Source organism: Tachysurus fulvidraco, chromosome 23 (genome assembly GCF_022655615.1).
Source record: "Tachysurus fulvidraco isolate hzauxx_2018 chromosome 23, HZAU_PFXX_2.0, whole genome shotgun sequence".
NCBI classification, from domain to species: domain Eukaryota; kingdom Metazoa; phylum Chordata; class Actinopteri; order Siluriformes; family Bagridae; genus Tachysurus; species Tachysurus fulvidraco.
In genome coordinates this window covers 4,186,781-4,289,298 of record NC_062540.1, presented here as the reverse complement: position 1 = coordinate 4,289,298, position 102,518 = coordinate 4,186,781, and the positions used below count along the sequence as shown (strand labels likewise).

General features: G+C 39.1%; 11 protein-coding genes across 11 annotated transcripts in view; 7 read left to right on the top strand and 4 right to left on the bottom strand.

Moving 5' to 3' along the window:
- Positions 1-6,102, top strand: part of pmelb (premelanosome protein b) — an 8,423-nt gene extending 2,321 nt beyond the window's left edge. The window contains exons 2-12 of the mRNA XM_027144783.2: positions 1,035-1,148; positions 1,597-1,743; positions 2,246-2,383; positions 2,934-3,095; positions 3,318-3,683; positions 3,768-3,848; positions 3,957-4,079; positions 4,261-4,348; positions 4,444-4,643; positions 4,865-4,949; positions 5,739-6,102. Coding sequence (XP_027000584.2) covers positions 1,035-1,148; positions 1,597-1,743; positions 2,246-2,383; positions 2,934-3,095; positions 3,318-3,683; positions 3,768-3,848; positions 3,957-4,079; positions 4,261-4,348; positions 4,444-4,643; positions 4,865-4,949; positions 5,739-5,868 — 1,634 coding nt within the window. The 3' untranslated portion in view covers positions 5,869-6,102. The remainder of the gene's footprint in view (positions 1-1,034; positions 1,149-1,596; positions 1,744-2,245; positions 2,384-2,933; positions 3,096-3,317; positions 3,684-3,767; positions 3,849-3,956; positions 4,080-4,260; positions 4,349-4,443; positions 4,644-4,864; positions 4,950-5,738) is intronic.
- A 218-nt stretch (positions 6,103-6,320) lies between these two features.
- On the bottom strand, positions 6,321-9,301 carry LOC113641796 (tubulin alpha chain). Its single transcript, XM_027144786.2, has 4 exons — positions 9,165-9,301; positions 7,776-7,998; positions 7,535-7,683; positions 6,321-7,453 (listed from the first exon to the last, which is right to left on the bottom strand). The coding sequence occupies exons 1-4, from the start codon at positions 9,165-9,167 to the stop codon at positions 6,473-6,475; spliced, it is 1,356 nt and encodes a 451-aa protein (XP_027000587.1). The 5' UTR covers positions 9,168-9,301; the 3' UTR covers positions 6,321-6,472.
- A 4,856-nt stretch (positions 9,302-14,157) lies between these two features.
- On the top strand, positions 14,158-16,852 carry tuba1a (tubulin, alpha 1a). Its single transcript, XM_027144788.2, has 4 exons — positions 14,158-14,306; positions 15,218-15,440; positions 15,539-15,687; positions 15,769-16,852. The coding sequence occupies exons 1-4, from the start codon at positions 14,304-14,306 to the stop codon at positions 16,747-16,749; spliced, it is 1,356 nt and encodes a 451-aa protein (XP_027000589.1). The 5' UTR covers positions 14,158-14,303; the 3' UTR covers positions 16,750-16,852.
- A 2,025-nt stretch (positions 16,853-18,877) lies between these two features.
- On the top strand, positions 18,878-21,395 carry LOC125140048 (tubulin alpha chain-like). The gene is made up of 4 exons (XM_047807146.1): positions 18,878-19,027; positions 19,751-19,973; positions 20,057-20,205; positions 20,291-21,395. Exons 1-4 carry the CDS (start codon positions 19,025-19,027, stop codon positions 21,263-21,265), a joined length of 1,350 nt encoding a protein of 449 aa, XP_047663102.1. The 5' UTR covers positions 18,878-19,024; the 3' UTR covers positions 21,266-21,395.
- A 2,471-nt stretch (positions 21,396-23,866) lies between these two features.
- LOC113641795 (tubulin alpha chain-like) lies at positions 23,867-26,427 on the top strand. The gene is made up of 4 exons (XM_027144785.2): positions 23,867-24,015; positions 24,657-24,879; positions 24,963-25,111; positions 25,198-26,427. The coding sequence occupies exons 1-4, from the start codon at positions 24,013-24,015 to the stop codon at positions 26,176-26,178; spliced, it is 1,356 nt and encodes a 451-aa protein (XP_027000586.1). The 5' UTR covers positions 23,867-24,012; the 3' UTR covers positions 26,179-26,427.
- A 6,788-nt stretch (positions 26,428-33,215) lies between these two features.
- On the top strand, positions 33,216-35,943 carry LOC113641794 (tubulin alpha chain-like). Its single transcript, XM_047807144.1, has 4 exons — positions 33,216-33,371; positions 34,320-34,542; positions 34,626-34,774; positions 34,861-35,943. Exons 1-4 carry the CDS (start codon positions 33,369-33,371, stop codon positions 35,839-35,841), a joined length of 1,356 nt encoding a protein of 451 aa, XP_047663100.1. The 5' UTR covers positions 33,216-33,368; the 3' UTR covers positions 35,842-35,943.
- A 2,146-nt stretch (positions 35,944-38,089) lies between these two features.
- On the top strand, positions 38,090-41,277 carry LOC125138342 (tubulin alpha chain-like). Its single transcript, XM_027144784.2, has 4 exons — positions 38,090-38,240; positions 38,896-39,118; positions 39,202-39,350; positions 39,436-41,277. The coding sequence occupies exons 1-4, from the start codon at positions 38,238-38,240 to the stop codon at positions 40,414-40,416; spliced, it is 1,356 nt and encodes a 451-aa protein (XP_027000585.1). The 5' UTR covers positions 38,090-38,237; the 3' UTR covers positions 40,417-41,277.
- Positions 41,278-44,035: 2,758 nt separating this feature from the next.
- Positions 44,036-62,508, bottom strand: jph2 (junctophilin 2). The gene is made up of 6 exons (XM_027145182.2): positions 61,639-62,508; positions 58,219-59,038; positions 49,378-49,496; positions 46,799-47,898; positions 46,118-46,214; positions 44,036-45,794 (listed from the first exon to the last, which is right to left on the bottom strand). The coding sequence occupies exons 1-5, from the start codon at positions 62,015-62,017 to the stop codon at positions 46,134-46,136; spliced, it is 2,499 nt and encodes an 832-aa protein (XP_027000983.2). The 5' UTR covers positions 62,018-62,508; the 3' UTR covers positions 44,036-45,794; positions 46,118-46,133.
- Positions 62,509-63,971: 1,463 nt separating this feature from the next.
- On the top strand, positions 63,972-76,037 carry gdap1l1 (ganglioside induced differentiation associated protein 1-like 1). Its single transcript, XM_027145185.2, has 6 exons — positions 63,972-64,483; positions 69,586-69,778; positions 72,264-72,437; positions 73,251-73,345; positions 74,151-74,265; positions 75,380-76,037. The coding sequence occupies exons 1-6, from the start codon at positions 64,148-64,150 to the stop codon at positions 75,721-75,723; spliced, it is 1,257 nt and encodes a 418-aa protein (XP_027000986.2). The 5' UTR covers positions 63,972-64,147; the 3' UTR covers positions 75,724-76,037.
- A 1,412-nt stretch (positions 76,038-77,449) lies between these two features.
- On the bottom strand, positions 77,450-80,280 carry mfsd5 (major facilitator superfamily domain containing 5). The gene is made up of 2 exons (XM_027145184.2): positions 80,124-80,280; positions 77,450-79,721 (listed from the first exon to the last, which is right to left on the bottom strand). Exon 2 carries the CDS (start codon positions 79,610-79,612, stop codon positions 78,182-78,184), a length of 1,431 nt encoding a protein of 476 aa, XP_027000985.2. The 5' UTR covers positions 79,613-79,721; positions 80,124-80,280; the 3' UTR covers positions 77,450-78,181.
- Positions 80,281-83,736: 3,456 nt separating this feature from the next.
- On the bottom strand, positions 83,737-98,325 carry nr1d4a (nuclear receptor subfamily 1, group D, member 4a). The gene is made up of 8 exons (XM_027145230.2): positions 97,660-98,325; positions 89,954-90,253; positions 89,753-89,841; positions 89,513-89,657; positions 86,638-87,215; positions 85,887-86,072; positions 85,507-85,717; positions 83,737-85,127 (listed from the first exon to the last, which is right to left on the bottom strand). The coding sequence occupies exons 1-8, from the start codon at positions 97,673-97,675 to the stop codon at positions 84,931-84,933; spliced, it is 1,722 nt and encodes a 573-aa protein (XP_027001031.1). The 5' UTR covers positions 97,676-98,325; the 3' UTR covers positions 83,737-84,930.
- Positions 98,326-102,518: the final 4,193 nt, after the last annotated feature.

Genomic DNA, 102,518 nt, shown 5'->3' with positions numbered 1-102,518 from the left:
TTTTTGTATTTTAACAAAACTATGAAAGCTCTGGAAGATTGTACATATTGCTTAATAATTTAGAAATCATTTGAATGATTTCATTATTATTTTTTTAAAAAATCAATATAAAACCTGAATAATTCAAATCTCAAATCAATTTACACAAATCATTGTATTTAATTTTATTTTTATTATAACCCAACACACCAGTAATGTTAATTATGTTTATTTATTTGCCTTTTGATTTTTAACCCAGAACTTAACAAGATGTCATACATTTTGTCGTTGAATCCCTACTCCATGGCATCTGTCTGGCCATCCTGCACTGGGTTTGTGGTAGTCATAAGTCAATTTGTGCTAAAAATAATAATGTAAAACACTACATATCTGTCTGAAATTGTTTTTTTTTTATTTGACGTTAAACCCAGGTATCAAAATGTGCACATAGCTCTCAGTGTTAAATGAGCGATACAGTGATAAGCTGAATTGGAAACGGTGGTGAAAGAAAACTAAGCATGGATACGATTAATAAAATTACTCTTTTACTTCTTAGAATGATCCATAAAGTCATGCTGGAGTCAGTGGGGTTGCAACATGGATATATCATTAACATCTGCTTATGCAGATTCTGTGAACAGTGAATAGACTTTGCATATTACTGAGAAATTATTAACTGAGGGTTCATGACTTTCCACAACATATTAATTTGTGGGCTCAGGTTTCACAGTTCAACATAATAAATCACAGCCATGAGATACTTCAGGTTCAGGTTTATAGCTTTTTAGGTTTACTGACTCAGAGACAGTCCTTGTTTATAAAATAATCATCCAGTCACATTAGCAGCTTCCAGGAAATGGAGTTGGATTCAGACTTTAGTACTCAGTATCTTTAAAACCAAAAGTTCTACCAAAAAATTTCATGTTTGCTAACACATCGATCTATCTATGTTCAGTTCCCATGGGTGATAGTATATGGATATTTCACTTCATGTCATACTGCTTATGATTGTGTATGTGCCCAATAACATTTGAACTTGATTCTTACCATTTCAGAGCAAATCCAGAAAAACAAGTCCACAGCCAGATTTATACGCTACCAGAAATGGAACACAAAAATGTACCCAGTGTGGAAGAATGGAGACCCGCGTTACATGAGCAGCTGGACAGGTGCCATTGCCTTTTTTTTTATTTTTATTTTTAAAAATATTCTAGGGGACACGGTGGCTTAGTGGTTAGCACATTTGCCTCACACCTCCAGGGTTGAGGGTTCAATTCCCGCCTCTGCCTTGTCTGTGTGGAGTTTGCATGTTCTCCCTGTGCCTCAGGGGTTTCCTCCGGGTAATGCCTCGATGCCCAATGACACCTGAGATAGGCACAGGCTCCCCGTGACTCGAGAAGTTCTGATAAGCGAATACTCTTTCAGGAATACTCTTTCCTAAAAATAATAATAATAATAAAAAAATATATATAGCTATACCACACATGATTAAATTCTAATATAAACAATCTCTATAGACCACACCTATGTTTTGACAGTCTAGCAAAATATTGATGCACATACTCTAGGTGTACCAACTTGTTTTGCATGTAAAGTGAGTTGTTTTCATGCCCACAGGTGGAGAGCTGAAATTTGATGTTCGTAATGATGCACCAACTCTCACTGGCGCTAATGTCACCTTCACTATTGACATAATCCTCCCAGACAACCAGCTGGTCCTACCGAATGAAGAGGTTGTTTGGAGAAAAAACTGCTTCGTAAACGGTATGTCTGACAACGCAGTGCCATCAATACATGTGTGACATGCCGTGGAGCAAGGCAAAGACACAAAGCACAGTTTCTGTTTGTTCTCAACAGATCTGTCCATTCATGTTCATGTATCTTAAACCATGTATTTTTTTTATATATATATACTGTAGTTGCACAGTTTCTGTTATCAGCAGCTATAAATATTTGTTCTCATGCTTGCCTCTCATACAGTTAAAGACAAAACCAGCAACACATCATATTATCTAATGAAAACATTCCTGAAAACCTAAAGTTACAGCTTTACCACTGATGTTATGAAAACGCTGACACTGTTAGACTCCTTCCAAAAATGCTAAACATATCCTCACTGATAGAAAGTGAATCAAATTTCATGAAAAATGAATGAAAAAGAATGAAAACCTGCAGAAGGAATCAAGTTGCCCAGGATAAAACAGTATCCACTATCCTATTTTTTTGGATTCGTTTTTTTTTCCGACTAACGTTCTAATCTATCAAGGTATCCGACGTCATGAAGGTGAGCCTGTCTACCCTCAGGAATCCATTCATAAGCACGATGCCGTTTTTCCTGATGGATCTCTGCTTAACAAGCATGGAGCCAAAAAATCACCTTATGTGTTTGTGTGGAAAACCTGTGGTATGTTCAGCAATATTTTTAACACTCTCATTCTCTTCTTGCATATCAATGGAAGTGATAATTGTTCCGATAATCTTGATACGTTTTTAAAAATCCAGGGTGAGCCGGGTGTCCAAGATGTCCCCTGTCTTGTGCTCCAATTCCCCTGGGATAGAATCTAGGCTTCCTAAAATACTGTGTTGAATAAGTGGTTAAAATTGGATTATTGTATAATAATAAACAACAAATAAATAATAAACAACCTGTAGATTTACTGTTACTAACATGAAGTTAATTTATTTGTAATAACAACATGCACTAATTATTTCTTGCATATCGAAGCACTTTGCCAACAATTATAATTTTTTGTTAATTAAAGAACACATACCAAAAATTTATCCAGTTATTGTTGTTTAATGTTGTGGAATATCTGTCAAAATCATATATGCTATAGTAGCTATTCATATTTGCCAATCATGCAGCAATCGCTAATCAGAATCAAGCTTAAAACAAAACAAGTAGATCAATTGCAGTATTTATACCTTTACGATCCTTCTTTTTTTTGTCTTAGGAAAATACTGGCAGGTGAGCGATGGTTTATCATCCTCTCTGACTATCAGCACTGAAGGCATCCACTTGGGCTCCTATGTAATGGATGTGGTTATTTATCACCTCAGAAAAAGAGACAAATTCATCCCAATTGGCTATGCTTCCACACAGTTTTGTATCACTGGTGAGCATCCATCCATCCATCCATCCATCCATCCATCCATCCATCCATCCATCCATCCATCCATCCATTCATACATCCACCCATCCATCCATCCATCTATTCATACATCCATTCAACCACTTATCCATTCATCCATCCATCCACCGTTCCAATAATCCAACCATCTGTTTGTCTGGTTAAATAATTTATTTAATTAAAAAAAAAATTCCATCTTTTCTTCAGACCAGATCCCGTTTGCTGTCACTCTCACACAAGTTAATGATGAAGATAAAAGGGACCAGACATTTATCCAAAACCGTGCCATTGCTTTCTCCATTGCCATCCATGACCCCAGTTCTTACTTGGTCAACTCTGACATAACCTTTAACTGGGATTTTGGAGATGGGAGTGGCACAGTGATTTCAAGAGAACTCACACTCACCCACACCTACACCAAGACTGGCTTCTTTAAACCCCATGTTGTCGTCCAGGCTGCCATTCCAAATCCATCCTGTCCCACTCCTCCAAATACAACTCCAGTTACTAACCCCACCACTGATGACTTTGTCTCTGAGAAGCGTGCGGGGCCTGTTCAGCTTATCTCGACTGGTAGGCTCAATATTACAATGTTTGTACCAGAATACAAATTATAAAACAATAAAAACCTCAATTTTATTTTCATGATTCACACAGAAAGCGCATCTAAGGACATGGAACAATCTGGTTCATTCAGTGATGACCTAAAAAAAGCTCCCCATCTGGTCACTAATGGAGGTTTGCTGTTATTTATTTAGCTATTTTTTTTACTTATGCTATTTGTCCGTTGTAAGAATTGTAGTGTTCATGTGTGTACAGTGAAATCATGATTTTTTTTGTTTACAGTAATGGATTTGAAGACTATTTACCAAGATACTACTGTATTTAAAAATCCCCAGCCACCAAATTCTGAGCAGGACTGTGTGGTCTACCGCTACGGCTCCTTCTCCACACGGATCACAGTTGTTGGTGTGTTCTTCGGCTAAACAACCATTTTGATATTTTTTTTTCTACTGTATATAGTTATATTTAATGTTTTGCATCATCCATGAGATAAACAGCAAGAAACTGACTTTTACAGAAAATTCCAGTTCACTGAGTTCACTGATATAATCAGGTATTGAATTTTTGATAATCATTGATTTCTCAGAGAGCGTTGAGGACATGCAGATGGTCCAGGCTGTCAATGTTTTTCGTGAACAAAACACTGTAGATTTCACCATTTCCTGTCAGCAAAGGTATTCGCTAATGATGACGTATATGCAACACTGAAACACCACATAGAAGAAAAATCTTCTGCATCGGCTAATTTTCATGTAATGTTCTCTTTCAGTTTGTCTGCAGACATGTGCACTGTGATATCCAAGTGCCTTTCTCAAAGCAAGACCATCTGCAGTGTTGTAAGTGCTTTACCAGAGTGTCAGCTCCCTCTTCGACATCTGTTCAATGACTCTGGCAACTTTTGCATTAACATGTCAATGAGTAACGACGTCAGCGTTTCAGTCAGTAGTACCAGGATAAACGTTCTCGCTGGTGAGTAATAATATATCTGTGTATGTAAAAGCAGACTATCTTCATGTTAATACTTTTTATTCTACTCCAACTCCAAATATAGCTGTGCTATTAATTCTGGGTAACATTTGTCCCAAATACCTGTTTAACTAGCAAAATGTGGATCATGTGTAGGAAAAACCCTTTATAAATTCATTAAGATACCCTGAAGCTGTGCACATTATTACTTTACTTTTTTCCAGGTTCCAGGTTCATCATGATAGGAGCCCTGGCAGTGGTACTGGGTATCATGGCAGTTGCATTAGCAATATGGATCTTTACCTACAAGTAAGTCAGTGTAGCATTTTCCCTTGATTTTATCCAAGTACCAAAAATCATTATTTCTTTCCATCTTGAGCCTTTGACTTAACATGAACAAATATGACTTGGTGTATGTAAGAAGTTGAGAAATTCCAAAGTATTTGTACTTTCCATATTTTTCTTCTGACTTAGACATAGACATGCCGGAGCACATGTGCATCTTACGTAGCTATCTGAGTAGCAGCTTCTGACAATATCTAACCTGTCCTACAAAACAAATCAATAGTTTCTGGTGTTTATCTGTGTATGATTTTTGTCCTTATGTGTTAAGAGAGCTTAGTATTGCTATAAGTTTTATATTATTTCTACAGCTTTTATTACAAAGCTGCTTAGAATCAAGAAAGGAAACATTTAAGCAGCTGAAGGTCATTGCTCAATGCCCCAGCTTTGTTTTATCTGTTAACATGGTACTCTTTCTAGCTATCAAAAGACATTCTAAATAATATTAGACATTTTGTCATCACGAATGTTAGTCGGCACATTGTTTCCTTTTCAACTCATTTGAATCAGGATATTTAAAGCATTATTCATGAACATAAGGGGCTAGATAAATGATGTACTTGAAATGTACACAGTAGATAATAAAAGGCATTGTGAAATAGACCTCAGTGATCTTTTGCTCTACATTTAAAATGAAAGCTCCTATTGTACATGCATATATACATATTTGCTGACAAAAACAGTATTTTACATGAGCTCCACTGTATATCTGGTAATTAAACAATGATAAGATTTTATTTCCATTTTCTCCTTCAGGCATCTAAATCTCTACCAGCCTCTGTCTGAGATTTCTGCAGCTGGAATTACATATTCAATTCTCCTTTGTGGTTTGATAAAGCAGAAGGCATCACCGAAACACTCTGTTCTTCCTCACAGGGCAGCGTGAACAAACATTTCCAGCAACAGGAAATAATCTACCAACTGTATAGACCAAATTATGGCTATAAAGACCTTTTCCTTTATTGTTATTTTTTTGTAGGTGTACTTGATTTTGCATTTCACAGAAAGATCCGAATGTCATAACATCCATTCTTACAATTCTAAAAAAAAAAAAAAGATACTACTGTACCGAGTCTTCAGTTTTGTTTTTAATGCAATTTAATAAACTATTCAAAAGCCATATTGCAGTATTAATATTTGGGTTCTCTGAAAAGCATTTTTAAAACCCCATATGCCCATATGGCCAGAAGAGGGTGCTCATTACAGAGTATCACACATGCAAGTTCCCCATTTTATACTTTCCCAGGAACAGTGTACAGCTTTATCACAAGTGAATGTTTGCAAGACTTCTCGTGAAATTATCTTAACTAATATGAAAAAAACGACAAACAAAAACACTTAAATCAGTCATGATTTTATTCAGTCACATTCTACTGGCCAAGACATTAACAATAGTACAAATATAGATGTAAAGTTTACACTTGATACTTAAGGAATATCATGTGTACATACTGGCTACGTGTTTTAATTTCCATTTTTGTTCCCACCCTCTAATACTCCTCTCCTTCTTCCTCTCCCTCACCTTCAATGGAGTCAACACCAACTTCTTCATAATCCTTCTCCAGGGCAGCCATGTCCTCTCTGGCCTCAGAGAACTCGCCCTCCTCCATACCCTCACCCACATACCAGTGCACGAAGGCACGCTTGGCGTACATCAGATCAAACTTGTGATCGAGACGAGCCCAGGCCTCAGCAATGGCTGTGGTGTTGCTCAGCATGCACACAGCCCTCTGCACCTTGGCCAGGTCTCCACCTGGAACCACAGTGGGGGGCTGGTAGTTGATGCCCACCTTGAACCCAGTGGGACACCAGTCCACAAACTGGATGCTGCGCTTTGTCTTGATGGTGGCAATAGCTGCATTCACATCTTTGGGCACCACATCGCCACGGTACAGCAGGCAGCAGGCCATGTACTTGCCGTGACGTGGGTCACATTTTACCATCTGATTGGCCGGCTCAAAGCAGGCATTTGTGATTTCGGACACAGAGAGCTGCTCGTGGTAAGCCTTCTCTGCAGAGATCACTGGAGCATAGGTGGCCAATGGGAAATGAATACGGGGGTAGGGCACCAAGTTGGTCTGGAATTCAGTAAGATCGACATTGAGGGCACCATCGAAACGGAGAGAGGCAGTGATGGAGGAAACAATCTGGCTAATAAGCCTATTGAGGTTGGTGTAAGTAGGACGCTCAATATCGAGGTTCCTACGGCAAATGTCATAGATGGCTTCATTGTCTACCATAAAGGCACAGTCGGAGTGCTCTAGGGTGGTGTGTGTGGTCAGGATGGAGTTGTAGGGCTCCACCACAGCTGTAGACACCTGGGGAGCTGGGTAGATGGAGAACTCCAGCTTGGACTTCTTACCGTAGTCAACAGACAGGCGTTCCATCAGCAGGGAGGTGAAACCAGAACCGGTTCCACCACCGAAGCTGTGGAAGACCAGGAAACCCTGGAGGCCTGTGCACTGGTCAGCCTATAGAGAAACATATAATACTTTTATCCATATTGTTTTGTTATAATTAACATTAATGTTGGACAGTTTAAAGATACTCACCAGTTTGCGAATCCTGTCCAATACCAGATCGATAATTTCCTTCCCAATGGTGTAGTGACCACGAGCATAGTTGTTAGCAGCGTCCTCCTTTCCTGTGATGAGCTGCTCAGGGTGGAACAGCTGGCGATATGTTCCAGTGCGGACCTCATCTAAAGGGATGACACAGTACATTAAGGAAATTGAACAGACCAGTCAATAAATCAATACATTTTAAAAACCAGCAGTATAATGTGAATCCTACCTATGACAGTAGGCTCCAGATCCACAAACACAGCCCTGGGGACGTGCTTTCCAGCTCCAGTCTCACTGAAGAAGGTGTTGAAGGAATCATCTCCACCTCCGATGGTTTTGTCGCTGGGCATCTGTCCGTCCGGCTGGATGCCGTGCTCAAGACAGTAGAGTTCCCAGCAGGCATTGCCAATCTGGACACCGGCCTGACCCACGTGAATAGAGATGCACTCACGCTGTGGGAGGCAAAATTTAAATAAATTTAAAACACAATGGACAGTCACATTTTTTTAAACAATATAAAAGCTTATATAAAATGATAAACCTAATAGTTCTAGAGTTGGGAATAAATGAATGGCTATTTTGAGACTAAAATGCTGATGTAAGCGACTAGACAAATGCAAGGCCGCATAACAAAGCCAGCAGTCAGCAAATCTGTCTCTATTCATGGGAATGAGAAAGCAGAAAAAGCCATGAAAGAGCCACACCCAATCCACCACAGACTGGTTAACCACAGCAAGAGAAAGAAACACCCACACCCACACACAGTCTCTCTCCTTTTTATTTAAAAATAAAAAAAACAGCCGTACCTAAAAAGCTCAAAAGGAGCCTTTCATGTGGATTTCTAGATCTGAAAAGAAAATTTTCTTGTCATATAGACCAAAACAGGAAGACTCTACCACAATATTTCACTGAGCACAATCACTACAGTTATATCCAAAGTTAATGCAATATTATATGCCCCAAGGACATGAGCAGTTGTCAAATGAATCAGGAATGGGAAGTGCTCAGCCATGCCAGACACAGGAGCCACCAAACAGCTGCTGGTGTCTCCACCCAGGATCTTTCAGTGAATGGAGGCAAAGAGGATGGGGCACATTTCATGAATATTCTCTCCTCCATCTCAATGCTAACAATGCATGCCTGATCACTCCATCAGGCATCCTGGGAAGAGCCATTTAGTCAAGGTATTATCATAATAAAAGCAAAGTATGCAGGGATTACAGGCAAATGCAGAGTGCGCACAACAGAAGCCAGGAGGAGGAGGAACAGTTTTGTATTATTTGCATATGCAAATCAATATGTATAGCTGTAAATATCTATATAGATAAGGATAAGGGTTTGTTCATAATATACAGAACAATGATATGGTATAAGATAATATAAGATATCTTTATAATTCATGTATAAAGTCTGAGCTGACATCATCTCATCACTGTCTTGGGTACCAAAATGAATGAATGAATGAATGAATGAATGAATGAATGAATGAATGAATGAAATGGAAGCATATCTTAGTCTTTCCAGATAATAAAAATTAAATGATTAAACAGGTTTTGATATTTAAAATGAGACTATATTCTGAGACAGGCTACATGATCCGAAAAACGACTACACTCACCATTTTCCCGAAAGATGGCTGACGAAGGAACCACGATCACAAGAAAGGAAGCTGAAAGCAAGGATGAATGTTGACAGTGTTGAGGCGCAGCATAAAGCCCATGAGGCGGGGCGTACATTTTATGACGTAATGTCGTAACAAAAGCAGCCAATCAGAGCCGACTCAAGATTCGTCTTAGTCCAACGTGTGTCGAAAACGTGATTGTTAGATGTGCTTTAAATAGCGTGACTATTTCTGTGACTATGTTTTTAAAGCACATCTTGCACCATTAAAACAGATTTATACAGTCTCTGAGTATCTCACTTATATGTTGTTCTTCTGGGGGCAATTTGTCAATGATTGCATGTTTTAAATATTTATAATTAATTAACAACACGATTTACTTTATATCTATTAATACTCTGGAACAATTACAAGCCAAGTTACAGTACAGTGTTAGAAAATTTACTGACTGTAACAAAACTGAGACTGGAGACACATTATTATAAATGTTAAATAAATATATCCTCGCAGAAATAAAAATCATCCTATCAGTGATTACTATCAGGATAATAAGGTTCATAATTATTGAATTATTACAATGGGAATATTAATGTATTAGAAGAGTGTATTCATAGAAGCGTGTGATTTGAGACAGAACTACTGTCAGAAAAATGATCAAACTCTATTAAGCTATTTCTCAACAGTCTTTTTCACATATACACTATAATCAGACACACACTGAATTGTTTTGACTGAAGGCCTGAGAATGTTTATTTTGATTTTTTGAATCTTTTAAATTTTTTTAAAATCTAGATTTATGTTCATTCTTTCATTTTCTACCGCTTATCCGAACTACCTCGGGTCACGGGGATCTCAGGCATCATCAGGCATCAAGGCATACAACCTGGACGGAGTGCCAACCCATCGCAGGGCACACACACACTCTCATTCACTCACGCAATCACACACTACAGACAATTTTCCAGAGATGCCAATTTACCTGCCATGCATGTCTTTGGACCTGGGGAGGAAACCGGAGTACCTGGAGGAAACCCCCTAGGCACGAAGAACATGCAAACTCCACACACACAAGGCGGAGGTGGGAATCAAACTCCCAACCCTGGAGGTGTGAGGCAAACATGCTAACCACTAAGCCACTGCGCCCCCCTAGATTTATGTTTGATTCTTTTATTTCACCCAAAAACCATAGGAGGTGCAAATGTTTGCACTCATTTGCACATTAATCTTTAGAACACACACACACACACACACACACACACACACACACACACACACACACACACACACACACACACACACACACACACACACACACTGGGGTCAAATCACGGAAATACGTGTGTAAAATTTACATTTCTAAACTAAACTACATGTTGTATCAATCATTGTACACAAAAAAGGTCAGTATTGTTTTAGAGCTAAACAAAGGGCTGCTGTATGGTATCTTATTTGAAATGCAAAATGGCTGAATGCTGTCCACTGTGAGAGGATCCACTCTGCCTCCCAGTGTCCTAGATTTTACAGTAGTGATGTCATCATTTGTCACGTGTTCAACCAGCCTCTGCTTTTGCTTTGTCAGTGAGCACTACGAATCCTCCCTGAGGGGTGTGATTAGCCTGTCTTTACCTGTCATTGTCTCTTTTTTGCACTGGGAAAAATGTAGAAAAATGTGTGATTTGTAGATCATGCAGCCTGCACAATATTTGTAGGATGAAATCCAGTGTAGATTTTACTGATTCTGCTACATTGAGTGAGAAGAAGTGACTCCTCATTCCTAATTGTGGGATAAGGACTTCTGATCACAAAGACTATGTATGAATAACTACTCTATTTACCCACACTTCAATCTCTGGTATTTTGGTAGGTTGTCTGCGCATTTAAAATCACATTGTTTTGTTGTTCAGACACTTTACATCAGATGTGTCATCTAATCTGCTTAGTTCTTATATTTTTATTATTATATGAATCATTTAATCTTCCTTAAGTGTTTAATTATATATTCCATTCATATTAAACAACATGGCAAATATTGGCATGATTTCAATGTATTGTTGCTATATTTTAGATTTGCTATGAGGCTTTCCAGGATGTTTTCTGGATATAGAACATTTTTACTACATACTGTATATATTTTGTTATTTTTGCCACCACAATTCTTCTGCCAGGTTTCCTGTATTTTAAGGGCTGTACAGCTTTTTGTAAAAGTGTAATAACCCGACTCTAATTACCGTTTAAGACTCTACTTGCAGTCGATTGCACATAACCACAGTAGTAGAATAGAAAAACACTAAGAACTTTTAAAAGATTGTGATGATTAATAGTGGTCAAGCCAAGCATTCCTATGGTAAAGCCCCAGCAGCTGCGCGACTGAGAGGTATTCAAACAGTTGGTGACATAAGAATAGGATGGGAGGGCAAGAAACAGAAGCGGTTGCCTGTGGAGAAAGCTCAAACATAAACTGTTGAACTTATTTGCTCTTCTGCTATCTTCTGTGTGCACTTGAGGTGACATACAGCTAATAATGAATGAATAATGGGCCGACATTTCTAATGAAAATATAGACAGGTTTTTCATCTCATTTTCATCATCATGAACCCAAATAAACCTATAAATATCATATTATATTACACAGAAGAAAATATTTCTTTATTTATTTTTAATTCTATTTCATGTATTATTCATTATAATTGATTTTTGCTATTGCTCTTGCTTCTTTGTGAAATTGTACGTATAAATTATGCAGTCCACTGATACTCAAATAACTGACTTTTGCTATAGCTTTTGCTTCTTTGAGAAATTGTACATATAAGTTATGGAGCCACTGATACTCAAACTTTGACTCAGTTTTGATTAAGTAAATTAGCCCTTTTTTTGGCCTGACAGGATTCAAGTTTGTGCAGTTTATTTTGCCTTGACTGCCATAACCCATTATCCCCTTAATGCATCAGAGCCTGTGGTGAGCTATGTGCATCCCTTAGAGAAGATTTATATGATAGATGTTCAGGAAGCTTAAGAGAGTGCAGCGTGTCTTATGGTAAAGGATGCATTCATTTCCATGGAAATGGCATCCTGCTTTGGCAGTAAAATGGTATGCCTTTTTTACTGAGAGGAAAAAGGTTAAATAACTATTTGTAGAAAGCATTCTAGAAAACCTTTCACAAGCAGCCTACGATGTTTTTGATGTGTGTATCACAGAAAGTACAATTTCTGGTCATTCATAATATGGGCATATAAATACCACAGATAACAACTTGCTATTGTTCTCTGTTGTTAGCAACAAGCCAGTAAACACTGAAGTGAAACATTTGGGCTGAAGTTACTCGGATACATGAACAAAGAAACAAAACTGTGGGAATTCATAAACCTTAAAATAAATTTTAATTGATAATAAAAACAGACAACATACTCGTACAGTACATGGTATTGCAGATACTAAACCTTTTCTAAAGTGCAAACTTGTAGGATGGATATAGGTCTTACTTAAGATAAATAAACAATTCATGGGTTACCATCAAACAAAGCCTGTAACCATGGCAGATGGTGAACTGCAATTCCCTCAGGCATGTATTCTACTTTTCAACCAGTGCCAAACTGATCGTTTGACTCAAATTACACTGTTAAACAAAAAACACCACACTTTTTAATAGGTAAGTTGATTTAGATCTTTACACATGCATTAAGGCCGACATTCAATAATGCATTTGCAGATATTACTCATAATATAGTAGTTAGTAAAGAAAGTACAAATGAATGAATGATTCAATGAATGAGATGATTTAGAAACTAAGTTGTTTTAGAATTAAATTGCTTGCACTTTTCCAAAGATTTAACTGTTAAAACTGTTAAGACCTAAGTGTAGAAAGGCAAATTAAACACAGTGCCTAGAAATAAATGCAAGATACAAGTGCAAGAAATTTTATCAGGAATTCTAACTAATTAAACTGTGTATTACTGCCGTTTTGTTTTGTGATTAGAGCTTTTAGATAACTTTCAAAGCTGTTTTATAGTGTTGGAGTGACAAGGAGATACAGGAGCAATGCCTAAATGTCCCTTGCTGCAACGTACCCAATGTTTTTAGGCTTAACCATGTGGCCCTCAAATAATAATGACTCTTGAAGGTTTGTGTATTATCTCCGGGACAGTTTTGCGTCGCTAAGCAACCTTGTTATTCATTGCTTAGCAATGAATGAATCCCGGGAAAAGGGTCTTGGGGGGGGTTTGTGTGTGTGTGTGTTTGTGTATTTGTGTGTGCTATTCTTTGGCTTGTATATCTTTTTATCCATAACAACATATAACCCAAAGCTTTTTTTTAATGTGATTTGATTTGACATTTGTGTGTTATATACAAAATTGATGGTTACAATTAAAGGTCATTTGTATTTGACAAATATTCAATGCTCCTGATGTTCATAATTTCAGTAGTCTATGACAAGAGGTAAAATAAATGCATTTTTTAAAACAGAAAATGTACTATGAACAAAGAGAAGGACAAAAGGCACCAGATGGAAGAGGAGAGACTCAAGTTACGGTGAAAGATGCTTGTAGCCTGAGTGTATTTTAAGCTTTAATAGGACCATGTTTTAAAAAGACGAAGCCTAATATTGAAAGTGTTTTCGTTCATTTCGTAAAAGAATCTAAGTAAATAAAAATCTATGTAAATTATGCACAAATCAATATTACACCATTTTACACATTTAAAAGCTTGACAGTCTCAATGGTTCTCATCATATTCAATGTATTCATTTACCTCATAAAATAATATAAGACTCTGATAGGAAAATATCAATATATCAAGAAATATATATATATACATATATTTAATATGTGTGTGTGTACAATAAAACGCTGTGTCAGTGTTTGAGATGGTAACTGGGTGAGGCTGTGGGCGGGATCTTTTCCTCGCTGTACCCTTTTCAGCCAATAGTAAGCGGTCATTTTTCCCTAAACGTCAATATTACATTCTCGACCAATAGGAATGTAGGAGACGCGGTCGCTAGGGCAACACGTTTATAAATTGTGTGTTTCGCGTAGTGAAAAGATCATTCTTACATCGACCCGTTAGTTGTCGAGCTGTAAGACTTCTCCTCGGAGACACTTTTTCTACATCCACTCTCGAGACCTTTAGAGAAAAAAAAAATGGTGAGTTCTATTTTTCCTTGTTTTGTGTGAAATAGAAATGATCAGGAATAATTATATCATAACGAATCAATTATTTAAATTGGGTTTAAAAATAGCCAGTTGTAGGTATCTCGAATATTCTAACCTTGTATATTAATTCAGACCTAATGAAAAACAACCCAACAAAAGGACAAAGTGCAGTGAATAATGTGGGTGTAACCGGATCTATACTTGACATGATATCATCAGAGGAAAATGACATCTAGCGCCTTCTACAAAACGATTTCTTAACCCTCGTTTTGCTCTTGTTTAATACATACTATCTGCAAATGATAGATCCCCTTTCAGGAGTGTAGTGGCCATGCAATATTAATGATGGAGCTACTAACCTCTTAGCAACAAGGTGTCAGGGAGAACATTTGAAATCAACAAACTTGTGTTTATTCTTGGGTCAAATATCCCAAATTTAGCCTGTATTATATCAATTTAAAGCAAATCTATCCATTTTCTGTCTGTATTAGAGATGCATAATTGGCCCAAAGTAGGTCCATCTTTGTGTAAATATATCAATCTGGTCATTTTCATCCAAACAGATGGATATGAAGTTCCAGATTCATGATATCACCATTTCCTGGTGGTAATAGACTGCAGAATTAGTACAGATCAATTCTCTGCAATTGTATAGATTTTGGTCCGATCTGACTTTGGTGCCTATATTTAATATGACTTATATATTCATTCATTCATTCATTCATAGTCAGTAATGCTGTTTCCTAATCAAGCGCATTTGTAAAATATGTTAAATATTTTCTACAGTTGACTGGCATCCCATGCACACCGTGTGAGATGCCTGTCCATCACAGGCCACATTTAGGTTCACTGTCTAATTGAGAAATGCTCCTTTATTTTAAATGTGTTCTTTTCCTCCACAGCGTGAGTGCATTTCTATTCACGTGGGTCAGGCTGGTGTCCAGATTGGCAATGCCTGCTGGGAACTCTACTGTCTTGAACACGGCATCCAGCCGGACGGACAGATGCCCAGCGACAAGACAATTGGAGGTGGAGACGATTCCTTCAACACCTTCTTCAGTGAGACTGGAGCTGGAAAGCATGTCCCCAGGGCTGTGTTTGTGGATCTGGAGCCTACTGTCATAGGTAGGATTCACATTATACTGCTGATTTTTTTTTAAATGTATTGATTTAATATTGACTGGTCTGTTCAATTTCCTTAATGTACTGTGCCTTTTCTTTAGATGAGGTCCGCACTGGAACATACCGCCAGCTGTTCCACCCTGAGCAGCTCATCACAGGAAAGGAGGACGCTGCTAACAACTATGCTCGTGGTCACTACACCATTGGCAAGGAAATTATTGATCTGGTATTGGACAGAATCCGCAAACTGGTGAGTATCTATAAACTGTCCAACATTAATATTAATTATAGCAAAACAATATGGATAAAAGTATTATATGTTTCTCTATAGGCTGACCAGTGCACAGGCCTCCAGGGTTTCCTGGTCTTCCACAGCTTCGGTGGTGGAACCGGTTCTGGTTTCACCTCCCTACTGATGGAACGCCTGTCTGTTGACTACGGTAAGAAGTCCAAGCTGGAGTTCTCCATCTACCCAGCTCCCCAGGTGTCTACAGCTGTGGTGGAGCCCTACAACTCCATCCTGACCACACACACCACCCTAGAGCACTCCGACTGTGCCTTTATGGTAGACAATGAAGCCATCTATGACATTTGTCGTAGGAACCTCGATATTGAGCGTCCTACTTACACCAACCTCAATAGGCTGATTGGTCAGATTGTGTCCTCCATCACTGCCTCTCTCCGTTTCGATGGTGCCCTCAATGTCGATCTTACTGAATTCCAGACCAACTTGGTGCCCTACCCCCGTATTCATTTCCCACTGGCCACCTATGCTCCAGTGATCTCTGCAGAGAAGGCTTACCACGAGCAGCTCTCTGTGTCCGAAATCACAAACGCCTGCTTTGAGCCGGCCAATCAGATGGTAAAATGTGACCCACGTCACGGCAAATACATGGCCTGCTGCCTGCTGTACCGTGGCGATGTGGTACCCAAAGATGTGAATGCTGCTATCGCCACCATCAAGACAAAGCGCACAATCCAGTTTGTGGACTGGTGTCCCACTGGGTTCAAGGTGGGCATCAACTACCAGCCCCCCACAGTGGTTCCAGGTGGAGACCTGGCCAAGGTGCAGAGGGCTGTGTGCATGCTGAGTAACACCACAGCCATTGCTGAGGCCTGGGCTCGTCTCGATCACAAGTTTGATCTGATGTACGCCAAGCGTGCCTTCGTGCACTGGTATGTGGGTGAGGGTATGGAGGAGGGCGAGTTCTCTGAGGCCAGAGAGGACATGGCTGCCCTAGAGAAGGATTATGAGGAAGTTGGTGTTGACTCCATTGAAGGTGAGGGAGAGGAAGAGGGAGAGGAGTATTAAAATGTTAAATTCATTGTCTGCTGTCAGATGAAATGACTCTTTTACAACCAACAAAAGAACACTGTATGCAAAAACATCAAAAATAAAACTCCTTTCAGTTTCACACACTTGTTTGTCTTTAATTGTATTGTGCAAGAAAAAAAATCTAACAGAAAAAAACTTATTTTCTGATGCAAAGTGGGGAAATAAATATTTAACACATTAGTACTGAAAAAGCTAACCAGACAGGATTTACGTGTTCTTTGGTGGAATGAACTTCCCTTAGATGTCTGAACTGAGTCACTGGCTACATGCCCATGGCAGATAAAGACCTACCACTTTCTGAAACACTCAAACTAACACTTATTTTCACTTTTCACTTATATTAGTTCATTGAGACTTCAAAGCACTTTTGTACCTTGCTTTGGATAAGGACGTCAGCCAAATGCCAGAAATTTAGCTGTTATGCAAATAATTTATATGAGGCAAGGGCTTCTGCTTATATGCTGTATGTCTTACAAATTCTTGGTTAATTCAAACATAAAGTATATTTCATTCTGGTCCAATAGGTAAAAGACTTCATATTATAATGAATTTATTTTAATATAATGTTGATGTTATTCAGTTTTTTTAATGCATAATAGAGAGGACTTGAACTTTTAACCTACTGTGTTCTAAAAAATGCACTACATGACAGCTATTTTGAAGTCCAATGTTTGCTCTATCGTCTACTACCATGTTGGATTACTCATTAATATGATGACAATGAAAGACGATGGAAAATAGTGAGGTAGAAATTTAGAGTTCTTATTTATTTTAGTTTTGGATTGTTGCGTATTTTTCTCCTATAAACATTGATGTAATTGCAATATCAGTATACCCTGTGACCTCAATGTGGCACACAATCTATTACCTCTCACTTCTTACAATAATAATAATAATAATAATAATAATAATAATAATAATAATAATAGCAAAAATAATAGAGAAACAAACAACAAATTTGGGTAAGAATTACTAATCACTTATACCACTAATATTTCAGTTTAAGCCGTTCTTGTTGAATTGACCCCCCCCCATAAAAATAAAAATAAACAAATAAATAAATAATAAATAATAAATTCCTTTTGAATCTTAATGCTAGTGTACTACAATGGCTCCTGTGTCCATAATATTTTTTTTATGACTTTATACAATTTCAGACTAAGCTTCTCTTTATATCAAATATCTAACTAAATTTAAGTCAAAACCTTAAAGTCTTAATATGTTTGTTAAAGTTTATTGTGTATATATAGACATATAGGCCAAGAATATTACACACATATTAACACACACACACACACACACACACACACACACACACACACACACACACACACACACACACACACACACACACATGCAGTGTTGGCTTCAGTTGTCAAGGCTCTGGGTTGTCAATCAGGGTTCAATCCCAAGCACTGACAAGGTGCCACTGTTGGGCCCTTGAGCAAGGCCCCTAACCCTTTCTTCTGCAGGGGGCATTGTATCATGGCATTCGAGATAATTTCACTGTGCTGTAATGTAAATGTGACAAAATAAAGGCTTCTTCTCATATATATTCGTGCGTATGTGTGTGTGAGACATTTCTGTGAAATGACAGTTAATTGTTCTGTGTGTGTGTGTGTGTGTGTGTGTGTGTGTGTGTGTGTGTGTGTGTGTGTGTGTGTGTGCGTGTGTGTGTGTGTGTGTGTGTAATTTCTGTGACATGACAGTTAACTGTTCAGTGTGTGTTTGTGTTTCTTTCCTCGTATTTTTTGTACCTCTTTTTATACTTATTCTTCGCTGTCTCTGTTTTGAGCTAGCTATTGTGTTTCATTTTGTTAAATGTTCCAGTCGACTAAAGCTGTTCCTTGTATCTCTGTAAATGTAAAAACTATTGTAGTCATCCTTTTGTTCTGCTATATTGTAAGTTGAAAGCTTTAATAGAAAGCATTTAAAAAATCCTTCCTCTCATGTCCCCCAGGTTGAAAATGACCTCAGTGGAAGAAATTATTCCAAAGTGAAAACGCACCAATGTAGCATGATTTGGCGTTTCTCCACCAATGAAAACGTTAGAGGAGTCAAACCAGGAAGAGAAAATATCCCGCCTCCATGACGACGGGGCAGGAAAGTATATATAACTCCACGCCCAAACTTTAGACCATTTCGTCTTCTCACTACAGACTCATTACGGTCGAGTTGTGAGAATTCACCTTCAAGTTTTACTTTTTTCATAACTTTTATTTAGAAACACTTTAAAACCACCGTCTTCAAAATGGTAAGTATTATTTTTTTTGTCTACCGTTAAAATTGCTAGATACCGGTTACTTAATTCATATTTTATCAATGACGTCTGTAGAATCGGTATGTGGAAGTTTATTAAACCTTAATGTATGGAATATAATGTTTTAGTCGACTTTGTATTGAGTTTACCAGACGTTTTATTTACACTGTTTGGTAATATATTTATTTTAAAGTTTTACACTTAATCATTTTGTTCATTTAAATAATATCGGACATTTAGAGTCAGATCACAAGGAATTCCAGTAAACAGAGGCAACAACATACAGACAATAAGAATGAGATGAGAATTAAAATAAATACACATATGGAAATACAAATGGACAAAAAAAAAAAAAAAAATCGGAAAATAAATAAAAAAATAAATCTCAAGTTTTATCTGATGTACACCAAGCATGACTTTCTTGAGTGTAATATTTTCACATAACCCACATAATAAAAATAAACATGGCTTAATTTTTTATATGTACTGAACAGAACTACAAAAAAAAGCCATGATTTTTTTTTATTATGTTGAGGCCAGTTGAGCCACACACACACACACACACACACACACACACACACACACACACACACACACATACTGTATATATACGAAGTTCAATATGCCAGGAAATTAAATATTGTGTTCAGCAGCACAACAAATATGGCATACAGCAAGAATAAAAATGTCATGCATCTGTCCTTTTTGTTTCCACAGCGTGAGTGCATCTCTGTCCACGTGGGTCAGGCTGGTGTCCAGATTGGCAATGCCTGCTGGGAACTCTATTGTCTTGAACACGGCATCCAGCCGGACGGACAGATGCCCAGCGACAAAACCATAGGAGGTGGAGACGATTCTTTCAACACCTTCTTCAGTGAGACTGGAGCTGGAAAGCATGTCCCCAGGGCTGTGTTTGTGGATCTGGAGCCTACTGTCATAGGTAGGATTAAGATCTTATGGCACATGACTTTCAGTTACCAGTGCTCTGGACGTTAAGATATTTGATATTGTTACTTCCTTTAGATGAGGTCCGCACTGGAATATACCGCCAGCTGTTTCACCCTGAGCAGCTCATCACAGGAAAGGAGGACGCTGCTAACAACTATGCTCGTGGTCACTACACCATTGGCAAGGAGGTGATTGACCTGGTACTGGACAGGATCCGCAAACTAGTGAGTACATTTTGGGTAATTACATTGTAAAGTTATAGAGATTCTGTTGAAAAATCAATCTGACTGGCTTTCATCATCTCTCCAGGCTGACCAGTGCACAGGCCTCCAGGGTTTCCTGGTCTTCCACAGCTTCGGTGGTGGAACCGGTTCTGGTTTCACCTCCCTGCTGATGGAACGCCTGTCTGTTGACTACGGTAAGAAGTCCAAGCTGGAGTTCTCCATCTACCCAGCTCCCCAGGTGTCTACAGCTGTGGTGGAGCCCTACAACTCCATCCTGACCACACACACCACCCTAGAGCACTCCGACTGTGCCTTTATGGTAGACAATGAAGCCATCTATGACATTTGTCGTAGGAACCTCGATATTGAGCGTCCTACTTACACCAACCTCAATAGGCTTATTAGCCAGATTGTTTCCTCCATCACTGCCTCTCTCCGTTTCGATGGTGCCCTCAATGTCGATCTTACTGAATTCCAGACCAATTTGGTGCCCTACCCCCGTATTCATTTCCCACTGGCCACCTATGCTCCAGTGATCTCTGCAGAGAAGGCTTACCACGAGCAGCTTTCTGTGTCCGAAATCACAAACGCCTGTTTTGAGCCAGCCAATCAGATGGTAAAATGTGACCCACGTCACGGCAAGTACATGGCCTGCTGCCTGCTGTACCGTGGCGATGTGGTGCCCAAAGATGTGAATGCAGCTATTGCCACCATCAAGACAAAGCGCAGCATCCAGTTTGTGGACTGGTGTCCCACTGGGTTCAAGGTGGGCATCAACTACCAGCCCCCCACTGTGGTTCCAGGTGGAGACCTGGCCAAGGTGCAGAGGGCTGTGTGCATGCTGAGCAACACCACAGCCATTGCTGAGGCCTGGGCTCGTCTCGATCACAAGTTTGATCTGATGTATGCCAAGCGTGCCTTCGTGCACTGGTATGTGGGTGAGGGTATGGAGGAGGGCGAGTTCTCTGAGGCCAGAGAGGACATGGCTGCCCTGGAGAAGGATTATGAGGAAGTTGGCACTGATAGTGTGGAGGGAGAAGAGGAGGGAGAGGAGTATTAAGTCGATATTCTCTGCCTTTTTTTTTCTTCTTTTTCTTGTCACACCTGTCTTTTTTTTTTTTGTTCTCTTGTACTTTATTTCATCAACAGCAGGAGCTGAACAATAAAATGTTGAAAAAGCTTTCTCTGCACTTTTGTGTTCTCTGTCTCGCATCAGTGCATTTCTGTCAGCAAGTTCACCTGTTACTGAAAGGTCAGTGTTCTAGCAATTGTTTAGTGTGTAAACACCCTGGGCTTGGTTTGTGTGCTTTTACAGATGGTTCAAAATTGCATTCTTTACAATTAATATCAAAGGTTTATATCATTTCTATTAAGAAAGTGAAGTGACCTTTTGGCATTGGTAAATGTGGTCAACTCTTGAAGGAGGAAATAAAAGCTACAGACACAATGTGTACCATCCATGAGTGACAGTTAAATAGTGGTGGTTTTATAAGCATAAAATAAACCTTTGAACAAAGTATAATACTTTGAAGCTTTTTGGCTTTGCCTGTAAGAAGTCATCTCTGAGTGGAGTATAATGGAATAATGATAAATTGACTGGTTCCCACAGGTGCAAAACAATTTTCTCTGCCTACATGTTATTGAGATATTAAAGCCTGTCTTTTTTGTGCACAGTTATGCTAAGTTAGTAAGTAGATTTTTTTTTCTCCTGTAAAAACAATGTAACGGTAATATCAGTATACCCTGCAACCTTAGTGTAGCACACAACCTATAACCTCTAACAGGAATAATAATAATGGAGCACCAAGCAAGAAAATTGGGTAAGAATCACTATTCACTAAAATCACTAATATTTCAGTTTCAGCCTTTATTTTTTGATTGATTCCCAAAAAAAAAAAAAAATTGTATATGAATCTTCATGCTAATGTACTACAAAGGCTTCTGTGTCAATATTTTGTATGACTATACAATTTCAGACTAAGCTTGTTTATAACAAATATATAACTACATTTAACTAAAATTTAATTTACATTTAACTTGTTTTACATTTAATATATTTGTTAAAACTAAATATGTTTGTAATATTCTTGGTCTATATATAGACAATTACAAACTTATGTCATATATTACAAACATAAGACAAAGACCAAGAATATTGCAAACATTAAGACACACACACGCATACATAAATTCATACAACTATGCAGTGGATCAGGGTTCAAGCCCCAGCACTGCTGAGCTGCCACTGTTGGGCCCTTGAGCAAGGCCCTTAACACTCTGCTCCAGGGGAGCTGTATCATGGCTGACCCTGCACTCACCCCAAGCTCTTAAGTTGGGATATGTGAAGAAAGAATTTCACTGTTCAGTAATGTATATGTGACAAAATAAAGGCTTCTTTTTTATATACAAGACAGGCTGCTTGTACTTTATGTGTATGTATATATATATACGTGTATATATATATATATATATATATATATATATATATATATATATATATATATATATATACGTGTATATATATATACATACACGTATATATAGATACACGTATATATATATACGTATATATATATACGTATATATAAGTATACGTATATATATATATATATATATATATATATATATATATATATATATATATATATATACGTATATATTGTGTGTGTGTGTGTGCTTGAAGAAGAGTTTATTTTGTAACATATACATCACAGCACAGTGTGTGTGTTTGTGATTTCTGTGGTATGACAGTTAACTGTTCAGTGAGTGTGTGTGTGTGTGTGTGTGTGTGTGTGCTTTCTGTGGTATGACAGTTAACTGTTCAGTGTTTGTGTGTGTGATTTCTATGAAATGACAGTTAACTGTTCAGTCTGTGTTTGTGTTTATTTCTTTGTATACTTTTTTGTACCTCTTTTTATACTTATTATTCTTCTCTGTCTCTGTTTCGAGCTATTGTCTCCGATCGTCTTCCGTGCGATGAAAATTTTGGACCTCCACTGAGATGAGGCAGACTCTGAGAATCCTGAGGCATCTAGAGGTCTACCGGCTCCAGTTGGACTCTGTGATACTATAGAGGAGATGTGATCTTGTGCATCAATACAACATTTATCAGACTGTATATTTATAATCACACTCTCCACTGTCACCCATATGAGGATGAGGTTCCCCATTGAGTCTGGTTCCTCTCAAGGTTTCTTCCTTACCATCTAAGGGAGTTTTTCCTCCCCACAGACACCTGAGTCACCTCAGACTTGTTCATAGGGGATAAATACATACACATTTAAATATATCTAATATTAATTTTGTATTCTATTAATCTTTATATTATTCTTTATATTAACCTCTTGTTCTATGTTCTGTAAAGCTGCTTTAAGACAATGCCAATTGTAAAAAGCACTATACAAATAAACTTGAATTGAACTGAATATTGTGTTTCATTTTGTTAAATGTTTTAGTCAACTTATGTTGACTAAAACTTACTATATTGTAAGTTAAGAGGCTTTAAAAATCCTCTTATGTCCCCAAGTTGAAAATTATCTCAGAGGAAGTAATTATTCAAAAGTTAAAACGCACCAATGGAGCGCGGCTTAGCGTTTTTCCACCAATGACAACGTGACATGAGTCAAACCAGGGAGAGAAAATGTCCCGCCTTCATGACGACGGAGCCGAAAAGTATAAATAGCTCCACCCCCAAATATTTCACCATTTTGTGTTCTCACTACAGACGCATAACGGTCGAGTTGTGAGAATTCAACTTCTTTTATAAGCTTTTTTTTTTAGATACGCTTTAAAACCACCGTCTTCAAAATGGTAAGCATTAATTTTTTAGTCTACCATTAAAATTGCTAGTTAACGGTTACTTAATTCATATTTTATGACGTCTCTAGAATCGGTATGTGGAAGTTTATTAAACCTTAATGTATGGAATATAATGTTTTAGTCGCTTTTGTATTGAGTTTACCAGACGTTTTATTTACACTGTTTGGTAATATGTTTAATTTAAGCTTTCACACTTCATCATTTTATCGATTTATATAATAACGGATTTAGAGTCAGATCACAAGAATTCCAGTAAACGGAGACAACATACAGACAATAAGAATGAGATGAGAATTAAAATAAATACACATATGGAAATACAAATGGACAAAAAAATTGATGATGAATAAATAACATTTTCTGCCAAGGTGGATAGCAACACCACAACCATTGCTGAGGCCTGAGCTCGTCTCCATCCAGTGCTTTGTGCTCTGTTTTAGCAGTTACTCGCTTAATAAGGTTACAGACATTTAGTGGATGTCCTCTGTCTCTAATTCTTTTTAGGGAGAGACCAGTTGAAACACACACAAGTTTAATATGCCAAGAAATTAAATATTGTGTTCAACAGCATAACAAATATGGCATACAGCAAGAATAAAAATGTCATGCATCTGTCCTTTTTGTTTCCACAGCGTGAGTGCATCTCTGTCCACGTGGGTCAGGCTGGTGTCCAGATTGGCAATGCCTGCTGGGAACTCTACTGTCTTGAACACGGCATCCAGCCGGACGGACAGATGCCCAGCGACAAAACCATCGGAGGTGGAGACGATTCTTTCAACACCTTCTTCAGTGAGACTGGAGCTGGAAAGCACGTCCCCAGGGCTGTGTTTGTGGATCTGGAGCCTACTGTCATAGGTAGGATTAAGATCTTATGGCACATGACTTTCAGATACCAGTGCGCTGGACGTTAATATATTTGATATTGTTATTTCCTTTAGATGAGGTCCGCACTGGAATATACCGCCAGCTGTTTCACCCTGAGCAGCTCATCACAGGAAAGGAGGACGCTGCCAACAACTATGCTCGTGGTCACTACACCATTGGCAAGGAGCTTATTGACCTGGTACTGGACAGGATCCGTAAATTGGTGAGTATCTTCTGGGTTGCTACATTATAAAATTATAATTGATTCTTTTTAAAAATCAATCTGACCAGCTTTCCTCATCTCTCCAGGCTGACCAGTGCACAGGCCTCCAGGGTTTCCTGGTCTTCCACAGCTTCGGTGGTGGAACCGGTTCTGGTTTCACTTCCTTGCTGTTGGAACGCCTGTCTGTTGACTACGGTAAGAAGTCCAAGCTGGAGTTCTCCATCTACCCAGCTCCCCAGGTGTCTACAGCTGTGGTGGAGCCCTACAACTCCATCTTGACCACACACACCACCCTAGAGCACTCCGACTGTGCCTTTATGGTAGACAATGAAGCCATCTATGACATTTGCCGTAGGAACCTCGATATTGAGCGTCCTACTTACACCAACCTCAATAGGCTTATTAGCCAGATTGTGTCCTCCATCACGGTCTCTCTCCGTTTCGATGGTGCCCTCAATGTCGATCTTACTGAATTCCAGACCAACTTGGTGCCCTACCCTCGTATTCATTTCCCACTGGCCACCTATGCTCCAGTGATCTCTGCAGAGAAGGCTTACCACGAGCAGCTTTCTGTGTCCGAAATCACAAACGCCTGCTTTGAGCCAGCCAATCAGATGGTAAAATGTGACCCACGTCACGGCAAGTACATGGCCTGCTGCTTGCTGTACCGTGGCGATGTGGTACCCAAAGATGTGAATGCTGCTATTGCCACCATCAAGACAAAGCGCAGCATCCAGTTTGTGGACTGGTGTCCCACTGGGTTCAAGGTGGGCATCAACTACCAGCCCCCCACTGTGGTTCCAGGTGGAGACCTGGCCAAGGTGCAGAGGGCTGTGTGCATGCTGAGCAACACAACAGCCATTGCTGAGGCCTGGGCTCGTCTCGATCACAAGTTTGATCTGATGTACGCCAAGCGTGCCTTCGTGCACTGGTATGTGGGTGAGGGTATGGAGGAGGGCGAGTTCTCTGAGGCCAGAGAGGACATGGCTGCCCTAGAGAAGGATTATGAAGAAGTTGGTGTTGACTCCGTTGAAGGTGAGGGAGAGGAAGAGGGAGAGGAGTATTAAAATGTTATACAAAAGTCCCCATCTTTGCAATGAAATGAATATTTTACTTAAAGTTGGGGTGCACAATGTTTGAAAGCCAATGTTGACATTTGAAATCACCAAAACAAACATGCCCCTAACCCAAATTGGTGTCACCCCTGTTTTGATAGCTTCATCTCACACATACATACGCAACCCAGGCAATGGCGGAACCTTCTGGGGCAGCTGGCTAAGGCGATATTTTTATCAATAAATGAACTCAATGAGTAATACTATGGTAATACAAATGCGTTTTTGTAGTACTATGTGTTGTACCATGAAAGGTTTATCTCCGTTTCATGCGGAAGACGTTCAGTTCTCTCCAGTGTATCCTATATTAACACGGGTCTTGCTTCTTGCCTTATCGTAATCCTTGTTTCGCTTTTTGTTTTTATCCACCGTGTAAATCTTTCAATCGCTTTCGGCTAATGTCTCGCATGCGCACTGAACACTGCCGCATATTGACAAGACATGCCCTTTTCTGCTCATTGGCTACACATTTGTTTTGTTAGTTGTCCTGACTCACTTTTCTGAAGCATTTCTCAAACAACGTGCACCCCACCTTTAAAACAAAACACTGTATGCAGAAACATCAAAAATAAAACTCATTTCAAGGTCATACACTTGTTTGTCTTTAATTGCATTGTGCAAGAAAACAATTTAACCGTAAAAACAAAATAAAAGAATTTCACTTTTCGATAATGTATATGTGACAAAATATCACACACACAAAAAAAACTGGAAAATGGGGTATGAGGAAGGTGACAATAACAATAGTAATAGCAATAATAATAAGCCCAATGAATAAGAAATGACAAATAGTAATAATTGCATTAGCAGTAGTAGTAATGATAAAGATATTAGCAAATATGCTCATTTCATCTGGAATGAGGGGGAGGTTAAAGGATCAGGAAGAGGGCAAATAAAAATATTAGTAGTAATAGCAATAATGGTAATATTGATACAGCCATTTATAGTAATGATAATAGTAGTAGTTGTAATAGCAATGATGATAATAACAGTAATATTATTAATAATGGTAATATTGATACAGATAATAAGTTATTAATGCTGCCCCTGATATCCCTCATGGCTGTGGCATAGGATAGACCCCCGCCAGCATCATATTACAACGGGCTATCAAGGTGAGGTGCTGTGGGGCCCAGGGTCCCAAAATCCATCCCCATCCCCACCTGTCCAACACATGCCATGCCCTTACCCTGTCTTTTCTTTGTCTTTGTGTGTCCAATCTTATCCACAAAGGGCTGGTTTTCATTCCAACCAAGCAGAAGCCACACCAGATTCCACCTGTTTAATCAGTTGTTCTTGGCTTTTAGTAGACTCTGGTGTGGCATCTGCTTGGTTGGAATGAAAACCTGCACCCACACCGGCCATTTCCGGATAAGATTGGACACCGCTGCTTTAGAGAAAGAAGGTCAGTGGATTTATGACTGTTGGAAGTTAAAGAGATGGCCAAGAAGGGTGTAATTCTGATGTATTATTTTGAGTGGAGGTAGACAAGTTTTACATGGAGATGTACTCCATTAGTATTTTTTTCCCAAGTAATGTGTATGGTGTTCCTTGATTTCCAGTTCATGAGGATAGTTTTCTTGGCGATAGTTAGAGCCACTAGGAGTAATTGACTGTTTGTACTGTTTAACTTGATTATGGATATGTCACCTAATATACAGCGGGAGGGAGACAGCGGAATGTGACAACCCATAAGGTTGGATAGTGAATCAGTAACGTTTTCCCAGTATTTTATAACTAAGGTGCAATGCCAAATAGCATGTAAATAGGTGTCTGGGGTGTTTTTTGGCATGTTTCTGAAGTAAAACCCATTTTAAATATTTTCTGTCCCGTTATTGGAAGTTGTAAGTTGGCATTTTTTGCCATGAAGTAGATATTATTGCAGATTTGTGTCCAGAAAGCGGCATTGGGAGCAATGGATAAGTCTGATTCCCATTTAGCATTGGGTAGGCTTAATGTGATTTGGATATTATTTTTATATATTTTGGAGAGTAGTTTTTTGGGGAGGTTATATTAATTAGTTCTGAGATTGGAGGGGGGTGGTCTAAATTAATTGTCTGAGTGTCGATTTTTGATTGAATAGATAATTTGATTTGTAAATATTCTGAGAAACAATTACTCCCAATGCTGTATTTCTGGACCAAGTGGGAAAATGGTGCCGAGTTGTTATTAAGGAGGATGTGTTGAAGTTGTGTGATGCCCTTATCTACTCATGTGCGTAAGTTGAGTGGCTTCTTATTAACTATAAAATCTGGGTTATTCCAGATCGGGTTGTATTTAGATGGTGCAAGAGGGGTGTTTGGATGATTTGATGACATTTCTACCAGGCTGTCAGAGCTGTGGCTATTGTTGGTGTTTTAAAACAGTGATGCTTTTTGATTGTCTGATTATAGAAAGGTAATTCTGAAATATTAATATCTGTACAAATTGACTGTTCAACATGTGCTTTCTGATGGGTTAGGATGAATCCATTTGTATATATTTTGGAGATGATTGGCCAAAAAGTAGTGGTAGAAATGTGGTGCTTCCAGTCCTCCTTGTGTTTTTGGTTTCTGTAGTGTAGTCAATTTAAATCTTGGGGTCTTATTTTTCCAAATAGAATTTAGTGACGATTGAATCTAGTGATTTAAACCTGGTAGTGCTGGAGTCATTGTAAATAAATAGTTTAATTTAGGGAATATAGTCATTTTAATTACTTTATATTCTGCCCATAATGGGAGCCATATATATATATATATATGCGATATATGCGATATATGCGATAAATCCTCTCTCACTGCGACTGTTCCCTTCTTCACGCTGTACCGGACTGTACCGGATCCTCCGAAGCTGGCTACATGAGCATGAAGGAGGTGCTGGAGGGAGTTGCCATGGATCATTTCATCCACCCTTGAATGCACCTTAGTGACACTAGAGATCCCCAAGGATATCCTAACCAACCAAGGTAAGCCCTTTGTATCATGTAAGCCCTTTGTATAAGGTATCTAATGGTGGATCTGTGTTAGTTTTTGCAAGAGAAGTACCTCAGGATGTCAGTCTACCACCCGCAGATGGACAGATTGGTGGGGTGATTCAGAGACGCTGGAGAGTATGCTCAGAAAAGTGGTAGATGAGGAAGGATGAAACTGGGACCTCCTCCTTCCTTATGTCCTGTTATGTGCTATGGTAAGTCTGTGCTGACCATTCATAACCGGTGTTCAGTGAGATATTCAGAAACAGAATCAGAATCAGAAAGATCTTTATTGAGTAAGTATGTGTTTTAAGTTAATAATGTAAGAATTATTTATATTCAGTCTCTCACTGGAACAGTCTTTTGTCCCCTCATGCTTCAAACAGTCCACCATTGTTCCTGTCCCAAGTCAGTTAAGTCAAGTCAAGAAGGTTTTATTGTCATTTCAACCATATATTACGGTGGCCGAGAAGTGCAAAACACATTAAAAAATCCGAAAACAAATGAACAATTCTGAAAACACATTAACAATTCTGAAAACACATTAACAATTCTGAAAACACATTAACAAATCTGAAAACACATTAACAAATCCGAAAATCCAACGACAAGTCATTGGGTATAATTTGTGAATAGAAACTTACCGATGTGTTTTCGGATTTGTTCATTTGTTTTTGAATTTGTTAATGTGTTTTCGGATTTGTTCATTTGTTTTTGGATTTGTTAATTTGTTATGCACTTCACGGCCACCGTAATATATAGCTGTTGCAGTGCATAGCGATTACATAACGTTTCTCCAGGATCATGGTGCTACATAAAAACAAAGACAGGGCTAAGGACTTGTAAGTAGTCTTAGCCACATATAGTGCAACTGTGCAACCTGGTGCAAACAGTGCAGGACAAGACAAACAAAACAGACAAGACAGTGCAGGACAAAAGACAGTGTAGACAAAAAGTTACAAGACAATACATTCATTCATTCATTCATTCATTCATTCATTCATTCTCTACCGCTTATCCGAACTACTCGGGTCACGGGGAGCGTCAGGATACACCCTGGACGGAGTGCCAAACCATCGCAGGGCACACACACTCTCATTCACTCACACACTCACACACTACGGACAATTTTACAGAGATGCCAACCAACCTACCATGCATGTCTTTGTACCAGGGGAGAAAACCGGAGTACCTGGAGGAAACACCCGAGGCACGGTGAGAATTTGCAAACTCCACACACGCAAGACAGAGGTGGGAATCGAACCCCCAACTTTGGAGGTGTGAGGCAAACGTGGTAACCACTAAGCCACCCCCAAGACAATACAAAAAGTACAAAAAATGCAATACACAAAAGACAATAAACAGTTTCAGAAACAGCATCGACCGATTAGTGTAAATACTGTATGTGAATACTGTATGTGAATACTGAATGCTCAAACAATATTTCGTGCAGCAACATTAGAATGAACACAGTTTCTTAGCAGCAGGTCTTTGGGATAATATATAGAATTGTGCAAAAACAGCAAATGACTGAAATATTGTATAATATGTGCAAAATGGCTGAGATATTGCACAATATGTGCAAAAACGGCTGAAATGTTGGACAGTTTGTGCAAAACAGCAGAAAAGTGTGCAAAATAGCACGTAAACAGTTTGATGGATTGTAAGCAGCATGTAAACAGTTTGATGTGTCAGTGTGTGTGTTTTGTGAGGGTCTGTGCAGTCCATACAGATGATGTGTGTGTATGTTGTGCTCAGTACACTTCAGTTCAGTTATTGAGAAGTCTGATGGCCTGTGGGAAGAAACTATTACACAGTCTGGTCATGAGGGCCCGAATGCTTCAGTACCTTTTTCCAGACGGCAGGAGGGTGAAGAGTGTGTGAGGGGTGTGTGGGGACATCCACAATGCTGCTAGCTTTGCGGATGCGGCATGTGGTGTGAGTGTCCATGATAGAGGGAAGAGAGACCCCAATGATCTTCTCCGCTGTCCTCACTATCCGCTGCATGGTTATGCGATCCAAGATCGTACAGTTCCCAAACCAGACAGTGATGCAGCTGCTCAGGATGCTCTCAATGGTTTCTTTGTAGAACATGGTCAGGATGGGGGGAGGGAGATGTGCCTTTCTCAGCCTTCATAGGATTTAGAGATGCTGCTGGGCTTTCTTGGTGATTGCGCTGGTGTTGAGTGACCAGGTGAGGTTCTCTGCTAGATAAACACCAAGAAATTTGGTGCTCTTGACGATCGCTACGGATGATCCGTCAATATTCAGCAGAGAGTGGTTGCTCTGTGCTCTCCTGCAAACATATCTTTAGTTTTATCCACATTCAGAGAAAGGTTGTTGGCTCTACACCAGGCAGTTAGTTGTTGCACCTCCTCCCTGTATGCTGACTCGTCGTTCTTGTTGATGAGACCCACCACAGTCGTGTCATCGGCGAACTTGATAATATGATTCGATCTGTGCATTGCTGCACAGTCGTGAGTCAGCAAGGTGAACAGCAGTGGACTGAGCACGCAGCCCTGAGGGGCTCCAATGTTCAGTGTGGTGGTGCTTGAGATGCTGTTCCCGATCCGGACTGACTGAGGTATCCGAGTCAGGAAGTCCAGTATCCAGTTGTAGAGGGAGGTGTTTAGTCCCAGCAGGCTCAGCTTCCCAATCAGGTGCTGAGGGATGATCGTATTGAATGCTGAACTAAAGTCTATGAACAGCATTCGTACATAAGTGTCTTTATTGTCCTGAAGAAACCCTAGCCCACCTGCCTCAACTATTACTGCCCTGTAGCCCTGGACTCAGTGGTGATTAAATGCTTTGAAAGACTAGTCAGAGACTTCATCACTGCATCACTTCCAGACACACTGGATCCACTACAGTTTGCGTATTGCCAGAACCGCTCTACCGCGGACACCATTGCTCATCTTCTCCACACTACGATGAGCCACCTGGACTGCTAAAAAGGGAATTGTGCAAAAATGCTGTTTGTGGAGTTCAATACCATAATTCCCTCCATGCTCACTTCTAAGTTGGAGGTCCTGGGACTCTGCTGTATCAATGGATCTCCAACTTCCTGACAGACAGACCACAAGCTGTACGGGTGGGCAAACAGACCTTATCCACCCTCACCTTGGCGCTCCCCAGGGATGTGTTCTGAGCCCCCTGCTGTACTCGCTGTACACATATGACTGTGTGGCCTCTTCCAGCTCTACCACCATCATCAATTTGCTGATGACACTGTTGTGGTGGGCCTGATCTCCAACAATGATGAGACGGCCTACCTACAGGAGACTAAAAACCTGGAGAGATGGTGCCAGGAGAACAATTTTCTCCTGAATGTCAGCAAGACTAAGGAGTTGATAGTGGACTTCGGTCTATGAAAATCATTAAAAACCATACGCATTTATGTATATTTGTGTATATACATTATTTTTCACATATATTTTCATATTTGATATAGTTTATACTTTTTATTTTTTTATCTCCTTTTGGTTTTGGTTTTATTTTTGATCTCTAATTGCATTCCTTTTTTGCTTAAATACCGGACAGATGCAAAAAGCATTTCACTGCATGTCATACCCTGTATGTATGTGTATGTGACAAATAAAATTTGATTTGATTTGATTTTTTATATATATGTGCATGTATCTATAATTTCTGTGGAATGACAGTTAACTGTTCGGTGTGTGTTTGTGTATTTTTCCTCGTGTTTTATTCTTTTTATACTTATTCTTCTTCTTGGTCTCTGTTTTGAGCTATTGTGTTTAATTTTGTTAAATGTTCCAGCCAATTTATGTTGTTCCTTCAATTGCTGTAAATTTAATAACTATTGCTGTCATCCTCTTGTTCTACTAAATTGTAAGTTAAAAGCTTTAATAGAGAGCATTTAAAAAACCCTTCCGCTCATGTTCCCCATGTTGAAAATTACTTCAGAGCAAGTAATTATTCAATAGGTAAAACGCACCAATGGAGTGAGGCTTAGCGTTTCTCCACCAATGAGAACGTGACAGGAGTCAAACAGGAAGAAGAAATGTCCCGTCTCCATGACAACGGAGTCGAAAAGTATAAATAGCTTCGCCCCCAAGCTTTAGACCATTCCGTGTTCTCACTACAGGCTCATAACAGTCGAGTTGTGAGAATTCAAATTTAACTTTTTCAATAAACTTTTATTTAGCTACACATTAAAGAAACCGTCTTCAAAATGGTAAGTATTATTTTTTGTCTGCCATTAAAGGTTTATTGGCGAAGTGTGTTGACACACACATAAGGAATTTGGGTCCAGCTGTTTGTGACTCTCACTAACACTATACTATACAAACTATACAAGACAATGCAGACGATGAGATACAATACAGACAGAATGAGTATTAAATATGAATATAGAATATGAACAATCTGTTATGTATATAAAGTGTGGAAGTGCAAATAATATTGTGCAATATTATGCTTTTGTACAATATACAGCAGCAGTAGTGTGTAACATATACAGATGATTTGATGACTGACAATCCTGATAATGCAGTACTTATAGATATGAAGCAGTGAATAAAATTATGGTGAGTTGTTGATCAAGGTGATTGCCTGGGGAAAGAAATTGTTCCTGTGTCTGGCAGTTTTAATAATGGACGTTTAGAATTAGAATCAGAAGGAGATTTATTGAATACAAGGAATTTGTTTCAGTGTCATACGCTTCCAGTAGAGACAACATACAGACAATAAAAATAGTAACAAATTTTAAAAAATAATACAGAATATGTAAATACAAATAGACAAAAAAATTAAATAAATTGAAAAACAAATAAATTGTCTGCCAAAGTGCAGAGGGCTGTGTGCATGCTGAGCAACACCACCGCCATTGCCGAGGCCTGGGCTCGTCTCGATCAAGAGTTTGATCTGATGTACACTAAGCATGCCTTACCTGAGTGTAATATTTTCACATAACCAACATAATTAAAATGATCATGGCTAATCTTGTTTAGTTATGTTCAATAGAAATATAATGTGTTCTGTCTTAGCAGTTACTAGGCGATCTAAGTTATCTGATTTTCATATCTTCACTGCCAGAAAATTAAATATTGTGTTCAACAGCATAACAAATATGGCATACAGCAAGAATAAAAATGTCATGCATCTGTCCTTTCTGTTTCTACAGCGTGAGTGCGTCTCTGTCCACGTGGGTCAGGCTGGTGTCCAGATTGGCAATGCCTGCTGGGAACTCTACTGTCTTGAACACGGCATCCAGCCGGACGGACAGATGCCCAGTGACAAAACCATCGGAGGTGGAGACGATTCCTTCAACACCTTCTTCAGTGAGACTGGAGCTGGAAAGCACGTCCCCAGGGCTGTGTTTGTGGATCTGGAGCCTACTGTCATAGGTAGGATTAAGATCTTATGGCACATGACTTTCAGTTACCAGTGCGCTGGACGTTAATATATTTGATATTGTTACTTCCTTTAGATGAGGTCCGCACTGGAATATACCGCCAGCTGTTTCACCCTGAGCAGCTCATCACAGGAAAGGAGGATGCTGCCAACAACTATGCTCGTGGTCACTACACCATTGGTAAGGAGGTGATTGACCTGGTACTGGACAGGATCCGCAAACTAGTGAGTATCTTTTGGGCTGCTACGTTATAAAATTCTAAGAGATTCTTTTGAAAAATCAATCTGACTGGCTTTCATCATTTCTCCAGGCTGACCAGTGTACAGGCCTCCAGGGTTTCCTGGTCTTCCACAGCTTCGGTGGTGGAACCGGTTCTGGTTTCACCTCCCTGCTGATGGAACGCCTGTCTGTTGACTACGGTAAGAAGTCCAAGCTGGAGTTCTCCATCTACCCAGCTCCCCAGGTGTCTACAGCTGTGGTGGAGCCCTACAACTCCATCCTGACCACACACACCACCCTAGAGCACTCCGACTGTGCCTTTATGGTAGACAATGAAGCCATCTATGACATTTGCCGTAGGAACCTCGATATTGAGCGTCCTACTTACACCAACCTCAATAGGCTTATTAGCCAGATTGTTTCCTCCATCACTGCCTCTCTCCGTTTCGATGGTGCCCTCAATGTCGATCTTACTGAATTCCAGACTAACTTGGTGCCCTACCCCCGTATTCATTTCCCAATGGCCACCTATGCTCCAGTGATCTCTGCAGAGAAGGCTTACCACGAGCAGCTCTCTGTGTCTGAAATCACAAATGCCTGTTTTGAGCCGGCCAATCAGATGGTAAAATGTGACCCACGTCACGGCAAATACATGGCCTGCTGCCTGCTGTACCGTGGCGATGTGGTACCCAAAGATGTGAATGCTGCTATTGCCACCATCAAGACAAAGCGCAGCATCCAGTTTGTGGACTGGTGTCCCACTGGGTTCAAGGTGGGCATCAACTATCAGCCCCCCACTGTGGTTCCAGGTGGAGACCTGGCCAAGGTGCAGAGGGCTGTGTGCATGCTGAGCAACACCACAGCCATTGCTGAGGCCTGGGCTCGTCTCGATCACAAGTTTGATCTGATGTACGCCAAGCGTGCCTTCGTGCACTGGTATGTGGGTGAGGGTATGGAGGAGGGCGAGTTCTCTGAGGCCAGAGAGGACATGGCTGCCCTAGAAAAGGATTATGAGGAAGTTGGTGTTGACTCCATTGAAGGTGAGGGAGAGGAAGAGGGAGAGGAGTATTAAAATGTTAGATTAAAGTCCTTTTCTGTGAGATGAAATGAATATTTTACTTAAAACAAAACACTGTATGCAGAAACATGAAAAATAAAACTCATTTCAAGTTCATATACTTGTTTGTCTTTAATTGCATTGTGCAAGAAACAAATGCTAATAGTAAAAACAAAACAAAATTTCTGATGCAAAACAGTTTCAGTAGTCAAACAATACTGAAAATGCTAACCAGCTAGGCTTTAAAATGCACATTATTCAAAACATATGGTATCCTTTATGTTTAGGATAGTTTCATTTTATTTTCTCCTGTAAACACCAATGTAACTGCAATATTGGTGTACCCTGTGACCTCAGTGTGGCATATAACCTATAACATGTAACCTCTAACAGGAACAATAATAATAGAGCACCAAGCAACAAATCTGGGTAAGAATTACCAATCACTTACATTACTAATATTTCAGTTTAAACCTTTGTTTTAAGACTGATTTTTCACTCGAAATTCATTTTGAATCTTCATGCTAGTGTTAATATGTTTGTTAAAACTTAATCTGTAAGACACACACACATATACTGTACATATGCAGTGGTGGCTTAAGTGGTTAAGGCTCTGGGTTGTCGATCAGGGTTCAAGCCACAGCACTGTCAAGGTGCCACTGTTGGGCCCTTGAGCGATGCCCTTAAATCTTTCTGTTCCAGGTGTATCAAGGTTGACCCTGCACTCCGACCCCCAGCTCCAAAGTTGGTATATGTGAAGTAAGAATTTCACTGTGTTGTAATGTATATGTGACAAAATAAAGGCTTCTTCATACACACACACACAAATATATAATATATATACTGTATACTGTATATAATGCGAGGAATTCTCTCTCACTGCAACTGTTCCCTTCTTCACACTGCCATTGACTTCCATAATTGTATATATTTGGCAGATTGTGGTCCACGGTTCCAGTTCAAGGAACTGTACCGGATCCTCCGATGCTGGCTACATGAACATGAAGGAAGTGCTGTAGCGAGTTGCCATGAATCATTTCATCTGTCCTCAAATGCACCTTAGCGACACTAGAGATTGACCGTGACCATCGTCGGGAGTTTAGGGCTCTCCTGGGAGTTTTGAGCAAGAGCTAAAGGAGAAATATCAGCTCAAGACTGCTGGAGGCCGCATCCCAAAGTATCCCCAGGGCACTCCTCACGCTCTTCAGTCAGGTGCGGATACCCAAGGATATCCTCAAAAACCAAGGTAAGCAAGCCCTTTGTATCATGTCTAATGGTGGATCTGTGAAGGTTTTTGCAGGAGAAGCCCCTCAGTACGTCAGTCTTCCACCCGCAGATGGATGGATTGGTGGGGTGATTCAACGAGACACTGAAGAGTATGCTCAGAAATGTGGTAGATGAGGAAGGATGGAACTGGAACCTCCGCCTTCCTTATGTCTTGCTCGCCATTTGGGAGACACCACAAGCCTCTACTGGTCTCACCCCTTTGAGGCGCTGTTCAGACAGGGACCTGAGGGAGTGTTAGATGTGGCCTGGGAAGCCTGGATTGAAAGACTGTGACCCTTCTAATGAGTCATCAACTTGGTCACTCAGTGATCTGGTCATCTATCTTCCTGAATCTGTAAGCCCTCATCCGTTGTCCCAGTGGAGCAATCTGAATGAAAAGCACGGCAGAGACAATCAAGTTCGCCGGCCTAAAACGCTTAACTGTTTGGGAGGGCTGCACCCAGCACAGATGAACCACTTGTGAGGGTGAGGAGTTTATATATATATATATATATATATATATATATATATATATATATATATATATATATATATATATATATATATGCGTGTCTGTAATTTCTGTGTAATGACAGTTAACTGTTCAGTGCATGTTTGTGTTTTTTTTTTTCCCTCATGTGTTTTTTTCTTTTTATACTTATTATTCTTCTCAGCCTCCGTTTTGAGCTATTGTTTTATTTTGTTAAATGTTCCAGCCAACTTATGTTGTTCCTTCTAATAACTATTGCTGTCATCCTTTTGACGTGACATAATAAATAAATAAATTTGTTTTACTATATTGTAAGTTAAAAGCATTTATAGAGAGCATTTAAAAAACCCTTCCGTTCATGTCCCCCAGGTTGAAAATTACTTCAGAGCAAGTAATTATTCAATAGGTAAAACGCACCAATGGAGCGCGGCTTAGCATTTCTCCACCAATGAGAAGGTGACAGGAGTCAAACAGGAAGAAGAAATGTCCCGTCTCCATGACAACAGAGCCGAAAAGTATAAATAGCTCCACCCCCAAACTTTAGACCATTTTGTGTTCTTACGACAGACTCATTGTGGTCAAGGTCTGAGAATTCAAATTTAACTTTTTTCGATTAGCTTTTATTTAGCTACACATTAAAGAAACCATCTTCAAAATGGTAAGTATAAAATTACTAGCTACTTATTACTTGTAAATTACTTATAAATTATTATTCATTATTTATGACTGAAATATTAATGGACGTTTAGAATCAGAATCAGAATCGAAATCAGAATCAGAATCGAAATCAGAATCAGAATCAGAAGGAGATTTATTGAATACAAAGAATTTGTTTCAGTGTCTCATGCTTCCAATAAACAGAGACAACATACAGACAATAAAAATAGAAACAAATTAAAAAAAAATACAGAATATGTAAAAAGAAATAGACAAAAAGAATGAAATAAATTGAAAAACAAATAAATTGTCTACCAAAGTGCAGAGGGCTGTGTGCATGCTGAGCAACACCATGGCAATTGCCGAGGCCTGGGCTCGTCTCGATCACAAGTTTGATCTGATGTACACTAAGCATGCCTTACCTGAGTGTAATATTTTCACATAACTAACATAATTAAAATGATCATGGCTAATTTTGTTCAGTTCTGTTCAATAGAAATATAATGTGTTCTTTCTTAGCAGTTACTAGGCGATCTAAGTTATCTGATTTTCATATCTTCACTGCCAGAAAATTAAATATTGTGTTCAACAGCACAACAAATATGGCATACAGCAAGAATAAAAATGTCATGCATCTGTCCTTTTTGTTTCTACAGCGTGAGTGCGTCTCTGTCCACGTGGGTCAGGCTGGTGTCCAGATTGGCAATGCCTGCTGGGAACTCTACTGTCTTGAGCACGGCATCCAGCCGGACGGACAGATGCCCAGCGACAAAACCATTGGAGGTGGAGACGATTCCTTCAACACCTTCTTCAGTGAGACTGGAGCTGGAAAGCACGTCCCCAGGGCTGTGTTTGTGGATCTGGAGCCTACTGTCATAGGTAGGATTAAGATCTTATGGCACATGAGTTTCAGTTACCAGTGCGCTGGACGTTAATATAATTGATATTGTTATTTCCTTTAGATGAGGTCCGTAGTGGAATATACCGCCAGCTGTTTCACCCTGAGCAGCTCATCACAGGAAAGGAGGATGCTGCCAACAACTATGCTCGTGGTCACTACACCATTGGCAAGGAGGTGATTGACCTGGTACTGGACAGGATTCGCAAACTGGTGAGTACATTTTGGGTAATTACATTGTAAAATTATAGAGATTCTTTTGAAAAATCAATCTGACTGGCTTTCATCATCTCTCCAGGCTGACCAGTGCACAGGCCTCCAGGGTTTCCTGGTCTTCCACAGCTTCGGTGGTGGAACCGGTTCTGGTTTCACCTCCCTGCTGATGGAACGCCTGTCTGTTGACTACGGTAAGAAGTCCAAGCTGGAGTTCTCCATCTACCCAGCTCCCCAAATGTCTACAGCTGTGGTGGAGCCCTACAACTCCATCCTGACTACACACACCACCCTAGAGCACTCCGACTGTGCCTTTATGGTAGACAATGAAGCCATCTATGACATTTGCCATAGGAACCTCGATATTGAGCGTCCTACTTACACCAACCTCAATAGGCTTATTAGCCAGATTGTTTCCTCCATCACTGCCTCTCTCCGTTTCGATGGTGCCCTCAATGTCGATCTTACTGAATTCCAGACCAATTTGGTGCCCTACCCCCGTATTCATTTCCCACTGGCCACCTATGCTCCAGTAATCTCTGCAGAGAAGGCTTACCACGAGCAGCTTTCTGTGTCCGAAATCACAAACTCCTGCTTTGAGCCGGCCAATCAGATGGTAAAATGTGATCCACGTCACGGCAAGTACATGGCCTGCTGTCTGCTGTACCGTGGTGATGTGGTGCCCAAAGATGTGAATGCAGCTATTGCCTCCATCAAGACAAAGCGCAGCATCCAGTTTGTGGATTGGTGTCCCACTGGGTTCAAGGTGGGCATCAACTACCAGCCCCCCACTGTGGTTCCAGGTGGAGACCTGGCCAAGGTGCAGAGGGCTGTGTGCATGCTGAGTAACACCACAGCCATTGCTGAGGCCTGGGCTCGTCTCGATCACAAGTTTGATCTGATGTACGCCAAGCGTGCCTTCGTGCACTGGTATGTGGGTGAGGGTATGGAGGAGGGCGAGTTCTCTGAGGCCAGAGAGGACATGGCTGCCCTGGAGAAGGATTATGAGGAAGTTGGTGTTGATTCTATTGAAGGTGAGGGAGAGGAAGAGGGAGAGGAGTATTAAAACGTTATATAAAAGTCCTTTTCTGCTGCAAGATAAAATTAATCTTTTACAACCAACAACTAAAAAAAACACTGCATGCAATAACCTCAAAAATAAAACTCCTGTAAACTTGTTTTTCTTAAAAAAAATGTAGAAAAAAATTCTAACAGAAAAAAACTCAATTCATGATGCAAAATAGTTGTAGTACTGAAATAAATACGTTACTGAAAAAGCTAACAAGGAAAGTTTTACATCACACATTATTTCATTCTGCTAGCACCGAGGTGGTGGAATGAACTTCCTTTAGATTTCCGAACAGCCTGGTCACTGGCTATCTACCTCTTCCTGAAACGCTTAAACTATCATTTGCTTCCATTTTCTTATTTTAGTTAATAGAGATTTCAAAGCACTTTTGTACTTTACTTTGGATTAAGCCGTCTGTCAAATGTTATGTAAATGTTATGTAAATACTTTGTCTGAGACAAGGGCTTGTGCTGACATGCTGTGTGTCTCACAAATTCTTGGTTAATTTCAAACACAAAGTGTGTTTTATTCTGGTCCAATGGGTAAAATACTAAGGTACTTAATCTTATATTAAGATTGATATATTTTAAAAATAATGTTGATGATATTCAGGTTCATATTAGAGACGACTTAAACTTTCAACATATTGTGTTCTAAAAAAATGCACTAGATGACAGCTATTTTAAAGTCCAATGTCTGTTCTATCTACTACTACCATGTTGGAATGCTCATACTCATTGTTAAAAACCATACACATTTATGTATATTTATATATATGTATATACATTATTTTTCCACATATAATTTTCATATTTTATATAGTTTTAGCATCTTATAAATAAACATTTTTCCATTGAACCTGGTCCAGTTTACTTTTCTTTTACATATGAGAAGCATTCTAGTATGTTTGCGAGCCACTCAACGGCCGCACATCCAAATTCAAAGTAAATATAACAATTTGGTGAGCCAGCCAGGAGAGACAGATAAGAAGAGAACTCACCAAAACCACTGGAACAAGACGAAGCGAACATTTTACATGGACAGAATTCTTGGAATCATTTGAACTTGAACTTATCAGCGCTCTCAAAAAACCCTATTTTTCAAAAGAAGCAGACCAATGTTCATAGTGTAGCACTGTTAATTATTATGCTAACATTCTATTTTGCAACCTGATCTTTTTTTAGCCAATTTTTTTATTAAATGCTACTCCTAGAGCTTTTGAGCCACATGCACCAAATTTGGATATGTCGTAAACCCTGGTCTGACGTTTGTAGCGGTTACTTGATCCGAGTTCCGGTACTTCCGGTACCAGGTCTCAAAATGGCCTTTTTTTTTTTACATAGAATCCCATTTTAAAAATTTACCTTTTATAACTCTGCAAGGTTTTGAACTATTTACACGAAACTCGGCCAGCTCCTCTAGGGTGATACTCTGAACAAAGTGTACTGACTGGTGTACTGACTGGCTTTTTGGTTTCCCCTCAGCCCTACCCCCAATACATGCAAAATCAAAAAACTTTGTGACATATCAAAACACTTAGAACAATGAGGGGAACTTCCTCGAGGGTATTTGGATGACATCATGTGACGTCACGTACAGCCCCGCCCCCAAAATAAAAAAATACCACATAATCGACGTGATATAACAACACTCAGCACAATGAGGATAATTGCGTCACTGGTGTTTGGATGACGTCACATGACGTCACGTGCAGCCCCGCCCCCAAAATAAAAAATACCCCAAAATCAACATGTGATATAACAAAACTCTCAGCACAATGCGGGGAATTGCATCGCAGGTATTTTGATGACATCACATGACGTCACGTGCAGCCCCGCCCCCAACATAAAAAAAAAAACACAAAATCGACAGATAATATAACAAAACACTCAGCACAATAAGGGGAATTGCATCACGGGTATTTGGATGACGCCATGTGCAGCCCCTCCCCAAAATAAAAATAAAAAATGGACATGTGATATCAAAACACTCCAACATCAAGGTTTGTCGTGACGAACTTTACAAATCTAGTTAAGTTTGGTGTCTTTCCCCTTGTGTCTGGAGGAATTGTCAAAGAAAACATTTGGTCCGTTCCTAGGACTGGAAGATATGGAAAGATTTATAGTGTATAAACTGTTTGTGAGTTTCGAGTGTTATTGTTTGTGAGTTGCAAGTGTTATTGTTTGTGAGTTGTACTGTGAGTTGTGTTTAAAACAATGAGATTTTTGGGTTCAAAAGTCAGATGTATTGTGGCTGTTTCATGGCTCTCAAGTTTTGAAGACAGGCAAGATTGACATAGGATATGTACCATCACAAGTTGAAGTTAGTGATGATTTTATGGTAAAGAATTACCAGCATGTTTACTTGGTGAGAATGTAAAGGGATTCAGTTCACAAGCTCTGCCACAAAACTAAAAACCGACAACCTAGTAAGAGATGGTTCCACATAGATCAATTAACATCATAAAAAAATCTGATGGCAATCATAAGGGCCATGTAAATAGTGCATTAAATGTGTTTTGTATGTTTTTGTAATGTTTTCTGTGTTGTGTGGGAAAAAAAGGAAGGGGCATAAATTCATTATGTTTGCAAGTGTTTTTGGGATTCACTTACCAAACAAATTAAGATGTGGTGATGGACTAGGATTGCAGCCCTCAAAGCAACTAACCTATCCCTCATGTGTGCTGATGGCCCTAACCCAAAGTGCTAATCAATGACCTACAATGGATAAGGTATGTATAATGTACTATTCCTGAAGTATCTCTGTGCTGTTGCAACCAGGTCATCCACAGTACACCTAAGAAAACATCTTCAAGTAAATCTCTCTCTCACTCACTCACTCACTCACTCACTCACTCACTCACTCACTCACTCACTCACTCACTCACTCACTCACTCATTCACTCACTCATTTTCTACCGCTTATCCGAACTACCTCGGGTTACGGGGATCCTGTGCCTATCTCAGGCGTCATCAAGGCAGGATACACCATGTACGGAGTGCCAACCCATCGCAGGGCACACACACACTTTCATTCACTCACACACTCACACACTATGGACAATTTTCCAGAGAGGCCAATCAATCTACCATGCATTTCTTTGGACCGGGGGAGGAAACCGGAGTACCCGGAAGAAACCCCTGAGGCACGGGGAGAACATGCAAACTCCACACACACAAGGCAGAGGCAGGAATTGAACCCCCAACCCTGGAGGTGTGAGGTGAACCTGCTAACCACTAAGCCACTGTGCCCCTCACTTCAAGTAAATCTGTCAGATGGAATTTTGTGGAGTGTACTGGGAGTCAATTAGTAAACAAGACCTCTAATAAAACAAACCCAAGCTCAAGGCCCTAATGGGACAGTTGGTTTCACCAATAAATGCATAATTCAATTATTACCTATTCAAGTTAATTTGGGATGTAACTTTTAAAAACTGCTGCTGAATACAAAACAAATAATTCATTATAAAGTCTAATCATTGAATTATGCCAGCACAACACAGAATATTCTATGCAGTAAGGCACAGTAAAAATGTTCTCATTGCTAGCTAGTGAGACATTACACTACCCTCTTGATGTAGTTCAGTGTGTTGAGAAATATGAAGTAAATTATATTGTTTAGGTTGAAAAATAGATTTATTTGCATTCAATAGTACTGTTCAGCACGATACATTTATATTTGGCATTTTGAGTGCCATGATTGAATTTCTTTCCAAGTTGCAAACAAATTTGTGTTATTTAAATCTTCTACATGGTATGAACATTTTGGAAGATCTAGATTTCTCACTGTTCTTAAAATGTGCACTATTCAGCCAGTGAAATCATGACTGAATGCATTCATATGAAAACAAACCTATGAATAAATCTTTTTGTTTTTTTATTTTTCATAACATGGAGATTTGTGGTTGGCACTCTGATGAGAATAAAATACACTGACAAAGTTGCATTGTAAAACACTGTCATCACAAACCACTCCAGTGCAAACGGTTACAAGCCAAACCAGATGAATGCTGTTTCAAAGCATTTATATTTTAACTCTTCATACCATTAGGTCAAGGGACAAGCAGCTAGATGACGGCTTTAGGATGCATAACTACTATTTATTTCTAAATAAAATAAAATATTTGGGCAATGACTATATTCATAGTGCTTAACAACAATCTGGAATTTGATTCCAAACCAATTCATCAATGCAAATACTTTGAGTTAATTTTCTAAAAGGGAGACATTAAATCAAAACATATGTTTGCAATATTCTAAGGAAGGGGATGGCATATCTTATATGTGAAGGACCAGCATAAGTGTGGGTTTTAATGCCAACCAAGCAAGGACAAAATAAGTTGATTTAACAATTGAATTGGGTATAGGTCCTGAATGGCTGGAAATGAAACCTTCTAGCAACACTGGCCTTTTGCTGGTGGTAGTTCCTCAATATTTGCAAATGTACATATTGCTAATAATGTAACATCACAATTTTAGAAAGGTAGAAAACCCCTTACCATACATGCATACAAAACCAGTTTTGTTTGAGTATTAAAATGTTGCCACTTGGTGCTTTTTAAAATTAAGTATGCAAGCACAAACATGTTCACAGTACAATGTGTCTTGAGCATAAACAACTTGGTTTTTGATCATTTTTTGCATACAATTCCAGACACTGTAATGGATGGGAGTGGGATTTTATATTCAGAAAAAATATAAGAAACCTTCTCAGAAACATCAGACAAAACCATATGACACACTTACAGCTACAGTAGCTATCCCATCTTCCTTGTGTGAACTGAATTTCTTGACCTTTGCATTTTCTTAAACTCACGCTTATATTTTAACAGGCAGAGATTTATTGATGATCATTTTCTTACCATAAGGCTTGAACAAAGGTTCTATATACAGTACTGTCTGTCATATATCTGTTAGAATATTAGCATTAGAGACTGAAGGAAAAGGCCTTATTGTGAGACTTTAAGACATCTTATGTAGTCAAATTTTTCACCAGTTATTTTTCCTTCTTCAAATTCAAGTGATCTCAGACTGATCAGAAACTATGGCTTTGAATGATAATCAGCAGTAAACTGGAGAACTTGACATTGCTTGATTTGTATAAAATATATTCACTCTTTTAAGTAAATGGCATTGTTAATTCGGGAAGAATCATTCTTTAAAGCAGCACAATACAGATAAAAGCTTTCCAAAGTTCTCTCCAGCATTCAGACACAGAACCTCTATGTCATCCTTCAATCCAACTACACAACTGTCCTTCAGGTGGCTCCAGAGGGCTTTATTGAGACTGAATCACATCAGTAAAGCCTCAAGGGGGAGCTTGTGGCATCCATAACAGCACATCTCTCTTCTTTCTTCAATCTAGGTGCTCTTGGTCTGATGGAAAAAAAAATCTGGTTTAAAAAAACCAAAAGACATGCTGTATACAGTACAAAGCACAATTGCTTCACTTTATTTACATTTCCCCCATTTTTTTTTCATGAGCAGGGCAGCTGAAGACATTTGGAAATAATGTCATCTTTCCTTATCAGAAAGCATGGAAACTTTCGATGTCTCTTGCTGCAGTACCCAGGTTTCAGAAAGTGCCAAACCGTTCATTTTCTGATTATCAAAATCAAATTACAGTAGGATACAGTATAGATATATTATTTTTTTTAATAACTTTTTTTTTAATTAATATTTATAGTAATTTTTTTTACCTCGGCCATCTTTTCATCAGGACAGGATGTGAACAAAAACAATGGCCAGTCCAATATTAAGCAGAATGACCATGCAGATCATAACCGTATTTGGCCCCTAAAAAAAATACAAAAACACAATTACACACATATATAATGTAAAGCACTAAAGTGGCAATTATAAGCTTATCTTATCTGTGTAATGTGAAAATTTTTTAATGCATACATTCTTAATAACTAAGAAATATGCAGGCTTATAATTAATGTCAACTTTGTAATCCAATGTGATTTCTCAGTGAAAAATTTTGGGAATAAGAAATTCCGTGCCTCCAATAAATAGCCATAATGTTAAAAAACTAAGGCATAATATTTGGGTAATTTTTGGCTTGTTTGAAATATTTAATTTCATTCTGAGGCTCGACAAAAGTGGACCTCACAACCTTGATTACATTTCGCTCAGTCTATATGTTTCTTTCCCGTCCCTTCATATCACAAAACTTTATAATTTATATGCCAACTCGAACCATTTTGAATTACTAGTGCTAGACACTTCAAAGACCTCAGTGAAAGAGAGCCTAATTAGTTATCCAGCCAGTAGATGTACTTATTTGTAATTTACATGTACCATGTTAAGCAAAATTTTGCACCTATGACAAGCAAATATCTGCACTTGGTGTGAATGTTTTGCTAGTTGTATCTAACCTCTTCTGGCGCTGTGATTTCAGTGACTTCATCAGGGGTTTTTACCAAAGCCCTCTGTCTCAGTTCAGCTTTGGGGTCCACCTTGGGAGCAGGCTTAGTAACTGGTTTGGCAATAGCTTTAGGCTCTGGTTTAGGCACAACTTTGGGTTCAGGCATAGGCACAACTTTAGGAAGTGGGCTAGGATCATGTTTAGAAGTCGGGGTAGATTCTTTTCTTGGAGCTGGGCTTGGCTCTCGTCTTGGAGCCAGGCTACATTCCTGCCTAGGAGCAGGGCTACAGTCTCGTCTCGGAGCCGGGCTTGGTTCTCGTCTCGGAGCCGGGCTTGGTTCTCGTCTCAGAGCCGGACTAGGCTCTCGTCTCAGAGCCGGACTAGGCTCTCGTTTTGGAGCCGGACTAGGCTCTCGTTTCATAGATTGCTTAGCTTCAACTTGGTTAGCTACTTTTTTGTCTATCTTGGCCTCCTCCTTTCTCTCGGCTACTGATGTTAGGTGCTCTGGTGCTGGTTCCCTGTCCTCGTCTCTCTGCTCAGGATCGTTTTGTTCTGGGGTCACTGCTTTGGAGGACACTCTGGAGGCAGGAGGTGGTTCTTCTTCATCGGTAGAGGAGATGAGGATGGTCCTTATTGGAGCTGGAGCAGGTTCTGCTGCTTTGGACTCTAAGTCCATCTTCTGTAGAGGCTTAATCTCAAGGTCAGAACCCTGCTCAACTTTGGAGTTTTGGCGGCTGGGGGAACGGGACGAACCCTTTGTGACACCAGGCTCCTCTGTGCTTGGTGCTGAAGGAGTTGAAGGACGACTGCTCTGTCTGCTCCCTGAACGACTTCCCCCTTTGCTGCTGCTACCGCCACCTCGACTACTTCTGTCCCCATTCCAGCTACCAGGACCAAGAAGGTTAGGATCTAAGGCAGCAGAGCTGGAAGGTTGAGGTGATGGGGTACGTGCTGGGCTAATGCTAGGCTTTAGGCTCTCCATTTCATGCAAGAAGGGACTTTCTGGAGGCATCATCTCCTCCGCCAGCAGTGACTCATGCATGTCTGTGTCAGCATTCTCATTGCTCTCAGCAATTTCTTGTAGTGCTCGCTTCTTTAGGTATTCTGGGCCTGAGAGACACATATGATTCCAAACAGCTTTATTATATCTCCAAGTCCTTTTGCTTTAGTCTGACTAATATTAATTTTCATATTCAATACTTATTTCTCAAAAAAAGGGTAAAATATAGTTATACTGTAGCTAAAAACACAAATTATCACACAAATTATCACACAAATTAATTAGAATTAATGAGATGTGTAATTTTGAGTTTTTAATTAACTTTGTCACCATTTTAAAAATAGTCTTCAGGTTGGTCCACTCTTAAAAAAAAAAAAACCCTGCTTTGAACACTAGGTGTCACTGTCCCATAAACTAAACTGTAATAATCTATACAAAATAGTTTAGAAAAGTTTGAACACCTCTAATTTAAACAGTAAAACTACATTTCTTGACTTTTTTGTTTCCCTTGATGTATGATGAGGTACTTTCTTACATATGTACAGTGTTATTTCTGTAGAAAATGCTCCTTATGTTCATATAACTCATGTCCATATTTACATTCGGAGCCCACATTACATTTCACCCTTCAACATGTTCCTTCGAAACACAATACAGACAAATTTAGAAATTGAAGACTAACAGAATCGAACAACTGGGGGTGTAGATTATTCATAGCCGTGCCTTTTCTATCTGAGAAAGAAAGCTGTCATATATATGGAACAATCTATAAAGCGTGTTATTTACACTCATATTGAAATACAAGCCTAAAGCAACTGAAGAGTGTAAATGGTTTAGAGTTGATTGAGAACTCACACAAGGCCTGAGTGGAGAGTTTGAAAATGTTGTATTAATATATGTAGACTGTAGCTGAAGTGTGACATTTAAAAGGATAACCCGTTACATTACAGACGAGATAGTAGTAGTACATAATTATGTACCTAATTAAAAACCTATTAGTGATTTTGACCATGTCTTGGTTCTTGGTACCGATCGCCTGGGATTTGCACACAACCCTTTTTAGAGTTTAGAAAGAATGGTATGAAGGACAAAAAACAAGCTCATTAAGAAGAGGGGTCGGAGGTGAATGTTCTGGAATCCAATGAGTAACTCAAATAACTACTCTTTAGCCAGCTGATATCATCTGATACTGTTCGGTTTCACCTTAGCCTGGTTGGATACTGGTTGGTTCCTGGCTGATGGGAATGATACCTAATATGAGTTCTGAATACTGAGATACTTTTCAGTTCACCACAGCTGTAAAAAGTGATTATAGCCTGTCTTCTCTTATACAGCATATACTCAACCATGACACAGTGAACATTAATTTATGTATGTGACCGGCATCTGTGTAACGTTATTAATTTCATTGCTGCTACATGATGCTACAAGAAGGCTGATTGGATTAGTACACGAATGAGCAGGTGTAACTATGAAAGTGCCCAGTGTGTGTATATTGGGCCTTGTTGTCTGATATTGTTTCAACTCATGGAAGATTTTTTTAAATAATCTATACGTGAAAGTTAACAGACATTTTCCGATGTTATTACCTGGTTGATAAAATGAAGGCGAGAGTTCTCTGGCCACTACACGTGCAATGCTGGACTCGTTGTTAGAAGCTTGAGCAGCCTGTTCACCAGCCTCTCCTTTACTCCTTGCATGGGAAGCTCTGCAGAGGAAGGAATTATGTAGTGAGATACTTCTTCTTTCACTATTAATCACTATTTCACAGACCTATAAATGGAATCCACACTACAAAAGGAAAGCTGTGTTTACTGTGCTTTCAGGTTATGCTTACTAAATATCCGATAATTAGTCTAGGTTCTTTCTGGATCCAAGCATTTTGATTAAGCATGTCACGTACGTGTGAAAAATGATCAGACTGATAGCAGTCGAGTGCCTGTCAATGTGAGCACACTTCCAGTTACAAATAAGTAATGCAAAACCATTAGGCTGGGGTATAACCTCCACCCTGTGGTCTATTAATAATTCACTATAATATCATTCACAAAGATAGTCTTGCACAGGTGGACAAGGCTTTGAAATTTCCCACATATATGTGCATTTTACATACACGTGAACTGTTAAACTCGTCTCTGAGTTGGAAATGCAGAGCTCTTCGTCTCACGCGTACTGTATTTTCACTTCAGCAAAGCACAGCACTATCATTCCAAGACATTCCCCTTTGTCTTTATTTGGAAGATGGAACAGCAGTTGTCTGTCCTATTTATAAAAAGCACAAGCCCTCAGCACTAAAGAATGCCTCACCATACCCTGCTCAGGTAGTAATGGAAACATGTAAAATCCAAAAACAAATAACAATATGAGACAAAATGTCACATGTCTCCAGTCTCTGTGTAAACCGTGTGTATGCAGAGATCAGGGTCACGTAATATTAGCAAGTTATTAACATGGGACTCATCAGGCATCAAGCTGGACCTGAGCTATATTAGCAGCCAGTTTCTGACAATGAGATATGACCATGGATGCACTGAGAACCAGTCAGTTTATTCTTAACACACATAGCTTCTCTATAATAGCGCTTTAGAACAATAAACAAATCGTGTTCTTCGGGCATAGCAACAACATAAATAATTGCATGAACACCATAACTCTACTGTGTGAATTTCGGCTCCTAGCCCAAAAAGCTTATTTATTATTTCTATCAGATCTCATTTTTTTTCAACTGCTGCATCACAGGGCAGAGTAACACACACGGAGGAAAGTGCTATCTACCCTCTTCCTCATACACAAGCATACAGATGAACATGATTGGCTACTGTTCCTGTGATTGACAGGGGAGAGAGTAAGTAAGCCATACTTCTCACCCAGACAGCACAGCCAGTTTTACTTCCTTGGCTCCTAGCCACAGATGGCTGTGATATTGTTAGGATACAAACTCTTTTGATGACAGGCTGAATGCTTTTCTGTTGTGACACAAAGCAAAAATTATACATGACATAGAAAGCTTTGGGGACATTCAATGGAAATTATTTGACAAAAGTTTTTTTCTTTTTTTGGTAATTTATCATTTTAGATGCTTAAGTTATTTGGGTCATGCCATATACTATGACTGTTCCTTTTCCTAAAAGAAGATACGTTTGAATAATTTGATACCATACGATCAACCAAATTCGTTTTTATTATATTTATTTTACTATATATTTTTTTTTCATCTTTAATATTAGATTTACTGTTTTAAAATAAAGAGAGTTAAGCTTTGTATATTTCAGAGTGTCCAGTAAAATCAGCCTACCATCTTCCATACAATTGGATTATAAAACTTTATGTAATTTTGCTAAGTAACACACAAACGTATTTCTGGGGACATCTAAATTCTTATAATGTCTATACGCTACTTTTTCCTTTTAGGTTATACTGTATATTCACCACCTTTTTTCTTTTGTAATACTAACTTTTTTGTTGATCAAAACGGTTCTGTAGTGTTGTGACCTGGTGAAAGCATCCCTGTGCATAATGAGTTGGAGCCCTGCAGATTGTGATTACACTGGGAATACTTTACACACTGTAACATTATCCAAGCCTCAAAATAGCATCATCCACTTTAAGACTGTTTAGACGGCACTTCCCAATGGTGCCACTGGAAGGGCTCATAACTGCCTGTAGTGCATCTTAGATCTCCACCTGTCCGAAAGTAGTCAACACGGTTCCTCACTCCCTGCAGGGTTCCTTAGCTTAAGGGTCCCTGATACAGTAATACAGCTGCCTCTTGTTAATTGGTCTGAAACAGTCACTCATCCCATTCTTTGTGAAAAGCTAAAGTTACTAAATACTAAATTACTAAAGGTTTACTACTCCTGTATTGAATACCCATGATTATAGTTTCAAATTTATTAATGAATTATCATCCATTTATAGTTACATTTAATATTCGGAAAGTCTTCAGAGCAAGATACGGGTATGTTATATTAGATGTACGCAGCTGTCCCATCAGCAGCTTCCCTTTTTGCTCTCACTTTCCTGAATTTTATAAAACAAAAGCTGCAGCTTGCTAAGTTGTCTAAAAGGTTACTGGAAAGTGCTTACTGACATTGGAGACTCCTTCCATAAATGTTAAATAAATATGGCCTTACAGAAATGTTCATCATATCAAAGGTTCTATGATTATTCTCTTTGTTACTAAAACTATGCTTTAAATGACTGAATTATAATATTTAGATGTTTTGGAGAAGTTGTAGGTGAATATAGGTCTAAAGCACTTCCTTAAGGTTCAGTTCTCTAGTTCTTTTCAGTGCCAGAGGATTCAGTGTAGTGAACTTTAGACAGGTCCTTCTACAGCTAACTCATACCACAGTTACTAGAGACTTTTCAGTGAAATCTGCTACCTAGTGTTAAACCAGCCATCTCACGGTGACAGCAGTTACAGTATGTAGCAGATGATTGAGCAGGAGTGCCACGGCTTATTCATTCCTAAGTGAAATCAGCTGAATGCACGTGACTGCTTCATGTCCGGGCTTAACCTTCACGGCGAAAAGTAATTAAGCAAATTTGCTGAGCAATGGAGTCAATGTAAAATAAAGGAAAAAACCCCAAAACAATTAAACAGCAAATTTATGTGTGGGTGTATACTCCATGCCTGTGTTAGCATGTGGCTAAGCAGTAGGTGGACAGACCTTTGACAGATGGCATTTACGGCAGACGAGCTGAAGCAACTCAGTGAACTGACACACACTTTGTGGCTTATAAGCATATGGAGGAAAATTTAATCTTCAAGAAAATACCAAAGAATATTTGACCTCGAATCAGAAAACATCGCCAATACCATGTTTTTTGTAGTAAAAAATGAAGATTCTTAGTGTAGTCTTAACTGTTGACCTTTCGCCAAAAATACTTAAGCGATTTGAATAGCATGAATATTACATAATATTATATTAGAATATTACATTACAGAATAAACAGAAACATAAGTTGGAACCTCTGCAACAAGGAAGCAATCACTTTCAAATGCACACTAGTTTCTCAATTTAAACACTAGTTTCTAATCACTTTTGTGTCTCGACCAGAAGCAACTCGAACGGTTGAAAGTAGAAGGTTTTTATTTCAACTGCGCTGAAGAAGCACCAAAGGCATTCTGTCATCCTATATATATTTTTATTTTTTTAACATATTGACTAACTGTCAACTTCCTTTTTATTGAAATATGTATCTAGATTTTTTAATGATGAAGCATAAACTAAGTTATATACAAAAAAAAAAAACAATTCTCACAGAATTCATAGTAATATCTGATGGCTTTTCCCATAGCAGTGGTAGCAGTTCTTATTTCAGTTCCTGAATTGCAGAACAGAAAAAAAAGTTTCGTCCAACTGTCAGGGGATACAGCCATAGAGTAAAGGACAGTAAGTACTCTAGGCGGGAGAGGTGGTACTGTATACTCTCTCTGTTGTCAATCAAAGTGACACTAGTCAATCACGGGCATCTCTGAGCTCACATATGCAGATAGCCTGTTCCTCTGAGTGTGTTACGCTGCCCTATGACGCAAGCATAAGCAGCAGTTTTTTAGTCATTTTTAGATACCTCACCATGAGTGATGGTTGGTGTCATGCAGTCTGTCAGCTTGGCCTATATTATTCCGAAGAAAAAAACAAGTGGCTTGATTTATGTACGTTGTCCTGCCCAACAATGCAAAGGCAAAGACAGGGATTTTGGCAAGTATGCTACCTATCCAAAGCCAATAATACATATCATACAGTCTTTGGCCTCTGAAAACATATGCATATTATAAGCTGCTGGTTCCAGTGTGTCAAATATTTACATTACCCCATGTCAGGTAATGTCAATGCTGTATCAATGAAATAGGAGAAAGGCAGACACTTTAAATACCGCCTAGTGTATTTAGAACAGGCTTCATACCATGTTATTAAAGTTAAGATGAGCTAACATTAAGATAACCTAGAGAACTTTGACTCCAGATAAAGGCTAGGTGTCGGACATCAATATACCACCAGTGATACCATTCACTTAGAGGCTGAGTAATATTTATACCACTGCTGACGCAAAGCTTTGCATAGCCTTAAATGCTTGTGGCTTTAAAACAGTGGCGGCAGACCAGAAACCTTCCTTGCATAGAAATGGTAGTTAAAGATACTCCATTCAACATATAGTTTGATTTTTCTCCAGTCCAGTCCAGGACTGTCCAGGACTGTCTTTGTCATATTGCTACAAATTTGTGTCAAGTGAGACAGATCAGTTCAGTTGACCAATAACACATCAACAACTCTTGTTCATTCATTCTGGACAATATATTTTGAATTCAGAATTGGATCCAACATACAGTATATGACATATAAAACAGATGTGCAGTGGCTTGCAATAGTTTTCACCCCCACAACTGCAGCCCATTATTTAATATTTTTACATTTTGCAGTGTTACAGTGGACATATTTCATCATTACTATTATTCAACATAAGTTGGCTAAAAAACACTGAGGCTGGAAATTTGTGGCCTGTTCTTAGAAATGTTCATTCTATGGGGTGATGATTTGGGTAATTATTTCAAGTTTTTACAGCTAAATAGTGTACAAAATGTGATTGCAGTTACTCTTAAACCCCATATCTATCCCACATATCTATTGCATAAGTATTTGCCCCCTTGCTGTGAAAATAGATGGATCCATTATACATGGTTCCAGCATCCACTTTAACAATAACAAAGAATGACTGATCGTCGGCACATTTTGTCAGAAGCTGAGTTTATGGCTTTTTCCTGTTTTTTACCCAGAAAGTCTAGATGATAACTTTTCACAAGTCAAGTATGCCCCAGGAAACTGAACATGGATTTTCAAACCATTTGTGGCTTGGATTATAAGGCTTGTATTTTTGACACCCTAAATTAAAATGATATGATACTGAAGATAAATAGAAGATAAACACCTTGAAAAATATCAAATGATTTTAAAATCTTCACTTTTTATTTCTTTTTAAACTAGTGAGCAGGCAAATAAAGGAACGCAACGAAACCTTGACTTGGATCCAGTGGTTATGTTTGTTAGTCCTGGACAGTGAAACAACATTTATTCTGGCACACGCTGTAACACACTCAACATTTACAGTTCCGTATTTGCCACAGCTATTCAAAATCCTCCTAAAATATACTACAGCAGTCTCTAATCGTGTTTCATTTCACAGGTTGAGTGAACAAGAATCAGTATAGCTTCTCTATTGTAACTCTAAAACTAAGAATGGGAGACCTCGGCTGATTGTCAGTGTCTGGGAACCGCTATCAGCTGTTACATTCTTCTGCAATTGTGATACAGCAACAGTGCGTGTCCATATTTAGGCAGGACTCTTTTCTGACACCGGGGCTACACCATTTACACCCACTGAAGAGCCTGAACTTTCACAGCACACTAGGCAATGCTCAAAATACACTGAAGCAAGCCAAACACAGGGCTGGATCTCAAAGTCAAAACTCAACCAACGGATTTTTTCTCAAGACCAAGTACATAAAAAACAATTCAACAGACACAATCGCATTTACAGTGCGAGAAATAGAGCAAAGCAAAGTTCTGTATGAATCTTCCTCATTTTATATAGACGAGCTAGCAGATAAGTTGCCAGTCTTTGTTATAAGACTACAGGAGAAAATAATACCATTGTTTCCATTCAGACACCAGTTAAGTTTTTTCTTTTGTAACCTTAATCACGACGAGTAAAACTACAGCATTTCTTGTTACTGAGCTGGTTCCCTCAAGTGTATGCTAATGGTAATTATCATTTCTGAGATTAAAACTTATGTGTTAAAGGTACAAAACCTAACCTAAGCGTATCTCTTTAATGGAAATGAAAGGTAGAGGTTAGTACAAAAGGTGAACTAGGATTTAATTATGATTAATAAATAATATTGTAAAAGAGTGCAAAAGCAGTAAAGTGCCCCAACTTTTGTACACTACATAACGATTCACCACAATTGGAGTCTGCGAGCTGACTGAGATGCACCCTGTATTTTGTACGACTCCCAGAGCATTTTATTACATGTACAAAAACAGTGTTTATTCTTTCATTTATATTTTTTAACACAACCATGAGGCTTTGTATTACAGGTCACTATTTTGTCCAGACATGTACTGGGTAAACAAATGCACTGTTTAAAATGCACAAGCAGAGAATAAGCCTATTTTGTGTTATACAGTGTCACATTAACATATAAAATTTGTCACACTGTAATTTCAGTAACACCGTCGGAATGCTGACAAATAATAACATGTTTTATACTGAAAAAAAAACCCTTCTCAGGTAAATCTGAGACCACCGCTGTGAGAATGATCTGCCTCCTGACTGTCAACGCATTGGAAATGTGAAAACACTCTAGAAGGATCTTCATGTAGCCTCACCACAGAGAATAATAAGAGAGAGAGACAGAGAAAGAGAGAGAGAGTGAGAGAGACATAAATCTGCTTGTCTCTCAGGTAAAATATTTAGAGTTCTCTAAGCCACTGACAGGCTCTGCGACTCATCACTGGGGTGCTCGCTCTTATAAACAGTAGGCTAATTTCAGGTGGGTAGGCTTTGATAAAATGTTCCCTCCTTGTAAGGAGATGCACCGATGAAAGCAGAAAAGCTTTGTGCTCACAACTGGGGAGAAGTGCATGAAGTACAGAAAAGCATATAAATCATTTATTAGAAAAAAGTCAGTGTGTTCGGTAACAGTTGAAATAATAGCTGGTGTAGGGTGTAGAGGAAATATATCCTCGCTGATGGATTTAAAATACAGTACAATAATTTAAAACAAGTTTTTGCTTTTTATCTTTTATTAATTTTTCGCCACTTTCTATACACAAATGACTTTCTAATAATTATCTACAAAGATCTCATTATTTTGAGACATGTAAATTTATAGAAAAGTGTTTTATACTGTAGCTACTTATAGATAACTTCGAGATATATTTGTATGCATTGCCTTACTGTTACTTGACACATTTTTATTGAATTATGCTGTAATTATTGCCCAATTTTGGCTTTCCCACTCCCCTCAATGCCACTCCGGTCCTACGACACAATCACAATGAAGACGAAACCTTCAACCTTTGGCATGTTTACAAGATCGCATACTCTCTGTGGATTTGTATTGGCCGCCATTACCGTAGATGGAACATCTTCTGAAGGAAGTGTTTTGCTGCACTTATTGAGTCCATCACCTCACCGACTTTCTGCACACTGCATTCAATTTCTGCATTCACCCAGATGCCATGTGCATGAAGGTCCATTTTCACCTCAATACATCATATTGTTTGTGGACAAAACAGTGAAGTATAATAAGACGTTCTGCAACAGTTTTCCAAACTTTTCACCAGGCATTACCCTGATTTAAAATTCATTAATTTTTATCTAGATGATCCGCTGTTCTGAAAATATTAAGCACTTACAACAGAATCTACTTAGAGACAAACGGCTCATTCGCATCACTACAAAGGTCAGAGGTCACAAAGTAAACCAAAATGGTATCTGATAGCTGACTACACTGAACCTGGGTCTCATAATTATGTCTAATTCTGCTTTGTAAAGGCCAGAAAAAGATGTGACTCTACCAAAAAGACAGAAAGACAAAGCACACTTTTCTCACTCCTCTGCTGAAGGCTAATAAATGAGAAAGGATATGCTTTGAATGGTAATACGTATAAGACCCACAGCAACCTAACAGGCGGTCCTCTTAGAATCTGCTGAATTTTTGTGGCCAAAAATGCTTGATGGATTTTTAATGCAGTTTTTTCCAAAATATGTGATACAACTTACAGAGGTTTTTTCTGCATTTTATTTTTATGCCGAAAACAACTTTTAGTAGATTATTAACTAGCATTTGAAGACTTTACAACATGTCTTCACCCAAATCTGTGGTAATTTTGAAGAATCTCAAGCTCCTCCATATATTACAGTGTTTGATGGATTTTGTGTTAATTTCGATGATGGAAAATTGCAAATCGTCTATGGGACTAAATAGAGGTTTGTACATATACAATAATGACATGAATTACACCATGTCATGGCTGTGTCAACAGCTCGAGAAGTGAGAATTTGCTAACAAGGTGTTTATCTCTTAAAATCTCATGTTAATAAGCTCTTCGTTTGTCCCATGGTGTAAAAAAATGTCTAAAAAGCCATTTTAGTGGTTACATAAAGCTCCCTTTGTGGCCTACTTCCTTCTTTAAATCAACAGACTATAGTGATATGTTTGAAGATTGTAGACTGTGTGTGAGTATGTGAGAGAGTTTGAGTCCACTGCCTTACTGCGATAAGCTCATGCTGGGTTTGATAAATAAAGGCTGGTCTATTTATATAATAAAACCTGTAGGATATGTTTATCGTTTACTATCTTATATTAACTCAGTTATACCACACATGAAAGTCATTCTGTCATGAACATTGACACTGACCTTGAGTTGGCAATTTCTGATTTTTGTTTGGCAATGGCTGCGGCCCTCTGTGCTCCCTCCACACTCCTTTCCACTTTTTGCTTGATCTTGGTGCCCTTCAGTTGAATCACCTTCTTCCTCACAGCCTTCACTAGCACATTGTGTACATACTTGCCCTCCTCTTTACCGCCCTCAGCGAATGTAGTGCATCCGTATCCATGCCGTTGGTTGTCCAGCCACTCACCCTCGTACTTGAGGCCACTGGAGCGCTCGCTGATGCCGTAGCCTGAGCGCTTGTCGTTCTTCCACTCGCCCATGTAAACCTCGGTGGTGGTCGCGTCAATGTCAGCCTCGACAGGTGGAAACTCGTGGCCCTCACCTTCTGCTTCACTGTCACCCATGCTGATAGTAGAGTTGGCATCACTAGTCGCTGAGCTGAGGCCTGATTCGCTGCGCAGGAAGCTAATCTTACTCTTCTGGCTGGAGAGGGATGTGCGAGATTCCGACTTGGTTAGCTTGCCCAGCAGTGAGCCGCGACGGAAAAGGCCTCGCTTCTTTGGCTTGGCAAGTTCAGGGTCACCGTGTAGGCTGAGCGCAAAGCCACCACGTGAAGGTCCCATTGGCTTAGATGAGGTGACAACAGTCTCCTGACCTGATGCGTTTGTAGTGGTGATGATGGGAACATCCTGCTGCAGTAGCATGCCATTGCTGTGCTCGCTACGCAGTGATGTTAGCGAGTTGCGCAAAGGAGAGCGCACCACAGCCGCCATACCGTACGGAACACTTTGGCGTACACCGTAGCCATGACGCATTCCACCCGTAAACTGGCCTTGGAAGGTGCCTGTCGAGACAATGGCTAGTGAGCAGAAAAGACTATTTTATATATCAGAGCAACAAAAGGCTAAATATTGTGCAGTGGTAATTCAGCAGTTCATATACAGTAGTTCACTGAGTTCTTATAATTACTAGCATATTTGACTGGTTACTTAAATTCAGTGGATTTCATCTAAATCCAAATAAATCCAAATTATCCAAATAATGCCAAATTAGACCTTAGGTATTCTCTCAATGCCATGAAATGTCCAGGGGTGAGAAGATAATCATAAATACTATTGTACACACTTATAAAACAAGATTTGTATTTGAATACCTAACATTTAAAACACCTTGTCTTTAGGCTTTAAAAATCGCATATTTATAAATATGACATCAGTGTTCCTTGCTTATCCATACCCACTGTTTTCTGTCCTCAGTTGCAACCACCAAAGACAACCATGTTCACATGACATATTCTAGAGCCACAAACCACTTAAGTTTTTTACTGTGTGTCCCAAGGAACTTGAGGTCAAGCAACACATGTTCATCATTTCCAGGACATCACACAAATGTCAGATTTTTATCTATATTGTAGTTCTGCTTCAGGTTATTCTGAACATTGTTACAATAACCGTACACTGAACCAGACTGACAGAAAAGTTTTCCACTTTCACTTTCCACCTCAATTCTTGACTTTTTGACTTTACTTCGAGAAAAACACTACAGAACAGAGACAGGAACCCTGAGATTTTATATTCAACCCAGACTTTCTCAAACACACAGAGCGAACAGAATTCATTACAGCTTTAATTTGTAACCCCCTGCTCCCCTTTCCTTTGGCAAACACTCCTTAGTGATGGGCATTAACCCAGCAGGCCATCTGTGGTGACACCATGGTGCCACCGTAGTAATCCGTTAAGCAACTGGGTTTCTGTCAGAATCCATTACTCTTTATTGTTCTTTCCAGAAGACCAGCCACCTTTAAAAGTCCTGCACACATAAAGACTAGAGGATGTGTTAAACTAACAGTGGGATTCTTGCTGTGTGGGGATCTCCATAATTTGACCCAAATGTAAACACATAGCAAATGACTGATGGCCCAGTACTGGCCCACATTTCCCCCTACAAGTAGTCCATATACCACAGTGGAATAACAGTGATAAATTAATCTCAATCTGATTATCATCACAACAGCTACACCACTTGGTAAAGGAATGTTATGAACTGGGATGTGATAGCTCAGTGGATAAGCTGTTGAACTACTGACCATAAGGTGGTGAGTTCAAATCCTAGAGCCACCAAGCTGCCACTCCTGGACCCCTGAGCAAGGCCCTTAACCCTCAATTGCTCAGCTGTATAAAGGAAATAAAGATAAGTTGCTCTGAATGAGGGCGTCTGAAAAAATGCCCCACATCTTATGAACCAAAATCTAAAATTTGGCCTCTTTCACTGAAGCAATCCTGAAGAAAAGTATACGGTCAATTCAAAAGGTATGGAAATTTCGAGGTTCATATTTAGACTCAGTTATTTTCAGCCATGAATTTTCAGCTATCTGGGAATTGTAGTTCATTTTTGGCTTTCTTTTTGAATTTTGAACTTTAATGATGCAATAATTTTGGACTGAAAATACTTTAATACTGCACAATAAAGCTTTGAGACTTAACCGGGTGTTGGTACACGGGGTGAAGAAAACATTTCTGAAGTCATTTCTCGACTTTATCTGTTAAATACACCCTATAGATTCTCACAATACTGATTTATTTCATTTGTCTCCTTTCCACAATCAGGAAAAATGAGGTCTGACTTGACATGTAGTGATTTCTGACACTCTAATTAAGCTATTAAAACGTTAAATATTCATAGACCCCTGGGGATTCTCAGAAACCACTGCCAGAGGAAATTTTGTGTTCTCATCTACTTCACGTAAGAAAAATTGCTTTACATGAATAGCTTTAGTGCAGGTGCCTAATCACATGTTCCCTCTCCCACTTCTACAGAAAAAATCACATTGGAGCAGTAGTGAGAACGCAAAACGGTTTGTATTTTACTTTTCTAACAAATACACATTACAGGACTAAATGTTAAAAGAGGAAAGGTGAGATCCAGTTGTTGCTTACTAAAACTGCCAGACACAGGAACAGTTTTTTCCCCAGACAATCACACTGATTAACAACTCACCATAATTATATTCCCTGCTTTATATCTATAAGTACTGCATTATCAGAACTGTCAGTCATCACATCATCCGTATACGTTACACACACTACTGCTGCTGCATATTGTACAAAAGCATAATATTGCAGAATATTCTTATTTGCACTTCCACACTATGTACATAACTGATCTTTCATATTCTATATTCATATTTAATACTCATTCTGTCTATATTGTATCTCATCGTCTGCATTGTCTTGTATAGTTTGTATAGAATAGTGTTATTTATGTCTGTACTTTTGCGAGTCACAAACAGCTGGAACCAAATTCCTTGTGTGTGTCAAGACACTTGGCCAATAAACCTGCTTCTGATTCTGATCAGAACGTTATTATTATTATTATTATTATTATTATTATTATTATTATTATTATTATTATTATTATTATTATTATTAAACACCCTAAACTCACCGCCATCCGCGTAGGTCTCGGTGCCGTAACCATCCTGCAGACCGTTATTCCACGTGCCCTCGTATTTGGCACCGCTGCTGAGGCTCATACGCGTACCGTACCTGCCTTTGAAGCCGTGCGTCCACTCGCCCTTATACACCCAGTGGCCTTTGGTTTCGACGCCCAGGCCGTGGCGCTTGCCCTGAGCCCAGTAGCCCTCGTACGTGTTCCCGCTTGGCCAGGTGTACACCCCGACCACCTCGAAACCGTAATTCCATGAACCGGAGAACTCGCCTTGACCCTTCGGTCCCGTGCAGATGCCGTGGCCGTGCGCTTTGCCTCCTTCCCAACCGCCGCAGTAAGCGCCGCCGTCGTCGAACTCAAAGCGACCTCCACTCATCCTTCTTGAATGGAAAAAGGAGAGGGGAAAAAAAACTTCAAATCAGGACTGAGAGTGTGACCTTTTCCAAAGTGACGTTAAATTGTTAAATGGTGTATTTCCTCCAAGGGAAAATCTTGTTCTTCAACTTCGGTCATCGTCGGTGCGTCTAGTCGCTGGCGCGCATTTTCTGTCGACAGCTGTTCTTATCCGAATTCCTTTATTTTGTTTTTTTTATCCAAATGTATTCCACATTAAATGATGGACCTCTTCGAGAAATTGTCGGCACAGAGCGGATTTGACAAGGGAGAGGGAGTTACTTTTCTTTAGTTACATGGTTTTGAATTTTAAGGTGAGTACCATTGAGTCGAATTGGTGAGCCGGTGGTCTTTCATGGCTCTCCCCTCTCCCTGTCTCCCGTCTTTTCTCCACCGACCTCGGTTAATGTTCCAGCACTCCCAACAAGGATAACCAGACCCCGACACTGTATCCAAAAATACAGCCCAATCCTGCCCCGGCTACAAGGCCCTGCTCAACGCCGTGCCAGATCACTTGCAGTTAAAGGGGGTGGGCGAGCAAGTGGCCATATCAGGTTCAGTTTAAATCTGTGCCAAGCTGACAGGGTGTTCCAAAAAAAAAATGCATTTTATGAATTTTAGATGTGAAAAGGTGTTAATCAACGGTTTTGGATTACTGTCTTATTAAATTCCAAACTTTACCAAAGTATCCCCTAAAATGCATAAATAAATAAATATTTTAAAAATTTTCTTCTTCATCATCTTCTCTATAACCACTATAGATTACTATAACAATATTACGCAGACTTCACTCCCATAAATAAATCTTCTTGTCACTGAGGTGGTACCGTTGTATATTTTTATCACTTTTTAAATCTAAATTAAGGTAATCTAATGAACCTTGTAAGCCTAACTCTAAGGGGCTATTTCATTTTTTTTTACTTCATAACTATTAAAATACCACATACACTTGGATTGTTGTGTGTGTGTGTGTGTGTGTGTGTGTGTGTGTGTGTGTGTGTGTGTGTGTGTGTCCATTTCATTGTTCTGATTTTAAATTTTTTTTCTATTGTACTTGGATCAAATTGAAATTCTAACATGATTAGTATTTATGAGACCTTTGCAAGAGAGAAATTAGATAATTTGGCAAATATCAAAATCTAGCATAGCATTAAAACTCATAACTCAAGAGCAATGCAAGGTTTTTAATTAACTACTAAAATATTACTACTAAAATTACTCTTAAAACTCTACTGAACATTTAACGGATATTTCATAGGGATAAATTACTACAGCGCGCCCTCTTGTGGTCATTATATGTAATTAACAGACTTGAATTTGTTTTTAGTAAAAATGAGTTTCACAATAATATAAATAATAGTAAGACAAGAAAACCGTTAGTGGGAAGACAGTTAGTAGAAATATGTTTTATCAACATTATTCCAAACTTGAAATGTATAGATATATAGCTTTATATGGTTGAAATGATAATAAATGCTTCTTGACTTGACTTAATAGTAATTTTTTAATAAGGGTTTATATAGTGTCTCTACTATTGCACCAATGTAGTGCAATGTGTCCTGAAAACACGGATCCACTGAGGAGACAAATAGAAAAGCGCACCCTCTGGTGGTCAAGACAAGAAATTGCAAACCTGGCTAATTTTATATACTGTATAAAAGTATTTAAGAATTTGTCCGATGAAGAATGTATTTAAAAATTCGACTTATGCATGAATCATCAGTTATTGCCAAATCACAATAACCTAAAAAAAACTATACTTAAAAATAATGTGGACCTGATTAATGTACAGTTAAATATAAAAAAAATATTTATTAAAATTCGCCTATTGTGATAGTGAGAATCCATTGTATAGTTAAATGGGTGTTTGGGAAACCCTGGTAAATAGCGTTAGGAGTTTTTCTTGACCTTCACACGAGGCATCACCAGGAGATGATCATCTCCATGCGTCATAGCGCGCTTGCGCTCCAGTCTGTGTTTACAATAGAACTTATAGATATATAAATGATCTTACATGGCAGTAATGCGTTAATTAATTTCCTTATTAATATCGCACAGATGGAGCATCCTCTGTTGGATTAAGGGGCACCCGGAAATAGATGATAACCTGAGGATGGTGCACCGGTTTATTGCACGGTTTGTGTTCCCTCCTTCCGCTCTCTCTCTCTCTCTCTCTCTCTCTCTCTCTCTCTCTCTCTCTCTCTCTCTCTCTCCCATCATCCCTCCCCGGTTGGTACCCTTGCTCTCGCACGCACGAGCATCCTCCGTCATGGCGTCTTCCAACCATGTCACCCCCACCAACTGCAGCTGGTGGCCCATTTCGGCCATGGACGAAGACGGCAAGCTCGCAGATGGAGAGGAGAGTCACGAGCCGCCAGTGGAGCACAAACCCTTCTCTAAAGACCGCCTCGTTTTGTACCACTGGACGCAGTCTTTCAGCTCGCAAAAGGTAAACACATAGCCAGCAAAATGGAGGCTATACATTGCATGTTATGCAGTGGGACACACTGGTTAAACTGAATTCATTTATTTCACCTTCTCTCTGATTCATTAGAGCACACAATGCTGACCCAGACCTGTTCAGTTTTATAGAAATATATAGCTGATGATGATCCAGATAGATAAAGTGTTTATTGCAAGGATTGGTTTTAGAGAATGCATAACCTATTTTGACAGCTCAGAACATTTTGCAGAGTCAAGAGACTTATATCTATGGCCGAAGACATGAGGATGACACTCTAAATTATTCATTAGTCATTAAAAGCTGACTGTTAGCTGTATATTGTAGTAGACGGCATTGCGAGCATGTGGTGTATTGTATGTAGTATGATGTAGTTCTGGAGATTTCAGGCAACATGAAAAACTGTGAATGTCCTGGTTCAGCTGCTACCAAGCACTGCTCTGCTGGACAAGGGCCTATGTAAAGCAGCGGGTCGTACAGTTGAAATGGTAGTCACGACTTCGCTCAAGTCAAAGACAAACAGATCTTCTCCCTCACCGACCTTACAAGCTGAGCTGCATTCATGAGGCTCAACTTTTTAATGTGTCATGGCATCCTGTGCACAGACACATTATCCAGCAAGTCAATGAAATGTCTCAACACAGAGTAATGACTCAGATGAAACCATTAGATGAGACTGATCCATGTTTAGACAAATTGATCATATACTGTATATATATAGAATACATATATGAAAAAAGAAGGATGTGTATTAAATATTAAATACACGGAAAAATCTGATTATATGCATGAAACAAGCAACAACAAATGAAACAGATTCAGTTGTGTAGACCAGATAAGCATTAAATCTGAATCTGGTTTCCTGTTTATGCTCGAAATGTCTAAATTTTCTGTGCTTTTTATTACAATTTCAATTATATGTTTGATATGTTTCTAAAAATGTAAAATGAAGATGTGCCTGTGGTATGCTGTCACTTCATATCTCAGGTATGGACGTTGGATCCTTATACACCGGCTGATAAGGCCAGGTCTATCTGCTGAGTGCTGAGTGAGGATCCGTTCATTTGGTCATTTCATTAAATTACAAGTCAGTCTGCATTTCTGGAAAAGAGACGGACGTCTTTAACCTTGTGATTAAACTACAAATAGCATTTCTATACAACTTGGATACAATTATAGTATACAATGCATGTTGTTTATTTCCATTCATTTTCTAAAACAATTCAGGACTTCACCACATATATCAGCGTTGTTTTAACCACGTACCAGAGCCAAAAAAAAAATTAACATATGTTCTATTTAAAAAACAGAATATTTCACATTTAAATAATATATACTGGATGGTGTGATGGATAGGTGCCTCACATCTCTGTATAAAGTCTGAACTTAGGTTGCTGTTTTGTTCTCCCTGTGTTTGCGTGGGTTTTCTCCACAATATCTGGGGTTTTTTTTTCATCTCCCAAAAACATCCTGAAAGGTCTGTTAGGTACTTTAATTGTGTGAATGAGTTTGTGCATGTGTGTGCATGAAATGGTACCTTGCGATGGACCGGTGTCCCATGCATCATGCATTGTCGCCTCACTCCACTGTTCCTTGTTTTCATAATATGAAAAGATTTATTAAATTCAGAATTGCATTTAAATGCACTATATGTTTATTATTTAGCAGTACTTTATTTAGAGATGTGAACTATACCACTTTTTATTTTTTGAAGACCTTACTGAAAATTTCAGTATTCCTTAATACTGACCTGATTTTTTTGGTAAAGCTTTAAAATGAGAGATTTGTAACTGAAGCAGTTTCCTGTCGTTCTTGTCCATGATACCATGGATAATCGGACAGATTTGTTCACCCCCTCTCATAGCCAACTCGGTACTTTCTGCTGATGTCCAGTCAATACTGATATTGGATAACAGCCCTGTGCTGTCTCTAGCAACAATTACTTTATACAAAGCAACTTACAGTTGAGAGAAGAAGCAATTCAATAATACAGCAGATGCTTAAAGGCTTTGCTCAAAATCCTGACAGTAAGTCTCTGCTGGTTAAGTATTCAGATTGAAACTCCTAGTCATCTGAGCACTAGCGTAGAACTACTGAGCTTCCACAGAACACTGTCTATATTAAAAAAATATTATTTTGCCTTTGTGTCTTTCACTCTTCTTTAGTGACTTTTTGACAAAGCTCAGACTCAGATGTCTCTCTGTTAGAACTAAAGTGCAATATAGGGTACAGCATCCATTAGTTCATATATTATGGCTTGCACTTATGGAGAGTAGGCACTCATTTGGGATTCAGCCATTCAGCCATTCAGCTAGGATCAGCTAGAACACCAACTTCCCATATTTTGCTAATACTATGTCGCATACCAACACCACCACCGGAAACATTTACATTCTTGTAGTTGTTTTCTCAGTTTTTTACAAAAGTTAAAGTAACACTGATTTCCTTTGTAGCTTGGTGCATATGTTGACACTCATAAATGATTACGCACCTTCATATTTACCTTTAGAGACTTTCACAACACTTCATAAATGCTCACAGGACAGACACGCTGCGAAGTCTCTATCAATAAACATGATCTCATATTGGTTCACTTGCTTAATGTCTAAGAATACTATCAGTCTAAAAACCCTGTTGGAGATTTAAGTAAAATCTGAATTTTTGTTAGATGTTTCATGAGGTGGTAGTTCTAGGTTCGTTCATTCCTCAAGCTAGGCACCAGAACAGAGAACAGCATTAATGCATGTCTTCCTCTTACACGAGAGACGGTGGGTTCAACCAGTCAGCGTTAGACGATCACAGGGAGCATGGTGCAGATTGCGGAGTGCGGTGTGATAAGTGCTTTAAGGTGGAAGTGTGATGGTCCACAAGTCGTTCAGCTGCAGTCAGGATAAGTTCCAGTGGTTGCATAGTGTACAAAGGAAGACCTCCTTAGAGCAAGTTGCAGCAATCTTGAAATAGCAAGAGACTGAACTGTGGATAGAAATGGACTAATCATCCTCATGTTGTAAAGGATAGAAAAGATAAAGGGAAGAAGGGCTTTGGAGATGGTTCTGAGTTTTGTGAAAGGGAGGAAATCCAGCCGGCAGATTATGGGATTGTAAAACCAGATGTAGGACAAGATAGCGCACACAGAGTTCAAAACAAAACAAGACAAATAAAAGGTCAATAAATGGAAAAATAACATTAAAAAGCAGCTAAATGCTCAGCAATGCAACTTTGCACGTTGGGTATCAAAAGGTTTAGCTGGCAGCCAATAACCAATATGACGTTATTCCAGAGCCAACTGCCATTATAACGACATGTTGTGCACAACTCCAATTATTTTACATGATAGAGACTGTGACTGATCTTTACAATTAATGTGTACACAACTGATTGGATTTCATCTTCCGTAGTTAATTTACCGTAGTCTATTCTGTCGGCATGTTGACACGATGCTCAACATGAAAGCACAGAGATTGTAAGCTCGCTAAAGCAATTATATCTTTGAGAAACCCTTGCAAATCCAGTATATATTTTTAACGATCACCTTCAAACCAATATCAATCAAGGTAGACATTAGTAAGAGTCATTATATGTAGATTTACACAAATTCCTGAGGTATTTTTGGCAATGTTTTTCCAAAAGGAGAGAATTTTTGTAAACGCTTCATTAAGACTCACTATATGTTAAATTCCAAAACGAAAAAGATCTCAGTCTAGTGACTCTTATCTGTACTGTCCACGGGTCTTCAGAACAATCCTTCAGGTCCTGAACATATAGGATATTGATGTATTATTGTTGAGCATCAGTGAATGATTGCATCTTTTGTAGTAGTCGTGCATGAGTCTCTCAGTTGACCTGTGAGAAAAGATGGATCTCAAAATCATATAGTTTCTGTTAGTAAGAGGTCAAATAGGCAGAAATGCTGGACGAGGCAATAATGTACAGGATTATTAACTGCTGTTTAACTGCTCAGGACAAACAAGTCTCATGAAGAACTCTCAACAATAGATATAAACAGTTATTGATCATTCAGGTAACAACATACTGGATTAAAGATCGAGGGGATGTAAACTTTTGAACTGGTTCATTTGTGTAAATTCAGTTATTATTTTGTCTTGTGGACTAGATGTAAATATCTGTTATGTGAAATAGGTTACTCAGAGATTCAGCAAGGGGGATCTAAACTTATGACCACAACTGTATATTTTCCTGAGTATATACTGTAGTACATTTCACATTATAATTGCTTTTGGTCTTTGGCTAAGCAATGATTTTGTATTCTTTTTTTGTATTCTTATTGGTCAGATGGTTCTGATTAATTTTCTATAACAGCAGCAGTTTTTTTTTAGAACAGTCTAAAACTGTAACAGCTTACAAATGGACTTGAATGGTGGAAAAACTACTGTGTATTAAAAAAATGGGAAGGAGTCTCAAGTGTCAGTGCTAACAGTCAGAACAGGGCATCATTCTCTGTAATATGACGAGCTACATTTTAATTAACTTCATGATAGAGAGAGAGAGAGAGAGAGAGAGAGAGAGAGAGAGAGAGAGAGAGACAGACAGACAGACAGACAGACAGACAGACAGACAGAGATGATCCACAACATTAAATGTAATTATAAATACTCCACAACACCACATTATTGATTTTCCTATAAGAGGACGGCTCTTTGTGGTTTATTCTTTTCTTATTATTTCTTAATTACCATCTATAATCACTGAAGCTCCTTGTCAGTTTTACTGGAAAGTAAAAGAACAAAATTATAAGAATAAAACATATTCATATCCATTTTAAATTCTATTGTGAAAGTCATAGAGAGAAGTCAATAAGGATTTACATATTATCTGCTTTTATATAATATTTTAGCCTATGTTCATTCTATATTGTGTCACCTTTTAAAATATAAACAAAATAATATAAATGTATAATTTATATTATATAATTATAAAAAAAAACAAAAAAAAAAAAACACACACATATAGACAGTCTGGCAGGTTTAAATGGTTAGACTGAATCATAACAATCAGCCAAAAGCCAATAACTATAATAAGCTGTGATACATAATGGACATGTGCTTGAGCTGTCGTTTATTTTCTGGCAGGTTCGTCTAGTGATTAATGAGAAGGGACTGCTGTGTGAAGAGCGGGATGTTAGTCTACCTCTGACTGAGCACAAGGAGCCCTGGTTCATGAGGCTCAACCTTGGAGAGGAGGTGCCTGTGTTCATACATGGAGACACTATTGTCAGTGACTACAACCAAATCATCGAATACTTAGAGACCAACTTTATGGGTGGTAAGTGTTAAAATTCCGAATGGAGGTAAGACAAAGACAATGAAGTCACATATAAGGGCATTCCATCGAGAGGCAGAAAATACAAAGATGCACGATGAACAGTGCAAATTCTGTTGTATGTACTAAAACATTAAATATACATTATAACACATCAGAATTCATGGCCCGTGGAGCACAGTGTGTGATGAACAGTGCAAATTCTGGGGTATGTACTAAAATTTTAAATATACAACCCATCAGAATTCATGGCCCGTGAAGCCTAGGTAAAGTAAATTCAAAAAGATCTGGTGGAGGTGATTCGTGAAACTTAATGACCTAAGAAAAAAACCTGCCCTTTAAACAGCAGGAGGCAGCTAAAATGCTCAGACACCCTTTGATAGATGGCACAAATGTATCGTACTCTGGTCTGTGTGTGCGCTGTGTCTGAAAATATTATGCTATCGTGTGTCTTCTTAGGAGCTTATTAAACATTTGATGTTCAAAATCAGTGATAACCAATGAATTCACCTCCCTGTGGAGAGGTTTGTGCCATGATATACTGTTACAGACCATATGGTTTGTGCCATGATATACTGTTACAGATGATGCTAGCCTCTTTCTACAATAGTGTTTATGAATCCTCTTGACTAAATAACCTGAACAATAATTGTGTAAAATAATTAAATAGTGAGGAGAACTTTGGGAACTTTGCGGAATTTTTAAGGAATTTTTAGGATGCGAATTAGAATGAAGATGGAGCTTCAGCCTTGGTCTTTCTCATAAACTTAAGTTATTTGCCAGCTCTATTTCTAGAAGGTATTAGGGGTTCTGAAAGGCTGTACTTGTTTTAGGTGGATGACCTGCAAGATACAAGATACAAATCACCAGGTATTCAAAGATGGGGAATCTCTTAACTGCAGACTTTCCATTGTAAAGAGTTGAAAAGTTTCTATTTCTTTGGTTATTGAACACTCATTGAGATGTTGTTACCTTTGCACCAACCAACAACCCCATAGTCGCTTACTATTAACAAACTTAATGACTGTTATTAATGGCCACAAAGCGGTGGTTAAACTCTTGAGTGTATAGTTTGGGAGGTGACTTCTGAAGACTTTTTGAGGTCTAAGTCCTCTTAAAGAATAATGTACTTGTCCTGAGATTAGTGATAAACCTTTATGATATTACTGATCTGAAGCTAAAATGAAAATGATTTGTTAAGGTGAACTACTGTAGAAAGAGTTGAATTTGGTTGTGATTGTGGACATGTAAATATTCAGTCATTTATTCATCTTCAATAATTGCATTATAGGAGTTGATCTGGAACTTATCCTGGGACAGCTGGGTGCAAGGTGGGAATACAACCTGGATGGCAATCACACACAATTTAGCATACCCAATCCATCTACTGCTATGTTTTTGGAATGTGCCAGAAAAGTAGAGAAGCTAGAAGAAGCTATATAAGCACAGAGAGAACAATTGTAGGGCCCAGGAATTGTAAGGCAGGATCACTACCCGTGTGTGAACTGAAGCATAAGCAAATTCTCACACCAGCTGAAAATTGTGCTTCCAGCACACAACCCAGTTAACATCTTGGTAGTAAATAAAAGTAGTTTGCAAAGTTCAAATAAGTTGAAACAAATGTTAATATAGTGAAAGATGTCCTGTGCAGTTGTGTAGGTTTTACAGACTGATGTTAATCAATCCTGGTGTAGAAGGATTTTCACAGGGACAAAGGGAAACCGTTAGGTTGCTGAACTCTGAGGCTGGTTTGCGTCAAATCTCACCCCAAACCTGATGAAGACGTGCAGGTGCAGGGTATAGGCTGATTAGTCAGCAGGCTGGAGGATAGCCAGGCTGCTCTCATCCATTGTCCCTAATGCATTAAAATGTTGCAGACAGAATGGGATATGTGTGGCCTGTCTCTTTTCTAGTTCTATCTACAAAGCCTTTTTTTTCCTTTAGGACAGCTGTGTTGAGACAAAACAAATGACTTTAATCAAGAGTTGGCTGCTTCTTTTACTTTACTCTGGAAATTGTACATAATGGGTAAGCACAGCTCATGCACATGTGGTTAACTAAACCATGATATTTCCTAAATAAAGGAATTAACTACCATCTTAAAAGGCAGGGCACATAATCAAGCTGATATCAGGCTTACTTTTAGATATTTTCAGCATTCTTTATGTTGGGGAGGTGGCACAGTTGTTAGCATGTTTGCCTCATACCTCCAGGGTTGGGGATTTGATTCCAGCCTTGGCCGTGTGTGTGTGGATTTTGCATGGTCTGTATCCCTGTACCTCAGGATTTCCTCATCAGTCCATAAGGCATGAGTTGTAGGCATCTCTAAATAGTCTTTAGAGTGTGAGTGTGTGTGATTGCATCCTGTCCTGTGTGTGCCCTGAGTCTCCTGGGATAGGCTCTAGGTTCCCATTGGCCCAGTAGAATAAGTGGTGTAAAGGATGGATTGATAATCGGGTTCCATGTATGTATAAATGTTTCGCAACAGATACAATAGCCCAGCTTATTCCAGATGAAGGCACTCCCATGTATGCTCGGGTCAAGCAGTATCAAGAGCTTCTGGATGGCCTGCCCATGGACGCCTACACACATGGCTGCATCCTCCACCCTGAGCTCACCACCGACTCCATGATCCCAAAGTACGCCACTGCTGAAATACGTAGTAAGTGATGCAACAATTAGAAAAAAAAAGAAAAAAAGAATGCATTCTGTTGACACTACTTCACTTCAGAATGTTGCCTTGGAAGTGATTTTGATCTGTTTGTGTTTGTTTGATAAGGGCACAAATCTGTAGTTATATACTGAAACTGGTTTCGACTGGATTCTCAGCTTGAAATGAAACTAACGCCTAACCTTCAAATGGAGGGCTTCCTCAAAGTGTTGACTTTTCAATGGCATAAACTGCAGTGAGACTAGCTGATTTACAGCAAGGTCCGTTATTGGATCAAGTGTTGACCTTGCATTGGCAAGAACCCCAGCTGCGGAAGAATGCTAGCTGGTGTATGCAAAGGGCCTTGTTATTTGATATGGCTTATTCATTCTGAACTGCATTGCACATGCATTATACAATAAAACAGACCAGTAAATCAAGCCAGTAAACCTCATCCAGCCTGAAGCCTTGTAAGGATTTAATGTGGAGAGGAAAATCCTGCATAAACTCCAATAAATCTCTTTTATTGAAAATGTGTGTGAAACACCATTTGTAGGGTTATGTTTACATTCAAATCTCATTATAACTTAATCACCTGCCATATCTGTTTAAAATATTTGATGAATACTTTATTCTTATTCCAAAGGGGAACTAGTACTTTTTCAAAGTTGTTTTATTTCCCTAAACCATTATGATTTGGCTTTGTTTTCTCTTACAACAATTTAAGAAGCAAGCACTGATATCAAATCATTACATTTGACATAATCTACGTGATCCTGATTAGTGACTGCTGTTCGAAGTTCTTTCTTCATCCCACTCTTCCAGGACACTTAGCCAATGCAGCATCTGAACTCATGAAGCTGGACCACGAGGAGCCACAGCTGACAGAGCCATACCTTTCAAAGCAGAAAAAACTCATGGTAAGATGTCAAGAAATAGGGTTCACAATACACGTTTCATTAGGCCTGTTATACATTTATTTGGGGGGGGGAAACATTTTTTGAAAACATTCTTTGTTTACAGCATTTTTTCACACCTGCCTAAAATTTTTGCACAGTACTGTATAACTTGTGACTTGTCTGCTACCAGAGCTGGTAGAACATAAAATATCAGCTTCTGAAAAACCTGATTTGACTATTAATTTTTTCATGATATGACTTTTTCAATGGGGGCATGGTGGCTTAGTGGTTAGCACGGTTTGCCTCACACCTCCAGGGTTAGGGGTTCGATTCCCGCCTCCTCCTTGTGTGTGTGGAGTTTGCATGTTTTTCCCGTGCCTCCGGGGTTTCCTCCGGGTACTCCGGTTTCCTCCCCCGGTCCAAAGACATGCATGGTAGGATGATTGGCATCTCTGGAAAATTGTCCGTAGTGTGTGAGTGAATGAGAGTGTGTGTGTGCCCTGCGATGGGTTGGCACTCCGTCCAGGGTGTATCCTGCCTTGATGCCCGATGACGCCTGAGATAGGCACAGGCTCCCCGTGAACCGAGTAGTTCGGATAAGCGGTAGAAAATGAATGAATGAATGACTTTTTCACTCAGGTCTGTAAAATAATCTGTCTATTGTATTGGACATCAGACTTTCTTGCAAATGCCAGTACTGTATGTTGTATTTAACTTAACTGCTTCGTACACTAACTGTGAGCGGAAAGGCATCTTGCAAGAAATTTGTGTTTGTGTGGTTCTCTGGAATGAGGTATGTATTCACAGTTCTGTCTTGTTCTATCAGGCGAAGATATTGGACCATGACAACGTGAACTACCTGAAGAAAATCCTTGTTGAATTGGCAATGGTACTAGACCAGGTAGAGGCAGAACTTGAAAAGAGGAAACTGGAGTATCAAGGCAAGTTCTCTCTCATTTCTTACACTCCAGGTGGTTAAGCTCGTTTTAGGTGACAGGCTATATTACACCTTCTCCAACGTCAAGTCCAAATCAGTGAACAAAAACACATTAACAACTGTTCTTTTGTCTTCAAGACCCATTCTAAATGACTGCATTTCTTAATCAAGCAACAACAAAAACAAAAAATAATACCACCTTTTCCAGTTTTTTGAAAGGTTGTTTTATTTTCCTTAATGTTACAATTGTCACGTACTTAGGACTAAATTTTAGACATTTTTAACTTGCTATCGATAAAATCTTATCAGTGTAGCCAGCTTTAGCGCATTTTTCAGAATTTCTGAAAATCTTAATTTAGTTACAGTGCACAAGATCATTTAAATTAAGAACAAAGACACTAAATTTGGTCGGTTGGATTAAAACCTTTATCATGATGCAGGGTATAAGTTTGACACCCCTGATAGTATCACAGGCTCAAGTAGACCTATTTTGGCAGTATTATGGGTTCTCTTAGTCTCAGAACCAGTGTTTTGTTCTTTTAACTGTTGTACTATAAATTTATGTTTATTGTTTGAATGTTGAATGTCTATTATTACTGAGTAATAGGAGGCTTGTGTGATGTAACAATATTAGCATCATATAAACACAATGTTTGTGTATTGCCATATCATCCAGTGATGTTGATTGCCATTTAAATGATATTTTCAGACCTGCCAATTGTTACATTTTGCTTATACTGGAATACAGTAATCACTCAAAAACCACTAATCAATAATACGCAGAAAAGTATTTTTCTCCCCAATAAAACATTGACATGTGAATGAAGAATGATTAAATGACACTGAAGCAGAATAAGAAAGATGTCAGCCATGTGGACATTAGATAAAGTTTGTAACACAATCACAATCAATGCCATTCCCTAGTGCAGTTACTAATATTACACAATCCTGTATTGTCCTTAAGCCTAAAATGAATGACTTTTTTTTTTAAAGATGTTCTGGATGATTAAGTTGTTTATTAATGTATGATAGTTTAAAATAGAAAATCATGAACAGGGAAATATCAGTAACAAACAAGCCTATACTACTAACTAATAACCCCACTTCTCTGCTAACAGGTCAGAAGCAGGAGTTGTGGCTTTGTGGACCAGACTTTACGCTAGCTGATATATGTCTTGGAGCCACATTGCACAGGCTTAAGTTCTTGGGACTTTCAAATAAGTACTGGGAGGACGGAAGCAGACCCAACCTCCAGTCATTTTTCGAGCGTGTGCAGAAGCGTTACGCTTTCCGCAAGGTGTTGGGAGACATCCACACCACCTTACTTTCAGCAGTCCTCCCCAACGCGTTCCGAATGGTAAAAAAGAAGCCGCCGTCCTTCTTTGGGGCTTCCTTCTTAATGGGTTCTTTAGGTGGGATGGGCTATTTTGCCTATTGGTTTTTAAAAAAGAAATACATGTAGTAAATGCTCTAATACTGTGTACTGTGTCTGTGAATTTGTGTGAGGCTGCAACTTTTCTGTACCAGATGTTGTGCAACAGCTAGAAATATGATGCTGTGCAGAGAAAAACCCTGTTATCTGAGTGAACAGATTAAATAAGAACATTCCATGACGAGGAATTCTTCTTATCAACCCATTTTCTGGTAATCGATGCCTTCATTTATTTTTTATATCGATTTCCCTATGGTTTACGAAATGCCTTTAATTTCATTTGCTTACAGATTACAGTCAGTGAAACCGAACGTCACAATCTAAATTAAAAGCACTACAAATTCCTCCCATGTGGTATGTGTTGGCATTACACACGCACTTATTATAGCATGACCTATAACGATACCCGCCTCGAATGCTCTAGTAGGAGTATCTCGTGTTCGAGGCATTCACCTTTTGCCCTTTAATCTACTTTTCATTTATGGCTTTCCAGCCGAACCCCGATCATTAATCGAGGCGCTAGTTAAAACGTTTTAGCTGCAGCCTAATACTGCCAAACATATATGAAATGACAATTTATTCACTCACTCTGTGTAGATTACAGCACATTCACAAACAGCACATGGGCATGTCAAGGTTTTTCTTTGTTTGTAGAACGTACCTCACCAGCATTCAGTACCCGAATAAGTGGACCCTGATGGCTTACATTATACTCAGATATGATTTTTGTTACTTTAAGATGATAAAAATGAAAAATTAAGAAATGCTCGGCAGGTCAGTGATTTTCCATGCATCAGTTGTATCTAGATGGTTAGGCTAAGCAGCTCTAGTGTATTTCCAACTTGGTTCATTATCGAGCAGCATGGGTTAAATCAGGTGTGCTAGAGCAAGGAACAATGAAATATGCAGTACTGTGACTCTCCAAAGATCAACATACTCGAAACAAAATCAGAAAATCACTCATTATATTAAATAAACTCATAGCACTCGCATGTCATGTTATACCCAGCCATTAGTTGTTGATCGTTATTGTCAGTTATGTGTTTTCTTTTCTCTAACATAATTTGGGTTTGTGTAGATGACAGAATAGGAACAAATTCTAATAAATATCTGCTTCGTTCCCAACAGACAGATGATTAACTTATGTTAATAGCGAACAAATAAAAAACTCGACATATCTGCGTTGATTATTGACACTATGCCGAACAGAGATATGAAAAATAAATCATTCTGAAATATGTGTTTTAACCGAGCACCAAACTGATTATACTATTCACCAGGGGCACTTTATCTCCTGGAGATAAAAATAAATATAAATAAATAAACAAACAAATAAAATAAATAAATGATTGTTTTCTGAACAAGTGCTTAAATGGATTTAGGAGAAAGGTGAGTGTACACCTGACACTGTACACTATAGAATAAAAGCCTAGCAATATACACCGCCTTACAAATCATAAATGAATGTGTACATGTGTCCAAGCTGACAGAACAATGAGAGAATTTAGCGTTTCTGTTGTTGTTCACTACACACGCAAAAAAAACAAAAAACGGTCTCGCTCAAAAATCTACCGAAATAAATCTTGTTTTTTCACTGTGGCCATTACAGTTCACAACAGATGTTTTTTTTTTGTTTTTGTTTATTTACTTATGTATTTCTTTATTTTTTTATATTGATAAGATATGCATTTATGGTGCTTTTTATGATGTTTGTTCATAAGCCATAATTTGTTTAGTTGCCATGGATTACAATAAATGAAAATGCTTAACAGAAAGCTTTATTAATCTTTTCTTACTTATGAAAAGCTTAGCAAACGGGATAGCAGTGTGATAATTGAATGCGAAAATAGCGAAACCAGCCAAAAAATACATTAAAAATAAATAAAATAAAATAAAATAAAGCATGGTTTTGGAGTCAGGATTGGCTTAACCATGCATGTGAATGTTTAAAACAATGCTTATGTTTGGTTCAAAGCATGCATGGCTTGAACAAAAACTGAAAAAAAATTGTGGCTAGACCTTTCAGTACCTGTGTTCAACATCATCTTTTAAGACAACAATGTTTTAACCAATTCATTAAAATCTAAAATAATTTCTTACTCATATACCATATAACTTATACCCATCTTCACCAAGGGAGTTGATAACTTTATTTATGAAACAAATACTCAACTTACTGTCATTATTTATTCACTTAGAAAACTGTAACTGGGTTTATATATACTTACATACATACATACATACATACACACACACACACACACACACACACACACACACACACACACACACACACACACACACACTGAAGTGAGCAACCATTTTATCACCTTTGATCTGCTTTACCACTGAACATGTTGTAGTAGTCATTTCACAAAATATTTCATTGAAAACATTTTGCTGCAAATATTGTTCGGACAGCTAAACAGCTAGTCTTGGCAAAGAAGTTCACTTTATGATCTTTCTGCAAAGCCTTTCATCCTCCTGATTAAATCTCACCCTCTCCCTTGGTCCCGTCAAGTCTCAGGTCTGCATCATTCCTCCCCAGAGTGAAGAGGCTCACAGCAGCCAGCAAGGCGGCTAGCATCATTCCAGCACAGCCAGCGAACATGTGCCTGGTGCCACTACCTGCCTCGCCTGCACCGGCACCTGACACCTCACCATGTAGTGCCAGCAAGGCCAAGCATGCCAGCAAGTGGAGCGGCAGACGAAAGCAGGACAAAACCGCAGCCCTGCGCTCCACGGGGATCACACGGCCCTGAAGGAAGCTCACAGCAGGGAAGTAAAAGCCACATGCCAACTCCAGCAGCAGGAAAGCCAGAAATGATTCCCTGGGTTTTGGTTGGCCTGGTGCAGTCGAAAACGTCAGCATAAAGAAAGAGAAGAAGGCGAGCAGTGTGGCCAAGCCCAGTAGGTGGGCCGGCTGGAGCCGGTAACGGGCTGATGTGGCCAAACGGAAGAGTGATGATCCTGCCATGCTGGCTGCCATTAGGCAGGAGAAGACAATGCCGAGTGGTGGGCCCTGTGGCTCCAGCACAGGTGTCCACAGAAATATGAAAACATAAAGCACGCTCTCAAAAATGGCCTGCACACCACCCAGGAGCACTACACGACGCTCTGCGAACAAAAAGCGCACGCCTTCCAGACAGGCTCGTCGGAATCGAGTCTGAGGGGCACTTTGAAGGCCGATATTAGCACTATTTGTGTCTCTTTGGCCTACGCGCTCTAGTTTTTCCTCATTTCCCCAGTTAAAAAATACCATCCAAGCACATGCAACCAGGCTTGGAATAGCAAGCAGAAAAGGAGCTACAGGTCCTAGCTCCAACCATTCTGCAAACAGGTTTGCCACGAGCCCAGCAGCCACAGCCAAACCGTGATTCCAGTCCGCAGCTTTGATGAACGTCACAGGGATCCATTCTTTGGGGAAATCATGCACATTAACATGGCAGTGCACATACCAGGACTCGAAGGCCGTACTGAGCAGGGAAGTGGAGAGTCCACCTAGCACACGACCCAGGATGAGCACAAAGTAGTCCTGAGACAGTTTTGTGAGGCAGCACACAGAGTAGGACACACAGAAAACAAGGCACGTCTGCCTTCGTCCTAGAACCTGTGGCAGCCAGCCAGCCACGGGGGCAAACAGTACGCAAGACGCCAGACCACAGACATATAAGATGGCAATTTGGGACTCCAGGAAGCTGTAATGCTGGTAGAGCTTGTAAAGGTATGGCCCCTGCAGCCAGTCAGCCCACAGAGCCAACAGGTATGTTTTTAAGAAGAGCTTTTGGAAGCAGAGGAAAGCTGGGTTGGCCACGGCCGCCTGAGTGGACTGCTGAGAAGCAATGCGCCGAGCTGCGAGTTCCAGACATAGACACAGGACCACCAGGGCCACAAACGCAAGATATGCCGTCACAAACATGGCACTCCAAGGTCAGCTTCCAGGTGGCCAGGTAACATAGGTCTGCACAGGTCCAGATTCGCGGTGCTTCTTCTTTATAATTTCACTTCATCGTTATGTTTCGGAGAGGCTATAAAAAGTGAGGTGAAACAGAATAAGAATAAATTGCAATGGAAAAACACAGTAAAAATAAGTCATGAAGGTGAAGAAGGTGAAACTTGCTATGTGGGCACATGGTCAGCATTTATCACACACATAATCAGTACATCACTAGAACTGTAAGGGCTGGATCTAAATGGCTCTATTTCTATAGAAGTTCACTATAAAGATTATGGAACAACGTCTTATACACTAAATATACCCTATTTAGCAGGTTATAAAGCAGAATATTCAGTCTGGGGTTTGTACAATTCAGCCTGAGCAGTTTAGTTAACTATTGTTGCAAATTAGCAAGTTAGCTTGACACAGTTAGCTTTGATATAATTGTAGTTCACTGTTACTAAACGTAATATTTATGTTATGTTTGCAATACCTCAGCAGCCTTGCCGTATTCCTTCCTGTCAAGATCCTTCTTCCACACTCTCATATTACGGGTTTATTTAGGAGTCTTGGAATCATCATTCGTTTTCACATCCGTTTTATTGCGAACGCTTCCTCATTCCGGGTAGCAACGTCATCAGACGTGACGTACCCGGAAGAAGACTATAGTTGTTTGATCGTTTTTTTTTTATTTTTAAATATGGTAATTTAACCTAATATTTGGTTATTTAATAATATTAATAAACTGGCGCACGTGCTTTTTTCCACCGAGTAGACCATTCTCCAGTTGACAATGTTGATGGTTTGTTTAGTTTTTGCATAATATATCAATATTACTTTGGAATCAAGTGTGCCTTTTGTTGAGTAGCTCGGAAATATTACAATATAACATAGGTGTTAAATAATCATTAGCATATTCAATCATTAATTTATTCATTTATTAATTGATTGATTGATTCATTCATTCATTCATTCATTCATTCAGGGGCGCCACTAGCAATTTTGGGCCCTATAAGCGAAAATGAGACTGGGCCCCCTAACACACCCATTTCGCACCAAACATACAAGCCTCTGGGGTCCCCAAAAGTGCGTGGGCCCTTAGAATCGTCCTAACTTTTCCCCCTTAGTGGAACCCCTGCATCCATCCATCCATCCATCCATTAGGGAAGTAGGTGGGAATACAGTCTGGATGGAACGTCAGTGCACCATGCATGTGCAAACACACACACACACACACACACACACACACACACACAAATTTACACTTCTGGTTTTCCTCTGCAATTTCAGACTAGCCAATTCACCTATCTTATTTTTTTTTCGAGGGCGGAGGAAACCCACACAGACATAGTAATCCAGTAAGCTCAGGATCAAATCAGAGACCCATACGGTGGGACCACTCCAATCATGGGATAAACATGATTAGACACATTAACAGTGTCTTGATTTGCAGCCATATTACTGAATTTATGCTTTGTTTTTTGCACTCTAAGGAGCAGATTCCTAACCCTGGTCCTTAAGTATCTCCTGTCCTGCACATTTTTGTTTTTCTCCACACCCACTTTTAACTCATGGAAGGGCTTTTAGTTCAAATGATTAATTGATTCAGGTGTGTTGGGAACATGGATATGACACAAAAATATGCAGGACAAGGTATACTCAAGCACCAGGTTTGGGAACCTTTAGTGACTAAGTGGAGCAAAATGATCAAAAATAGCAAACCAAAGCCATGGAGTGTAGACACAGCACAACACATGGTGGCAGCATAATACAGTTTTCCAAATCCTCATGCACTCATTTATGTGTTACATGCCCTTACGTGCCTTTATGCATGCTCACGCTGTATTTGCAGGTGTAACCCAGTGAGCACAAATGAGAGAGAAAAAGAAGAGGTGACTGTTGTGGCCCTAGCCAAAATAGCAAACGTATTATAGATCTCAATGGCATTGTGTCTATTGACAAGAAGGAGGTGGACATAAAATGTGTTATTATTCTTCTGCCTACTAATTTGCAAGTTTCAGTAAAAAAAGAAACTTAAGAATTAATTATTATGTTAGTGTTGTCTGACAGCTGCAGTGCATATTAACCTGGTGCCCAGCTCTAACACAGACACAACATATGACAATGAGCTAAATGACTTCTATGAGGTTAGATATTATATAAAATATTTGCATTTGTTTTTCAGTTTTGTATTTAAACTATGTGGAATCCCATACCATTTATTTTGTAGCCTGTTCCCTTCTACTAGCCACAAAATGAAGGATAACTTTCTGAATGATATTTGGATAAAGAAGATAGGATGTTCTTTCATCAGTTCACATAAAAAAATTCTGTATACCTAAAAGACAAAATGTACTTGATGTTAGGTACCAAACTAGAAACTAAAATATGCACCTGTGTTCCCTTTTCATTTTTTTCAGTCAATAACCAAGTGACCCTGATCTGTCTGGCATAATTTGGTGCTACATTTAGGCCACAGTATATTAATGCCTCAGAGAGCATCCTCGTTTTCTGTAAAACTCAGACGTTACAACTGGTCCAATCACGCAGGGTGGGAGACAGTTCAGTGGAGAGAAGGAAGTGTTATTTTCAGCTTATTGCTAATAGGGGAACTATTCTAACTCTCACACAGTGAAGACTTAAAGCCACAGTCACAGATGGCCAGAACAGCATCTGCGTTTCACCATGCATGTTTATTAGCGACGGTCGGTCGCTGTTTACCATTTTATGAGGTCTATGATTACAAAGCTAAATCTATTTTTTAAAATCCATGTGCCCTGCCTCTGTGTATCCCCTGTTTTGTTAATATTTTGCTTTTTTTTTTCAACTGAGCTAATGGGGCTATGCATCAAACAGTGCAATGTAAAGCACACTAGTCTAGCAGGGATCATAATGCAACCAACACAGGAAAAAAAAAAAGGGGCAGCAGATTGCTATCACTGGCTCACCACAAATATCAAGCTTTTATGTTCAGTTTCATATGGGCTAACCTACTAAACTACTTTTGTATCATTGTTTTTGTGCTAGTAGCACATGACAGCAGACAGTGTCAAAATATGTAAAGGGCTCCACTAAAGATGAAAGAGGTATAAACCAGGCTACAAAACATTTACTGATTCAAAAACATACTAAAGTCATTTAGATTTGTGAGAGTTTAAAATTGTTATAAAGGAGAAAATTAATCATTGTGGTTTTTTTTTTTTTTAGGTTTTTATAAATGTTGAGCAAACAGTATACTACTAAACTTTATTGGTAAGCTTGAAAATTCTGTAAAGTTTTGTGTTGGACTTGGGCTGTATGAGCTTAGTCTAGTGATTTAGAGCAGTGGAAACAGTTCGATATTCAGAGCCTGGGTGCAGAGAACGAACACTTTAATTTCTGACTTGATTTTTGTCTTTCAACTTAATGAAACCATCATTAGGTCATCAAAATTTTAAGTACACCACTAACTGTATTAATGTTTATTTCTTTAACTGTTTTATCAGATCTATTTATGTTATCTTTGATGTTCGTATTCTGTGAGAATATCCCAGGATTATCCCAGTTTATAAAATACTCTAAAATCCTATTCATACCTGCCCATCTAGCACATACAACTGTGTTCTAAGTCACTAAGATCACATTTTCCCACACTTTCACTTTCTTATGAATATTAACTGAAGCTTTTGGATGTATACGTGTAAGATACAATCCGGGATTGTATGAACTGTATTTTATATGAAACATGGTAGATGTCTTTATTTAATGGGTCCAGATGTTTAGATTCTATTGTGTACCTCAGATTCATTCGAAACTTTTGTTTTCAGTTCCTTTTGATGGCCTATTATTTCATACTTTATATGTGGAGATATTTTGGGCGCTGAAAAAATACGCTTCTTCTGAGATGACAGTATTTCATCTCTGAGCTTCTGGTCCTGAGATATACATCTAAAATGAAAATGTCTGTCCTATACATCGCCTAGTCCTTATTTCCAGAGATGATCGTCATCCCTCATGGGATAGAAAATGTATTTTCTTTCACACTGCAGTTCTGTAAGAATACCTGCATTAAAAAGGCTTCACAACGAGTAGAGTATCATGCAGTAGAAAACCGACACACTACCACATACTGTACATAATCTCATATTTATCTTGCTTTATGGAAGTATAATTTACAAAATATACATTAGCATGATTCCATCGCATTGTTTTGAACAACCATTATTTCAAGCATACAAATGTTGTGCACTCCAAGATTAGACTTCTTAGTAAAGGCTATTGGAGGTCTCTGCTGGTGTAATCTGATCTTTCATTACTTCTTTAACACCTTGGTGAGGGTTTATTTTTTCCACAACTGCTCGTTAGCCACAACGTTTCTCCAGAAGGCACCCGAACCCCCACTGATCTCTCACATGCACCCTTGATGTATAATGTTTTGTCTCGGTCACATGTATCTTGCAGCTGTACAATATTTACAACAACAAAACAGAAAAATAAGCAACTACAAAACATGCTTGGGTTATTCTGGCTGCTGGTTTTGTCTCTTCAGATTAAAAATGAAACAATGAAGTAGAGCGAGAGACGACAATAAACTGTATGTCCAAGACAGTTTAGAAACAGAAATGATCAACTCAGTTACAATTTGTCAGGATGAAAGAATAAAATGTCTATATTTCTTTCAAAATGAGAAACGGCTAACCGAAGTTCTTGTGCTTACTGACACGGTTGAAATTGTGCTATTTAATATTACACTAACAGTGATGATATACATGGCGTACATGTTGAACAGCTGGAAAACCTACATGATGTGAATTACATGGCTGTAATATTTATTTTCTGTATATGTTAATTCATTCCATTTATTACATTGTGCATGTTTTAATGGTCCCTATTATTTATTCCTCAGTTCCTCAGTATCTGTGGTCTTTGCTTTTAGCCATGCTAGGAAAAAACAGATGATGAATGATTTAAATAGGACACCAGCTCTTTTTTGGTTGATTTTTTCAATAGCTGGTTATTTATGATATGAAAAGGAAACTGCCACTTATTGAAAGCCATGTCTGGTGAAAAAGTGTTTGAGGTGCTTTGAGTATGCTGAGAGTCTTGGGCATTGTGTGAAGAAATATAACTCGGAAAGAAGAGTAGATCTTGTCAGCTTTCCATGTCCACCCAATTGCACAAAATCATTTCCGTTAGTTCTTACAGTTTGACCGAATTGATAACAGATATGGTTAAATGTTCCTAGAATGATCCACTCTTATTCTCTTCTGCTAAAAATGAAAAGTCATTCCTGTCATGGCAGGTCGTAATTTGCTGGTCGCTCATGGGTCGATGTGGAAGTTGAGCAGCTTGTCTGAGTGCAAGGTGTTGAGGGTGCGCAGGTCTGGCAGACGCAGCAACAGCTTGGGGAAAAGTGCACTGTCATCAGGATGACGACGGTAAACCAAGGCTCGCAGTGCCCGAATCAAACTTTCCTGCAACTGCTCCACAGCTGTTGTGTCAGAAACACCAGTTCGATCTATGAAAAGATTAACATAATCAGAGCCCATGTCATCATAAGCAATCAATCACTGAGAACCTTGAGTTTTTTAATTAAATGAGATTATATTTTGTATGCTTGCCCAAGTTAATTGTTGCATCTATTTGCATTTTTACCAGTGTTCTGTGTGTCCGTTGTTAAAACCCTTTATATTTCTAATATACATAAAATATATTGGTTATGTTACGCAGCTGTCAGTCGGAAATTTAAAACTCCAACATTCAATATCGCTTAGGGATTTTATGTGTTTAACATTTTAAGATTGAAAATCGTATTGTATTGATCCAATTTTGTCTATAATAAATTAAGACTAAAGCTTTAAATGGGAAACAACTTTGTCTTTTTGTGTGTAGTTTACCTGCAGAGACTAGGACCACGGCCATGAAAAGTGCCATCTCATCAGATTCCAGGCTGAGAGAGGCTATTTTCTCAGAGAAGTCAAACATGGCATCCAGCAGCGAGCCCATACCCAGTGCCCGCAGTGTGGCCAGTGGGTAGGCCTGCCCATTTAGAAATGTCACTGTCCGGTCCTTTGGGTTAAACAGCGAGCAGAACCTTACCATCAGCACCTTTGATAAAAAAAAAAAGAGAAAGGTCTGATGATGTGCCCTTGCAGAAAATAATTACACAAGAAAAATAATTATTCATATGTAAAGATGTCAGACAGACATCATGAATTAATATGGCTCGAGAGCTGAGAATTGATGAGACAAGGCTATCAAGATGAGTCATCTATACCTGAAAGGTGCCTGCTTTGAGCAGCATGATCTGGTCATGTTGGCACAGGTCTTGAAACCCTGGGATGCCCTTGGCAAACTCCACCACCTCCCGCACTGCAGGGGTGAAACACTGAGAGAAAGACTCCCACACATGCTGGCTCGAGACGCCTGGTGCTGAAACTGGGCATGCATTCAGAGGGCAGGCCTGGAGAGACAGATTAGGGGAGAAAGCAAGTTTTAAATTTGAATTTAAATAATTAACCTACAATTAGGACAAATCATTTTCAAATTTTGGTCCAAATGAAATATTAGCCCTTTAAATTTATATTCATGTATTTAATTAAATTTGTATTGTTTTATTCTCACTGCACTAATGGTTTCCTCTATGGTACATATCAAACCCCATGCCATTTTTTTTAGAGACATATGAACAAATTATTCTAAAATACCTAAAGCTATAAAATTAACTGACCCAATGAGCTACATGTTGAAGTGGCATAGTTTGAATTTAATGTCAGGGGAATAAACAGTCCCTTTATACAAAAAAGAATTACAAATCAAGTAACAACTTGAAAATTTAAATGTAAGCAGTGTATTTAAGTAAATTAAGACAAAAATGGATCACGCAAGAGAGGAGTGGAAGTATACAGGCAGTACTGACAACCTGTCCACTTTCTTTACTAGGCTAGAGTATTCTATATTTGCCCATTTAAAGTCTTAAATACTTTAATAAATTCATCACATGACTACAAATTATATGTACTTCTCACCAGCACTTTGGAGCCTGCAACCAACTTCCACGGGCATGATGTTTGAGCCTGTATCTCACCAGCTGCATAACTACAGCTGTAACTGCCCTGCAGAGATGGGTTAACTGTAGACTGGCATGGGATTTGATTAGATGGAGCATTGTTTTGATAGTGATTGTTGTCCACTGAAGATATTGGGCATTTGTTGACAGTGGGCATTTGTTGTCCAGGGCAGGGACCAGCTGCTGTGTAACCCACTGGTCCTCCAGAGTGATAGGTTGCGGGAGTATTGAGATGGGAGAAGCTGCTTTCCTGAGGGGCGGTACTCTGAAAGGAAGTTGGCACACTGCTGCCATTGTTGATGCATGCTGGCCTCTTGGTCAGTCGGTCAGGAGCACTTGAGAAGGTGTTCTGATAGGCTTTTGCCATGGAGCCTATAGTTTCTTTGGGCTGGATCTCCATAGGGCTGGCCGGGGGATCACAAGAAGGGGAGGAAGCCATGTTCATACTAGCCGACTCATTCAGGGTGTTCATGTAACTTTGCATTTCATCAAGGAGCCTCTGCTTCTCACGCTTTGGGATGCGACCAAAGCGCACAGCTAAGAGACAAGCACAAAGAAACATGGATTTCATTGCTGAATTATTGGGTGTTACTATATTACTAGTTACAGAGTGTGGGTGTGTTGGAAACAGGGTCTTTGAGAATGATGTAAAAATTACATTGTATTTTACAGGAAATATCAAAAGTGCATGTAACTTCAGATTGTGGTGGACTCCTTGATATTTTTTCACCCAGGTAATCACTTTCAATCTGAAATTCTGACCAGATATAACCAGACCACCAGATCATCTTGGTCCTCTCTTCTACTCTAAAAATATCCATCAGCCAGTTAAGCTAAAAATAGGACCCATGTCACCGTATACTGCCCCCGCTCTTTCTCCTTCTCTCTGCCCCTCCTCTTCTCCGTTACTCTCTTCATCTTTCTTCTCCTCTTACACCCTCTTTCGACCAGTAAATAGGGCAGTGGGACAGGCAAAACGTGATGTTAATGCCATATGAGTGGGTAAAAAACGGACTTATACCCATTAGAACCAGGGTTCAAAGCAGAAAGAGAGGATAGAATGGGGGGTGGGGGGAGGTGGTGAGGGTAGGGGTGTAAGAAAAGGGAAAGAGAACACAGTAGAACGAAGAAAGAAAAAATGTAAATGGTCAATACAAAGAATGGAACAAAGGAGTAAGCAAAAAAAAAAGTGAATGAGTGGAGAAAAGGATTAAAAAGATAAGATATAGAAGGACAATGAAAGATTAGGATCTGCAGAATAGGACTGCAAAATGACAGAGGAAAAGAAAAAACTCTCAAGAGAAAAAAGGAAAAGAGAATAATACAGTAGTAAAGTGTGATGAAGAAATGAAACTCAATTTCTGCACAAGCCTTTATCATACTGTTTCATTTCCATGGAGAATGTAGGCCAAGTATATTAAGATAATATACAGTATGACAAGCAATAATCTTAAGAAATTTAAGGGAGAGTTGCTCTACTAATGTCAAACTATCTTTAAGAAGTCAAGATGAATCACCTTCCAAACATATCATATCAAGCACTTCTAACAAATGGGTTGTCTTTACATTACAGAATATTAAACTACTGTGTGAATGGGACAAGCATAAGAGCCACATGTAGTTATGTTCTGCTGGGACATTGTATCAAATTTGTTGTTATGAACACTATACTGAGGCTTGTTTTTTTTAAAATGGTAAAATAACAGCGGAAGTGAAAGCGTGCCATCGTGTCAGACTGAACATCTGCTGCTATCATAAAGCTAAAATCACACAACGGCCTGAGTCGAAATCAGGGCGGCTACTTTAATGTGGCGAGGAGGCAGTTATATGAGGTTTTCCTGTTTGTGCAATAGGTGCAACAAAAGAAAGGGGTTTTTAGGTTGTGGTTCTTGACACCCTCCTAAGGGTCAACAGGAATACTTGTCTACTCCCCTGTGTAACTTTTTGAACATTTTCCCCTGAGTGTCATCATATCAACCATATAACCTACTTCTGCTTACACCCCACACTTTCACATAGATCTGATATTGTCCCACAGCTGGTTGCACAGACACTGACGAGAAGACGCGAATCCAAACCAAACCCACTAAGTAGGTCACAATGTGTGTGGCTGTCTTGTTTTGTTTTATGGGCCAGGTAAATATTTCCTACTTAGTCATTTTATTATTTGTTGATTTCACTCTTTAATGTGTTTTACTGGTGAGAAAACTACAGAAACAGGAAATGAATGGTTCATTGTTACACCAAGGGGGCAACAGAGCCACCTCTTTATTTTTTTTTTGCAACTCTTGCTTAATTGTTGCAGCGGCAGGCTATTCATTTCGGGAGCTATCATAAGGGCACATGTGGGGTAATCTAGTTGCCTGCGTTCCAGTTTCCCAAAATAATTCTTGTACTTGCTGCAGTTTTCCAGATGACGGATAGCTTCAGGGACTGCATGACTCCAGCCCTCATAAATCATTGTCTGTGGAGGAAGGAGCTTAGGGATTGTGCAGGAGAAGGCCTAAACTGGCTCAGAGAGAGAGAGAGAGAGAGAGAGAGAGAGAGAGAGAGAGAGAGAGAGAGAGTGAGAGAGTGAGAGAGAGAGAGAGAGAGAGAGAGAGAGAGAGAGAGAAGAAAGAGAGAGATGCAGAATATACTGCAAAGGGTAGGAGAAAGACCAGAGCACGGCTTCACTTCAGAGATGTTCTATCTGAAAAACTTCCTAACTGTGCAAAAGCTAAATAGAGAATGTAGGCTGGGAAATGTAATGCCTTCATTTTTCTCTTTCTGAAGCTTTGAAGTGTTTGAAATGCAGTGATGACAGGACACCAGCAGCCAACGATGACACTTACCATCACGGGACATGCCCACAGCCAGACATTTCTTGAAACGGCAGTGCTGGCAACGGTTTCGGTTCATGCGCATGATCAGGCAATTCTCATTCTTCATACACATCTTGTAGTTAATGTTCTGCTGAATGCTACGGCGAAAGAAACCCTGGCAGGAATGAAAATCAAGAGACACAGTGAGGCTTGGGTCTCCATCAGGAGGAATTTCATTACCCTGTATGTAGAAATGTGTCTGGGATTTACCTTGCAGCCTTCACATGCATGAACTCCATAATGGAAGCCTGATGCGATGTCACCGCACACTTTACAGAGTAGGACCATACCTCCTGCTTCTAAGAGAACAGGACGAATAGAAAGATATTTGCATGAAAGAAAACAAGAATTGTTTTATCATTGTTATGACTAAGCTCTTTATCTTTAAGGACAGTGAAGTCTGGTGCTTACTGGTGAACGTGCCAGTAAAGCCACATGGCCTCTTTCCTGCGATGGGGTGAGAGTAAGTATTCTGGTTGGAGGATGCTGTCGAGCTGCTGTAGATATCTGGGAACTGAAAGACCAGTTTTGGAGAGGACGGAGTCCCATTGTTGCCATGTTGCTTCAGAGCGCCAATCTCTGTGAAGGTAACCTCCTCTGGTGATGAAGGCTGTGAGTGTGTGGAGGGTGACTGGGTCTGGTACCCACTGGATGGGCTTCCGGGGATTGGACTGGCACTGCCACTAGACCCAGCATATAGTATAACGCCTCCTGAAAAAAAGCCAATTAGAATTTATCACGAAAGGCATGGGAGTCTTTTTGCTTTGTCCGAGTTTACCATAGACTTTTATGAATTTACTTTTCATATTATAACTCCTAGACCTTATTTGGTGCAAAGTGCAGTACTTTACAGTACAGACAGTACATTTCACTCACCCAGTTTCACCCAGTTGTGTTCAGAACTGGGGCATTAAATATGCTGATAAGAAGATATTTAGAAATGTGATACACTGGGGAATCATGTTACCCAAATGACACGTTCACCAACACAATGCAAAAAGTGCTGCAATGTCTGGTTGTGACATATTTAGGAGCCCACAACGTTTAATTTGACACTAATATCAGTTGTCTAATACCAGCATATATCTCAGAAAGTTTACACTAATTATATCATTAATAATATTACAACATAAGCATATCAAAAACAACATGTGGCTTATTAACTTATGTACAGGACAGAACATTCAATATGATTTGACAGTTTATTATTGGAAACATAATCAACTATGGGGTGATATTACTTATTTTATTCAATGTATTGCATACATTTTTTACCACAGTTTTGCCTATGAATATATTTTTCATATCTGTTTATATTTATGTGGAACATCAATAAGACAAGTTAGTTCCTGCCATCCCTTAGGTTATAACTGCTTTAGACCTCCAGCCATTCACTAAAACCTCTTATTTTGTCTCATCTCTTGTTATGCTGAACCAAGACTTTTCTGTGGCAGAAAACTTTCTAAATATTACAAGTTGCTGACTTCGAAGATTGTTAAATAAATATCTCCTAACAGAAAACTTCAACATATCAGTAATTGTGCTTTTCTTAAACAAAACCCTTATTTATTTATCTATCTATCTATCTATCTATCTATCTATCTATCTATCTATCTATCTATCTATCTATCTATCTATCTATTTATTTATTTATTTATTAATACACATTTAGTAGCCTTTGATTGTGTGTTTTATCTGCCATACAAGTTCCTGTAGCTGTTAATATAGAAAATATACCATATTAGAATGGGCCCATTAATATAATTTGTGCCATTTGTTTTCAGCTGTTACACAGTAGTAGAGAAACCAACTGGTCCAGCAAGTTGAGAAAGATTTTCTTGTTCACTTTAAGTAGTTATTACCTTCAGGGTGAAGTTATACAATGTTGTGTAATCTCAGCTCGCTAGGACGGGATATGTAAGATAAACTATAAATATTATATTGCAAATATATGTATAATGTTGATAACAATGTGCCACTGCTATATTAAAACGGCGCTGAACTTTTGGTGTCCCACGGTGCAATAAGTTAAATACATTGTAATTCGTTCAGTCATAAACAGTAACACTCATCTGCAATGCCTGTGGTTGGTCTGAATGCTCAGAGCACACAATAAAACTTTTGGAGGTTCAGTATAAGTTCCACAAGGGCCAATATTGCATTAATGATTTATAAGCAATATATAACATGTCCCTAATAAAAGCAGCCTCAGACAGAGTAAATGCAAGTGGAACAGGAACAGGAATACACTCATTCTGATTTTATTTTTAAATGATTATATTTTAGGAAATGTCAATAGATTATTAATTCTACATTTACATATTCCCATGTTTAAACTATATTAAAGTAACACAGCAACATTATTAGATATACTGTAGAGAGTTATGGATCTGTGAAGCATAGCTATTATAATACATCGTCAAAGCTATTATATTATATTTAGCTTTATATATAGTCATAGGCTTAATTGACCGGTCTTGTGACTGTAAATGTGGACAATATTACATACACAACATACAGACCTAGAAATTGAAACAAATCTACTGTTAGTGCAGGAATTAAATATTAACAAATAGCATTTTTACATAGAGTAATACTAGAAAAATTGGATTATGTAGTATTTTCTAGAGGGGCTCCATGGAGTCCATGGGTCCATTCAGAAAATGTCTGAGAATCCATACTGTAGAGCCTGAAAATGCTGCATCACTTTAGTAAAATGCTATTTTCTGATAGTTAAGATGGAGCTAAGGATGAATGAGGTAATAAATGTCGAAGCCATTAGAAATGATAAGTTCTTAATAAAACAGCACATTAAAAACAACTGCTCAGTTCATCATTATTGTTCTGCTGGGGAATTTTTTTTTTTAATACATTTTCACTGCAGAACCTTACAAGTGAGTGTGTCGCAGAGGAAGTGAGGGATACAAACAAGAAGAACCATTCGAGGAACCTTTATACAAGATATTAAATGAAGAACCTTTTTATGTTCAGATTTTGTAACAGGCGTTTTTAATCTTTTACTTGCGGCTCTAGTGGCCTAATTTTGTTTCTTTTCTTTTCTTTTTTTTTTTTTTTGGCACAGCATTAGCTCCTGTGCTGCATCCTCCCCCTTCCCCCTGCTCTCTTGCACCGCATCCTCCCGCATCTCCGGTCATGCGACGCGGATGAGCTGACTGCGTGTTGGTGTCACGTGTCCGCGAGCTCTCACGCCTCTCGCCTCCACACCAATAGCGGCTTCTCTAGCTGCTGTGGCACGGAGCCAGCAGCGAGCCGCACCTGACCGACTCCTCACATGGAGCTGCGAAATCCGTGGTCTCGTGCACAACGTCACAAATCGGTATCGTGATTTCATGTTGGTGGCGCGCGCTCAAGGACGTCTCGCTATCTTACAGCGCTACCCAGTGCGCGAAATGGATCACAAGCGGTTAGGGAGTGTCACGTTTTGGTGAGAATGTGCTCTGCGCCTTTGTTAGTCTGAATATTGTAATAATAAATTGCTTAGTTAGTATTAGTTAGTGTTAGTTTTTCCTGTGACCCAAATTAAGGGCTAAGAGAAGTTGCATTTAAAGCACAATTCTTTACAAACGTTGTGCATGCATTGCAACACTTTGTATTTGATGTGCCAAACAAACAAACAAACAAACAAACAAACAAATATATCGGTCATGCTTCTGTACCAACTAAACTCAAAATGTCAATCAAACTGATTTCATAGATGCAACTATAGTGACCAAGTACTGTACCTGGTCATGGTAGATCTGAAGTCTTATAATAGCCATTACATCACTAGATAGGAAGGCAGTAAGTGACTGTGCATTGTGCATAGTGCATGCAGTAGCCAGTAGGCAAAGTAGCCAGTCCAAAATGTCTTTGGGAGGTTAAATGAAACCGGAGAACTGGTGAAGGAAACCCTGCACAGGCAGTAACCTGAGCTCAGGATCAACCTGTACTCTGGAGACGTGAGGCATAAGTGCCCACTTTTCAACCTTTTGCCAAAAATGATCACAAGACATGTCAATTTTTATAGCTGTTGAAAAAAACTAAAATAGTTTAATCCAATAGGCTTTAATCCAAATATTTAATTCATTTATTCATTATTATTATTTATACATTAGTTAATTTTGGACTTCCATGACTTTCAGAGTTTGTATCCTCGGGCAAAAAATATTTAATAATAGGCCTGCATTTATTATTTACCAACTTTTTATGAGGACACTCATGAATATGACAATATTACAAATGCACATATCCTCATGCAAACAAGATAAATAAATAAGAATGCCTGGTCTTGTATGTCTACTCAACCACATAGCCTTAACATAGCCTGTGCTTTGAACTCTGCTTTTGCTGCCTCCCAAGTAAACAACAGGAAAAGGTTTGAGGTTCCAAGCTTCACATTGCAAATAACCTCTGCTCTGTGAGTGAGGAAAATATAAACAGATGCTTCCCCTGGCTTGGCCCCTCTTCAGCAATGCTGCTGCTGCCTCATGCTGCATGTCATTTGGTTAACACGCATGTTTTCATAATCCCACAGTGAGCATGTGTGTGGGATTTAGTGTTGACACACTGCCATGCCTGACCTTCCATGTGTGTGATTCAGGTCTTTACCAGAGATTAGCTCGGTAGCCCCACCCAGACGACATGTGAACACTAGAGTATTTCATGGAAATATGATGTAACAAATGAATAGCTTTCTAGTAAAGGAGTGCATTTCTTTGAAACTGTCTTGATATTTGTCATGAGGTTAACAGGATATCATATCATTGTTTTGATATTAACAGCGACCCCTCTGCATTATTGAGTGTAAAGAAACAGTATGGCCTCTGTGAGAAAGAGGAAACTAAATTAGGATCATGATCATTAAGATATCAGCGGGACCCTAACAGCTTATCATGAGCTTAAATGTACCAATGCAAACTTTAATCTGCCTGTGTGTAAAGTCAGACACAGGAACATGAGTTCTTTATAGGCAGAGTCATTTCCCTGTCTCACCCTGTACTTTCCCTCCCTTTACCATCCCTTTACGCAAAATCCTTGGCTTGCGAGTTTGCCATCTAGCATGATCTCAATATCAACTTCATGTTCCAGTGTCTAAAAGTGTTGGGGCATATGAGTCATTCTGTCAAAGTGTTGTCACGTTTTTTTGTTTTTTCTAGAGGTTCAGACATCACACAGGCCCATAGGGGAGTAGAGCTACGGCATGCTGCTTCATCAACATTCAGCTATTGTTAATAAAAAGCATCACTTCTCTAAGTAGGTCAAAGTCACAGTGGAATATTTGACTCAAGTTTTTTTTTATTATTATTATAAGGGAAACTCTACAAAACTAACTGCAGCTGAATGCTCAAATCTGATTGGTCAGAAGGTGTTGCTTTAAAAATAAACAGTGATGTAATACTGGACGTGTTATGACTGTTTATAGCTGCTTTAACATAAGCAATAAAGAGAATCATCAGTAAAACCTTTGGATCACATGTTGGATCACATTCTTATCGAGAGGTTTTGTTTATGGATCTAAAAAAAAATGATTGCATGAGGCGGAAAACGTGACGACGCGCTACATTTTCTCGGTGAAATCTCTGACCCACTGACCAACCTCCCTCTTTTAGTCTCTCTGCAACGGGCACCGAAATATACAACAGAGTCGAGAGCAGCAAAAGGAAAGGGAGGGTGGAGGGAGGAGGGAGGGGAGGAGGCGAGGGGTGGTGGTAATCACGCGCGGCACGCGGCCGAGAGAGCGCATCCACGTGAAGGCGAACGGAGGCGCGCGAAGGAACGAGGAGAGGATCTCGCGCACGTGGGTGGAGCCTTGCCTGCTTTTGTTATTTAAAAAAATGTCAAATTAAGTGGAGCTAGTACGTGTGTGTGTGTGTGTGTGTGTGTGTGTGTGTGTGTGTGTGTGTGTGTGTGTGTGTGTGTGTGTGTGTGTGTGTGTGTGTGTGTGTGTGTGGGGTTAGAAGGAGATGGGAGTTCTCTCCTGATTCTGCATGTAGCGCCGCCACCCAGCGAAATTCAACACTCAGATCTATACATTGCCTCATATGACCTTTATTTCGTATTGTTCAGGTTTCTGACTTTACTGACATTTTTTCGACTGCAGTTCTCTCTACAGGAATGAAAAAGACACAACCAGAGCATCATGACAAGAGATCAATATAAAAGTAGAACATGTTCTAAGGTTCTAATGTTCTAAGGTTGTCCCTTTGAGGAAACCCTTAAATTTATATGTAGAAATCTGCAATAGTGTAACTTTACCAGAAAGGCTTTCAAACTGTATTTTCCATTGTCATTGAGGTCAGAATCATGGAGCATATCCAGGTTTGTACCTTTAGTAAGACTCTGTTAGCTACCTGGGATGAAATTGTTTGGTGTAATTTTAGAGGAATACTTTAAAGCTCCAATTATGCACTTTAAATATTTTTAAAGGTATGCTACGTTCATATTTTCAGTTGAAAACATGTTGGGACTACTGATCGGAAAGTCGTGAGTTTGAATCCCAGGTACACCAAGGTTCTACTGCTGGGCCCCTGAGCAAGGCCCTTAACCCTCAATTGCTCAGTTATATAAATTGAAATAAAAATGTAAGACAAATGCCTTAAATGTAAAAATCACCCCAATTCCATGAAGTTTTCTACCATCCGGTTACATCTGAGAGAGTTATTGTGTCTTAGTCAGGTCTATGTGCCAAGTGTTACCCAAAAGTGTACAATAACTTCACCACACTGCAAATAAAACCAAATATTAACTGGTTAAAAGTTTCATATAACTTTTCTGCCTAGCTGTACTCTGAAACAGTAGATTGCGTGCAAGTATCTTATGTTAATATTTGTCAGTCTATTTTAGTCTATTTACACAATGTTTCCTTTCTGTGTATCATATCAGTATGTATGTTTTCTAGTCATAAAGTGAGTAGTGGCATGTTTTCATGTCCCATATTTGTTTCAGATAGCCAAGCCAAAACTGGATTTCCTCGAATTCAATGGGGATAAAAAGGACACATCATGCTCCTATCACAGGTCCCAGAACGTGACTATAACCTTTGGACCAATAAAACATCCGTCAGTTAATAGACCAGTGCAGTAGGTAAGCAGATCCAGCAGGACTTAGTGGCCCCTAGATAACCTTCCGGAGGAAAGCCCTGTGCAAAATAAGCTTAACTAGCCAAGTTCATGTGGTGGATGTTCAAGTAATAATATTAAAGATCTTCATGTGAGAAAAACTGTCTCATTGATAAGTACTTTTGCTGACAAACTGAAGAATCGGTTTTAAATTAGATGCAAGTCTCGGAATTCTGGAAATCTGTAGGAAATATGGCACACACACACACACACACACACACACACACACTACGGCAATACTACACATACTGTCCATTGGAGGACTTTCCATTGACAATAATGATTAATTATTTTTGCCCTAATGTACAAATAGCATGCCCTAAATTGCCCTAACATACAAATAGCATGCCCTAAATTGCCCTAATATACAAGTAGCTTTTCTGTTTACATCACGCTTCAGAGATAGTTGCATGGCTACCAAGATCTCATTTTAGGCAGCTCGCCCGCTGAACCGAAACACTTTGGTCTTCTGGAGCGAGGCGCGTGGACTGCTCCACGTGAGTTTGTTTTCATGCTCAGAACAGGAAGTTACAAGGGCGGGCTCCCTCGCGCGTGCAGCACTCGTAGATCTTACACAGTTTCAGACTGCTGTTTGTGTCAGACGTGTTAAATTTTGCCAATCCCTCATTGTCGCATTCAGTGTATGCAAACTGAAATGATCTTTAATGCACGTTGCACTTGCTTGTTGCGCCCTTTTAGGCAATAAAGCAGCACTGCACTGAAATTTAACTTCCCATAGATAAAACATGCAAAACACACAAACCAACCTAAATTTGTAATATTGCAAGTCAGTGGACAGCTAGACATCAAGAATAATACGTAGAGCATGCATGAATCTTTGGCTCAAAACTTGACCACTAAGGAAATAATATTATTTATAGGATTTATGGAAAGCAATGTGTTTGAAAACAGCAATGATAATAAATAACACTTAACACTATTATTATTATTATTATTATTATTATTATTATTATTATTATTATTATTATTATTACTTACCAGGGTTGCTATCCATTCTTGATATGTCTTGTTCGAGCTTTTTTGTCGATTACTTTCTTTTAGTTCAGCCTCAGATCCTCAATAAGTGCACAATGTCGTAACAGGTAAAAGAGAAGCTGAATATATGCGATGGTCGAAACCGTTGAAAAAGTCATAAATACCAATGCACTGAAGCAACAAAAAAACGAGTACTGCATACAAAACAGGAGATATTTGTGCAAAATAAAGCTAGAGCTCTGTTAAGGTGCGCAGAGCTTTGTGCAATTCCTTCTCGCTGTCTATATCTTTGCCGGTGCAATAATGTCTCAGGTCTGGCACGCGCGAGTAAAGAGTAAATCTTGCCTGCACTGTGTACAGGGACTGACTGTCAAAACTTGAGCACCCCACCCTTGCGATAACACAACACACCCGTCACACCCACATCCGTCCTGCTCAGGTGACTTGAGTAGTGCCACTAGTAGGGACCCTATCCAGAATGCTTGTGGTTCCTTTTGGACTCGTGTGCACATCTAACTCCGTTTCCCCTCCCTGCGTTAGAGTAACACCGTGCACTTTCATTTGAATCGAGGTATCAGACGTGCTTATTCGAGCGCACGGTGAAAAGCCGCCTAGTGCATGTGCGCTCTGCATGTGCCGGAGAGATCGCTGCCCTACTGACACACATTTTATGCAAAATGTTCGAGCGCGCAGCACGGAGACATGAGAGAGGCAAAGGCGAGCACGTGGACCAGAGGCGGAGCTCACCGTGACCGCCGCGTTGCTTTCAAAAGGCATTTGCTGCTTGTCAAAACACGCCCCGTGGAGTGTCACGACATGAATGCTGCATGAACAGTGATAGCAGCTATTCAAATCCTTGGGAATCCTTGGAGATGTCCACTCTAAGACAATCACGTGGCAGATATATACGAGATATGATATATCTGATATGATATATCTGAGCTTTGACATGGAATTAATACATTTAAAATAAAAATAAAATAAAAAAAACATTTCTGGACAGTCATAATCTAAAGATATGTTACAATACAATATGTTTACTAGTAGGCTTAGTTTATACAGTCGACGATGACAGACAATTTATTCTTGGTTCAGTTTGTAAAATCATATAAAACCCGTTTATATTCGGGGCTTTATTTAAATATCTAAACGCTAACAGGATACATAAGGACAAAAGGCACAAGGAGGGGGAAAGAACATTAACATCGCCATCTGGTGGCTGCAAAAATTGGGTACAAATAAATAATACTTGGACTCTAGGACTCACCAACATTTTAACATCGATACATTTTCTAAACCTAATTATAAATGTATATAACTGTAAATGCATTGCCTTAGTTTACATCCATGTATGTATATTATCTGTATATACACTGTATATTGTCTTGATTACTATTGTACATACAATGTACATAATGCACACATTTGCACAGCCAACCTGAGCTGTCCATCTGATGTCCTCGTTCTTAATCCTGTCCATCCTCGTCACGCCTAAAGAGAACCTCAACATCTTCATCTCTGCTATCCCTTTCCTCACTGCTACAGTCTCTAACCCATTCAGCATAGCTGCTCTCAGTACTGTCTTCTACACCTTTCCTTTGATTAGGAAAGTGCTGTATAAACACCCATCTAGCACGTATTCACATTGTCTTATGCATATACTATACACATGCACATGCTACCTGCCATATCTTGATTTATTTGTTGTACACGTGTTTACGTACTTATCTGTTCTTGTTTCTTTGCACAATTCTTTCTAATATTTACACTTCTGGTAAATGCTAAATGGCATTTCATTGATATGTACCTGTACTATGCAATGGCAAAGTTCTATCTATCTATCTATCTATCTATCTATCTATCTATCTATCTATCTATCTATCTATCTATCTATCTATCTTCATTTGTACCTTTAGTGTGCATCGTTCTCCTGGTAATATGAATATTTACCTTTACAAATAAGGTACATAATTGGACGAACTACTTAATAAAGCATTACTCTGAGAACTAATTAAAGGTACAACCACCTACAACCTCCTAGAACTGCTATAGGCAAGTTGCCTAAGGTTTGTTACCTTTATTTTTGAGCGTGTATATCCAGTTCAGGTTTCTCGTGTGTTCATAATAGCTATAAGAAGATACAAATGAACAAAAAAAACACATGCAAACAAAGAAATAAATCGAGTGTATTGTAAAACCAAATGTCATTTTGAATAAATAAATAAAAAAGGTTCGAATAAAAACTGAACACTGTAGGATACAAGGCAATGTATTGTTTGTTGCACGAATCTGTCCCTAGGTGTCACTATAACGCAGGAAGTCGCTTTCCCTACAAGTTTATGTTTCAGGCCTTCTTGTACTCGGAAAAATGTAATTTACACGAAACTACACTGGCGTGTGATTGGTTTTGGAGGTTATTTGTCGATCAAAAGACACCGTTCCATATATTCCAGAGTGAGAAATCATGATGAAGGCCTTACTGTTTGGTGTAAAATCTTTATACGTTGTAAAATAAACATTCAGAAGTAGTTTATGATTAAATGACGAGTGAAGTGATGCAAAGAAGGAACACAAGTCAAACACAAAGAATGCAAAGTCTGTTTATGTAGTGTTTTGAGCGTTGGCAGGATTAATTGGGCGTGATGAAATTCGTGCTGCAGTCAGCAGTTACGAAGCTCTATAACTGTGGGCGACATGTGCAGAGGGAAAAGCATGTTATGGCAGAACAGCCCGGTAATTATAGTGCGCGCACGGCGGTGTTTTGGACTCTAACAGGAGATGCTGCCAAAACACACAGAAAAATCACCTTGGGCCTCCGGCGTTGTAGTCACCCATCAGTGTCAGTCACGTCTGCCATCTGTCTTTCTCTCCATTTTTCATATTTTAGCTTTATGCACAGTGTTCTGAGTTTAAACAGATGCCATGTCTGCTGACGCGTTTTGGGGAAGGAGGTTTGGATGCGTTCAGTGAGTGGGATGAGTGAGTAATGGCAAGCTGTGAAACCGAACAAGCGGTGTTTTTAATTAGAGGAATGGATTTGGATTCTTTGTGATTTACGGCTTCTTAAGGCTACAATCAGTGCGTTCTTGTTGAATTGCCTACTGGCTGAAATCATTATTGGCTCGAACAAAGAGTCTCTCTGATACCACTTCATTTGCAGCAGCCTGCTGTGCGCGCGCTCGCGCGTGTATGTGTGTGAGCGTGTGTGTAGCTTTGAACGGTAAGTGTCTTGAGAACGTGCCATTTTTGCTACACAAGGGGGAGTTTTATTTGTGGAGGAGGAGGCATGGAAAAGACGACCTTTCCTCTGGCGCTCGCAGATTTGCCGTAATTACAGAATCACTTCCACATGTTGAACAGGCTGCCCCCTCCAACTAAATAGCTCCTTTTTTTCTTTCTCTCTTTTAACCCTCCCCCTCCTCCTCTCGCCTTCGTGCATGCTGCTTCAACAAAGTCCAGGTTTAATGAGAACATCCTGGTACTTTTGGCAACGCGCTTCACGTGCGGTGATTCAATTAGAGCAACTAGAGGGCCCTGATATAGCGCGTGCGCAGGAGAGTGGGTGTGTCATGAAGCAAAGCCGGAGAGAAAAACAGCAAACGAAAACGGGGGGAAAAAAAGAAAAAAGAGTGCGGTTTTGGAGGAAGAGTTCAGGCAGGATTGAGGTCTCCTAGTGAGGGCGAAAGAAGGGAGAGATGGAAAAAAAAGAAAGGCAAAGAAAGAGGGGGGAAAGCAAGTGAAAAAAATATAACGGTGAGTTCAGAGAAGGTTCATAGTGACATCATGGCTGATTATAGACAGGAGGGCCATTCACTTTTATTATTATTTTTCAGGCTAAACACATACCATACATGTCCATACAGTAATACACATTTTTGCACAAATGCAAAATGAGTTTATTATTAAATAATAATAATAATAATAATATATTTGACATTAATATATATAATATATACCTGTGTACATGGTATGTAGTAAAATAGGCTTCCCCCCATCTTTTGGGTTCATTTTTCCATTTTCCAATGCCTTCTCTGTTTCTCTGGTGTGTATGTTTTTACTTCATGACCGTTGGATTCTGAAAGTGTACATTTTGCCAAGCAGTATGAATGAGCCCCTTGACGTCTCAGGATGAACGTCTAACTTTAAAACCAATGCGTAATTGTGGGAGATGAAGTGAGTCTAGTGGGTGGATTCAGTTTATTTGTATTTGTGTGTTTATTTTCTTGGTTATGTCTATGCGAAATTGGTCATGCACGCATTCCTTGTGTCCTGTGCACGTCTTGGTGTGGCACAACTTCACATGACATCAATCAAAACACGAGGAAATAGTGAGCTCATTACAGGCACAGAGGCCTTGAATAGAAATGTGTCCCAACCTCCATCCATTTTTCGTTTATAGCCGTTCTTTAGTTTTTTTCCTTTTGCTATCCAGGCAGTTGTTGTCTTGGATGCAAATAAATACACGTCTGTCTTCATAGGCACGGTTTTCCTATTCCTAACTAATGCAACCATGCTATATCTAAGAGGGAAATGTGTGAAGCAGGCTATATGAATGCAGTCACAAGGTGAAAGATGTCAGAAGGTATCGATGTAGGTTGGTGTCAATTCACAGAGTGGGAAGTGACCCTGATGTAATGAAGAGGCTATTCGTAGGAAAGACGGAGGCAGCGGGTGCGACAGGAAGACAGAAGAAATGGAGAGTACTGCAGTGAACACAGGAAACTCAATGGAATCGTAAAGGAAAAAAGCTATATATTGCATAGCAGTAAATGTGAAAACCATATTTCACCTTCTCAAGCTTCCTCAGTTGTAAAGTTTATATGAATATACAACAAGGAATGCAAATGACTGCTTTAGCTATG

Bases quoted from the DNA above. Each gene is read 5' to 3' on its own strand.
- gdap1l1 (XM_027145185.2), top strand. From the start codon at position 64,148: ATGGTGCACCGGTTTATTGCACGGTTTGTGTTCCCTCCTTCCGCTCTC. The intron at 73,346-74,150 runs GTAAGATGTCAA...TTGTTCTATCAG, and splicing joins CAAAGCAGAAAAAACTCATG to GCGAAGATATTGGACCATGA. The intron at 74,266-75,379 runs GCAAGTTCTCTC...CTCTGCTAACAG, and splicing joins GAGGAAACTGGAGTATCAAG to GTCAGAAGCAGGAGTTGTGG.
- LOC113641795 (XM_027144785.2), top strand. The intron at 24,880-24,962 runs GTAGGATTAAGA...TATTTCCTTTAG, and splicing joins TCTGGAGCCTACTGTCATAG to ATGAGGTCCGCACTGGAATA. The intron at 25,112-25,197 runs GTGAGTATCTTC...TCATCTCTCCAG, and splicing joins TGGACAGGATCCGTAAATTG to GCTGACCAGTGCACAGGCCT.
- jph2 (XM_027145182.2), bottom strand. From the start codon at position 62,017: ATGAGTGGAGGTCGCTTTGAGTTCGACGACGGCGGCGCTTACTGCGGC. The intron at 49,497-58,218 runs GTCAGTGTCAAT...CTTCCTCTGCAG, and splicing joins TCAGAAATTGCCAACTCAAG to AGCTTCCCATGCAAGGAGTA. The intron at 46,215-46,798 runs GTTAGATACAAC...TATTTTTTTTAG, and splicing joins AAATCACAGCGCCAGAAGAG to GGGCCAAATACGGTTATGAT.
- LOC113641796 (XM_027144786.2), bottom strand. The intron at 7,684-7,775 runs GTAGGATTCACA...TCATCCCTTTAG, and splicing joins TCTGGAGCCTACTGTCATAG to ATGAGGTCCGCACTGGAACA. The intron at 7,454-7,534 runs GTGAGTATCTTT...GTTTCTCTATAG, and splicing joins TGGACAGGATTCGCAAACTG to GCTGACCAGTGCACAGGCCT.
- LOC125140048 (XM_047807146.1), top strand. The intron at 19,974-20,056 runs GTAGGATTAAGA...TACTTCCTTTAG, and splicing joins TCTGGAGCCTACTGTCATAG to ATGAGGTCCGCACTGGAATA. The intron at 20,206-20,290 runs GTGAGTACATTT...TCATCTCTCCAG, and splicing joins TGGACAGGATCCGCAAACTA to GCTGACCAGTGCACAGGCCT.
- LOC113641794 (XM_047807144.1), top strand. The intron at 34,543-34,625 runs GTAGGATTAAGA...TACTTCCTTTAG, and splicing joins TCTGGAGCCTACTGTCATAG to ATGAGGTCCGCACTGGAATA. The intron at 34,775-34,860 runs GTGAGTATCTTT...TCATTTCTCCAG, and splicing joins TGGACAGGATCCGCAAACTA to GCTGACCAGTGTACAGGCCT.
- LOC125138342 (XM_027144784.2), top strand. The intron at 39,119-39,201 runs GTAGGATTAAGA...TATTTCCTTTAG, and splicing joins TCTGGAGCCTACTGTCATAG to ATGAGGTCCGTAGTGGAATA. The intron at 39,351-39,435 runs GTGAGTACATTT...TCATCTCTCCAG, and splicing joins TGGACAGGATTCGCAAACTG to GCTGACCAGTGCACAGGCCT.
- nr1d4a (XM_027145230.2), bottom strand. The intron at 85,718-85,886 runs GTATAGATGACT...TTTTTATCAAAG, and splicing joins TCAAAGCAGGCACCTTTCAG to GTGCTGATGGTAAGGTTCTG. The intron at 85,128-85,506 runs GTAAACTACACA...ATCTTTTCATAG, and splicing joins CGTGGTCCTAGTCTCTGCAG to ATCGAACTGGTGTTTCTGAC.
- mfsd5 (XM_027145184.2), bottom strand. From the start codon at position 79,612: ATGTTTGTGACGGCATATCTTGCGTTTGTGGCCCTGGTGGTCCTGTGT.
- tuba1a (XM_027144788.2), top strand. The intron at 15,441-15,538 runs GTAGGATTCACA...CCTTTTCTTTAG, and splicing joins TCTGGAGCCTACTGTCATAG to ATGAGGTCCGCACTGGAACA. The intron at 15,688-15,768 runs GTGAGTATCTAT...GTTTCTCTATAG, and splicing joins TGGACAGAATCCGCAAACTG to GCTGACCAGTGCACAGGCCT.